The sequence below is a fragment of the Uloborus diversus genome, chromosome 2 (assembly GCF_026930045.1).
Source record: "Uloborus diversus isolate 005 chromosome 2, Udiv.v.3.1, whole genome shotgun sequence".
Taxonomy (NCBI): Eukaryota; Metazoa; Arthropoda; class Arachnida; order Araneae; family Uloboridae; genus Uloborus; species Uloborus diversus.
Genome location: NC_072732.1, coordinates 164,768,537 through 164,912,715, shown reverse-complemented (window position 1 = coordinate 164,912,715; position 144,179 = coordinate 164,768,537). Strand labels below are relative to the sequence as shown.

Here is a 144,179-nt window from a genome sequence, read left to right as displayed (position 1 = left end):
TTTGAGTTATTGACACCAAAATTGATTCAGCACCTGTTCCTGTTAATGGCAACATATGGACCAAATTTTGTTTAATTCCGCCAGTTACTTCCTGAGAAATAGCAAGCACGCGTAACTCAAAAAACGTCCCACTGCTCCACCCCCCTTGGAGGAATTCGCGCCAAAAACCAATGGGCACAAGTTCACATAGGGGCACATATGTGTACCAAATTTCGTTCGATTTCATGCTGTAGTTTTTGCTGTAGAGCGGCCACAAAAAACTGGTCACACACAGACATGACACACACACACAGACAGACATTTTCCAAAAATAGTCGAAATGGACTCAGCACACCTCAAAACGTTCGAATCCTTCGAAATTCGAAAATTTGCACGAATCCAATACTTTCTTCTAGATATTAGATATAGAAGAAAGTAAAAATGCCTGTGAAACTGTTGAAAAACCGAAAACAATTTGAGGGCTCTATCTTCTAAAAAGAGTGGCTGATAGGGCGGTCATATTTGGATTCAGAGGATTTTTTTTACAAAAGAATCAGCAAGAATGGTGTCAGGAGCATTTTAATAGGATTATTTTTCCCTGCGTAGTGTATTCAATATTTCTAGTATTCTGAAAGAACGCTGGAAAAATTTTTGGAAACTGGATGGGAACTGCGCCACTTTAAAAAGGTTTACAATCTTTATTAGCGCAAAATTTTCAAATTGATTCAAGTCAAGATTCAAGAAAGTTAAGCTGTTGCAGTTAATCCCAAAATATACCGTTGATTCAAAAAGTCAAATTAAAACTTCCGCAGAAGGAAATCATTACGTTGTTTTTTCAAATGTCTCTCGCAGCAGATAGAAATGTTTCTCCTAAACTAAACTGTTTTGAGAATTTTAAGAGCTAAACTTTTTGCTGTCTATCTTTATAAGATACTAGCAAAAATACCCGGCGTTGCCTGGGTCAGTAATAATTATGAGAAACAACCATTACTTGCCCTTGTTTTCTGTTTTAAGCGAAAGAATTTTAAAAAAAAAACCTTTTTGACGTGATTAAAAATCGAGCTTCTTCCTTACTCATTAAACTAAAATAGCAATAAGTATAAAGAACAAAACAGTATTCAATTAGAAACGAAAGCACGACATTTAAGCATATACACATTTGAAGAATTTTTCGAAATATGAAATTAAACCTTACATGTTTAAAAAGATTTATCTGTTAGTACTTTTTTTTAAGTCTAAAAACTTCTCTCCATGGCTACTGGATGTACGAACTGTTTTAAAAAATGTAGCCGCCTGTGTTCCCCTTACACTTGCTTTAGTTATTTTGGGAAATTTCAATTTTTGTAGGCACTTCGTTTGGTTTAAAATCTTACCAAATTTGCGAGAATCATTTCGGGACACTTTCAATAATACTCCCCCCTCCTTACTAATTTTTATTATAGAAATATTGTTGCCAGATGCTGAGATACTTTTGGTCCAAAAAAATGGCTCTAAACGGTTTTATCCGAAATGTTTTCAAAATAAGTAGTAAAATTTGGCGATTGTTTGAAATCGTGCAAAAAGAAAAATTAATGGAAGTTTTTGTGCGTTTTATGGATTTGCCTAATTTAGTTGTTGAATTATTTTACACAGTATTTTTTTTTTTTTTTAAGTATCTTTATTGCCGATATTTTGTTTATATGGTGAAAGCTGAGAAACATTATTACGTATTCTTTAGGCTCAAAAACAGCGACAGTGGAAAAAACTGCAAAATGCATCAGCTATTGCAATCTTTCTGAAAAAATTCTGGCGATATTTCTGCTGGTTGGTTGAATATAGTGAGCAAGTAAAATGAACAGCCAAATCCATTTATTTTCAGCCAATCTTGTGGAAAAAACGTTACTTTAAGATTTGACTTGAGAAAAGCCTCAAAAAGTCAGACAAAATGCAAAAATATTCAACAATACAACAATTCTTGGGAGTTGAGATGACACACTAAATAATGACTTGGGTTGATGAAAGCCTTCGAACAAGGAACAAAAAAGTTCATAACTCGTTTTTTATGCAACTTAGAAACTTCGAACAGATGCTATCTTCAGCAGAAAAATTGGCGCTTTCAATGGACATATAATGTTAATATGTGCACATTTTTTTCCACCCCCCATATTGGGGCATTTATGCGAAAATTGGGACTAAAATTGGAATAAAAAGGGAACTATCAATCGTATTTTTTTCGAACTGGTCTATAAACCTTCCCAGTACCAAACTGAACAAACGGTGAAAGTTTCAGCCAAATCTGCCGGGGTACTTTCTGAGATCTTAGGGAACAAATTTACCAAAGTCCATTTTTATATATATACTAGCTTCACCCGTATGTATGTATGTTTCTTGTAACGGAATCTTGCAACTCAAATTTTGCCCACTTCCTGCGATCGGATTCTTTTGAAATTTGGCACGCGTCCTCACACCCGATGACAATGCAGTATTCTATAATCAAATTAATTAATTAACTATTAATTGTTAGTTTGTTCAAATTTTAATCATTATTTGGTCTACATTCCAACAGAGTAAAAAATAAAAATTAAAAAAAAGAAAAAACACTAAAAAAAGCTTGCAAAAATTATTTTAAAATATCTAAAAAACCTTTGATTTTTCTGCATCAGACAGAATTTGTTCCATTGTTCCAAGGTAAGGTAGTTAGAACACGAGTTATTATTGTTTTAAACTAATTTCATGTCGAAATTTGGGTGAGCCTTCAATTGGCAATTCATTGCTGATCAGGCCATTGTTGAACCAAGGCTTCACTCGATGCGTGTCTTATCAGACTCAGTCATTTCTCAAAAGATCAAAGGCACCGCCTTGCCCATAAGATGGCTCTGTAGTATAACCGGGGGAAATCATTTGTTTACATTAGTTAACGTATCATTTCTGCTGTAAAAAGTGATGTTTTTTCAATCTTTAACGTAAAATTTCATTGATATGGTTAACCGATGTGCAGTACAGGTGAATTGATGCCGGAACGGCGTACCTGGTCTGTTTTTCAAGGAAAATCAATTCCCTTTTCAGGTAAAGCTGGTCCCAACTCAGTATTCAACTATTTTTCATTGGCGTTCACTTCTGGTAAAATGCATCCCTGAAGCACAGGGAACTACAAAGCATTTTGAGCCTTGGTCTCACTTTTATTAAGTCGGCCCCAGGGATTACGTATAAATTTTTTGAGACATTTAATGTGAGTTGATATCGAGAACGGTTCGAACATTACTCTTCCTCTAAATTTAAAACAAAAAAAAAGAAAGAAAGAAAATTAATTTGAATTCTGAAATTTTGAATTCAAATTATGTTTTTCGCAATCACGAACTGAGACAGGACCCTACTCGTTGGAGTTATTGTTTCTAGAAACGGCTCCTGTCCCCCCCCCCCCCAAGTCTGCCTCTCCTCATGGGCGGTTACTTGTGCATAGTTGTGTGTGTCCGTAGACCTGTGTGTATGCACGTAGGTGTGTGTAAGTGTATGTGTGTGAAGTCGTGTATGTGTGTGTGTGTGTGAACGTGCGTGTGTGTAGGATATGGACGCCTAGTATGTTGTGGCCATCACGAAACTTTCTTCTATATTTTTCCTTTTTCTGATCCCTCCCCATGCTTGACGAGGAAGCAATATTCCTAACAAAAACAAAATTACACATGCAAAAACTTAACGACCATCCCAATGTCTGAATTATTGTAAAAACAAAACAAAGAGCAAAAATTGAAAGTTACTTTAAAAGCGTTACTTGAATTAATTACAAATATTTTATTTATTAACAAACATAAGATGGCAACAGTTAAAAATTTTAAATCATTAAGATAATATTTCCGATCATTTCCATACAATTAAAATCACGAGAAATACGCAGACGACAATCTATTACGATTTATCTTTCTTATTGTTGCATTAATAAAACTATTTTTATTCGCAAAAAAAAAAAAAAAATCAACACCTCTTGGAGCGATTGGAGTCAAAATTGAACCAAAGCCTGTTTACATATGGATTCACATATATTCCAAATTTCAACCAGAACGTAGCATTACTTCTTGAGATAGGGCACTCACAATGGAAAAAAAGAACGGGTGATTGCGCTACCCCCCCTTTCTAGCTGTTGACACCAAAATAAAATCAGCTCTTATACCCACTAAGTGCTACTTGCGGATAAATTTTTCTTTCATTCCGTTCATTATTTCTTGAGATACAGCAGTCACAATTGACGACAAAAAACGTTCTATAGCTCAACCCCCGTTTGAGTTATGGACACCAAAATTGAATCAGCACCTGTTCCTGTTAATGGCAACATATGGACCAAATTTTGTTTGATTCCGCCAGTTACTTCCTGAGGAATAGCAATCACGCGTAACTCAAAAAACGTTCCATTGCTCCATCCCCCTTGGAGGAATTCGCGCCAAAAACTAATGGGCACAAGTTCACATAGAGGCACATATGTGTACTAAATTTCGTTCAAATTCATGCGGTAGTTTTTGTTGTAGAGCGGCCACAAAAAACTGGTCACACACAGACGTGACACACATACATACACACATACATACATACATACACACACACACACAGACAGACATTTTCCAAAAATAGTTGAAATGGATTCAGCACACCTTAAAACGTTCGAATCCGTCAAAATTCGAAATTCGAAAATTTGCACGAATCCAATACTTTCTTCTATATATTAGATATAGAAGAAAGTAAAACTAGTATGTTGTGGCCATCACGAAACTTTCTTCTATATATTTTTTTTTTTTCTGATCCCTCCCCATGCTTGACGAGGAAGCAATATTCCCAACGAAAACAAAATGACACATGCAAAAACTTGACGACTATCCCAATGTCTGAATTATTGCAAAAGCAAAGCAAAGAGCGAAAATTGAAAGTTATTTTAAAAGCCTTGCTTGAATGAATTACAAATATTTTATTTGTTAACAAACATAAGATGGCAACAGTTAAAAATTTTAAATCATGGAGATAATATTTCCTATCACTTCCATACAATTAAAATCACGAGAAATACGCAGACGACAATCTATTACGATTTATCTTTCTTATTGTTGCATTAATAAAAATATTTTTATTCGCAAAAAAAAAAAAGAAAATCAACACCTCTTGGAGAGATCGGCGTCAAAATAGAACCAAAGCCTGTTTACATATGGATTCACATATATTCCAAATTTCAACCAGAACGTAGCATTACTTCTTGAGATAGGGCACTCAAAATGGAAAAAAAGAACGGGTGATTGCGCTGCCCCCCTTTTTAGCTGTTGACACAAAAATAAAATCAGTTCTTATACCCACTAAGGGCTACTTGCCGATAAATTTTTCTTTCATTCCGTTCATTATTTCTTGAGATACAGCAGTCACAATTGACGACAAAAAACGTTCTATAGCTCAACCCCCGTTTGAGTTATTGACACCAAAAGTGAATCAGCACCTCTTCCTGTTAATACCAACATATGGACCAAATTTTGTTTGATTCCGCCAGTAACATCCTGAGGAATAGCAAGCACGCGTAACTCGAAAAACGTCCCATTGCTCCACCCCCCTTGGAGGAATTCGCGCCAAAAACTAATGGGCACAAGTTCACATAGGGGCCCATATGTGTACTAAATTTCGTTCGATTTCATGCGGTAGTTTTTGTTGTAGAGCGGCCAGAAAAAACTGGTCACACACAGACGTGACACACATACATACACACACACATACATACATACACACACACATACACACACACACACACAGACAGACAGACATTTTCGAAAAATGGTCGAAATGGACTCAGCACACCTCAAAACGTTCGAATCCGTCAAAATTCGAAATTCGAAAATTTGCACGAATCCAATACTTTCTTCTATATATTAGATATAGAAGAAAGTAAAAATATTTTTATTCGCAAAAAAAAAAAAAAAAAAAAAAAAAATCAACACCTCTTGGAGCGATCGGCGTCAAAATTGAACCAAAGCATGTTTACATATGGATTCACATATATTCCAAATTTCAACCAGAACGTAGCATTACTTCTTGAGATAGGGCACTCAAAGTGGAAAAAAAAACGGGTGATTGCGCTACCCCCTTTTTAGCTGTTGACACAAAAATAAAATCAGTTCTTATTCCCACTAAGGGCTACTTGCCGATAAATTTTTCTTTCATTCCGTTCATTATTTCTTGAGATACAGCAGTCACAATGGACGACAAAAAACGTTCTATAGCTCAACCCCCGTTTGAGTTATTGACACCAAAATTGAATCAGCACCTGTTCTTGTTAATACCAACATATGGACCAAATTTTGTTTGATTCCGCCAGTTACTTCCTGAGGAATAGCAAGCACGCGTAACTCGAAAAACGTCCCATTGCTCCACCCCCCTTGGAGGAATTCGCGCCAAAAACTAATGGGCACAAGTTCACATAGGGGCACATATGTGTACTAAATTTCGTTCGATTTCATGCGGTAGTTTTTGTTGTAGAGCGGCCACAAAAAACTGGTCACACACAGACGTGACACACATACACACACACACACACACACACACAGACAGACATTTTCCAAAAATGGTCGAAATGGACTCAGCACACCTCAAAACGTTCGAATCCGTCAAAATTCGAAATTCGAAAATTTGCACGAATCCAATACTTTCTTCTATATATTAGATATAGAAGAAAGTAAAAAATCATTAATTACACTAAAGTTCCAGTTAAATGGAAAATAATCAACCAAATCTATTTATTATTAGCCAATCTTGGGGAAAAAACGTTACTTAAAGATTTGACTTGAGAAAAGCCTCAGACCATAGACTAATGATAAGAGTAGACCGAGCTATGGCAACCCTTTTGCTGCTCATAAACCAAACCATGTGACTGGTGGATATCCTAGCAACAGCGGGCGTTAATCATAGCAGACGATCAACGCCAGCGCGAAATAAAATAAATAGAATTTATGGAACACGGAAGAATGATCTTTTATGGAGTCCGATTTGTAAATTTGTTATTCTAAGTTGTAAATATTTTGTTAATATAGTGAGTTTTTCGTTTAGATAGTATTGTGCATTTTCTTTAGTCAATTTCAATAACTCTCTAAGCAATAAAAGATGCAAACGACCAAGAAGAATCAGCAAACGGTAAGATTTTTACCTACAGTTTCAATTTAAGATACCGATTAGTACATTTTTGCGTTAACGCAAAACGTTTACGCCATTTCGTTCACGCCAACGCTGACAGCTCCAAATGAAATAAAAGTTACCGAAAACTGATAAAAAACTATTACTAATGTCAAAATAATGCATAACTAAAAGAAAAACAGTTCAATCTCTGCACCTGGAAGTTTTTTTTAATGAAAACACATTGTCGTAAAATACATGTCGAGTGCCAAACTGTAGATAATGCTGCCATCTAGCAACCATGCTGCCAAAGTTTTCATCAGCAAGAATGAGAAAGCTCGGTCTTCTCTTATTATTAGTCTATGCCTCAGACAGTCAGACGAAACACAAAAACATTCAACAATTCTATTAACTGGGAGTTGAGATGAGACACTAAATAATGAATTGGGTTGAGGAAAGCCTTCGAACATGGAACAAAAAAAGCTCATAACTCGTTTTTCATACAACTTAGAACTTTCTAACAGATGCCATCTTGAGCAGAAAAATAAGCGCTTTCGATGGACACATAATTTTAATATGTGCACGTATTTTTTCACCGTCATATTGGGGCAATTATGCGAAAGTTTGGACAAATTAGAATAAAAAAGGAACTATCAATCGGATTTTTTTCGAACTAGTCTACAAACCTCCCCAGTACCAAAAAGAACAAACGGTGAAAGTTTCAGCCAAATCTGCCGGGTAGTTTCTGAGATCTTAGGGAACAAATTTACCAAACTCCATTTTTATATATATAGATAAGATAAAAATTTATGCCAATTATTTTACACAAAAATACTCTTTAAACATGATTTATGTAGAATATCATAGTTGGAATTCCGCTATTTTTAATAGAGCATTTCACCAACTCAACAAAATTATATTGCGTTTGATCACCTGTTTGAAGAAGTTTTGTGGTGTCTAAGCATTTGACTGTTCAAAATGTGCTTTTATGTGTTGCATTTTAATGTCTAATTATAACCGCATGTTTTAAAAACTACCAACCACAAAATTTTACTTCTTATTCTTTATCCTATATTTTGTTAATCTGCAACACTTTCGTTCCATCCAAAGCGTGATTTCTATTTTCTGAAGTATTTTTTTCTTTGAATACATCCCATTTTGTTCTAATGTTCCAGCGCATTATATTCCCCCGTTTTTGGCAGTTCCAAACAGCTTGAAACTCTTTACATCTTGTAATTAGAGTTTAAGTACAACGTGTTTAATGTCAAAGTAAAGTATGCATGCTTCAATACTTTTTCTTACTACTAGTAAAAAGTTTTAGGTACATGGGCACAATTTTCAATGTCAACAACTTCAGTAAAACGAGAAAACGTAAATGAAACACAAATAAAAGCGTAAAAAGAGCTAAAAACTCTGAAACAGCAGATTCAAGGATATCAAAACAAGCTTATTTATCATTGTTTAAAAGATTAGTTCCCCACAACTCAAACACAGGGCAAGTGGACCGTTTTCATTGTGTCCTTTTTTTAAACGTTGTCTCATTTTATTCATATCTTAGCACTAATTTTCGTTTGTTTTTACAAACTAAAACCTCAGTATTCGAAAGAAAAGAACCACCTACTCCGAAAGAAAAGATCCACCTATTCCTAAAATCTTTTCTTTTCACATTACGACCAACTACAGAATCTATCTGTTCATAAAAACAAACTAACGTTTTTTCGAGTCACAACTCGTGAATTACGTGCATACAAAGTGATTTGAATTTACAAGGGATGTGTTTTTCAACGCGAAACCGTCTTGAGCTTTATTAGAACTAATTACTCCCTTTAAAGCAACAATAACCCCCCAGTGACTGCTATTATGATTATCTTTTCAGAAGAGATTGATATGCTATTCTATCCGGTGTTCGATCCTAGGTTCTTGTAATGTTTCAGAAAGCGCAAGTAATTATTAAAAATGTCTGATAAACAATTTAGAGATAATCGCTTTCGGATCAAAGCAATGAATTCGTTAGCATGTTATGGCATGAAATTTCAGAAATGACTGGGTGTTTCTATAACTGATTTTTTGGATAGTCGTATTATTTGCGAAAAAAAGGAATTAGTATTAAGTACCTTACTTGCCCTGTGTTATATCTGTTGCATTTTCAATTTCTAGATTTTTACATTTAGTTTCAGTCCGTGTTCCGTTGCTCTGCAGGTTTTCCGAAAGGGGGGAGGATAAAGTTTCTGGATGCTTTCCCCTGGCTGTGTATTTGTATGGAGGGATAGAGAGCTTACTCTTTCAGTGCACGGAAATTTTCTACAAACTTCTCAACGGGGCTCTTCTCTCTTGACAAGGTAGATTTCATGACTAACGGATAGTTGTGAAACTAAAAAAAGGATTAGATCACAAAGCCAGCTATAGTTTATGAAGCAAGCATTTTTTTAAAGAGGTGGTTTGAAAGCAATTTGAATACTTTTTACAATAACAAACAAAATATTTCAGAGCACACCAAACTCCCCCCCCCCCCCCTCCCTCAGCTACATCCTCATATATTAATAACGAATGATCGACATGCAGGGAAAGGCTTTATTTTGAGGAGGCTGAACTAGATCCGGTAACTTAATTGTTTTAGTGGCAAGACTCATTTAAGGAGAATGAAAAAACGAAAAAGAAGTCCCGCTATCTACTGGAGTTTAGGGTTAATCCACTGGAGTTAAGGTTAAAAATTTCAACAATCAAAATATCACCAAGCAGGCAATTGCTTCGTTCAAATGTAGGAGCAATTTTCCTCCGTCACACCTTGACGAGCGATTTTCTAGTTACTGAATAATAACGAAGAAACTGTCAAAAATGGTAGAATAACGCTAAATCGCTTATGAACATGCATGCATAAAATAGTAAGGCAAAAGTGTTTGTTTGTTACTAGTCTTCAGAGCGATGTTTATAATTCCAAGTGCATTAAAAAAAAAGTTTTTTTAAGTAAATCATGTTTTTATGCCCAATAGACAGTAACTTACCACTTAATACATTTTGTTCTTCCTTTCTTTGTATTTTTTTACGATTTTTATTCAATGCGATCATCTAAAGCAGTAAAGTTTAATTTGTGCTTGAAAGGTAAAGTAAGATCTAAGAACGTCGAATTGCACAAAAACTGCAAATTACTACTTACGGAGTCACAAGAAACCCCTTTTTCAATGCAAAAAACGCGAGCTCGTGGATGAAAACACATTCTACAAAAACTTGTCTACGGAAGTGTTTGAGATTATTATTTGATTCAGTTTCTACAAAACTAAGCAATAAAAACAAAAAATAACTAGGCATTATATAACCATTACAAGATAAGAAGTTAAAACCAAATTCAAAGTATCAGATTTTACAAATATTTTGCAAAAACTTCTTTAAGTGGCATTGCTTGCACCCTTAATTTACATTTTTAGCATTTTATTTCGAAAAAATTGCACTAAGCTTACCTGCTAAAAAGATAAACAAGGAGCATATAGGAATATCCATCACGCTTTCTACTTCTGGAGCGCAATTTTGAAACGAGCAGCGAACACCGAAACAAGTCACGTTGAAGCCAAGATCCATTCACTCTCGTGTTTTTGCGCTGTGACGTTGCTATGTTACGTCAGAGTTTTGGGTGCCTATTGGTTTAAGTACCTCGCGCAGGCGCAACTCGTTTGATGAAAACGAGAATAAGAAAACGAAACGAGTGCAGTCACGTGAAGCAATTTATTAAAACGTGTCTGTTTTGCCCGAAGTTAACTTTTCGATATTTCCGATTTAAGAAATGCGTTTAAATAACAATGAGTTCAGTTCGCTGCTATTGAGAGCAAGCAGTGAAGCCCGTTGCTAGATCTGAACACTTTGCCGTGCACCGTGTGTTTAGGAGGGACGCGGAGATCACGGGAGGTCACTGTGATTTCCCAAAAATTTCCTTATTCGGCAAAATTCGTCTGATACCTTGGCAAAATCATCATGATTCGGCAAAAATTTGTCGTTTTACTCGGCAAAATTGTCATCATTCGGAAAATTTGAATTTCCGTTTGGCAAATTCAGAATCTCCGCCCTCTCATAAATTTGAAATCAGGGCGCCCCTTCGGGGCCCGTCACAAGTAGTTTTTACGGGCCCCCTCCATATTGTTTACCTATACGTCCCTACCTATATTTCACCCGTCATTTTAAAAACCTCGGGGCAACTTCACACTCGGGCCCGGGCCAACAAGTGTTCCTTCTGCCCCCCCCCCCGTGCACGCCCCTGCCCTGGGTGATACAAAATGAGCTTTTAAATTACCAGAGAAATTTCACGCACAATACTTGACATTTTTCAGCATCACCCTTCCCCCCACCCTACCCACGCCCCTGATGGCAATTATATAATAAATCTAGGTTTCATTTTGTTTTGTTTGCTTTGTTAACCTCCAATTTTTGCATGGACTGTTTTTTGCTGCATCATGTTGCAATTCTTGGATAACTTTACATCCCAAAGCTAACAAAAAGTGATTCCTTGAAACCCCGAAACACTTGTCGGCTCATTCCATTGCTTATTTTGTGCTGCATTTACGTCGTTTACTACTAGTATTTTATTGCAACAAGGTACTCATAAGTACATTTTTCATTTCGTAATTCTAGTCATTGTCAATATTTTATGTCTGCGTTTTTCTGAAATGCTTTTCAATACTTTTTACTGCAGAGCTTAACGAAACTATTTTTCTTCAAAAACTACATTTTCCAACCTCGTCGTCTCCATCTAACCATCTCCGATTTAAACAAAATTTTAAATAGGTGAGACATGCCTTTAAACCAAACTATACAAATTTTCAGTTTCCAAGACCCAAATCCTGAGGTTCTAGGATCAATGAAGAAAAGGCTCCAAGATGGCGGATCAGCATAGTGAAACAAATTGCCATGTTTAACGCGGTTCCCCCATTAAAGGTCATTTTGGAGCGCAGTTTTTTTTTTTTTTTTTGAGGAATCCTAGATTTTCATGATTTGTGTCTTAGATGGAAGCTGAAACTTTGCATAGGTTAGTTTCAAATTCATGTCTACACCTCTCTAAAACGTCTTCCAAATCAGATATGGTTGAGAGGGTACAACCAGATCACTTAACTTTGATGTTCAGTTTTTGCAGCAATTTTACGCAATTTTGCTACCTGTTTCCTGTCACAACTAACGTGACTCAGCTTAAATAGAGTGAAGTTTTTCTTGACCTGCTGTGATGTCCTTACGCAGAAAAATTTTGGGCCTTCATACTATGACGTAGGTCTGGCACTCATGGGCTCTTAGTCTAATACACTTGATCCATACTAAAAAGTACATGAGTGCATGATTTCTCAATTAAAACACAAAAATCGCAAAAATTACAAAAATTTTCAGAAAAATCGCACTTGATCTTGATATATTTTATTTACGTTAAAATAAATAACATATTAATCATTTGTTATTTTTTTTGCATAAATGATTTTAAACTGAAATTTAAATTCGGGGGGAAAACTAAACAAAATCAATGCAGTTTTAAAAAATTCTTATAGTATACAGAAGAAACCTGAGAAGTTTTAGAAATATTCAAAGAATTGAAAATATAGAGTACAGCCAACTCCCGCTACAACGCGATCCGACTTACGCGAAATGTCTATAATGCGATTTTTTCACCAGTAAAGAATTTTAGACCAACGCGAATTTCTTGTCCTCAACACGAACATTTTCGGAAGGGAATCTCGGTGTGTAAGTAACGGCTTTGTTATTGGCTACTAAAATTTTTTTTCCGTGAATGGATCTTCATCCCTTTAGCAATTTTCAGAGCTGAAATTCCCACACCATACTAATCTGAACGACGCTTATACAAATAACTATTCCTCATTTTCCATTAATTGTTTTCATGCTAAATGCGAATGTGATGAAATATAATGACACCTAAGAACGATGTTTCATCTAAAGTTTGTGTACATACAAAGAAAGAGAGAAAGTTTCTGACACCTAAAGAAAAGCTAAATATTATATGCCTGAAAAACTATAAAATGCGTTGAAGGTAGCACGATAATTTGTTGCGAGTGAATCTTCCATATGTACAATTAAAATTCAAGAAAAGGAAATCCGTAAAAGTTCACCGACTAGTATCTAAGCAGAATGTGAAAATTAAGAAAATGGAAACTGCTCTTCTATTGTGAATTTAAAAAAAAAACAGGAAGAGGGGTGTTGCCATAGATAGAAACGTTATGAAATAACTAGTGAAGCAACTGTATTGCGTATTTAAAAATTATATAAGAATAAAACGGTTTGATCACGCAGCAGAAATCATCATCTTCACTTTTTTAAGTTACAGTTATCATTACTAGTTCTACTCTACAGTCAACTATAGTGCATTTGTTTTTCTTACTATATACTGTACGTATCGTATACTGGTTTATTTTATGTCTTTCTTCCCCATTGATCATTGATTTTGTGCATCGTAGCAGTATTTTATGTTGAATAAAACGTTTTTTTTTTTTTTAAATACAAGTAACAATTCAGTTTTTTTTATTTTAGAAACAGTAATGTATAGTTAAGAAATGGTTTTTAACAGTTTGAGTGGTGTTTACAAATGTCTTAACAAAATTTGGTATGTTTATAAAACCACTTTTCAACTTCATTTTTCCACAACGCGAAATTTTTCGATTTACGCGAGGGGTCTCGGAACACATCCCTCGTGTAACTTGGAATTCGACTGTTGTGTCTTCTTCCTCAAAGTGGAAAATGACCTTTCTTCACTTGGAATGTATCCATTCAAATCGCGAAAATCGAAAAGACCGTGATAATTGTGAGAAAAAAAATCTTCCCACGCCGGGAATCGAACCCGGGCCTCCTGGGTGAGAGCCAGGTATCCTAACCACTAGACCACGTGGGAGTTACATAATAAGGAGAGTTTAATAAATAGAAACTAAAAACGCATTGGAAAAACAAAACGTATTAAATTTAATGTTTGGTATTGTTTGGTAATATAAGGCTAATTAATTAGATGTGTTTGCTCAGATTTTCGGGAAAAATGACATCTAACTGCGAGTTAGATGAACAGATATTTTGAAAATTCATTTTTTTTTGGCTTTCGATTCAAGGTGAAACTAAATTACATTCGACAAAACTGCCACAATAGCTTTTTCCTGTTCTTTTTTGTGCATTAATAACCAATATAGTTCTTATTTATAATTTTTTACTGGTGAATTTATTTCAATTTCGTTTCAGTCCATGAGAAGTTTAGTGCTGCCATCTAGTGCTCACATTTAGTAGAAAACTGAAGTATTTGCCTACATTTTCATGAAATTATGTAAGTAATTTCGCTAGCCACAGAAAAGAAAGTTAGAGAGTAGAGGAGCAGGGTTGCCCATACCCCCCCCCCCCCCAAGTTCAATGGCACAAACTCCCCTCGAAATTTTTTTTTCAACCCTCTTTCTTTTTTTATTTTTTAGCTGACTTTTAGGTATATATACACATATATATTTATTTTTATGTATTATTATTAAATGAGAAAGTTCTCTGCCACGCCAATAACGCACACACACAAACTAAATAAATAAATGAAATAAAATATAAACGTAATGAAATAAAGGAAAGTAAAAAAATTAAATAAAACATAAATCTATTAATAAACCTTAAATAAATTTTGAAAATTACCCCATCACCAATTTTGATTTTTTGAAACTTGCACCGTATTCCTCCTCCCCCCCTACGCCCCCTATGGGCACCGCTGTAGAGAAGAGCCTTTCATTCGAGAAACCAGCTTAAATTCGTGAAGAAGAATGAAAACAGGGATTTTTTTTCCCTTTGAAAAAACCACTCATGCATTGATAAGATCAAATTTGACATTTTGTTGAACTGATATATATTGCGTTTGGGGGAAATCGAACGAGGAGTTGCTCTACAAAAAAATTGTTAGCTACTGTGAAACAAGGAGAACAAGGAGGATCAGAAATGATCTGGGGTTCGTTTTGATTTCCTAGTCTTGAAATCGTGCATTTTATAAACTGGAGAATGATGTTCGGCCTTTTTTTTTTTTTTTTTTTAAAGAAAAATTTAATCGTAATGTGAGCAAAAATTTTGCCCTTGCAACAACTGTACATTTTCTCTTAATTATCCGAAACATGAAGCTTATCGACTACGTTCTGGCTCGTGTCGTGGGTTCCGAAAGAGGGGAGGCAAAAGGTACATATTCTATGCAAATTGTTCGGAAAATAGCGCCCACTTTTTGTTAAAGCCAAATGTCAGGAACACCTCGAAATAAAATTTTTGGCAAGGGAAAATTTTTTAATTTGCCGAATGAAATTCCAATTTTACCGAATGATAAAATACGAGCATAGACACATGCATACTTAACATCTGGTGGCATAGCCAAGGGGTGGAATAAGAGGAGGGGGCATGATGTCACAAAATACACATGCAAGGACCTAAAATTTAGCTGTTCGGACTTTAATTTCGAAAAATACCATATGAATAAATGAGAAATTCCTCGCTGTGTCACTGGTAACATCCTCTGAGAAGGAGCATTATGCATAGTTTAAAAACAATTTAAAAAAGTTAAAATTTTTTTTTAAATGGCGTTTAAATATTATCTCCGACTTTGCTGAATAATCAGCGAAATTTGTCGAACAAGGATTTTGTTGGGAGGCCAGAGAGGCCTTTTATAGAAGCTCAATGTTTAGGGAAATTTAGTACAATCCATGCCTAAAGCTTTAAAACAATTCTTGCTACACACATTGCCGTCATTTCGATTTTTCCGGGAGGGGGTGGAGGGTAAAGGATGTATATTCAACGTAAATTGTACCAAACACAGCAAAAATTTTCACGTAAATGCATTGCTTTTCCAAAGTTTGTGGGATCCCTGGTTTTTTTTTATACTTCTGTTCTCCCTACATGAGGAGCCTACAGACAAAATACTAATTCATTTGAAATACTAGCAAGTTCTTACAATCATATTGGCTTGTGCATTTTCTTTTTCACCTTAATTTTGGTTTAAAAGAATTAATTTATATTTTAAATAATTTTTACAATTGCAACATATGTATTTTCCATTGAAAATTCATTTAGCTATCTTATCATTTAGCTTAAAATTTTGGACTGCATAAGAAAATTTTCTTTGGTGACCGAGTTAAGATTAAAACGACTGTACGTGCATTTCTGCCACTTCTTTTTTTCCAAACTCATCCGGAAAATATTTGGAAACTTAACATTTTTTAATTCGAAGCAATAGAATCTGAAAGCAAAGTATTGTTTGATTAAGTAATTATCTTTTATCGAGATATTTCTGCTTAAAAATAGGAAGATAAAATCCTTAACTGTATTATAAACCAGTGGTACCCGCACGACTTTGCCCGTAATAGAAAATTAAAAGGTCATTTGGTTCGCCTGTATATTTACAAATAATGGTTGGTGAATTTCTCGCGAATTTGCTTGCCCATGTTACTGATCCATGTTATAATTATTTGGTAATTTACTCGTCCACGTTATAAAAATTTGCTCGGTAAAATGTTCTTCAAATTGGAATGGAAAAAGAAAAAAATCGAATTTTCGAAAAATCGCTTCGAGGTGCACACACCCCATGCTAATAAACTAATTTTGTGCCAAATTTCATGAAAATCAGCCGAATGGTCTAGGCGCTATACTCGTCACAAAGATCCAGACTGAGAGAGATCCGGACATCTAGACAGAAAGAGAGAGAGATCCAGACAGAGAGACTGTTAGCTTTAGTATTAGAAATTAGAAAAGATACCATAATAAAATTAAAGTTACTGTATAGTTTGCATAGTGACTTTATATTAGTAAACATACTATAATAAGTAAGTAAATTTTAATATTGTGTAACGTATTAAATTTACATCGCATTGTCTGACTTGTTTGATTTTTTATTGAACAAATTTATGATTTATTGTAATATAATTAAATATATCACACATAATAGCTATAATGTAAATGAGTATTCTTACATGTTGGAAATCCATAGTTAAAGATGCTGTAGTCGGGGTCCAATTCAGAAATTTTAAGGCAGTAAGCTTACTTGCATATAATTACGAGCCCAAACCTCTAACAGCAATAGTGTACCTCCTAAAAATTTCATTGCCGTAGTCTACACCATGATCTCCCTGCACTGTTGACAAGTAAAAAAGGAGGGGTTTTATTTAGCGAATTTAAATACCAATTACTCATTATTCATCAACTTTGAATAATAGATTTTTAAAAGTCATGTATATATTTCAGACATCAAAGAGAAAAGTTTCAACAAGTTTCATGAAAAGTTGAGATGATTAAGTAATTTTTTTCCCCGTTCGATCTGACATGGAATGACCCAATGCAAAGCAGTTGCTGCAAAAGCAATCGTGTCTCTTGTTTATTAATGATTGTTTCTGCTGAATTGATCTGTATAATTGCGTAGTAAATAAAAAGCAAACTAAAAATTTTTGCACAGACCCTCAAGGCCTATCTAGTGTTTTTTTTTTTTTTTTGAAACTTCCATCTCATTTGGCCTACAGAAGTGAAAAATTATTAAAGTTGAAGTTTAAAAATGACTCATATGATTGTCCTTCAAGTTTGTAAAAAAAAAGGCATTAAAGGAAATCTTTGTGTCCAAAAACTAGTCATCTCTACTTATATTCAAAATATTTAATATGTTTAATTAAAGAGTTTCTATGGATCAGTAATTACTGATTTATGACACTCGCTCAAAAATAATAAACATTTCGTACTGATATCACTAATGATTTAAAAGCTAAGAAAGTGGGAAAAAACACAGTATCTTTGTCATATTACTTTCCTCTTATTTATTTATTTTTTTTTTTTTGAGCAATCACGATTGCTTATTGCTTTTATTTGACTGTTTTGATGTCCAATGATTTTATTTTCCCACCAGCACCCTCTGCAGCATCACCGTCGACGGGCTCCTTACGATGCTGCTCCTATAGCGAAAACCGTCTCCAGGTTGCATCCATGTCCTACACTCACGCGCATAAATACACAACTACATACACACAAATACACAAACACATACATACACATACACCTACACACATACACATACGCATACATACAGACACCTACACACACAAACACATACACATACACACAACTACCCACACATTCATGCCTGCACACAGACACAAACACATATGCCTACACACATACACATACCCTGCCCCCACGCACACAAACACTCATACACACAACTACCCACACACTCATGCCCGCACACAGACACAAACACACATGCCTACACACAAACACACATACCTCCTACACTCAAACACACATACCCCCCCCCCCCCACACACACACTCGTGGTTGCGAAAAACAATTTGAATTCAAGATGACAAAAATTCAAATTATTTTTATTTTATTTATTTTTTTGCGAGATTATTTAAAACATTATCTTCCAATACATCAATGTCTTCATTATGAATGTCAAATGCTAGCTAATAGCAGCTTCGATCTTAAGATGAAAATTGTGAAAGAACCTCAGAAAATTCGGTGTAGTAGGTAGGGTTCTTCTCTCTAGGCTTCCTTTAAAATGTTCTGTGTAGTGCTGGAAGTGCTAAGTGATCATGATACCCTGTTACTCTTTACTGAAACCACTTTAGCTCTCTCATACCCGCAGGGATGCTTATCATGAAATTTTACTTTTATATTTAAGTAATTATGGAAAGTAATTTGTGATTAGTTCCTAATCATTAAAAGTAGTAGGATATTTTGTTCGAATCCAATCCACTTGGAAAAGTTTCAATAATAGTTTTTTCCCCTAATTTTATACGGAGGAAATAAATGTTCTAGTTCTGGTAGGGGTTTGACCCAAAACCTCTTCCGTGGTTGGGCCACTATAATGTCAGATGAATGTCGAATAATTTAGTTTTTTGACTCTCCTGTAAAGTTGTAGTTTTGATGGAGATGAGTAGTTTTCGAACTCATTGATTCAATTAATCCGTTGAAAGTGTTGCAAATCTTGCATATGGTCACTGAGAGCTCGAGTATTATAAATTGGTTTCAGCAACACAAATAGAATATCAGCCGAAAACGACATGCAGTAGAGACTAGTTAATCGCGAGCGCAAATTGAAAATGTCACATTAAAGGGAAGCGTTTTTTATCCTATAGAAAACTCACACTAGTTTATTGCTTTTACCTTTGAGTAGATGTTCGTTAAACATTTTGCATTTGTGTCGTAACTTCTGTAGACTTGTAGACGACACTTTTTATTTACAAATCTTCCTGGAAAGAGATGCGAAAGGAAAAAACACAACATTGTGAAGAGTAGTGAAGTAGGCATGGATGTAGGCATTGTAGATGTAAACATGGGTGTAGCCAGAAGTAGGGGGGCATGGAGGGGCATTTGCTCCCAGGGGCAGCTACAGGGGTGGGACGAAGGGACACCCGTTGGCCTGGGCCCGAACCTGAAGGGGGCCGGAGACTTTTAAATTGAGAGATGAAATATTGTAGGGATAAACAATATTTAATGAGGCACGTAAAAGTCAGCTCTGACGGGCCCCGAAATTTCTGTGCGCGCCCCTGGTTGTCCCTCCCTAGAAGAGTACCTATCGCTTCCGCGGTCTTTCCATATGTCACCGAAAATAATTTTAAATAGCATTTTCCGGATTTCAATTTCGTAAAACTTCCGAGGGAGGACCACGTAGCCGCTCTTTCTGCCCTCATCTGACCAACTAAATCATAAAATATTCTTCAGGGAGAGAGGAGGAGTAATTTCCAAGGTCCACACTAGTGGGGAGGGGAGCAACTAAAACCACTATCCTTTTGTGTCTATGCTCTTCCTAACGGAAATCCTGGTTACGCCCATGGATGTAGATCAGGGGTTCGCAGGCTGTGGGTCACGACGCTAGATGAGGTAGTAGCCTTTCTTACGCTGTCGCTACATGAAAACCCATTTTTAAATGCACACAGTTTCAAAACTGTCGCAGAAGAAAAAAGTATTATTTTTATTCTGTCTTTGTAGCAGGCCCGTCTAATTTTCCCAGGGGGCGGGGCAAAAGGTGTGTACTCATACTCATTGTAAATTTCATCGAAAAACAAAACTACGCCCTCTTATATGTTAAAAAAAAATTTCATACTCAAACTCAAGGGGAAGGGGGGGGGGTGTTACCCTTGAGTGTGAGTTAATCATTTAGTGCCCTCTCCCACCAAATGATGAACTTGCTTTGTAGCAATAGGATACATTGCGATTAATTTTACTTGAAAAAGTAGTGTTCAAGTTTTTGTTTAATAAATTGACAGTGAGTTCCTATTTTACTAAAATTTTGGTCGCATTTATTATGTTTTACTTTTTTGTCAGTTAAAGTGGTCCGGGACACATTTTGAAAAAAAAAATAAACATTTTAGAGTTTTGAAAATTTTTGCACTGATTCACCATCTGTTTAATAAGCAAAATATTAAATAGACGGTGAATCAGTCATAAGTTAAATATTTAAAGGAAAAAATTATTTAGATTTAATTTTTTAAAAATAAGGTTGTATTAAATAGCTAAAACTCAAAATTTTCTTGGTCAATTTTCAAACTGTTTTCAAAAAATTATGCCCAAATATCTAAGTTATAATTTTTATTCGGCGATTTAAAAAATATGAATTCAATAAAAAATAGAAAATATTTGAAGAAAAATTTTGAAAAATTCGAAGATTTTTTTTTTTAAAATATATTATATGTTTTGAAGTAAACTTTTTTCCAAATTTGCAGAATAAAAATTAAAGTAAACTGTTTAAAAAAGATATGCTACAAATGTCATTACTTTACCTTTATCAGTTCTTGACTAATAAGTGTTTGAATGCAAACAATCGAGAAAAATTGCGTCAATGAGAAACACGCGTTTAAAGTTTTAAAATTAAATATAATAATATGTATTAGTTAAATGCCAGCAACAAAAATAATTATATCTTTCGTTCTAAATGAGATAGAAACAAGATTCAAACGTCGTTTTAAGCAGAATAAAACGGAAAAGTTTTTAAAATGATATTTAAAAAATTGAAAAATTTGACGATTTTTACCCCCTTAAAAAAATACTCGTCTTCACCACAAATGTTTGTTGTATCGGAAAAGAATTTTGAAAGTGTCCAAACATGAGTTATAAAGTGATATATATTTTTCTGATTTCTACAACCATTGTGTTACACGCATTATGAATGCACAAATAAGACATCTCAAGCACCTTGATTAATTATGTAAAACATACGCAATGTATGCATAAATAAATAAACACATAAGGGGTGGGGACAGCGTGTTATTTACTTGGCAAAAGGGGGTCTAAGTGTATATGCAAAAGCTCAGGAAAGCAATTCCAAATTATAATTTTCTTCATTTTGAAATCAAGAAAACCAGATCGTGAAACCTTGATTACCTTGTAGACAAATTCATAATTTTAAATTTTCATGTTTTTTGAACAACATCCATTTCTTCTTCGAATTTATTTTCCTTTGGGGTCCCAAATTCATGGAAAAATTACTTCTTTCAAGGGATTACAATAGTTACAAACAAATACTACTTGTTACGTTAATTTAGTAGAATGAGGATTGAAAAAATTGAACCGACGTACAAAAGTATAATTCACTGATAACAGATAAGCATAATTAATAGAGAGGAGGTTTTAAGAAATAAATGTATTTGCATGTAAGTGGACGTGGTTTTGGCTCTTTTTCCGTTGAGTATATACACAGATTGCAACACCCCAAGAAAAATCCAAAACGTCGTTCCTTACATCCCTTACGTCTCCACATACGTCATAAAGCTCTGACTGCGGATGCTTAATAAGAAAGACAAGGCAAAAATGAGTGGCGTGATAGTCAAGAGCTGGAAAACGCTCATCATTTGACTGGAATAGCAAGACAATGCATAGTAAACATAAAAATATTTATGGTTTAACACTTTTCCAAAGGAGCATTTATCTGAAGAACAATATTTTGTCTTCATCTCCTATTTTTTAAAGATATTTATAGTGTATTGCAGACGTCAGAGTTTTTTTTTTTCAACAAATCAACCGACATTTTAATCAAAGGCACGAAATGTATTTCAATATACAGTCGACTCACGCTACAACGCGATTCGACTTACGCGAAATGGCTATAACGCGATTTTTTTTTACTAGTAAATAACTTTAGACCTAACGCGACTTCCTCGCCTGTAACACGAAAATTTTCTGAAGGGAATCGCGGTGTGAAAATATCGGCTTTGTTATTGGTTACTGAAAATATTCTTTCCGTGAATGGACCTTCATCCCTTGAGCATCACTGGCAGAGGAAGTTACCACACCGTTCTAGCCTGAACATAAGTTTATTTGTGTATACAACTATAACTACTCGTCATTTATCATATTCTTTTCATTCTTAATGAGAAAGTTGTTGACCTATGATGACACCTAAGAGCACAGTTCCATCTAAAGTTTGTGAAAACAAAGAAAAAGAGAAAGTTTCAGGCAATTAAAGAAAAGCTAAAGGTTCTCGATATACTTGAACAACTAAAAAATGCGTCGAAGGTAGTCCGACAATTCGGTGTGAGTCGATCTTCCATACGTATACTTAAAAGTCAAGAAAAGGAAATCTGTAAAAGTTCGCTGAGTAGTGTCTAAGCAAAATATAAAAATTATGAAAATGGAAGCTCCTCTTGTATTGAGAATTAAAGAAACCAACAAGAAAGATGTTGTCATGGATGTGTGGAAATGTTATGAGAGAACTTTTGAAGCAAGTGTATTTAAAAATATATTAGAATAACGATTTGATCACGCAGCATTAATCATCAACTGATTGAATCGTTGATAACTGAGTTCGTGCATCATAACAGTATTTTATGTTGATTAAAACAGCTTTTTTAAAAATTAGAAATAAAAATTCAGTTATTTTTGTAAGAAACTGAAATGCATAATTAAGGAATGGTTTAAAACAATTTGAGGTGATGTTAACAAGAGTCCAAAAATTTGGTTATGTTTAAAAAATTTTTACACGTACCCTTTTTTACAACGCGAAATTTCGACTTACGTGACAGGTCCTGGAAGGCATCCCTCGCTTAAGTCGGCATTCGACTGCATGCACTTTTCCAACCAAGGCAGTCACTGGCGCCTAAAAACGCGATTTAAGCAGGGTGGACACCCTCCAGACAAACTCAAATTCTCTGATATTTCCAGTTTTTTCCAGAGTAAAATGTTTGAAATTCCAGACACCACGACACTAATTTCCGATTTTTCAATTTGATTTCGAAACATAGTTAAACCACTACATTATACAACACATCTATACATATATATACACACATACATACGCAACTTTGTTTAACCTTGAATTACGGCAATCTTCGTATGTATACCTAGAAATAAAGCAGTGGTCACTTTGATCCCTGAGAGGAAATCTGCACATTTCCCCAAATAATGTTGTATGTTTGTAAAAATTAGTTAAAAATAAGCCTATTTAAAATAAATGCAGTTTTTTTAAAGGATGCAGAGATTCTAACCCTTAACAGGGGAGGTGCAGTCCCCCGATCACCCCTATTTCATTTTCAGTTCGATTGAATGGTTTTTCTCAATAGCTTTTCGTTTCGTGACCTTGAACATCAAAGTAGCTTATCAGTATCTTTAGGCAAGTGCATCTGGTTAAAATTTCATAGCACTCTTTAGAAGCGGTCTGTGTGCCTGCACCTCCCCTTCACTGTTACAATTTTCGGCATCGCTCTTAACGTTAAAACGTGGATATAGGTTCATTTATCTAATCCGCGTTATGCTATTCAGCAATATTTTGCATCTATTCAGATGCAAAATATTCTAGATGAGGCTGAGAGTGGTTTGAAATGTTCACAAACGTTACGCAACGATGAATAGAGACAATGAAGGCTGGAATTCCTCGAAATACGACGCGAAATACTAATAGTTAAAGAGCTGTCAAAATGTTTCTGTAACGCAATATAATCAACTTTCTGATACTAAAATGTTCTGCATGTATTAAAGAACAACAATGAAATCATTAATAAATAATTGAATCATCTTCATTACGAGTACTTAGTAATTTACTGCAGCATATGATTTTCTCGAAAATTCTTAATGTAGCAAAATTTCCTCTGAAAAGGTATATTTCGATTCAAAATTCAAAAATAAATTTTTCCCCCGTGCTAATAAAAGTTCAAAGAACATCTAAGAGAAGTTACAGGAATGTATGTATCTTAATCATACGAAAATTTCTAAATAGATCGATCTCTGAGAACTGCGAGACTCCGGAAAAAAAAAAAAGATTGTGGAATCTAATGGGACAAAATTCGGGTGATAAAAACAGAGTAATTTGCAGCTATACGAATTGCTTTAAATATGAACGCTACGATAATTCATATAAATTCGCCCAAAAAAGTTTCAATACATAGCAACAATTACAGAAAGAATCATATCTATTTGTTGTATAAACAAATGACACTAACTATTCAAATGTTTATTCATCTTGTTAAATGGTCATTACATTTCCATACTATTCTTTTTAAAAGGCATGTTTTCAAGAAAAACGCAGCGAAAACCTTTCCTTTTTTAATATTTTTTTAAGCATATAGTGAACTTTCGCGATTTTTTTTAATGAAAGTAGAAGGATCAAAATTTTATTGAGTACATTGATATTTAAGTATAAAACAAACGTTTCTAGTGTAGCACACAAAAAAGCTAATTGGTGGAAAACCATGTCACCACATTCGCGGTAAAAGTGGATACACGTTGCTTGTCGCAATTTCCAGAGTCAATCACAAATTCTCCTGAGTTTTCAAGGTTTTCCAGGGCATTTTGAAATTCCCTGAGAATTCCCTGTTTTCCAGGTTTTCAGAGTAAGTGGCCACCCTGTTAAGCCACTATTGTGAAGCAATGGCGACTTTTTTAGGAAAAATGCGGTCAATAACGACTGTTTTGTAATAAATTGCAAAAAAACGGTGACTATTTTAGAGAGAAAGCGGCTAAACTATACAAAAAATCCCGTTTTTTAATTTTATTTCCTAGGACAAAATCTTTTTTGAAAAATCGAAAATTCGCTTATAAGTTTACCCGTTACTATCCAGGGGGGAAATGGAAACTTTTTACCGTTTTTTGTTTAAGTAAAAGTTTTGAAAGGTAGGAAAATGAAATGTAATCAAACACATTTATTATCAAAAATGTGTGATGTTCATATTTGTGTACGAAAAGTTTCGTTTTTGCGATCGCGATTTTTGTAAAGGGTTTGTTTTTGTGATCCCTATTTTCGTAAAATGTTTGTCGCTGCAACCACGATTTATGCAAAAAATTAATTTCCCTTGCTACTATTTTTGTGAACTGTTGTTTGCATTCTGAAATAATGTCAGTCGTATAGGTCTATGGCCCCAAGCTACGTGTAGTCCCGCTTACTACGCTGCCAATGTATGTCTGTTTAAGAATCATTGCAGTCGTATGACATAAAAAGCTATTTTTATGGGAGACTATTTTAGAAACGATTTTAATCTGGGGACTATTTGTCATATTTCGGGCTGCTAAAGCAACTATTTTTAGTAGCCGAACTCAGCGACAGCCCTGTTCGCGATTTTTCTTTGAAATGATGTTTTTCGTTAGTATATTTCGTTAGTAAAACTCCAAATTTTCACCTAGTCTTATCAAACCGCTAGTTCGGTCCCTCAAGTTCACATAATGTTTTAAAGGAAACCTATCTTGGCTGTACTTATCGATCTCAAAAGCAGAACTACTCTACATTCTTACAACTTGAATAAATTACAACAGTGATTCTCAACCTTTTCACTATTGAGGATGAGGATCATTAGGAATTTTCTTTTTCCGAATCCTCAGCGAGAACCACATAACAATAGAATGTTTTCACAAAAATTATAAAGGGTGGAATGAGAAAAATTCAAAATTATTTTGAATAAATTTAACTACAATTAATAAGCTATTTAAAAAACTTAAAACCCAAATTTTTCATAACGAATCACAAAAATCTCTTCGAAATTATGGTTTTGCAGATTTTATTGTGTTAACGTGAAAAGGCGGTAATTTGAACGATAAAGAATTGATACTTTTTTATAAATCACGAAAGGTCACAAAAGTCCGGAATATGATATGTATGAGCGTTTAGTTATACTACATTTATGGTAAATACATAAAAATTTGTGGAAAATGGGGGAAAAAGCCCCTCACTGGGTAGCTCTTTGCGCGCACTACGTGAAAACTAAGCGTGGACCACACTTTGAAAACCAGGGGTTTACAATATCAAATACATCATTTTTAATGCTTTGTATTCTCCATTTTGCAATTAACAGATTACTCGTGAAGCTTGAAAATCGCACGATCATGCATTATTTTAGGAGGATTTTTCCGAGCCCTAAAAACGTACAAAAAATAAATAAATAAAAAGGAACCTATCAAAAAATTAGGTGAAATATAAAACATGACTGCAGAGTGAAAAGAGTGGAGAATTATACCTGGTTAAGATGAATAAATTAGTAAACACGCGTACATATATATTATAACAAAGGTAAATTATGTTTTATGTATTTTCTCCACTAAACCATCCAAGAATATCTAATAGCTGAAAATACTTTCAAGATTTTGATTTATGAATCAAATCTAACTTTGAAGACAATATCTCCATTTGTTCAGGAATAATGGAACTATTTTGAGGAACTTATATAGTTCATTCACAAATATGCCATTTTCCAGCGTCTACGGCAAAAATTACGCATTTCTTTTCCCTGGCCTAAAAAGATAATTAATAAGTGGAAATTTAAATTGCCCACCTCAATTGTTTTAACAAGACCAAACTCCAACTGTAGAATGAGTTTAAAGAAAATGTCTCGATTTATTCTGGACTTATGTATTTTCAACTACTTCACTTATACCTCTCAGGTGCACCCCGAAATCAAATTTTTAGGAGGGCGGAAATTCTCGATATGTCGAATATAACTCAGAACTTTGCTGAATCTGTACTAATAATATAAAGCTGAAGAGTTTCACCGCCAGCTCAGTCATTTCCAGCCGAGGACTGCAGTTTCGTGCTAATTAGCACTCATCAGCCCGGCATTCGAAAGTGACTGAGCTGGAGATGGAAAACCTCTTAAGGAAGTCAAGAGTGCCAAACAAACTAGAAGCTAATATAGAATTAGCACAGACCACGAAACTGCAGTCCTCGGCTGGAAATGACGGAGCTGGCGGTGAATTTCAGGTATTTCTGCTTTAGTCCTTGCTAATGGGCGGTCATTTACTGAAGAGTTTGTTTGTTTGAACTTGTGTCTTATTAAAATTTTTAGGGGGAGGGGTGTTTTGAAGGGAATTTCTCTTTTTTAAGAAGGGGTTCTTGCTTTTTTTTTTAAAGGGGGGGGGGGCTTCGCTATTGGGAACGGTGTACCTTTGCTCGAAAGGGGGGGAGTACCCTTGCTAAAAAGTATTTAAAAAAGAAGAAAATAAAGAAACAAACATGCGTTCTGCCTCGAGATCGTGAATGGAGGTCGCGAACAAGAGATTTGCTTTTTCCTTGAACTGCAGAAGTTGTTTTAAGCATCGCTCGTAGTGGGTTTTGTCGCAGGATTGTGACCAAGCAGTAGACAACATAACTAAAAGTATTTAAAAAAAGAAAACTTATGTAAAAATTGCTTAAATTGCTACAGCAGCTAAATATATGGAACAACATAAAATTTACGACCAGTATAACAGGCCTCATCTATAATCTATAATATGTAGGGTTTTTTTTTTAGCTCCGTTTTCACAGTAGGAAAGCCAGGTGGGTGGCGGGTGGCTGGTTTGCGAACTAGAGTACTGCACATACCCCTGACCAAACACTCAGTTACTGTTGAGTCCAATCTGCCATTTCTTGTTGAGCTACAGGCACGAAAACATGGCTGTCTCTATTCAGTCTCCCGCCAAATGTAAATTGAGAAGTGTTATTCATTTCTTGTAAGCAGAAGGTAATAGGGTAGCGAAAATTCATCGAAGAATAAGTCGTGTACATGGAGACAACTTAATGAGTGCTGGCGTTGTACGTAAGTGGTGTCAAAAATTTAAAGAAGGCAAAACTAATGTGCATGATGAAGGGAGTCCGCGACGCAAGTCTGTGGATACAGTCGACCATGTTCAAAGAGTCGACAAAGCGTTTATAGAAAATCGAAGTTTCACGATAAGTGAATTATCGATGCAATTTCCAGAAATTTCAAGATCGCCTCTACATTCTCTAGTTATAACGGTTGCGCTATAGAAAACTTTGTGCTCGCCTGGTCCCAAAAACACCGTCAAAAATCACTTACAATCATTGGTGGCAACTTTTTATGAGGAAGGTATAGAAACGTCTGTGCACAGGTACGACAAATGCCTAAATCGTCAAGGTGATTATGTGGAGAAATAATATGTACTAGCTTTTACCCGCGGTTTCCCTCACGTTGATGTAGTTTTTTTTCCAATCGATTCAAGTTAACGGTCAACACAGGCAGAGGTCAAATAGTTACCAAAAAATGGTTTCTCCCGAGTTTCGCCGACATTTAAAATGGCCTGCCCCTTTAAATATATCAAAAGGAATGATTAAAACTGAAAATAGGGAGGAAGGGGAGTAAATGAAATGTCGGTGAAACTGGAAAAGACACCCAAAAAATCACACAAAATAAATCACGAAACGTTCAGGAGTTCTAAAGAAGATATTTTGGGTAATTCTCAAAAAATCCGATTCGAGTGAGGTCAATTATTCTTGAATAAAGTGAAACAGTTTCCTTATAATCCCGATCTCCGTCAAATAATATCCAGCGCTACATCGGCTATCTAAATTATTGTGTAATCTGTAATGTATAGCTTCTTAGCGGAGATATCGTCGCAAAATATGGTCAACAATCACTACAAATCCTGATTCTACTAATGTCTCTTTAGAGTGAGAACATCAAACCTATAAAATCACCATTAAAAGGAAATCAACTGTTTCTAAATAACGTAAACGATCCTAATTACAATACCAAAAAGTTCAGAGTGAAAATACCATTAAAATCAGAGTAAGGACAGCAGTTTTTTTTAAAGTTCCCATTTAAATGAGGAAATAGCACAAAAAACTTCTCATTTCGTAAAGAGAAAAATTCCCCAAAGTCTCTTAGAATGGTCTCTATTAGCGTTTTCAAATATCATTTCCCTCTGATGATCTCAGTCATAATTATTTCCAAAAATCTTCATCAGTACAGGTCCGATAAGATAAAAAAACAAATAAAAAAAATAAAAACAAAATAAAAGAAAGAAAGAAGGAACAATATTCTCCATTGTCGCCATTAAAATAGGGACATTAATTCCACAAAATTCTAATTAGCATCATTAACCCTTAAAAATACACACATGAAAAAGAAAAAAGAAAATGAAAAGTTTCATAAAAATTTTAAATTATTCGCCAATGCACTAACGTAGTCGCCTGGTAAGATTGGAAATAAAAAATGAATTTGGTGGATTAATTTACATTTTAATAGTAGTTTTAATGTTATTTAAGTGTGTTGCTTCACTAATTTGGCGGATTAATTTTAACTTCAATATCTCATAGTACTTAATGATCTTTTTACCAAAATTAATTTGGTGGAATTTCTTCATTTTAATAGAACTTTTGTAATAGCTGTAGCGCCCAAATTTTTTAACACTCGTCCCGAACACGTTATCATAACTCTTCCTATCAAATAAGTTTTTAAAATATCATTTTGTTTAGTTTCATTTTATATTTTTGCAATTAAAAGCAGCGTTAAAATGTAAAGAAAATAAATCCAAATTCATTATTAATCGCCAAAAGATCACAGTACCATACATTCGCCAGAGACTTGCCAAGTTTATGAAACTGCGAAAATGTTTGGTTAATCTATATTCATAAGATATGATAATGATTTTCAATTCCGAACAGAAGACGCTATAAAGAAAATGTTTGCATGTATTTGGCCGTTCCTGGCGAAAAATAAATCTTTATTCGACGGTAACTGGGAGTAGAGGGGCCGATTCTATTTCATAACTTTATTTAGTTACCAGATAATTGTACGTAGCAAAAATGCCCGCCGTTGCCTGGGTCTGTAATAATTATGAGAAACAATCGCTACTTTTATTCGTTCTCTGCTGTAACTGAAATAACTCAAAACATACCGCTTTGACGTGATTAAAAATAGAGCTCCTTTCTAACCCTTAAAAGTAAAATATCAGTAAGTATGAAGAACAAAATAGTACTCTTTTAGAAACGAAAACAAAAACGATACTTAAACATATACGAATTTAAAGAATTTCTAAAATATGAAATTAAACTTCACTTGTTTAAAAAGATTTAACTTTTTTTTTCGAACATAATCTAAAATTTTCTGTATATTGCTATTGAAGTACAAATTTTTAAAAAACGTAGCCGCCTGTAATCCCTTACTTCGATTTAAAATGTTATTCAATTTGCATTAATCGTATTGGGATACCTTAAATGAGGCTCCCCCTCCCTATTTTGTAAAACTGTGTGTTACTCATTTTAATCGAAGAGATAGTGTCACCAAATACTGAGATACTTCTGGTGATTATAAAATGTTGCTACCCGAAATGTTTCCAATAAATAGTAAAAATTTGGCAATTGTTTGAAATTGTGCACAAAGATAAATTAATGGAAGTTTTTGTGCTTTTTCTGGATTTTCTTGATTTAGTTGGCGGATAATTTTACGTGTTAACAAATTTAAAGAAAGAAATATTAAAGAAATGGCGATATGAGGTTACATGGTGAAAACCGAAAAACAGTATTGCGTATTCTTAAGCTTTACAAATAGCGAGAATTGAAAAAATTGCCGAATGCCTTAGCTATTGAAACGATTCCACAAAAAAAGTTTGGCTAGATTCCTACTGATCGATTAAATACCTAGTCAACACAAATAAATTAAAAAAAAAAAAAAAAAGCATTAATTGTCTCAAAGTTGCATTAAAATGGAAAATAATCAGCTATATCCATGTATTATTTGCCAATCTTGTGCAAAAATCTTGTTTTGTGCAAGATTTGACTTGAGAAAAGCCTTGAACGGTCACGAAAAGCAAAGATAGTCAATAATACAACAATTGTCGCTATCGACAAGGAGTTGAGATGATACACTAAATACTGTATTGAGTTGAGGAAAGCCTTCGAACATGGAACTAAAAAACTCATAACTCGTTTTTTATTCTATTTTGAAATTTCGAACAGGTACCATCTTCTGTAGAAAAATCAGAGCTTTCGATGGACATATAATGTAAATATGTGCAAGTATTTTTTCATCCCCATATTAGAGAATTTATACGAAAATTGTGTTATATTGCCCCCCCCCTAAGGGGGTTTTGCCCCCCATAACTGGACGAAAACTACCCTATGTGTTATTCTGAGGCATAAGCTATATTATTGTAAAGTTTCATCAAAATCCGTTCAGTAGTTTTTGCGTGAAAGGGTAACAAACATCCATACATCCAGGCAAACTTTCGCATATGTAATAGTAGTAAGATTGTACTTTTGATAGTATTTTTCTAATAGCCAAACGGAGTTTGAAAAAAAAAAAATCCTCGTATAAAGCTGAAGTGTTTGTTTATTTGAACGCGCAAATCTTAGGAACTACTACTTCGAATTAAAAACTTCTTTGCGTGTTGACTAGTCAGTTTATTTTGAAAAGCTAGGCTATATAACATCTCGTTATGACTAATAGGAGTGGAGCTGCAATAAATTGAAATTAAATCAATAATAATAATGATGTATATTTTGTTGCATCAATAGCACGAAATTTTGTTGCCGAGTAGCTCAGTCGGTAAAGCGCTGGGCCAGCAACCCCAGGGCCCCCGGCTGAGGGCAGGAAGATTTTCAGCATTTCTTACCCGGCTCATTTAAAAATTAATTTATAAATCAATGGTTTTAAATTTTTACTGATTTTTTTCCCCGATTTTCTTATTTAACTGAAAACATCGATGTAGATAAGGGTGTGTGATTTTTTACGTCCTTTTACAAAAAAGGAAGTATTGTATTCGCGAAAAAAATTTCACTCAAAAATCGCCCTTAATTTCCATTTTGCTCACCCCCAAATGAATGTTGAGTTTTTTTTTCGATTCGACCACATGCGGAAAAGTGTCTAAGAATGTATAGACACGCGAAATATCCATTTTGACCATCACCGAGGTAATTACAACGACTTTTCTCGTGACGTCTGTATGTATGTGCGTATGTGTGTATGTGCGTATGTGCGTATGTGCGTATGTATCTCGCATAACTCAAAAATGGTATGTCCTAGAAAGTTGAAATTTGGTACATAGACTCGTAGTGGGGTCTAGTTGTGCACCTCCTATTTTGGTTGCATTCGGGTGTTTCTAAAGGGGTCTTTTGCACCTTTTTGGGGGGAAATCATTGTTAATTTCGATGCAAACTCAAGTGGTGTTATAATTTGGCGGTCACTTGGCGATATATCGCCAGTCTTTTGGTTGCCGTTTTGTCGCCAACTTGGCGAAAAATTTGGCGATTTTTTTTTTTTTTAAATCTGCTTTCAATGTGGCCATTGCTAGTTATATTTAAAGAGTTAGAGAGAGAATCCCATTAAAATTGCAATAATAGGGAAATAGCATTAAATTGGTGTAAAAGGAAGTCATGTGATGCACACATCAGCTCGTTTTTGGAGAGAAATCATTGTTAATTTCGATGTAAACACAAGTGGTGTTATCATTTGGCGAACACTTGGCGATATATCGCCAGTCTTTTGGTCGCCAAGTTTTCTCACCAACTTAGCGACGAATTTGGCGATTTTTTCTTTTATTTTTATTTATTTATTTATTATTATTTTTTTTTAATCTCGTTTCAATTCGGCCACTGTTTATGATATTTAGAGAGTAAACAATTGAACCATATTAAAACTGCCAATAATGAGAAAATGACATTAAATTTTAGTAAAAGGAAGTCATGTGATGCACACATCAGCTCGTTTACTATAGTATATCATAAATATATCATAGCGTCATGTACTAAAACTAGTTTAATACTTTGTTGTCTTATTAACGCGGGTGAAATCGTGGGGTACAGCTAAAAAAAATAAAGGAAAGTTTTAATTGCTTCTCAGTATTATTACTGACCCAGACAACGCTATGTTTGCTAGTGATAAAATAAGAGTATACACACACAGGTATACATCTAATGAACAACATTCGGGAATTTAAAAATTGTAATATTCTAATCATGGCTCAAAGTGCGAAATAGTTAGCAAAGTTTGCCGAATTTGGAAATTTTAGGAAGGTATCAGTGACCTCCCGTGAATTCCCATCGGCCGCCCTTCTGTACCTATAAGTAACACTAATAATAAGGAGCATTTATTTATTAAATCATTGTTTATTTTTCATTTTATAAGGCGTGGCATCGTGATATTAGTTATATGACTTATCACTCATCATATCACTAACACTCGACCCTTTTGAGTGCAGTAATTGTCGAGATATCAGTCATAACCATAAAAAATTTCGGGACGCTTTTTTTTTACTGTAGAATACCTTCCGATAACTCAAAGTTTATTTTCCTCAGAACTTTTTGATCGAATTTTCTTTCTATTTTTACCCTCTCAAAATTTTTTTAAGTTGTTGTGTGTTTGCGTTCATTTCTATATTTTTAAATTTTTGGATTCTTAATGCTTTTTTCAGTACGTAATATATATTTTTCTATTAAAACGAATTCATTTGAAACACACAATTTGGCGCCCCCTGTTAAATTATTTCTGTTAATTGAGATTTCTTGATGTTCTTAAGTAATAAGTGCTGTTTCTATCGCTCCTGAAAATTTTAATAAAACATTACAAAAACACTTTCAGCTTTAAATTTTTGAGTATCGGTTTTTATTTAGTTTTTTCGGTTTCTTGAGCCGTGGGCCCCCATAAGTGGTATGCCCCCCCCCCAATCCTCCGCATCACAAGGTCTGCTGGTACGTAGATCCGGGCCTGCGTACAGGAGAAAAAATTCTCAATGTACGCCCTTTTAATTTATGACCAAAAAAAAAAACCCTTCATATTTCGAACTGCCATTAAGGTTCTTACATTTAATAACCATCAGGAAAAATAAACATCTGAACAGCTCTAAAAATACTAAAAGTTTGCAATTAGGAATTTATTTTTTATTCGATGAGCTAATTAAGTGCCAACTTTATTTTGGATTGGGATACGTATACTTGGGCCCGTCATTATCATTTAATCAGGGGGAGGGCAAAGGAAATGCACCCAAGTATGTCATTAAAAAAAAAAACCTGCATTAAAACTTTGCATTTGTACAATGCATCTCAAAGAAGGGGGGGGGGGAATTCTCCCCTGGCAGCCCCAAATATCGGATAGCATTACTTACAATAGTAGTAATACGTACCATCTTTAATTCTTCTGCAATTACACTTTCATGAAAAAGAATAATGTTGAAAATACAACTGAAATAAAGCAATAATCTGCATTTTGAGTCCCTCTTTGTCCTCCCATTACTACCCTTAACTAAATAGCCCGACGCTCAGAATCTTGGGACGTTTTGGTACGTTGCCTCTTCTTGATTATGAACAATTTGGTACAGGTGCAGATTTTTTTTCCTTCTCTTTGAATGTTGGGATTCGGCCCTTTTTCGAATTAATTTGGCTGGACTAATATGAGAGAAACCTTTTTTTTTTTTTTTTTTTGTTTCACTGGTAATCTATCGGGAACATTAAAACGTTCTATTTATAGCATAAATGTGGAAAGGCGGGAGGGATTTATGCCTGAGTCTATTCTAAACCCTTAACATGCTTTCACACATTTCATCAACAGAAAAGGCGAAAACAAGTAACACTTACTATCCGAAATTTACGTAATAAACTGAAAAACGCATACCTTCCACCAAGTGAATTTCACTGAAAAATACAGTGAAACGCGAACATTAAATGGCGAAAAGTGACGAAATTTGCAAGAATAATAACCATACGTCTATTTCTAGTATGTTTCCTTTTGTTTCCGAGAAAAAAATTTAACGAAAAAAAGTGGCACGACTTCAGTCAATTAAGCGATTCTCGAACGGAAAAAGATAAACGCTTCAATTCGACGAAGCGTCGCGGGTTTTGTGTAACGGTTCCCTCCATGGCTCACGCAGAACAATGGTGATAAATTTCACTTGTATTTCTGTATCACGATCTCTCCTGAAGTGAAACAATCCGTGCCACATAAACATGTATCCACAGGACGGAATCTGCATACGCTTTGGCAAACGTCTAATGTTTTTTTTTTATTCGATGTACGTGATGCAAATAAGTGGCATCTTCTAAAAGCGGTGTAGTCCTAAGTTGGAATTGTGTTGAATTATGATACTGTTCTCGTAATGATGTCAAATCTTTATTTAAGAGCTTAATGTTTGGATTAAAGTAGTTTTCCCTGAGTGAACTTAAATGTTGAAGAGGTTTTTTTTTTAAATGTAAATAAATTATTTTTTTTTTAAATTAGTATATTGTTTCTTTTTGCTTTACAGCATGTTTTTAGTTGGTTGGTTCGTTTATTTTATTTGATTTTAATGGCACAAGAGCCCTTGAGGGCTATGTTGCGCCAAACGATTTTTTATTATGTACTATTTATTTTTCATTCACGAATGAAGTCAGGAAAAAGTAAGCATATTTTGAAGTAAAAGGCATAAAACTTCAAGTACTAGTATTTAAAAAAAATAGCCGTTAAAAACATGTAAACGTTAAAAACATTTAAACAATTGTAGATTAAAAAAATGGATGAAACAATATCTTGAAAAATAAAAGAAAGAACGAAATCACATAATGACGAGCATGTTTTAAGAGAGTCATTTTTGTGAATGAGAAGAAAAACTATTAAATCATATTACAAATTTTTTTTCCTCCTCAGTACCTATGTTCGTCGAGAGGTAAGTTACCACCCCTAAGCCATCGCTAAGGCAGAACTACATACAATATACCGACAGCCCGGTTCTGTACCTCAGAGCCAGAAGAACGTATGTCACATAATGATAATTTTAGAGGAGAGGCAAGGATAGGAGTTGTCTTAAAAATCCTAAAATTTCAAATTTTGTTCTAAAATTCCTAAAATTTTCATTATTTTATCCCCAACTTGACCCGAAAAATAAAATTCAACCTAGAAACGAAACTTTTCATGATGATATGACTATATTATGGGTCATTCAACATAAAACCCGCTTTTTTAGGTCCAGGGTGATCAGTTTCAAAAATATTTATATTTAAGCACTTTTTTTTGAGATTTAGAAAAGTATAACGAATTTTGAAAATGATCAATACAAATTATTGATGTTATAAAATTTTTAAAATGCTTTTTTCACTGAACGGAGGGATACATGTATGCCTCCGTTACATGTCCCAACACATTTCTTCCCATGTACTTTTTCATTTATTTACTCAATACTCAAAAAAATATAACAGATTTAATAGTGAAATTTATATCATTTGATGTTTTTTTCAACAGGTTAAAAAGAATTATGTTGTAAAATAAAAAAAATATATAGCATTCATAATCTTTTGAATCACAGTCACAGTATTTCTTGTATCCTTCGTTCAGAATTTAATTGGGTATTAGAACTCCCTATAGACGGCAGTACTGGCAGCTTATTACAGAGATTTAGAATCACAAGTTAGCCCTTTTTAACTCTGGGTTTTCATGGTGAAGCTAAATAACTTAGTGTGAAAGAATTTCAGCATTATTCTCTTTGAAGTCAAATAGATCCTTAACTTTGTGTATCCTCCGCTCTTGAGTTAAAATAATAAAGAATTGTTTGTGTACAAAAAAATTTTTATAGTTAAAATTAAATCACTTTTTTAAATGTAAATTCTAAATAACATGTTGCGTTAATCCTAAATATCAACATAATGAATGAAAAGTTTAAAAATAACATTTATAATATATATTTACTCTATCCGTTACCTTCCGTTCACATCCAAAATTTTAACTACAAAAGAAAGTTACAAAATAATCAATAAAGAATGTGACTAACTATGTGAGAGTAAAAAGGTGCCTAAAAGGGACAATATAAATTAACTTTTTAAAAAATTGAAGATTTTTTTCTCATGAATTCCAAATTCAAAAACCTACGTTTTTTGTATAATAACCCTCATAAGATAAAATAAACTAAGTAGACCTTTAGAAATTTTCTCTTAAAAACAGAGAGAGAAACCTATGCTGCTGCTGTTTTTTTCTGTTGAAATGGGGAAGGCGGGGGGGGGGGCAGTTAATCAAAACATATGCTCAAATAGAAAGTTGTTTGTTTTATCTATATACTTTGTAATTCTTGCAGTCATTCCTCTTCTGCAAAGAAAGATATAAAAATAAAATAGTAAAGAAAATAAAGACATTTTGTGCAGCAAATGTTGCAGAAAAATAATTACGGGAAAGGAGTAGAATGTAATATTTTTGATTTTTTCCCTTTCAAAAGAAATGAAGAATGTGTCAACGGGGGGGGGGGGGGGGGGATAGTCCTCTTTCTCTCAAATTGCAGTTCCGTGGTCGAGGGAGGGGTGAAAGGTATGGCATATTGAAATAATATTAATAAATAATAATAAAATAAATGCTATGTGTTAAGTAAAAAATCAAATAGGTGTCAATACTAGGATAAAAAATATATTTAGAGTAAAATTTAAACGGGTTGTCCCCAGGTGGGGAATAATTTTATTTTTACAATGCTTATCTTGTGTTATGGTCTCCTTGTTGTTTCAGTTCAAAGAGTCGGTTTGCTTTGTGTTTCTGTTCAGTGAAGTTGAATTATTTCTTGCAGATATAATTTTTAAATTTAGTCACTAACTTTTTGCTTTAAAAAGGTAAATAGCAATTTGTTTTATTAAATTGCCACGGAAAACGAAATTATCTTCCATGCGGTTGGAAAGAGCAGACAAAAATGGATGCAAGATCAGCACATGGTGCCATGTAGGAAAGGATGAATTTAAAGCATTTTGTTCTATTTGTACATTATTTTTCCAATATTGATGGTCAAGTATTTTCACAGGTACTGTTTCATGCTGATGTGGCGAGACATAAGAGGTTGACAAGTAGCTTGAAAATTCAAGCTGTATTTTAAATTCCATGTTCTTCGTCCTCTACTGAGAACAGATTAGTTGTGCTGAAGCAATACAAAGCTTTTGTGCCAAATTTACTCCAAGATAAAATTTCAAAAGCGGAGGTTTTCTAAGTTTTAGTTGCCGTAAAAAAACAATTATTCGCTTGCATCTTTAAATGATTTATCTGTAATTTACAGGGATAGTTTCGAACGATTATGAGGTGGGAAAAAAAGTATATTATCTGATAAAAGTTAAGTACATAATAACTTTTGGACTGGCACCTACCTTTAAATTTCTTCTTATTAAGGGCATTTCTTTCTTATTCTTTGTAATTCACTTTGATGAACCAACAACAAGGCAAATAAGGAAACAATTGGACATATATTTACTCCCTACTGGTATATGTTTCTACTTCATAAAGTGTCACTGTGTTAAAGAATAAAAGATTGAATGCATTTTATTGTTTTCAAGGTTGAATTTGAAACGTTTTATCGTACATTACAAAAATCAAGCTTATAAATCACATTTAAATTAAAAAAAAATTGATATTTGTTGTCCTAAAAATGTCCTAAAATTTTATCAAGATTGTGTCCTAAAATCTTTGAAATCACTACTCCGACTCCTGGGACAGGGGGAAACTTTTTTTCTGGCGCATGAAATGGATGGGACGCTCGCTCTTTTAACCCCTGTAAAATATTAAAAATATTTTTTTTAAAGAATTACGTTCACATGGCTCGATGCAGAATAGACTTCCACATAAAGTGCACTAATAAACAGAAAATCGCAATTTTTGTACTTGCGTCCTTCTGGCTCTGAGGTACAGGGTTATCCCATGCAAAATCCGTAATACCCAAACTTTGCCTTCAATTTTCGAGTTGAATCAAACCTTGTTTGCGGACTCTCGTTGGTGAGATAAATTTACTTCGTCTACGGTTTCTCAGCCCTCTTGGGTTCAATGAGATGACATCTGCCTCTAGTTCGGTTATTCCCTGTTTCAGACTGCTAATGAGTCCATAACAAGGACGAAACTGCTCCCCATCTTGGATAGCATATCCAGGATGTCGGTATATATTGGATGTACCTATGTTCATTGTTTTTGTTTCAAGACTTTGTTGCACTAGGTTGCTAATAGAGCCATGTGTATTATCAAAAACGTTTTTTATTTCTGATGATAGCACTTTCAAGTAAAATACCATTTTCAAGATGAACCCTACACTCCTACTTTTCTGAAGCATTTCCTAATTTGAGGAAGCGTGCCATCGTTCTTGGGGTAGGGAGGGGGGAGGAATTATGTGCACTTCCCTCTGAATCTATGCTTCTTCTTTGACTAGACACACACTATCTTCGAGTCTTTTGATTAAGAGAAAAAATAGGTTTTCTTTAAAGCTGACGCATTTGATTGCACAAAACGAGTATTAAATTGAAAAACCATTAGGTTGCAAATGATTCTACATTATGTTATTTCTATTTACTTAGTTAAAGAAAAAAGATTATATTAAGCATGTATGAGTTGATTTAACGATTTATTTTTTCCGATTGATTTTTTTCCTGATATTTTAACTTAGCAATTGTTTGAGATAGACAGCGCGTCATTTTATTAGACACTAGTGGCACCCGCACGGCTTTGCCCGAAATAGAAAAACTAAAAGGTCTTTTGGTTCGCCTGTATATTTACAAATAATGTATGGTGAATTTTCTCGCTAATTGGCTTATGCCCATGTTACGATTCCACGTTATGATAATTTCGTAGTTTACTCGTCCAGCCTATGATAGTTTTGTTCTTAAAATTAGAATAGAAAAAGAACCACATCGAATTTTCGAAAAATCGCTTCGAGGTGCACACCCCCATGCTACAAACTAACTTTGTGCCAAATTTCATGAAAAATCGGCCGAACGGTCTAGGCGCTATGCGCGTCACAGAGATCCTGACAGACAGAGATCCGGACAGAGAGACATTCAGCTTTATTATTAGTAAAGAAGATGTGAAAAATATCACACAATACGTACAACAAAGAAATGGAAATATTTTGGTGTTTTTGTCTGCCTTTGAGGTTTTCGCAAAAATAACCAAGAAACGCCCACTATAATGTTTTCATCAGACAGCATTTTTTTTTTTTTTTTGCAAGTATTCTTATATAGCTTTCAGTTATGCATTTTAAACCATTTAATTCAAAATTTTCATAAGTGATGTAGAACTTTGAAACAACTTACGTCTTTTTTTTAATGAACTTTAGGAGGCAGGCAGAGATATGTTTGACTAAAGTTTATGCTTTGAAAATATTTTAGAGGCTAATCAAAGCACTGTTAATTGAATACAGTAAAAGTTACCTATTTTTTTATATAATATTATATTTATTACTAGCTTTTACCCGCGGCTTCGCTCACGTTGATGTTTTTTTCAATCGATTCCAGTTAACGGTCTACACAGGCAGAGGTCAAATAGTTACCAAAAAATGGTTTGTCTCCAGTTTCCCTGACATTTCAAATTGCCTGCCCCTTTAAATGTATCAAAAGGTGTGATTAAAACTGAAAATCAGGGGGAAGGGGGGTAAATGAAATGTCGGCGAAACTGGGAAGACACCCAAAAAAATCACACAAAATAAATCACGAAAAACATTCAGGAGTTCTAAAGAAGTTAGTTTGGGTAAAATTCCCAAAAAATCCAATAATTCCGATCTCCGTCAAATAGTATCCAGCGCTACACCAGCTATCTAAATTATTGTATAATGTATAGCTTCTTACCGGAGATATCGTCCCAAAATAGGGTCAACAATCGCTGCAAATCCTGATTCTAATAATGTCCCTTTAGAGTGAGTACATCAAACCTTTAAAATCCCCATCAGAAGGAAATCAACTGAATCTAAATAAAGTAAACGGTCCTGATTACATTACCAAAAAGTTCAGAGTGAAAATACCATTGAAATCAGAGTAAGTGCAACATTTTTCTTTTAAAGTTCCCATTTGAATGAGGACAATAGTACAAAAAAACCCATTTCGCAAAGAGAAAAATTCCCCAAAAGTCTCTATAAGAATGGTCTCTATCTGTTTTTAAATAACATTTCCCTCTGATAATCTCAGTCATGTCTATTTCCAAAAATCTTCATCAATACAGGTCCGATAGGATAAAAAACAAATAAAAAAACAAAAACAAAATAAAAGAAAGAAAGAAAGAACAATCTTCTCCATTGTCGCCATTAAAATAGGGACATAAATTCCACAAAATCCTAAGTATCATCATTAAGCCTTAAAAATACACACACAAAAAAAGAAAAGTTTCGTAAAAATTTTAAATAACTCGCCAATGCACTAACGTAGTCGTCTGGTAAGACTGGAAATAAAAAATGATTTTGGTGGATTAATTTGTATTTTAATAGTAGTTTTAATGTTATTTAAGGGTGTTGTTCCACTAATTTGGCGGATTAATTTTAACCTCAATACCTCATAGTACTTAATGGTCTTTTTACCAAAATTAATTTGGCGGAATTTTTTCATTTTAATGCAACTTTTGTAATGGCTGTAGCGATAAAATTTTTGAACACTCGGCCCGAACACGTTATCATAACTCTTCCTATCAAATAAGTTTTTAAAATGTCATTTTGTTTAGTTTCATTTTATATTTTATTAAAATACAAAATAATAAATCTAAATCCGTTATTAATCGCCAAAGGACCACAGTACCATACATTCGGCTGAGACTTGCCAAGTTTATGAAACTGCGTAAAATGTTTGGTTAATCTATATTCATAAGATATGATTTTTAATTCTAAATAGAAGATGCTATAAAGGAAATGTTTGCATGTATTTGACCGTTCCTGGCGAAAAATAAATCTTTATTCGACGGTAACTGGGGGTAGAAGGGCCGATTCTATTTCATAACTTTATTTAGTTACCAGATAATTGTACGTAGCAAAAATGCCCGGCGTTGCCTGGGTCTGTAATAATTATGAGAAACAATCGCTACTTTTATTCGTTCTCTGCTGTAACTGAAATAACTCAAAACACACCGCTTTGACGTGATTAAAAATAGAGCTCCTAATAAAATCTTTTCCTAATAAAATTCCTTTCTAATCCTTAAAAGTAAAATGGCAATAAGTATGAAGAACAAAATAGTACTCTTTTAGAAACGAAAAAACGATACTTAAGCATATACAAATTTGAGCAATTTTCAAAATATAAAATTAAACTTCATTTGTTTAAAAAGATTTAACTTTTTTTTTTTTCGAACATAATCTAAAACCTTTTCCATATTGCTATTGAAGTACAAACTTTTAAAAAACTTAGCCGCCCGTAATCCCTTACTGCGATTTAAAATGCTATTAAACATGCAATAATCGTATTGGGATACCTTAAATGAGGCGCTCACTCCCTACTTTGTAAAACTGTGTATTACTCATTTTCATCGAAGAGATAGTGTCGCCAAATACTGAGATACTCCTGGTGATTATAAAATGTTGCTACCCGAAATGTTTTCAATAAATAGTAAAAATTTGGCAATTGTTTGAAATTAAGCGCAAAGACAAATTAATGGAAGTTTTTAGGCTGTTTATGGTTTTGCTTGATTTAGTTGGCGAATTATTTTACGTGTTAACAAATTTAAAGAAAGAAATATTAAAGAAATGGCGATATTTGGTTACATGGTAAAAACCGAGAAACAGTATTACGTACTCTTTAGCTTCACAAACGGCGACAGTTGAAAAAATTGCCAAATGCCTTAGCTATTGAAATGATTCCACAAAAAAAGTTTGGCTAGATTCGTACTGATCGATTAAATACCCAGTCAACACAAATAAATCTTACTACTATTACATATGCGAAAGTTTATCTGGATGTATGGATGTTTGTTACTCTTTCACGCAAAAACTACGGAACGGATTTTGATGAAACTTTACAATAATATAGCTTATGCCTCAGAATAACACATAGGGTAGTTTTCGTCTCGATATGGGGGCAATAAAACACAATTTTCATATAAATTCTCTAATATGGGGATGAAAAAATACTTGCACATATTTACATTACATGTCCATCGAAAGCTCTGATTTTTCTGCTGAAGATGGCACCTGTTCGGAATTTCTAAGTAGAAAAAAAAAACGAGTTATGAGCTTTTTAGTTCCATGTTCGAAGGCTTTCCTCAACTCAATACAGTATTTAGTGTATCATCTCAACTCCTTGTCGATAGCGACAATTGTTGTATTATTGACTATCTTTGCTTTTCGTGGCCGTTCAAGGCTTTTCTCAAGTCAAATTTTGCACAAAACAAGATTTTTGCACAAGATTGGCAAATAATACATGGCTTTGGCTGATTATTTTCCATTTTAATGCAACTTTGAGGCAATTAATGCGTTTTTTTTTTTTTTCAATTTATTTGTGTTGACTGGGTATTTAATCGATCAGTAGGAATCTAGCCAAACTTTTTTTGTGGAATCGTTTCAATAGCTAAGGCATTCGGCAATTTTTTCAATTCTCGCTATTTGTAAAGCTTAAGAATACGCAATACTGTTTTTCGGTTTTCACCATGTAACCTCATATCGCCATTTCTTTAATATTTCTTTCTTTAAATTTGTTAACACGTAAAATTATCCGCCAACTGAATCAAGAAAATCCAGAAACAGCACAAAAACTTCCATTAATTTATCTTTGTGCACAATTTCAAACAATTGCCAAATTTTTACTATTTATTGGAAAAATTTCGGGTAGCAACATTTTATAATCACCAGAAGTATCTCAGTATTTGGCGACACTATCTCTTCGATTAAAATGAGTAACACACAGTTTTACAAAATAGGGAGGGGGAGCCTCATTTAAGGTATCCCAATACGATTAATGCAAATTGAATAACATTTTAAATCGAAGTAAGGGATTACAGGCGGCTACGTTTTTTAAAAATTTGTACTTCAATAGCAATATACAGAAAATTTTAGACTATGTTCGAAAAAAAAAGTTAAATCTTTTTAAACAAGTGAAGTTTAATTTCATATTTTGGAAATTCCTCAAATTCGTATATGTTTAAGTATCGTTTTTTTTTCGTTTCGAAAAGAGTACTATTTTGTTCTTCATACTTATTGCCATTTTACTTTTAAGGGTTAGAAAGGAGCTCTATTTTTAATCACGTCAAAGCGGTGTGTTTTGAGTTATTTCAGTTACAGCAGAGAACGAATAAAAGTAGCGATTGTTTCTCATAATTATTACAGACCCAGGCAACGGCGGGCATTTTTGCTACGTACAATTATCTGGTAACTAAATAAAGTTATGAAATAGAATCGGCCCCTCTACTCCCAGTTACCGTCGAATAAAGATTTATTTTTCGCCAGGAACGGCCAAATACATGCAAACATTTTCTTTATAGCGTCTTCTGTTCGGAATTAAAAATCATTATCATATCTTATGAATATAGATTAACCAAACATTTTCGCAGTTTCATAAACTTGGCAAGCCTCTGGCGAATGTATGGTACTGTGATCCTTTGGCGATTAATATAAGATTTGGATTTATTTTTTTTACATTTTAACGCTGCTTTTAATTGCAAAAATATAAAATGAAACTAAACAAAATGACATTTTAAAAACTTATTTGATAGGAAGAGTTATGATAACGTGTTCGGGACGAGTGTTAAAAAATTTGGGTGCTACAGCTATTACAAAAGTTCTATTAAAATGTAAAAATTCCACCAAATTAATTTTGGTAAAAAGATCATTAAGTACTATGAAATATTGAAGTTAAAATTAATCCGCCAAATTAGTGAAGCAACACTCTTAAATAACATTAAAACTACAATTAAAATGTAAATTAATCCACCAAATTCATTTTTTATTTCCAATCTTACCAGGCGACTACGTTAGTGCATTGGAGTAGTATTTAAAATTTTTATGAAACTTTTCTTATTTGTGTGTTTTTATTTAAGGCTGATGCTAATTAGGATTTTGTGGAATTAATGTCCCTATTTTAATGGCGACAATGGGGAATATTGTTCTTTCTTTCTTTTATTTTGTTTTTTTATTTGTTTTTTGTCCTATCGGACTGTATTGATGAAGATTTTTGGAAATAAACATGACTGAGATTATCAGAGGGAAATGTTATTTGAAAACACTGATAGAAACCCTTCTAATAGAGACTTTTTGGGAATTTTTCTCTATGTAAATTAATCCACCAAATTCATTTTTTATTTCCAATCTTACCAGGCGACTACGTTAGTGCATTGGCGTATTATTTAAAATTTTTATGAAACTTTTCTTATTTGTGTGTGTATTTTTAAGGCTGATGCTAATTAGGATTTTGTGGAATTAATGTCCCTATTTTAATGGCGACAATGGAGAATATTGTTCTTTCTTTCTTTTATTTTGTTTTTTTATTTGTTTTTTGTCCTATCGGACCTGTATTGATGAAGATTTTTGGAAATAAACATGACTGAGATTATCAGAGGGAAATGTTATTTGAAAACACTGATAGAAACCCTTCTAATAGAGATTTTTTGGGAATTTTTCTCTTTGCGAAATGGGTTTTTTTGTACTATTGTCCTCATTCAAATGGGAACTTTAAAAAAAAAATGTTGCCCTTACTCTGATTTAATGGTTTTTTCACTCTGAACTTTTTGGTATTGTAATCAGAACCGTTTACGTTATTTAGAAACAGTTGATTTCCTTCTGATGGGGATTTTAAAGGTTTGACGTTCTCACTCTAAAGGGGCATTATTAGAATCAGGATTTGTAGTAATTGTTGGCCCTATTTTGGGACGATATCTCCGGTAAGAAGCTATACATTATACAATAATTTAGATAGCCGATGTAGCGCTGGATATTATTTGACGGAGATCGGAATTATAAAGGAACTGTTTCACTTTATTTAAGAATAGTTGACCTAACTCGAACTGGATTTTTTGGGAATTTTACCTAAACTAGCTTCTTTAGAACTCCTGAACGTTTCGTGATTTATTTTGTGTGATTTTTTCGATGTCTTCCCAGTTTCGCCGACATTTCATTTACCCCCCTTCCCACTGATTTTTAGTTTTAATCATACCTTTTGATACATTTAAAGGGGCAGGCAATTTGAAATGTCTGCGAAACTGGAGACAAACCACTTTTTGGTAACTATTTGACCTCTGCCTGTGTAGACCGTAACTTGAATCGATTGAAAAAAACTACATCAACGTGAGCGAAGCCGCGGGTAAAAGCTAGTAATAAATATAATATTATATAAAAAAAATAGGTAACTTTTACTGTATTCAATTAACAGTGCTTTGATTAGCCTCTAAAATATTTTCAAAGCATAAACTTTAGTCAAACATATCTCTGCCTGCCTCCTTAAGTTCATTAAAAAAAAGACGTAAGTTGTTTCAAAGTTCTACATCACCTATGAAAATTTTGAATTAAATGGTTTAAAATGCATAACTGAAAGCTATATAAGAATACTTGCAAAAAAAAAAAAAAAATGCTGTCTGATGAAAACATTATAGTGGGCGTTTCTTGGTTATTTTTGCGAAAACCTCAGAGGCAGACAAAAACACCAAAATATTTCCATTTCTTTGTTGTACGTATTGTGTGATATTTTTCACATCTTCTTTACTAATAATAAAGCTGAATGTCTCTCTGTCCGGATCTCTGTCTGTCAGGATCTCTGTGACGCGCATAGCGCCTAGACCGTTCGGCCGATTTTCATGAAATTTGGCACAAAGTTAGTTTGTAGCATGGGGGTGTGCACCTCGAAGCTATTTTTCGAAAATTCGATGTGGTTCTTTTTCTATTTTAAGAACAAAACTATCATAGGCTGGACGAGTAAATTACGAAATTATCATAACGTGGAATCGTAACATGGGCATAAGCCAATTGGCGAGAAAATTCACCATACATTTGTAAATATACAGGCGAACCAAAAGACCTTTTAGTTTTTCTATTACGGGCAAAGCCGTGCGGGTGCCACTGGTAAATAAATAAAAAAACAGATTAATTGCCTCAAAGTTGCATTAAAATGGAAAATAATCAGCCAAATTCATGTATTATTTGCCAATCTTGTGCAAAAAATCTTACTTCAAGATTTGACTTGAGAAAAGTCTTAAACAGTCACGAAAAGCAAGGATAGTCAAAAATACAACAATGTTCGCTATCGACAGGGAGTTGAGATGATACACTAAATACTGTATTGAGTTGAGGAAAACCTTCGAACATGGAACTAAAAAGCTCATAACTTGTTTTTTATTCTACTTAGAAATTCCGAACAGGTGCCATCTTCAGCAGAAAAATCAGAGCTTTCGATGGACATGTAATGTAAATATGTGCAAGTATTTTTTCATCCCCCTATTAGAGAATTTATACGAAAATTGTGTTTTATTGCCCCTCTAAGAGGGTTCTGCCCCCCATATCGGGACGAAAACTACCCTATGTGTTATTCTGATGCAAAGGCTATATTATTGTAAAGTTTCATCAAAATCCGTTCAGTAGTTTTTGCGTGAAAGAGTAACAAACATCCATACATCGAGACAAACTTTCGCATGTATAATAGTAGTAAGATAAGACATATTTAAAAGTCGTTAATTAAAGCAGCATGTATAGGAATGACATGCAGTCAAAACTCTGACTCGGTGTTTATCTTTAGTTGCCACTTTTTCACGAATAAAGAGATAGAATCTATTTAATTTAAAGGAAAAAAACAGTATGAGGGATGAGCCAAAATATCACTTAATATGGCTATCAAAGCGCATTTTTTGTTAAAAAAATCAAGATAAAGTAAACGATATGAAGAAAAAAGCAAGGCACAGAAGGCAGTTTTTTTTTAATTTTAAGTTATATTGTGGCAAAATATTTACCGCTCATAAATATGTAGTTATAAGATTCATATAAATACCTGAATTACTTACGTAATAAATATTTTCACATTTTACGAAGCACGCAGCAGACGAAACTCAGCCTATTTTTAAGTATGAAAAATTCTGAAGACTCTAGGGCCGCACTTCTCTTTTGCCCCCTGGAAAGTTCCGAAATGTCGGACCTGGAGAAGGCACCTTTCTAAATTTAAACATATGCATGGCGTATAGGGAGATGATCGAGTGTAACTGCGATTGTTATGAGCTGGGGTAAATCTTGAAACTACCGTCTACTACTCACCCTCTTTCTAATTTTCACATTGAGTTTCAACTAAAAACTTTACAGAGCTAATAGGCCGTCCCTCAAAAGTTACGTCTGGGGTCCCTGCTTACTCCCCCTATGGCCCGGTAGTGTTTGGATAAAGGAAGTGTTTTTGACTCTGTATTGACTAGCGTTATCTTCACAGCTGCATTACGCCAGTAACCCAACTGACCACCAATAACTTTCCCTTTTCAATAAGCAGTGCCGGATCTAGAGGAGAGAAAGCCCTTCACCCTGGTCAGTCATTTGGGCAATCAGAGGGGGGGGGGAGTTCAATCGCCCTTCCCCTGGATTTTCACAACATATGTAGGGTAAACGTAAGAGAGCCTCCATATGATGACAAACGCGATACCTTCTGTATTTCTCATTGTGTTCGTATACTCATAGACACTTCCTTCAGAACGTGTCAGCTCTTGTTCGACTGTGTTCGAGTGGGACATGTGTACGACGAAAAGATTTTTTTCGTGCGAGCATTTTTCGACGAAAATTTTGAGTCGTTGAGGTTTCAAAAAGTGTAAAAAGTAAAACAAAGACGCCGTAATGTAAAACTTGGGGGCTTTTAATGTTTGATTTAGCTTGTTATTAACTTATTTCAATTACATTTTGCAATAGATGCTAATACTTATGTAATTTATACCTATATGGCATCATTCCCACATAATTGAATCGCTGATTTTGAAAAGGGCGTAAGTCACCATTTTTGACAAATCGAGATAATAATGGGAAACGGTACTGTGAACGTAAACCTACTAAATGAGTTTCGGCATAAGTTTGTATGAAAAGTGATTGAGAAAAATAGAGGGGACATTTGTGATGATTTTGAAAAGGGTCATTGAACTTACGCCCTTTTCAAACTCATTGGCAAATTCTAATAGATGTCGCTTGTTGTGCAAAGTGATATTTTTTGTTTCTCTTGTATTACAGTGTCTTATGAACTGTAGTGGGTAATCTTCCGTCACTATTTCGCGATATTGCATCATTATTTTACCAATATTACGTCGTCATTATCTACGTTGTTTTGGTTTAGGTATTTTTTTTAAACATTAATGATGGACAAAGTAAATGAAAAAAAAAACATAAAAAAGGAGTCAGAAACGTGCTTTGAGTCATTTTTTTTTTTTCAGAGAAACGTGACGGTGTCCTTGCTAATACGTACTCTATGTAATCAAAGACAATACAAGACGTCTATTTTCAATCCCTCGTTGATCACCATGAAGTCGAAAAACATCGTCCCAGAAAAGAGAACCACGAGTGAGGCAGTCCACTTTCAGCTATCATGTCATGCAGGGCTCCCAAAAAGTATCTGTTTGACAAAAGGTTTTTCTCAGTATTCACAGCGTCTCCGAAAAGAAGCTAAAGCGTTTACAGGGATTGTTAAGAGGAGGAGACACTCCAAAAGAACTGCGCGCTCAAGCTCTTCGACCAAATTTTTAAGATTTTCGCCATTGAAATCCACCGAATAGTGGAGTATATTAAATCATTTCCCACAAAAACGTACCACTATTCCAGCAGAGAAAACATCTACGTCCCTGACGAATATCATGCATTGATTCTGGCTACCAGAAAGGATCCCTTCACTGTCAAAGTGCTACGCCCCAAAGAAGTCAAAGATTTCAGTCAATGGTGGCCAGAGTTTTATAAGAAATCCTGCGTCCCTTTGAAAAAGGCCCGTTCGGGTCAGAAGAGAGATTATCACGATTTATTTTCCATCAGTTCCAACAAGATGTACGTGTTTGATTCTTCAACACCTAGGATCCTTATTGCTTTTGACCGGATTGACGGTCTTAACTACAACAGTTACAAACTCCTGAAAGTCAAGAACATCCCCGATCTACCAATTACGCCAGCATACACTCACTGATCAGGTGCCCATCAATGAAAAGAAGTTGACTAAAATTAGAAAGCTCTCCTCTTTCACATTCCCGAATAACACCATGGATTCTATAAAATGATCCTCTATTGGGAAAAATACCGCTTCTAACAAGGCCAACCAATTCGTAATATTTATACAATTAAAAATATCTTTAAAATAAGTGCAAATAAAATCTTTTTTTACTGCCAAAAACCGATTGATTTTGAAAAGGGCGTAAGTCATCTAATTTGTAAATTCGATATTTGATCCAAATTAAATCGGAAATTAACCAAAACTTCACCGAACATATGTAAAAGCAATGCCTTTGGAACGACTGCTATAGATTTATAATAACTAATTTGTAACTTGAGATAAACGGTTTTATCAAGTTTTCTCAAAATCAATTACTGGTGACTTACGCCCTTTTCAAAATCAGCGATTCAATTAGAAGAGATGTAAAACTTTTCAAACATGTAAATGAAAGGGTGTCTTGTTTATTATTTTCTTGTTTTTAGAAAGCAAAGAAAATACGCGAGGAAGCATGCGGTAATTAGGGGGCAGTGGAGTGAAGATAACTTAATTCTGGCTATTGAAAAAGTTTTTTAAAAAAATGGAACTATCGAAAAATGAAGCTCAAAAACTTTATGGAATGCCGTGGGAAATGCTACATCAGGTTTTAAAGATTGTAGAATATTTCCACACAATCCTAATGCTATTCCAGATCATTTCTTTGCTATATCTGATTTAATTGAAGTTGCTGACATTCTCCTGACATTCCTCTTGAAAGTACTTCAACACCAGCTCTGTCTCCACAAAATCCAGCAACTTCCAGACGAACATTCATTAATAAAGAAACCCCTACAAAGAATCTTTAGAAGTCTTATCCAATCCCAAAACTGCCTAGCTCGACAAAGAAGCGAAAACAAGCTGTTTGTGTGCGCGGAATGTAGGGAAGACTATTATTTAAAAAAATATATAATAAAAAACTGACTGGTTTAAATGTCTCTTGCGCCAAAAATGGCTGCATGAGTCATGTAGAATGTTCGCACCACATTGTAGTAATTGTGGTAGGGAACAAATCCTCCAAAATTTCAAAAACAAGGAATAATAACATATATGGTATCAGTCCCACACTATATGGTGTCTCTCTCACACGTTAACTTACAATTTTTATTTCTTATTTCTTTTTGATTCAAGTCTAAAGCTCGTTAATGGTAATTTTAATACTTATTAATAGTGTAGCTTTAAAATAAAACATAGGGCGATTCCACGAAAAGTGGTCCTGACACACTGAAATATTTTTTTCACACAAATTGAAAACAAATCTTTTTAGATTAAAAAATGTCTACTGTTTTCAATTTCAGTATCAATTTTATGATAAAAACGTCTTTTACATCATATTTCGGCCATATTTGGTAGCACACAGACAGCAACAACAACAACAACAAAAAATGCATAGTTATTAAGATAAATTTAAAAGCCATATTTTTCTAAATCATTAATTTTTTCTTGAAAAAACTATGAAATAATATTAAAACAAATGTTCTACTATAACAATGATGTAAAAACTTAAAATTAAGACCTTTTACTAAAATTTCAACCCTAGAAAATACTCAGACCATTTTTTTCGGTAACACACGAAACGCGTAAAGTAGTCAATTTTTTCTCCTACCTAAATTAGCGGGCTAAAAGAACGTAATACGTTAGTCAGATACCTGAAGTTTCATATTTCTACATTTGGTAGGAAATTTTTATTAGCGCTTCTTAAAGGAGTTAACACATGTAACGTTTTTTTTTTTTTTTTTTGAGCAATCACGATTGCTTATTGCTTTCACTTGACTGTTTTTGGCGTGCTATCATTTTATTTTCCCACCGCCACCCTCCGCACCATCACCGTCGACCGGGTCCTCACGATGCTGCTCCTATAGCGAAAGCCGTCTCCATGTTGCATCCATGTCCCACACACACGCGCATACATACACAACTACACACACACAAATACATACACACATACACACACGCATACATACAGACACCTACACATACACACACACAAAAACATACACACACATACACACAACTACCCACACATTCATGCCTGCACACAGACACAAACACATAAGCCTACACACATACACATACCCCCCCACACACACATCCATACACACTACTCACACACTTATGCCAGCACACAGACACAAACACACGTGCCTACACACACATACCCCTACACACAAACACACGCCTACATACACACACTCGTGATTGCGAAAAATATAATTTGAATTCAAGATGTCAAAATTCAAATTAACTTTTCTTTTTTTTAATGATTTTCTTCAAATGTTGGATCTTTACATTTGAGAGTTAAGGTGAGGTTGTTTTAAATGATTCATCTAAAAATATTGTGTGCTGACTCTAAAACTATGCAGCAGTGAAAAAAAATCAAAGTTATTAATGTATGAATATGAGCTTAAAAAGCGTTGTACTTTAAGAAAGAGAATATAACCAAAGGGAACATTATTTAAATACCCAAAGAAAAATTTTAATTAAATATTTGTTATCCACATGTATGGCAAAGAGGTTAGTAACAAAGTGAAAGAAAAGGTAAAATCTTTGTTTTAGGCAGAAAAGTATCAGTAAATTGATAAACATAAAAGTTCAGTCATCAACTGATTTTCTTAATATAATAAAAGATCCTACACAGTCAACCGAAGTATTTTTATTTATTCAATCAAGTTGATAGTGACTTGAAAATAGCTTGTGGAAAAATGTAAAATATACTCCATGTCTTAAATGAATAAATGTTATGTCAGTTATGAATGGCAAAATTTTGGCATGCATATGCAGATCAGTGTTGGGCATGAATCAACTAAATCCTCAATCGACTAAAGTAATCTGACTCACATTTAGTTCCGACTAATATTTTAAAAATTTAATTCAATTGCAGACGAAGATTAACGTTAGTTTAAACTAACGCGTTAGTTGATTAAAAAAACTAATTTAGTTCAGATTGATTTAGTTCAGATTAAATTAATCAAATTGAATTTAGTCAGATTAAAAGTAATCAAATTAATTTGATTAAATTTTTAATTCAGATTAAATTCGTAAAATATAAATGTCACATGAACAGAGACACATTTGTATTTCTACGTGTATGTACATATTTACGCAAGCATACACGAGTTAATACGTGTATATACGACTATGTGCGTAAATATATGTATATAAACGTGTTATCCCGCGTATGTTCGTGTACGGAGGTATATTTGAATTTTTAAGTGAATATACATATTTATGTGTGCATACACGAGTAAATACATATGTACGATTATGTACGAGTGCACACGATAGTATGCGTATAGATACGTGTTACCCCGAGTATACTCGTGTACAGAGGTAAATTTGCTTTTAATTGTGAAAACACATACTTATGCGAGCACGCAAGCGAAAATACGTGTATGTACGTGTACACATGAGGATATGCGTATAGATATGTTTTACCCCGAGTATACTCGTGTAAAGAGGTACATTTGTATTTCTACGTGTTCATGCATATTTAAGCGTGCATATACGAGAAAGTACGTGTATATACAAGTATGTTCGTGTACACACGAGAATATGCGTATAGATATTTGTTACCCCGAGTATACTCGTGTAAAGAGGTACATTTGTATTTGAACGTGTATATACATATTTGTGCGTGCATATAGGAGAAGGTACGTGTATATACAAGTACGTTCATGTACACACGAGAATATATGTAAACATACGTGTTACTCCGAGTATACTCGTGTACAGAGGTAAATTTCTATTTAAACGTGTATAAATATATAGAGGCATGCATATAAGAGAAAATACGTGTATATACGAGTAAGTACATGTAAACACGACAAATAAGTGTTTAACCCGAGTATACTCGTGTACGAAGGCACATTTGTATTTCTACGTGTGTATGCATATTTATGGGTTTATAAACGAGTAAATACATATATACGATTATGTACGAGTACACACGATAGTATGCGTATAGATACGTGTTACCACGAGTATACTCGTGTACAGAGGTAAATTTGCTTTTAATTGTGAAAACACATACTTATGCGTGCGCGCAAGCGAAAATACGTGTATGTACGTGTACACATGAGAATATGCATATAGATACGTTTTACCCCGAGTATACTCGTGTAAAGAGGTACATTTGTATTTCTACGTGTTCATGCATATTTAAGCGTGCATATACGAGAAAGTACGTGTATATACAAGTATGTTCGTGTACACACGAGAATATGCGTATAGATATTTGTTATCCCGAGTATACTCGTGTAAAGAGCTACATTTGTATTTCTACGTATAGATACGTACGTGTACACACGAGAATATGCGTATAGATGCGTGTTAACCCGAGTATACTCGTGCACAGAGGAAAATTTCTATTTATGATTGTACATACACTTTTATGCGTGCATGTAAGAGAAAAGACACGTATATACGAGTATGTTTGTGTACGCACGAGAATATGCGTTTAAACCAGTTTTGTGCATTAATCAACTAAATCCTCAATCGACTAAAATAATCTGACTCACATTTAGTTCAGATTATATTTAATCTGATTTTTTCAATTGCAGACGACGATTAACGTTAGTTTAAACTAACTTGGTTAGTTGTAGGGAAAAAAAACTAATTTAGTTCAGATTGATTTAGTTCAGACTAATTTAATCAGATTGATTTAGTCAAACTAATTTAATCAGATTGATTTAGTCAAACTAATTTAATCAGATTGATTTAGTCAACTAAAGTAAGCAGATTAAACTTCGTCAGATTAAACTTTATACTAAATTTAGAGAGATTGAAATAAATCTACACCGTATGTTCTTGTATTTTTTCATGTATGCACGCATAAAAATGTATGTACAATCTTAAATATAAATGTACCTCTACACACGAGTATACTCGGTGTAACATTTATCTACACGCATATTCTCGTGTGAACACGTACATACTCGTATTCTCTTATATGCACACATAAATATGTATATACACGTTTAAAAGCAAATTTCTCTGTGCACAAGTATAGTCGGCGTAACAAGTATCTATACGCATATTCTCTCGTCTGTTCACATACATAATCGTATATACATGCATTTACCTATGTATAAGCGCATAAACATGCATATACACATAGAAATTCAAATGTACCATTGTACACTACTCGGGCTAAAAAGGAATATATACCTCTATTCTCGTGTGTACATGAACTTACTCGAATATACACGTATTTTCTCGTATATGCATGAATATATATATATATAAATATATATATATATATATATATATATATATATACCTCTGTGCACGAGTATACTCGGATTAACACGTATCCATACGCATATTTTTTGTGTACACGTACATACCGTGTAATCACGTATTTACTCGTGTATGCACAAATAAATTTGTACATACACTTAGAAATTACACATACCTCCGTCCACGAATATACTCGTGATAACAGGTAGAAATGCAAAAAAAAAAAAAAAATGGGTTTACTCTTATCTACTCGTATATACACGTATTTACTTGTGTTTACACGTACTTATAGGTATATACACGTAGAAATACAAAATTTCCAGTATTAACGAATATTCGGGATAACACGTATATATACGGATATGCACAAAACTACTCGTTAATACATGTTTTTACTCGTATATATAAGTGTATGCGAGCATAAATATGTTTTTTAACGTATTAACGTACAAATACAAATGTACCTCTGTACACGAGTATACTCGGGTTATACGTATCTATTCGCATATTCTCTTGTGTACACGAACATACTCGTACATACTTGTCTTTCCTCGTATATGCTCGCATAAAATTGTATGTACAATCTTAAATACAAATTCTCCTCTCTGCACGAGTATACTCGGGTTAACACGCACCTATATGCATATTCTCGTGTGTACACGAACATACTTGCATATACAAATACTTTCCCGTATATGCAAGCTTAAATAGGCATGAACACGTAGAAATACAAATGTACTTTTTTACACGAGTATACTCAGGGTAACACGTATCTATACGCATATTATCGTGTGTACACGTACATACTCGTATATACACGTATTTCCCCGTTTATAAACGGATAAATATGCATATACACGTAGAAATACAAATGTGCCATCGTACACGAGTATACTCGGGTGAAACAAGTATCTATATACCTATTGTCGTGTGTACACGTACTTACTCGTATATACACGTATTTTCTCGTATACGCATGCATCAGTATGTACATACACGTTTAAATAGAAATTTACCTCTGCGCACGAGTATACTCGGGGTAACACGTATGTCTACATATATTCTCCTGTGTACACGAACATACTTGTATGTACACGTGCTTTCTCGTATATGCATGCTTGAATATGTATATACACGTCGAAATACAAATGTACCTCTTTACACGAGTATACTCGGGGTAACACGTATCTATACGCATATTTTCATGTGTACACGTACATACTCGTATGTACACGTATTTACTCGTTTATAAACGCATAAATATGCATATACACGTAGAAATACAAATGTGCCATCGTACACGAGTATACTCGGGTTAAACCAGTATCTATATACCTATTGTCGTGTGTACACGTACTTACTCGTATATACACGTATTTTCTCGTATATGCATGCATCAGTGTGTGTATACACGTTTAAATAGAAATTTACCTCTGTGCACGAATATACTCGGGATAACACGTATGTTTACATATATTCTCGTGTGTACATGAACATACTTTTATATACACGTACCTTCTCGTTTATGCACGCATAAATATCTATATACACGTACAAATACAAATGTAGCTTTTTACACGAGTATACTCGGGGTAACACATATCTATACGCATATTCTCGTGTGTACACGAACATACTTGTATGTACACGTACTTTCTCGTATATGCATGTTTGAATTTGTATATACACGTCGAAATACAAATGTACCTGTTTACACGAGTATACTCGGGGTAACTCGTATCTATACGCATATTCTCATGTGTACACGTACATACTCGTATATACACGTATTTACTCGTTTACAAACGCATAAATATGCATATAAACGTAGAAATACAAATGTTCCATCCTACACGAGTATACTCGGGTTAAACAAGTATCTATATACCTATTGTCATGCGTACACGTACTTACTCGTATATACACGTATTTTCTCGTATACGCATGCATCAGTATGCACATACACGTTTAAATAGAAATTTACCTCTGCGCACGAGTATACTCGGGGTAACACGTATGTTTACATATATTCTCCTGTGTACACGAACATACTTGTATGTACACGTGCTTTCTCGTATATGCATGCTTGAATATGTATATACACGTCGAAATACAAATGTACCTCTTTACACGAGTATACTCGGGGTAACACGTATCTATACGCATATTTTCATGTGTACACGTACATACTCGTATATACACGTATTTACTCGTTTATAAACGCATAAATATGCATATACACGTAGAAATACAAATGTGCCATCGTACACGAGTATACTCGGGTTAAACAAGTATCTATATACCTATTGTCGTGTGTACACGTACTTACTCGTATATACACGTATTTTCTCGTATATGCATGCATCAATGTGTGTATACACGTTTAAATAGAAATTTACCTCTGTGCACGAATATACTCGGGGTAACACGTATGTTTACATATATTCTCGTGTGTACATGAGCATACTTGTATATACACGTACCTTCTCGTTTATGCACGCATAAATATCTATATACACGTACAAATACAAATGTAGCTTTTTACACGAGTATACTCGGGGTAACACATATCTATACGTATATTCTCGTGTGTACACGAACGTACTTGTATGGACACGTACTTTCTCGTATATGCATGCTTGAATATGTATATACACGTCGAAATACAAATGTACCTCTTTACACGAGTATACTCGGGGTAACTCGTATCTATACGCATATTCTCATGTGTACACGTACATACTCGTATATACACGTATTTCCCCGTTTATAAACGGATAAATATGCATATACACGTAGAAATACAAATGTGCCATCGTACACGAGTATACTCGGGTGAAACAAGTATCTATATACCTATTGTCGTGTGTACACGTACTTACTCGTATATACACGTATTTTCTCGTATACGCATGCATCAGTATGTACATACACGTTTAAATAGAAATTTACCTCTGCGCACGAGTATACTCGGGGTAACACGTATGTCTACATATATTCTCCTGTGTACACGAACATACTTGTATGTACACGTGCTTTCTCGTATATGCATGCTTGAATATGTATATACACGTCGAAATACAAATGTACCTCTTTACACGAGTATACTCGGGGTAACACGTATCTATACGCATATTTTCATGTGTACACGTACATACTCGTATGTACACGTATTTACTCGTTTATAAACGCATAAATATGCATATACACGTAGAAATACAAATGTGCCATCGTACACGAGTATACTCGGGTTAAACCAGTATCTATATACCTATTGTCGTGTGTACACGTACTTACTCGTATATACACGTATTTTCTCGTATATGCATGCATCAGTGTGTGTATACACGTTTAAATAGAAATTTACCTCTGTGCACGAATATACTCGGGATAACACGTATGTTTACATATATTCTCGTGTGTACATGAACATACTTTTATATACACGTACCTTCTCGTTTATGCACGCATAAATATCTATATACACGTACAAATACAAATGTAGCTTTTTACACGAGTATACTCGGGGTAACACATATCTATACGCATATTCTCGTGTGTACACGAACATACTTGTATGTACACGTACTTTCTCGTATATGCATGTTTGAATTTGTATATACACGTCGAAATACAAATGTACCTGTTTACACGAGTATACTCGGGGTAACTCGTATCTATACGCATATTCTCATGTGTACACGTACATACTCGTATATACACGTATTTACTCGTTTACAAACGCATAAATATGCATATAAACGTAGAAATACAAATGTTCCATCCTACACGAGTATACTCGGGTTAAACAAGTATCTATATACCTATTGTCATGCGTACACGTACTTACTCGTATATACACGTATTTTCTCGTATACGCATGCATCAGTATGCACATACACGTTTAAATAGAAATTTACCTCTGCGCACGAGTATACTCGGGGTAACACGTATGTTTACATATATTCTCCTGTGTACACGAACATACTTGTATGTACACGTGCTTTCTCGTATATGCATGCTTGAATATGTATATACACGTCGAAATACAAATGTACCTCTTTACACGAGTATACTCGGGGTAACACGTATCTATACGCATATTTTCATGTGTACACGTACATACTCGTATATACACGTATTTACTCGTTTATAAACGCATAAATATGCATATACACGTAGAAATACAAATGTGCCATCGTACACGAGTATACTCGGGTTAAACAAGTATCTATATACCTATTGTCGTGTGTACACGTACTTACTCGTATATACACGTATTTTCTCGTATATGCATGCATCAATGTGTGTATACACGTTTAAATAGAAATTTACCTCTGTGCACGAATATACTCGGGGTAACACGTATGTTTACATATATTCTCGTGTGTACATGAGCATACTTGTATATACACGTACCTTCTCGTTTATGCACGCATAAATATCTATATACACGTACAAATACAAATGTAGCTTTTTACACGAGTATACTCGGGGTAACACATATCTATACGTATATTCTCGTGTGTACACGAACGTACTTGTATGGACACGTACTTTCTCGTATATGCATGCTTGAATATGTATATACACGTCGAAATACAAATGTACCTCTTTACACGAGTATACTCGGGGTAACTCGTATCTATACGCATATTCTCATGTGTACACGTACATACTCGTATATACACGTATTTACTCGTTTATAAACGCATAAATATGCATATAAACGTAGAAATACAAATGTTCCATCCTACACGATTATACTCGGGTTAAACAAGTATCTATATACCTATTGTCATTCGTACACGTACTTACTCGTATATACACGTATTTTCTTGTATATGCATGCATCAATGTGTATATACACGTTTAAATAGAAATTTACCTCTGTGCACGAGTATACTCGGGGTAACACGTATGTTTGCATATATTCTCGTGTGTACATGAACATACTTTTATATACACGTACCTTCTCGTTTATGCACGCATACATATCTATATACACGTACAAATACAAATGTAGCTTTTTACACGAGTATACTCGGGGTAACACATATCTATACGCATATTCTCGTGTGTACACAACATACTTGTATGTACAAGTACTTTCTCGTATATGCATGTTTGAATATGTATATACACGTCGAAATACAAATGTACCTCTTTACACGAGTATACTCAGGGTAACATGTATCTATACGCATATTTTCATGTATACACGTATATAAACGTATTTTCGCTTGTGTGCACGCATAAGTATGTGTATACACAATTAAAAGCAAATTTACTTCTGTACACGAGTATACTCGGGGTTACACGTATCCATATGCATATTCTCTTGTTTACACGTACATACTCGTATATACACGTATTTACTCGTATATGCACACATAAATATGTATATTCACTTAAAAATTCATATATACCTCCGTACACGAACATACGCAGGATAACACGTTTATATACGTATTGTTACGCACATAGTCGTATATACACGTATTTACTCGTGCATGCTTGCATAAATATGTACATACACGTAGAAATACAAATGTGCCTCTGTTCATGTGACATTTATATTTTACGAATTTAATCTGAATTAAAAATGTAATCAAATCAATTTGATTACTTTTAATCTGGTTACTTTTAGTCTGACTAAATTCAATCTGATTAATTTAATCTGAACTAAATCAATCTGAACTAAATTAGTTTTTTTGAGCAACTAACGAGTTAGTTTAAACTAACGTTAATCTTCGTCTGCAATTGAACTAAATTTTAAAAATATTAGTCTGAACTAAATGGGAGTCAGATTACTTAAGTCAACTAATCAATCAATTACAAATTTAGTTGATTCTTTTAGTTGATGCCCAACACTGATGCAGATGATCTGCAAAAGATTTGAGTGATTTTCGATGATTGATCAAATAAAACAAAGGCTGTTACTGAGATACAAGTAGGTGACTGGTATTATGTGGATACGAAAAATCCAAACCGCATAATTTACCACAAAGGTTACCATCCCTCCAAAGAAGATGGCCCATCCCCCTGGAATCCCACAGAGCAACTCTCTGCCCCCGAAATAGCATAAAAAACCTCTACAAAATGAATTCCTCTAAAATATTCAATGGCGCAGGCTGCACCATAACCCCTCCCCTCCTGGGCGCCCCTAGTCAAACATTTTGGGGACTTTTAGTCGACGTGATTTGAAATAGACTTAAATCATTTTTATACCAAAATGACTTTTGAATGAAAAAAATTTACATGCGGCAGCACTCGTAACTCTTTAGGCACATTTGTACAGAGTGTATTCATTTTGAACTGGAAACGTAAGAGCTTCAAAAAATATATTTATAAATAATATTAACCCATGTAACACATAATACACATGTAACAAAAGTGTAAAAGTGTTCATTTTACTCTCAAAACTTCAGTTTATTCCACTTCTTTTATTTTCTGAGTAACAAACATAATGCTTTAAAAGTTGATGAGGAAATTTAGAATTATCCACAATGAAAATATTGCCATTAAAATAACCCTTGATATTTTTCGTTATCATACTAAAAGAAAATAAAAGATACTTTTAAATTTCATTGAAATTTTTATTGTTGTTTGCAAAGAAACAGCATCAGAAAGACACACACTTTACAGTGGAAAAGTCCGGTAAAATTGTCTTCCCAAACCATGATCTGCTTCAATTGTTAAAATAAATTGGTTTTCTTCAGTAAATTTCAAGTAATTAAATGCTTTTGTGCAGTATTTGTGACTATTCAGTTGTAATATTCACAAAGGTTAACACACGTAACGTTCTGTTAACACACGTATCGCACCAATATCACCAAATTACAATAATATTTACTACTTAAAAAATTTTAAAAATCCCTAAAAACACCTTTGATAATGTATCTCTCTATAAAAAACAAATCTTGATTTTACTCATTTATATTTCACAGAATTAAACGAATATGTACAAAGTTTTAAATATCTAGCTTTATAAAGGGTAACACACGTAACAAAATTTCAGAAATTGTTTTTACCACAAAAAATTAATATGAATTTTCAACTTTTTTTTGTACATACTTAAACCGCATAAAGATTTAACAACTAGTTGAGAAAACTATGAAAAGTGGTCAGTAAGTTTGTTATAAAGGGCATTAAAGTTGAAAAATGTTGTGTAAAGTAACAACGTAACGAAAGAATAGCCCCATACATGGTTGATTTATATTGCAATTTGAATTTTTTATCTAATTTCTGCAAAAAGCATGGCGTCTCTCCCACTTTTACCCTAATAATGCATTTTTTCTTGTATTTTGACGCTTTTTTCCTTCCAAATGCATTCAATTCATACCCTTTGCCCCCTCTCTCTGGAAAACTTTGCAACGACGGACCTGCTTCGACTCGGGCGGCAACATTTTGTGGGCGGTAAATTCACCCTACTTCTGTGTCTTTGGTTGGAACTCGATATAAAAACGTTAAAAAAGATTTACCAGAGCTTAATTCGTCGATAAGTTTAGAAATTGCAATAATCGTCTATCGTTTGTTGAAAAAAATTTATATATATATACATATATATATATATATTTTAATTAAGAATTTTTTTTTGTTGTTGTTGGAAGGGATCAGCTGCTTTCCCTTTCTACCCATTAAATACGTTCATGTTTCAACCGATTTAAAGAGTTGTACAAAGCTACAATGTAATGCAAGAAAATAAAAAACGAAACGTAGTGAATAAATTTCCCGAAATAAGTAATAACGTTGTAGCACTTTGAAGCAAATCAAGTAATCTGCATATTTCATACAAAGCTCTTAGTTATCTTTTTTTTTTTCTTTAAAAGCAGACTTTATCCCTCATAACATTTAAGCGATCACGTGAAGTGACATCACCTCATCACATCGCTCTATTGGCTGAATTTTTGAGCAGCTAGGAAAAGAAAAAGCAGCAGGTTTCCGCTGGCAAACCTTTCGCCCAGTCATACCCCGAGTATCAACAGTTGCATTAAACTAGGCAACAAAGAAAGCACTAACACTTGTTCTTTTTACCCGCTGGGAAACGACCTGTTTCACAAAATGTTTTTTTGGATATATTATCGTAATTGGACTGTTTGGTAAGATTTACTATCATTTCAAACTCTTAATGTATTTTCTCGGAAATTCAAATTATTATCTGTGAAAAATGTTTTCTTTTTACAACAATGTAAATAAACATTTCTCTTTAATCAGTGATTAGATTTTAAATTTGATCATTATCACATAATTCATAAATGCGTTTTTTTTGGTGAATAAAGTTCGTTTATTTATTATTTATGGCAAGTGTTTAAAATTCTTATAGTACTTTGAAATTTGAAAATTTATTTATATGAAGCCTAAAACGTTAGAATCCCTAAATGAACAAAAGTAAATAAATGAATCAGTTGTTGAAATTGAGGGGGAAAACGTAGTGTGAGAAAAATTCTCACATTTTAGAGTTTTCTGGTTTTTTATTTGGATACAAGTTTTTGAGGGGTTAGGAAAATTAAAGAAATTTTTTCCGTTATTTCCTTTTTTTAAAAAAAATCAAATAAAGTCTTTGATTTAACTCAGTTCAAGGTGGTGATAGATTTTTTTTTAACCGATACTATGTAATCGCATGCATTTTGAACCGCGTTTAAACAAACAGGAATATGTTTAGATTAATAGAAAATGATAATGGTAAATACATAGATCATTAAACCAATTTTTAAATGCAAAGTATTTGAAAATTATTAAATTGATCCACGAAAACGGAAGAAAAGGTTTTTGATGCTCTTTTTGTTTATGGAAACTAAACCAAAATAAATTATGACGATATCTTTAACTGATGAAGCTAAAGAAAAACACGATGAATACACATTTTAATTCCTAAATCTTATCATAAATATTGACATTTCTATTAAAAAAAAAAAAACACTTAAATACAATTTGCAATTACTGAAAAAAAGACATTTTCACTGATTTAAAGTGAAGTACATTGAAAACTATATGTTCAGCTAACATAAATATGCGATTTACATTAATACCGATAAGATAGAGCAGGTTCTTATCAGGGGTGCAAACCGAGACCCACGTGATAACAGGCCACACAACTCCCCTCCCTCCCCCCCCCCCGCTTCGTTACGCCACCAGTAGTCGATCTTTGAACTTGGCGCGAAACTTTGAAAGCAGTGCAGTCTACCAGTTAAACAATAGTGCTTCTTGGTCTGGTTGAAATAGATGAAATAGGAAATATTGACTTCGGCTGCACATTTTTGAATACAATACTGATGGATTTATCTCATCCTTTCCACGTACCGGAATGTAGAGGCAATTAAAAATATATATATATAATATAAGTGTCTGCTGAGTGAATTTGAGTCAGCGATTTCCGCTTCTGAACAACCTGCATGTGAAGAAAAAAGCTGGGCGTCTCATGGAATAAATTTTAAAGTTCGGAGGTAAGTACTTTTCTCAGATAAACAAAATTTACATTTTAGGCAGTTAAGATTACTTAAGTTTTCCTCTATTACACGAACAATTGTCAGTTTCCTTTCTGATATCTTTGTCTGTAATTTGTAATTTTAGTATACTGCTTTAATATTTGAAACGGTTAACTTGCAACTTTTTATTTCTTTATTTTTTCAACTTTGTACACGCATTTATTCGAAATGGATTTTCCAAGCTGACAATATACATATGTCAAAATTTTCTGCAGATATACTTGTTGCTATCAGAAGCAACGTAACTTGGTGTTGATATTCAGTTAATATGTAAGGCAAGTTTATTCAAACAGGGTTTTAACTGAACTAATCTTATATTTTCCGTTTCGATTAATTATTGTTTCATACGCTAGCATGTGTTATTTTGATCAAAAAACATTCCTTGATGGGCTTCCGTAGTTCTGAGATAGAAGATTAGATTTGAACGCCGGAGGTCGTGGGTCCGATACTCAAACATTTCCCCCCAACTACGCCCCTGCAATGTTACTCAAACAAGCTGGTTCTGTGCGTAAATTAAAAAAATATATACGGTTTTTTTTCACTGTTGTCTTTAAGTTTTATGATATTTATGCACACATTGTGGTTAAGTTAACGGTATTCATAATTTCTGGGCTTGCGAAAGATTAGTTTTGAGCAGTGGATACACAACGTGTTTTTGCCAAATGCTCTGTGCTTGTTTGTTTTATGCTTAAAAAGGGCAAAATATCTTGAACTACATATTTTTTTGAACTCCTTGGGTTTTCTATTAATAAGCTTTCAGGAACTCTGAAACTGCAACATAAATTGAATTAAGGGGCTGTCTATAAAGTATTATGCAAACTTTTGAACAAATTCCCCCCCCCCTCCTCCTTGTTACATGTAACGCTGTTCAACATGAGCATATTGTTATAAACAACGCGTGATGTCACACTTCTTGTTATCCTCTCCCTTCCACCTGTCACAAAACTGTCACATTGATTTCCTAAAAGAGCATACTCAGCAAAATGTTGATCTAAATTTAACATATATGAGGTTTTAAGTATTAAAGAAAGTTGCTAAAATGGTCATTCTATGAAAAGTTTTTTGAAAAAGGTTACTTCGTCATCAATTAATGCTTTTTAAAATAAATTTTCAAAAGCCTAAAATGATGAACTATTAAAGCCCCCCCCCCACACACACACAAGAATCATTAGCAGCAGAAAAAGCTGAAAATGGAAAAGTAGCCGAATTCCAAAAAAAAAAGGCTGTTTGGATATTGAATACATTTTTTGGATGTACAACATACAGTATTCATGATGTTGTATTATACATTCTTTAATTAACGTTTTTCAAGTTGAATTCCTGTGTAATTTTTCGAGAGTGCCCACCGAAGGGGGGGGGGGGTCGGAATCATAGTCTCATAGTAATGATAACTTTTCAACGGCTATAGTTATAAATAACTGTGCCCTTGAAATTTTAAGGGAGATGGAGATGTTTTGGGTTTTTTTTTTTTTTTTTGAAGTTTTCATAATTGAAGGGGGTAGGGCACCGTCTACTTTGGTGGATGGCACCCAAGCATTCACGTCTTACGAAAAGCATAAATTTGCTCAGCTAAGTTAACATTAATAATATGGTATTATGTACTTTAATTTGATGTTATGTCTTTAAAACATATTGCAGTCATGTTTCCCGTTTTCTTAAGTAAAAATGTTTATTTATTTTTTAAAATTTCATTTAATTCTTATTCAAATACAATAGTAATATTATTTTTTGTTTTGATGTAATTGTAAAATGAAAATTCATTTATTTATTTGAATACTTCTTAAGACTTAATGTTTCAATACAATATACGAGTAGTTAAAATGCGATTAGTTAAAAAACAATTTCCAATGAAAAATAAAACTGTGTTTAGTTATCACTTTGTTTTAACATGATTGTAAAATAAAATCGTGTTTAGTTATTTGAATACTTTGTAATACTTATAAATGTTTTTATGTCAAATACTATGAATTAAGCTCAGTGTATTTTTTAATGTATGATTATCGGTTCCTTCTTATGTTTTCAAATGAAAAAGTAGAACTTGTAATGCTACTAAAATAACAGAAGTCAATAATAAATAAACCAAATAGTTTTATTTAACCAAAATATTAATCGAAGTGCTCACTTCCCAATATCATTGTGGATCGACAAACGATGACGTCATTTGCTAGTTGGATGGCCTTCCTATCTCGAAGGCCTCGTGCAAACAGGGGGGATTATGGCGCAAGTTGCGCCATCAAACTTTTTGGGGAGGATTTTTTTTTTCCGGAAAGTTTTTCTTTAGAACATGACATTTTTGAATTTTGAAAAGAAAAAATATTTAAACTCATTCAACAAGAAATAGATGCATTAATAATGCTTTTTTTACGTACTCTTGAGGAGAGTCTTCGTACCCCCCCCCCCCGCCCCCCCCCGTTTTTCAGAAGTGAGGCCGCCAATTTCATTTTAACGATGCAACTAACGAAGAAAAAGGGAACCTTTCTTTCTTTTAAACAATTAAAATAGTAACTATAAATGAACAATTGAAATAATAATGCCAAAAAGTGTTTTTTGTGAAATTTGAATAGAAAATGTAATCTTAAAATACAATTTAGGAACATCCATGATTCTCTTTTATTAAGAATATCTAAGTAAGAGCCGCGGAAATGTGCGCTTCAAACATTTTTATCAACGAAAAAAGAAGTATTCAGTACAGTACACTCTTCACTAGGTCGCAGAGTGGGTATGTCTGCCTAGTAGAAAACTATGGGCTCAGCTCAAATTAAAGTATTGTGCATAGAGTAAAATTAGCATAATGCTAGGAAGACCGGCGACAAAACTAACATGGTGCTCGCCTTGTCTTTCGACGGCCCTGGTTATACAAAACCATGCTTCATGATTTTTCAGTTTAAAAAAATATATATATAAATAAATAGGACAGCTTCATTAGGATATCCCATAGGATAGGGGTAGCCGAAGCATTTCTTTTTTTTTTTGATGAAAAATGTTGTCCTGAAAATCATTACTAAATGGAGAAAAATGTATGGGTCGCCGAAAAAGGTTTGAAATAGAGAGAGAGAGAAAAAAAAAAACAGTCCAATGCAAAAAGAGATTCAAAGTATTGTAATGAATACTCACAACAAAAGTTCTAAATGTTTGAATGTAAAAACCGTAAGTAAATCAAAGCTTGATCAAGAGATGCAGGTGACATATTTAAAATAAAATGAAGTGGAATAGAGATCTAAGGTATCTCAGAAAATTACCACATCCGTTCAAAATGTTAAAAGTCCTTTTTCTAAGGTCGTAAACGCTTGTATTGCAAGAAAACAAAAATATTAAGCGAGAAATTGAAAACTTTATTATGGAAAATCCAACCAAATAATCGTCGTGTTTGGCAAAGGAAAATTGGAAGAAAATATTAACACAATATGTTTACCAATAATTAAAATTTACAATGAAGATAGGAGAGACGTAGCCAAACTGAAAAGAAGATTGTGGAATTCCAAACCCTTCTTTTTACGTTCCCAAAGCTGGCCTGTGAGTGACTTTTTAAAAAACTTAGGTTTTGAAAAACTCCCGGGAAAACGTTCTCAAACCCCATCTCTTACCCTAACGTCATTAAAGATGGCCTACACCTGAGAACTTAGGACTGCAATTTCGAAAAACCGTAAGAGTGCTCCCAACGTAACCTCCAAGAAACGCCCTCTAAATTAATCATTCATCATCATTCAATACCGAATAAATTTCGTCTTTTCTACTTTAATTTTTAAAAAAAAACAACTCGCCGAGGTATCTGAAACTGTCGTTCTCCAAACATTACCGAAGATCATGAAAAATTTAATAGTAAAAGACTTCAATTCATAACATGTTTCGGGGGAGATCTCCAAAACCTTCTACCCCTCTAACATTATTTAAAATTGTCTATGACTGCGTTAACTGAATTTCAATTTTAAAAATTTGCCAGGGGAGGTGAGAAATAATTCCCTTATACATGTCACAATTGGGAATGCGTGCTTGGAGTTTGCATTTTGAAAAATTATAGAACTATGACCCAGAGTCTTCTTCCCTTAACATACCACAGATAGTGTAAAACTGTTTTTCGAATAACAATCTTGAAAATTTTCGGGGGAGATGTCCCAGATCCCCTCTTCTGAACATAATTAATGCATAATTAAATGCTGTTGACGTGACCCTTCCTTCTCAGAATCGAACCAAGATGTCACCTTAAAGATGATATTTTCTAATTACTGTCAGTTCATATTCCATACAAACACTTTCAAAATATGATTAATAATAATGTAATAAAAACTATAATTACAAAAAGGTGCTGCCGGTCAGCTACATTTACCTTATTTCTGTTATAAAAATGTTGATTATCCTGCTATAACGTCACATATTCTCAATAAAAGTGATGAATTTGAGTACATGCTAGAACTTCATAGTTTTTGATTGCTTGTCAGCTGGATGTCGATGTGATTGGGCATAGGCTTCGTATTTCTTTAGTATCAGGTTTGAATCTGCAGTTCAAGTATTCAGTCGGTGGATTTTCAAGACACAGAAAACCGTCAGGGTCCTTGTCACACGATTGCTGCACAAGATCCCTTGAGCGCCTGTTTGGCACAGACAACTCTGAGACAAAAAGAACGAGATAATTTTTTTTTCGAAAAGGTATTGATTTTCAAGAACGCGTATCTAAAATAATACTGAAAATGTGACATATATGTACGAAAACGATTTCACAATAAATTTAGTTAATTTTTACTTTTATTCGGAACACATTTTTCCTGCCGTTTCCAAGATATAATCGAAAACCACAAAATTTGGCTCCCCCCCTCAGCGTCGAGGACTTGCAGTATATTTACTTATTAATTATTTCTTAAAATTTCTTACTGAGGAAATGTTGACTTTCTGCACTTCGTCAGTTCACTTTCGTAAAAAAATGCAATGGGTATGGAGCTAATTCATACTGCATAGACATTTTTTCTCAACATTTTGCCCCCTCCCCATTTGTCGCAAAGTACTTTTCATAAACTAATTTTTATAAACATAGTATTAAAAATTGCTTGATATCACACTTCTTACTCTTTCCCTCCCCCTTATCACAAAGTCACAATTTTACGAGCCCCCCCCCCCCTCAACCCTTAAACATCATTTGTGTTGTAGTAATCCACAAATACTTCTTTATTGTCCATCACGATTGTCGAATTCAATGAAGAAAGAGGAAGTGCGCGACCCTTTCGAGTCAGTTTGAAATTTGTGAATGGCAAGTGTTCCATTTTTTGCCATGAAAGTGCGTGTTTGAAATTCTATAACTTTTCATTGGTTGAATAAAATATAACAAAATAGCATATCAAATTGACGGAAATTTAAAGCTCTACAACTTTGTCATTGACAATTTTCATGAATACTGCTCCTGAGAAGCACTAGGAGCAAATGTTTGACAAAAAGAGAGAATTTTTTCGAAAATCATCGATTTTTTGCAACGTGTACCTGGAAAATTATTGAACATTTGACACATACAGGGTGCGGAGAAAGTTCCCACAATTTTATTAGATATTTCAATAGGCTGTAACTAACACATAAATCAACAAATCAACAAGTTAAAGCAATAAAAACTCTTTATTGAAACAATAATAATAACATTGAACAAAAAAATTATAACAATTGTTCAAAATTAGCTCCTTGGGCTTCAATGCATTTACGGAGCCGCAGTCTGAAATTGCCGACGATGTTCGCGCACGCATCCACCGTTATCTCATTCCAGGCACGCCTCAGAGCCGTTGTGAACATGTCGACCGTGGCGTATCGTTTTCCCGAGATTTTGTCCTCCAAGATTGACCACATCGAGTAATCCATCGGATTGAGGTCCGGTGAGTTAGGAGCCAAACATCCTTCCCCCAAAAACCTGGGAACAGATCTTCGCAGATGGCAATCGTCGATCGGGCCGAATGCGCAGGAGCCCAGTCTTGTTGGAGTGTGAATCCATCTTGGCCAAAGTGTTCTGTTGCCCATGGCCTGAGTACGTCGTATAGAACCCGCTGCTTATAGCTCGCAGCATTAATTTTGCCGTTTCTGTCAATGAAAACAAGCGGCCTCTTCCCAGTGGCACAAATGCCAGCCCAGACCATTACGGAGCCTGGAAAGTGACTGTGTCCGATGATTTTTGCAGCAGCGGTCTTCTTCTGACCCTTCTTAAGCAGTTGGCGATGATTTTGACGGTTATGTGTGGGCTCGATGGTGAAGATTTTCTCATCGTTAAAGATAACCTTCGAGAGGCGAGCACCAGCGGTCAAGCGAAGCATCCGTCGAGCTTTTATCAATCTTTTCTGCTTCATTGTGTCATTGAGGAAGTGGAGGCGATTGATCTTGTAACAACGAAGTCCCAACTTGTTTTTCAGGATGGCTCGGACCCTTTTTTCGCTGATCACCAGTTTTTTGGCCATTTTTCATATTAAGCGTTCTGGATTGCGACGGATGCGACAGCGGATCTTCTGCACATTCGCTGGAGTCGTTACAGTGGTTGGACGACCACTCCGTGGACGGTCGGCAGTCCCTCCAGTCTCCTAGTAGTGTTTCACAGTGTCATAGACTATTTTACTCTTGAATCCAATCGTTCGAATAATATCGGCTATTTTCATTCCCTTCTTGTGTAACCTCTAACGATATTCTGAAGTCAAAAATTATCGCATATTCTATGCACGCTACACCCCTGCTTTGCGCACTCATTGACTGGACTATTGATGCACTGTGTTTCGGTCATAACAGAAAAATGGTTATAAAAAAAGGAAGCGATAAAATATTCGATGAGTAAACTAAAGCTAATCTCACATTTCTTCGGTAAAGTAAACACTTAGCAGAAATATTCCAAACAGCTGCATTGAATTTTTCTTCTATTTAATTGCCAAGTTGCAGCATTTATTTGACTCATACGAAATGACTAAACAACTTCCTGTTTCCTGTAGTTGACGGTTACGTAATCAGCGATGGTGTCGAGTGTTTTTACAAATCGACGCGTTGTAAATTTATTGTACAAAATGCTGTGTTTCTTTGCACATATTATTTTATGATAAGTTGGAAGAAATTAGTGCAGATGTATGACAAGTTTCGGCGACAGGAGTAGCCGAGCTATGTTGCTTATAATTAGGCTTGCCAGATTTCTGAAATGTTCAACCGAGATACCAGGCACGTAGCTAAGATTAGGCGCTCATATTTGTTTTAACTACATTATCAACTGTCTAATTCAATAAATACTCCATAATTCCCCACTCCTGACTGTTTCGAATTGGATTTTGGACTGCATTTAAATGCTTCTATGGACGAAAATATTGCCAAGGCTCATTAAAGAGAAGCTCGAAATGTTTCTTAATTCATTTAAATTTTTAGAGTTCATTCAACGGTAAGAAATGGTATAATACTTCTAATCTTCACCTTTTTTTTATAGTATTTTCATATAAAAGCTTAAAAAAACATTATTAAAACTGTTCAAACAACTAAAATCAGTGGTTGGAAAAACTACATTTTATTTGTAGCGAACTACAACTACTTTATTACAAATGTAGTTAACTTCAACTACAACTACTTTTTCCAAAATGTAACAACTACAAACTACTTTTAAAAAGTAGTTGCTACTTCGCTACTTTTTAGCTACTTTAAAAAAATTAATAAATAAAAGCATACACCATTTGAGAATTGAACAAAGATTCAAAAAATGATTTAGAATAATAAACTGAATCATTTGAACATGGAATATTACCAAGAATTATTTATTCTTTCCGTCGTTTGCTGAGCCAATTTGTCATTCCAAATATTTTTAACGGTTTTTACGAATATTCGCTGCAAGAAAGGATTTAAAAGTTGAAGGAAATCAACCTTAAAAATTTTAATTCTTTCCTGACAGTGAATATTTCATTCAAGACAAGAAGTGCAACTCGGCTACTTGAAAGTGTAAATAGATGCAGTCAGGGGCGTGCACTGGGGGAGGAGAGGAGAAGGGACACCTGTTGTGTGTGGTCCGGGCCCGAGTCTGAAAGTGGCCCAATATTTTTAAAACTAGGGGTTTAAATAAATCTAGGGGTAAATATAGGGGTAAACAATATGGAGGAGGAAGGAACTAATTAATTGATTTTGAGCTTCAAGCTAGAGGTTCGGACTGAAACAACATCTCCTTTTTTGTGCCACTCATAAAATGAAATAAGAGCATTTTTTTCAATTTCACCGAATAACCTCAAAAACTTAAATATTTAATAATCGACTTTTATCATGTTAATATATCAACATTCAATCAGTGAAAAAGAAAAAATAAACAAATGGGAAAGTACCCCAAACTGTACTAGTATTTATAATCAAATATTAATAAATATCTGAAATATGAAAGATAATTAAGAATGCTTACTTCAACGTGCAATTTTAAACTACAGTGGACTCGCGCAACAGCGTGATTTGATTTACACGAAATGTCTATATGGCGAGCTTTACTCCAGTAATGAATTTTAGAGCTAACGCGAATTCTTCACCCTGTAGCACGAAAGTATTCGTGAGGAAATCGCGGGGCTTAAGTATCACCTACTCTACTGGCTACTGAATATTAATTTCGTGCATGAACTTTTCCTTTAGCATCACTGAAAGCGAAAATTCTCCAACGTACTAGTCGGAACATCGCTTTGTTAATTTACAAATCGCCACTCCGCATCTTTTTCTTTCTAAATATGAGTTTGATGAAACATAAGTTCACATAAGCAGCTGTTTATCTAAAGTTTGAAAATAGAAGGAAAAATACTAATATTTGACAACTAAAGATTTTCGATATGCTTGAACAACTAAAAAGTGTGTCGAATATAATTACGGTATCTATTGTAGTACTATTGTAGTGTGGCATTTTTTTATTGCTACATAATATACGTACCGTTTCATTTTATGCCATTATTTCCCACTGATTTTGTGCATCCTAACCTAACAGTATTTTAAACAAAATTATTCAATAACACAGCTTTTTTAAAAATACAGTGAAATTTCACTTCTCTATTCTCTATGTTTAAATTCGGTAATAGGAAGTTAAGAAATGGGTTAAAACAGTTTGAGGGACGTTTTCAAATGTCTCAAAATGATTGGTATACTCATAAAAAATCATATAGATACCCTTTTCCACGACGCGAAATTTCAACCTACGCTAGGAGCCTTGGAACGCATCCCTCGCGTTGAAATTCGACAGTAATATGCAGGTGACATTAATACCGTTAGCTTTTTGAAAAAGGAGCAAATTTGCAAGAAACGAAAAAGTCCCGTGACCATATATTTCTATAATACTGTAACATTTGTTAGCCGGCCAAAAAAAAAGGCAGTTCAATATCATCGTCTTCCATAACATTTACAGTAGCTTCCATATTAGGTGGATATTGGCACAATAGTCTCATTGAAATCTAAAATGTTCATCCACGGGACATTCTCAGCTGCCAGAAAACCAGGGCTGTGGAGTCGGAGTCGAAGAGTCGGAGTCGGACTGATTTTGGAATAAAGGAGTCGGAGTCGTTGGAAAACATGCCGACTCCGACTCCGGGTTTCTTTTTTTCTTTCCTTTTCACTGACTCTCCTCGCATTTTTTAAAAATTGATTACCAATTGGTTCGATTACATGTATAAAAAGATACTAAAGAGAAAATAACTGCCATTATGGCAATCAGCTAGCTTGAATGCTTACCGAACTTTCTGGAGCCGTCCCCTAGTTTGCTTGCTTTTTAACTTAACTAATAGCAACTGTCAGCAAACGGTTTTGTTGAATAACATTTTCAAGTAATCACTTTCAAATAAAAATAGAAATATAGTGTTTTGTCCTATCTTAGTTTAAAATAGTAAAAGAAACGTAACAAATTAGTAAGTCGACGCCTGTAGCTAAGGTTGAAACGTTTAAGTGTGATCGGCAAATTCAAAGAAGTTCTGGCCCGAAAGTACGAATCCAAAAGATTCGATGAAATAATCTAATGTTTTTTTTCTTTATTAAGACTATTTCTGTAAGATTGGTTCTCACTAAAAAGTATGGAACAAAATAAGTGTAAAAAATTTCTTGATTACTACACTCAAGAATTGCAGTTAATCTTAAAATCTTCATATTTAGGTTAATTCTAAAGCAGCCAATAAAATTTAAATTAAAAATTTAGCGAAGAAGAAATATAGGTATAGTAAAAGCTATTCGTACAAATTTGTATACCGCCGCGTTTTGTGTAAAATTAGCTCCTGACGCATATGTGCCCTATTTTCGTTGAAATTTTATTGATGAAATATAATTTAAAATATATTCGTGAAAATTTTCAGAATTAAAGTATTTATATTTTTTATAAACTCTGAAATTAACTTTGGGTGTCATCTACTAGATGGATGTCACCAGGGGCAAACCACTCCCTCTCAAGAACTTGGATTTAGAAAAAAAGTTTTTTTTCTCTCAAGTTACAGCTTTCAAAAATTGAAAGCACACGATTTGATCAATATATATTTGTTAAACATTAAAGGGGGGCAAATTACAGATAATCATTTTCAAAATTTTTAAAAGGGATTTTTAAGTCATCTCACTTTTTAACTCGTAACTATTGGAAAGTTTGATTTTTAAATTGAATTTCTAACGTTGTATGACGTCTTGGGTTTACAATAAAAAACAAAATGCTAAATTTTCATAAAAAGGATTTAATATTTCAATCTCTGTTAAGAGATTTTCCCCCTTCCCTTGAATGGAGAGAGGGAGTTTAAAAAATACAATTAAAAAAATTTTAAAAAAATCCGGAGTCGGAGTCGGGCGTTTCAAATTCCAGGAGTCGGAGTCGGGGTCGGCCATTTTCCTTCCGACTCCGCAGCCCTGCAGAAAACACAAAAGCGGCATGGGTGCCCGTATACTAAGTTTTAGGGTTGGGGGGGGGGGGGGGTCAGATATTTTTCTCATGGTTTAGTAGGATATTTTCACATGGAAACCGATTTCATTACAGATTAGAATTATCAAAAAAATTGACATTTTTAATAACTTATTCATTAATGGCTGGAGAAGAAATGTTTTTACATTTTTGCGAAGAAAAAAGTACTAAAAGAAAGAGGTAAATTCTAAAGCAGAGGGGGGGGGGGGATTTGAGCCAAAACTTGCCTTTCATATGGGCGCCCATGAAACGCGGTACATTGGCAGTTGTCTCTAAGCCATAAGGTGAATATTGGGGAAATGTGAAAATTTCGATGCTAAACAAACTAATGGCGTCAAACAGAAAGAACATATGGCTTCAATCTGAGGTCAGCTAGTAATTTTCAGTCTTCCGAAGCTGACTGGTGCAAATTTTACTCGCGTAAAATACTCGCGTTAAATATTAATTAACCTTTTAATTTTACTCGCGTAATTTTACTCGCGTAAAATTTGCACAAGTCAGATTCGTTTGAAACCTCCGTTACTTTCTTCTTCTTCTTTTTTTTTTTTTTGAAATTTTATTTAAAAGTAGTTTTTCAAAATCGCTACAAACTACTTTTTTTGTATCGAACTACTCGCTAAACTACTTTTTTTGAAAAGTAATGCGCTACAGTACAAACTACTAAAAAATGTAGCTACTACAGTAGCGTCGCTACTTATAGAGCGCTACTTCCAACCACTGACTAAAATACATAGAAAGTGTCGTTGCTCGTTAATAAGTATTTTCTTGTGATGTATTGCTAAAATAGATTGGTAAGGATCAGTTATGGTATTTACGATGAATTAATTTAAACAATAAAATTTCTTTGTCAAAATTTTAAAGAAAATATGAATGATAATTTGTTTATAAATACTATTTTTTAGGCCATCAAAGATATTAAGCATTTTACTTGCACATTTTCTATTTAAGGAGTTTCGCATGAAGGGTCATTTAAGGGTGATAAGAGGAAGTATTACCAAGGAAGTTAGGTATTACTTTTAGAACTTAGGAAAATGAATAACTACACTTACGAACACATTGTATATACATAGTGTTTTTATGTATACTGCCGTACTAAGCACAGTTGCGGTATCTGCAGTAGAGCTCAAAATGAGAAATCGATGATTAAAGTTTTACAACTCGTTTCTTTGATTTATGACTTAATTAAATGCTCAACTTGCGGTAGTTGTTTCGTAAATAACTTATCTAAAAACCGTAAGAGAGTATTTTTGTAAAAATCTTAATTTAAAATTAATAAAAGTAGTTACGACAAATTTTCTTTTTAAAACCTTTTCATATACTAAGCTATTTTCACCGTAAGTGACGATTACTAGGCATTTTTAGGGGTATCTGCACAGATGCGACAAAAATAGCTTAGTAAAACGTGCTCAATGTATCATTAAATAATACTGAAAACATCTGCTTTCTTTGGACTTTGCTGTTTCGCTTTATTTTGTTAATACAAATCTAACAGAATCTACCTTCTGAAAGACACCATTTTCAAAACTCCGGACTGTTAAAACTTTATTTTCTAGATTCATTTTTACCGAGCATGAAGATAATTTTGAAAGCAGACGATAATTAAAGATATTACTGACCGTGGAATGAAATGCGTTTTTTTAGCCTACTTTCCCAGTAAAGGTCAGAAAAAGAAGAAAAAAAGCAGGAAAAAAGGCTTAATGCATCTTAAAAATATCGCAAAAACAAAAAAAATTAAAAATTAATAAAATAATTGAATAAATATCGAAAAGTTAAAAATTGGAAAGTAGGGTATTGAGATGAGGAAAAATGTCTGTCGGTCTGTCTGTCTCCCCCTAATAACTTTTGAAGGAATAGTCCGATTCGAAAAAACTTTTTTTTGTTCGAAAGATCTAGGTGAGGACACCTCATTCCCATATTTCACTTTTGATTTCAACTATTTTTTGTTCAATTTTGAACAGTTCAAAAAAAAACTTAACATTAGCGCCTACGGGGAAATTCAAGGCAATTCCGAACTGTGAGGCGAATTTGCTTCAAACAAACTTTGTAGGAAAAAGATTTTGATGAAAAACTTGTATATAAAATATCTTTTCGATTTGAACAATTCTCCTTTCAATTTTGAACAGTTCAAATCCCTTAACAATAGCGCCTACGGGGAAACTGAAAGTCAATGTAGATTCCTTACTTGAAGGCGGATTTACTTCAAACAAATTTTGTTGGAATTAATTAATCGGACTCCGACTCCCCGACTTCGACTCTGACTTAGTAGCTTTGGCAAAAATTTATACACGGAGGACAAATGACTGACTCCGATTCTTAAATATTCGACTCCGATTCCTTTATCTCAAAATGAGATTGACTCCGACTCGGCAGCCATGGTTTTAAATGTGAAATAATTATTGTTGATATGACTTGTTTTTATTTTTACGCTAAAGTTTCAATTTAGGTACTCAGTTTTTGGCGAATGAACTCGAATGTTTCTACATAAAGATATGCGCAGGCGACTTTTTTTTTTTTTTTTTTTGGACAAAGAAAATTATTTCTTTAAGTTGACATTTTATTGTTGAGCAATCACGATTGCTTATTGTTTTCATTTGACCGTTTTTGGTGTCCGTGCCTTTTTCAACTTGGATCAGAAGCCTCTGCAGCAGCACCGCCCACCGTCCTCTGCTGGCGGCGCGGCGCGGCTGCTCCGGTTTTGAGCTATCCGCTTCTCCTGGTCGGAGGCGTCCATATCCTACACACACGCACGTTAACACACAACTTCACACACATACACTCACACACGCCTACGTGCATACACACAGGTCTACGCACACATACAACTATGCACACGTAACCGCCCAGGAGGAGAGGCAGGCTTGGGGGGGGGGACAGGAGCCGTTTCTAGAAACAATAACTCCAATAAGTATAGTCCTGTCTCAGTTCGTGATTGCGAAAAACATAATTTGAATTCAAAATTTCAGAATTCAAATTAATTTTCTTTTTTTTTTTTTTTTGTTTTGTTTTGGTAAGTGCATTAATTCATGTAAAAAATGTTTTTGGCAACAGGGGAAAAAGAAGCGATTTTTTTTTATATGATGTATTCATTTTAATGAGCTTATTAATTTTAGTTATTTTTTCGTTTTGAAAGCTGTTAAAGATTTTCTTTTAATGGAAAAAAGTGTATTAGCTTCTTTGTTTAAAAGTTGCTGCTATTTCATTTGTTCGTTTTTTTTTTTTTTTTTTTTTTTTTTTTTTACGCATCTAATCTTTTTAGATGAGTGAGGAATATTTTATTCCCAGAAATCAGCTTAAAGTATTTTAAAAATATGTTTGAAAAATTTGCGATTTTAGCTATTTTTGAGAATATTGATCAGGTACTAGAAAGTAGTATGGGCATACGGGAAAGTAGGCTCGTCTAGTTCTAGACAGAACTTCTTGTTATTATCAACCTGTATCAATTATTCAACGGTAAACTAATTTTAATATTCTGTGTTACAATAAACTGCTACATTATTAAATATTCTGCTTTACTAAGGTATAAAAGTCGTATCTACAAATTACTAAGGGAAAAAGTGCGCAGATACCACTTTAAAGGCTTAGAATTTGTCACTTACGGTTCAAATTGCTTTCGCAAACTCCGCAAACTGTGCAGTTACGGCTTTTTCTTAAAGCATTTTTTAATATTTCGCGTTCACAAATCGCCAAAAAATTTGACAGTTAGGTAAATTAAATTACTAACGACCACCTGGTGACTATCTTTCAATTTCGATAAAATGTGCAGATACGTCATCTGTGCTTAGCGCGGTAGTATATATTCTTTACCCTTTTTCAGGAAAACAAATAAACTAAATCAAATCCGGAGTTCTGTTCATTATGCTGATTCAAAACAACTTCTGTGCAAAATGTTCATTCTAAATTTAAAGTTTCAATTTAAATAACAACTGTAGGGGAAATGACCGATAGTAACAGTAATGAATCATCACAACAAAATTTGACACTCTAAACCTAGTTATTTTACTAACAATATAGAAATATAAAAAATTTAAATTTCTTCATTTGGTGGTTGTCATCCGATTTCGATCCTTTAGGAGGTAATCTTTGCCCTATTTGCGATAATACGGCAGCACCAAAATTAGATATACTATAAAAAGCTTTTTCGGTGACAAATATAAAAGGTTTATAGGTTGTTTGAAGCCTCAATTTGCAAGCATTTCGCTCTAAGTCATCAGATGTTATAACCTAAAGGTTTAAAAAAAGACAAATTTCTTGTAAAAACTCTAAGAAAAGTTGTAAATTAATAATCTAGATACGATTTAAATTGATATTTTGAAATTATATAACTAGAAAATCGCTCGTCAAGATATGATGGATAAAAATTGACTCCAAATTTGTACGAAGCAATTGACTGTTTGCTGACATTTTGATAGTTGACATTTTAAACCCTAACTCCAGTGGATTAACCCTAAGCTTCAGTAAATAACGTTCATTGATGACCACTTTTTCGTTTCTTTAGTGCCCTGAAATGACAGTCTCACCAGTAAAACAGTTACGTTACTGGATCTAGTTCAGCCTTGTTACAATAAAGCCTTTCCCTGCATTTTATACATTACCAAAACATGGTATCAAATTATCATGGCGTGGAGTGAGTTCCATTGTTGATGAGGTCAAGAGTGTTACTCGATCATTGGCTATTATATATATATATATGAGGATAAGAACAACAACTATTATTCTTGCATTCGGAGTTTACTGTGCTTTTTAACCATGAATGTACATATACTTATTAAATAATTCTTGAATACAAATCAGTCAGTAAATAGCTATCACAAAATTTGCTAAATCAAGCATATGCACGAATATTATATGGTATTTTATTCGAAAAATGGAACTAGAAGATAAGAAAATATATTTTTTCAGTTAAACTAATTAAAAACTTTTCCATTTGACCTCGTGAACACAATTCAGTTAGTTTTTTAAAATAATGATTAAAAATAATTTCATTGTGAAATATATATGTATCTTTAAACTTATACATCTTTACACATGTGTTAATCATTCCAAACTTAAAACTAAAAAACCAAACATATCCATTTTTTTTAAATTCAATTGCTTTGTTTTTTAAATTTTGATATCCCTGAAATAAATTTTGTTACATTAGTATTAACCTTTACTTATTCATCTTTTTTACTACCTCCAGATACATATTTTTTTTCCTTTTTTATAAATCACGTATAAAAACGCAAGAGATAAAACATTCCCAAAAATTCTAGTTCTTTTCGTTACATTTTTGCTCAGAGAGAGTGAAAGAAAAAAAAATCTCATACCTTGTGATGAAAATGAACAAATATTCAGAACGAAATTCCAGACATTAGTTTCATGGTTGTAGAAAGGCAATCTACAACCATGTTGCAGAAAGGCATTTACAACTTTTCTTAGAGTTTTTAAAAGAGATTTGTTTCTTTTAAACCTTTAGATTATACTATCTGATGACTTAGAGCAAAATGTTTGCTAATTGAGGCTTCAAACTACCAATAAACCTTTTATATTTGTCACCGAAAGATGTTTAGCTTTTTACAGTATTTCTAATTTTGGTGCTGCCGTATTATCACAAATAGGGCAAAGATTGCCTCCTAAAGGATCGAAATCGGATGACTACCACTAAATGTAGAAATTTAAAAATTTTATATTTCCATATTGTTAGTAAAATAACTAGGTTTAGAGAGTTAGATGAATGCAAAAAGTTGCGAGCTTCCAGGACACAATGATATAAGTAATCCATCATTGTTACAATTGAAAATTATAAGTGAAATAAATTGAATTGATTAGTTAAAATTGAAATGATATTCGATGCTATTTTTGTATGAACAAAATTTTAAATAAATGAGAAAACAATGCATAAAATTGCTCCTATTGTTAAAATAAAGAACAAAAAAACCAAAAAAAAAAAAAAAACTGTAATACAACTTACCCAGTGGGTGGTTGGCCACATTTTTCTTATATGTTTATAGTTTCACTCCTGATTTTTCCCTTTAACTTTGGAGGAAAACATTCGTGCAATCGACCCATACCAATGGCAGCGATAGAGGAAGTGAATGTGTGACCTAACCGAGTTCTGCACTATCCACGACTCTAAGAGCCTTAGACACTTTCTAAAAAGACGGCGCTATATTACAAGGGCGGCTGACCCCGCAACTGTTCAACAAAAAGAAGAGAAGGGGATCTGTTTCTGAATAAACTCAGAAAAACATCTCAAGTGTCGCTTTCCTCTTTATATGACTTTCCCTGCAAAAACATTCCTACAAATTTCCTGTCTCCGACATTTTCATCATTAATGACTCTCATCAATCTTTCGTTGACAATAAACGTTTGTTTACGAGCTGCCGGTGATTTCTTTGCGGGGAGGGGACTAAGATAATGTCTCCTTTGGGGCCAGCGTGAAGTTTACAAATTGAAAACACACACTTGTATGTATATATTTTGCGTATTTCATGATATATTTCATTTTAAGCATTTTAGAAGAAGACTGAGACTGAGCCAAGAGAATCTCAAAACCACTACTAAGTATGATCGTAGCCAGAGGGGAGCAGGAAGGGGCGATTATCTCTTCCTAGATGAGAGTCTAAACTTTCACTTTCCTCCCTAAAGTCACCTATGATAGTAAATTGCATTTTTGGGACTTCAATTTCAAACAAATTCTGGAGGACTTGTTCGCTCTCACTCACTTGTTCTTTTCCCCTCATTGAACCATAAATAACTAAAACCATCTGAATTGAAACATTTTTGGATTTTTGGCACACCTTTCTTCCAAAAATTTACAATGTGGATCTTCAGCAGAAAAGGTTGCAGACCCCTGGTGTATATAACGTACAATAGTTGTAATTTGATTACTGTCCCACTGTACAAAAAAAAATCGGAACTGTGAAATATTCAAAGACCTTAATCTTCCGTAACTGCAGCACAGACTACTTTTTTTGGTTACAACACCAAGCATCAACTCTTACGTAGTTAGTTCCGACGTTTTTCGTAGATGTCGAATACATATACCAAAAATACACAGGTACCTCATATTAGGAAGTACCGTCATATTGGGCCATTTTATCCCATCAATCATTTTTCGTGAAGTGAATGCGAGTCACATGTCGAAAATGGTTAAATCATGTACCACTCTTCTGAATTTTTAAAGGTAGGCGAACACCCTAAACATTTTTTTTCTTCAATATTCATTGCACCTTTCTAAAACTTTATACAATTATTAAATGCGATATAAATAACACATTTTGACTACCTGTTTGTTGAAAAAAATATTTTACAGTTTTTTTTTCAATAAAAGAGCCATACTTTTCGCAAAAAACTATCAATTCGTCAACACTTACAGTGCCTCTATTTTTTCATAATTTTTAAAAACTTTTGTGTCTATCTGATTGTTAGATACCAGAGAATGATATGACCCTTCAATTTTTAAAAAGTAGCTAAAAACAGGTTTTATATGGGTAAATGTGTGAAAAACTTCCATGGAAAACGTGCTTTTTACCGTCTAAATTAAATTGATCCTTATTTCAAAGCTATATATTGCATGCACCATATTTTTTCGAGAATAATATCATAGTAATATGTTCAATTACCATTTTTGCCGAGTTTTATTTCTTTAGAATTTACACCTTTTTTCGCTAGAGCTGTTGGCGTAGATAAAAACTTCGAATACGTAGTTATGAGAAAATCAAGGAAGAAAAAGTAAATTTCAGTAATAAGTAGTGCATTTGAGTTAAGTAAATTTCTTCTTGGTTTCTCAATACTTCATTTATTTTTTTTAAACAAAATTGCGGATTTTGAAAGAAGAACACTGGGGCTCTCTAAATTTCTCAAAGTCTCAAAATCGATTTGTTTTGAAAATTAGGGAGTTTGCCTATCTTAAATCAGTTGTAATAACTACCACTTATGTATTTTTTTTCATTCATTATTATTTGTGCACAATCAAATATTAACAGTTGGCACATAAGTAATTTTATGAAAGGTTAAACAATACCTTGGTCACTCCTTTAGGTATTAAAACTAATAACAGAGCAGACAACTGAGCCTTGCAAGTTCGTTCTAATTTTGAAATGTCACAAAAAATAAGAAACAGTAAATAAAATAAAACAATTTTAAGCTATTATTCTGTACGCAATTTCAGGAAAAAACGCATTTTAATATCATGAATATGAGGTGTAACATAGTAAATAATTTATATTAGGTATCAAAATATCTAAATAAATATCAAATTTCACCTTGTTAGACTGTAAAAATTAAAGTGGCTAATTAAGAATAAAAATTACAACACGTATAGTTGGGTCAAACGGCTAAACGCCGCTGTAAGGTTCCGCCACTTTTTAAAACTTTATTTACGTACAAAAATTTCAAATAATTCTGGAACTGAGAAACACCAGTTATAAATATTCAATCAAAAAATCTTACGTTTTTAATGAACAATAATGACAAGCTTACGCTTACATCATGTTGTCTTTTGATCAATAAGATCCTATGTTAGCTTGGCGTAAATTGGACCGTTTGAATTTTACTGCAACCCTTGTATCCTCTCCGCTGTGAAAGAAAACTGCTTCTATAATAAAAACAATAATTTAAGTTAATTTGTTGTCCACTATTTTACAGCTAGAAGATCGTCCGTCAAGGTATAACGGGTGAAAATTGCTTCTACATTTGAACGAACCCATTGCCTGTTGGATGATATTTTGATAGCTGAAATTTCAACCCTAACTCCAGTGCATTAACACTAACGTCCAGCAAATAGCGTTCATTGTTAACCACTTTTTCGTTTCTTCCTTCTCCTAAAATTACAGTCTTACTAGTAAAATAGTTTATTTATCGGATTCAGTTCAGCCTTGTCAAAATAAAGCATTACCCTGCATGTCAAAAATTACCAAAAAGTATTATCAAATTATCATGCTAGGACGCGAGTTTCATTATTGATGACGTCAGAGCGTTACTCGATGAGTGAATTCGCTATTATATATATAAGGATTGGAAAGTAAATTCTATTTTAATAAATTTCAACATAGTTAATTGAGGGATTATTTAATATTTTAATGGAGTTTTTAATGTTTTATCTTGCTTGCGGGTTAGTTTAATCCAGCCTTTCACTTTGTTTAATGACTGCTCTTCTTATAGGATTATTTTAAATTTTAGCTTTTTTATTTTTATTAGGCGAATTATTTTTAATTTTAATGGAACTCTTAGTCGCTCTTATAGCTTGTTTTGTTAAAAAGACAAAATAACACATGATATCGCCAAACAAGTAATAAAGGCAATGAATAAAATGAAAAATACTCACCAAGATTAAAAATTCACCACATCACGTAGTACCTGTAGCGGAAGAGTACTGAATTAATATTTATAGAGATTATAGAGATGAGATAACACCAAAAAAAGTTTAAAAAATGCAGCAAGTATTAAAATAAAGAAAAAAAAAACAGGCAGTAATAACCCCTATCAAAAGTTCTCAGGATACTAAGTGTAAAATTCAGACATTGAGATCTTCAAGTTAGTGACAGAAAGCGTGAGAAGGATCTTAGCAGGTGAGTGAGATAGGAAGTGGGAAGTCCAAGCATTTCGCTAGCAGTCTAAACAAGTAGGACTCGACCGATGGCAGTTTTTGGCCGATGTTTTAAAGACGGCCGATGGCCGATTGTTTTTTGTTTCAAATGTTTGAAGGAACAAAAAAATACTCAGTACATTGTAGAAATCTATGACAAGCGATGTTTAAAAAAATGAATGGATAGATAAATATGATAGCTAGACTTTTCTAATTTTTAAACGACATTTCTAAATTTTTAAATGAAAATATTGTGTCGAAAATCACAGCAAAGTAGAGACAAATATATGGGCAGCAGAAATATGTTTCTAACAGAAAGGATAAAAAAGAAAGAGAAAAATTTAAATAATTGTAATGAAAAGTCACACCAGGATTTATTTTAGGAGTTCAATTTTGAAAAATTACTGGCGAAAAGAGCCCCCCCCCCTCCTCCATCCACCTCTAACATCTTCTGATACCGTATAAAATTGTGTTTTGAAGATTGCATTTTGAAAGATTGCTATGGGAAAGTCATTGACCTCAATCCCTTTCTTCAACGTTGCCAAAATAGCTTACGATTGCATTTTTAAAGATTTTATTTTGAAAAAATTCCTGCAAAGTAACAACCCTCCTGATATCGTGCCACATGTGTTACTTGCTATCGTTAAACATCCTCTAAAACTGCGTTTTTAGAAATTTAATTTCCAAAATTGCACCAGACGAGCCACACCCTCTCTGCTTTCACTACCGAAGCTGAGACTTGCACTCTTATTTTTTAGGCTTCAATTTCGGAGGAGGGGTACTCCCTGAACCTTTATTGCCCTCAACATCTCCGAAGGTTTTTTAAAAGTTCTTTGCATGACTTCAATTTTTGTTAAGTTTCTGCCTAACATTATCGAATGTGCCTAAAATTGCGTATTTTGAATTTCATTATTGGAAAATTGCCACAGAAAAGTGCCGAAATCCTATTGATTCCCCTAATAACGCTTCCAAAGAAGGTTTGCAATTGTATTTTAAAGACGAACTGGATATTTAATATCCAGACTTAATAATTAAATCAGGGGCGGATCTAGAGGGGGTCATGAGGGACATGGCTCTTTCCAAAACCTCGTGGTTATAGGATTTTTTTCAAGAAGAAAGAATACAACATATTATGAGAAGATAACAAAATTTAACACATGTGTTTTACTTTAACAATTAAGACCTAAATTTTTTTTTAAAGAAATTATATCCATCTCCTCTATTCCCTATTATTTCTAAAATTTTACCTCCTCCAAATGTTGCTGTCCTCAGAATACACATCTATTGCTCACGAAATCAAAAAGAGCCTACATTAGCGTTCTATGGATTTGATTCTAAGGGAGCACCTCCTTTTACCATGCTCTTCCGCAAATGCTATGAAAGGTAACCAAAAATTGCATTTCAGGACTTGAATTTGGAAAACTTTTCAACGGTGACAAGTTTACGCAGCCATTACACTTAACTTGCCATATCGTGGCTTAAAAATGACTTTTTTTTCTTCAATCATAAACGATTTCCTATCAGACCCCTCCCCCCCCCCTCTCCGTTTAATACCGTGATGAAAGGTTTAAAACGGGGATTTGTTAGGGCTCACAAATCTTCCATCCCTTTCTCTAATCCGTCCAAAAATAACTTAAAATTGATTTTTTAGAGCCTCAATGGCACAATATTTCCAGGAATGGGAGATTCCAGGCACCTTCACTCTCCCTTTAATGTTAGGAAACATTGCCTAAAGGTGCATTTTATAGGCTCGACAGCAGAAAAGCTAAAAGAACATACACCCTTTCTCCCAATTTTAATTTCTCAACATACAACAGCAGAGCATTTCGTTTTGATTCCTTTTCAAAAAGTATTTTGGAGTCAGCAAAAGAACCATGGCCTTTCTTTTTACATCATCAAAATAGCCTAAAATGCGTTTTTTAGGAACCTCATTTTCAAAAATTACTCGGAAATTTCAATTTTTGAAACATTTTTTAAGGGAGATTCCTACATCCATCCCCTTCACCTAATGTCTCTAAAGATAGCCTAAAGTTGAGTTTTGAAATTTCATTTTAAGAAAATTAACTGTATTATAGACTGTATTAAATACTAATAATAAATCAAAAAGTTCCAAATAAAACATTCACTCTATAATTAATATTTATTACAGCACATAAATCAGTTCTATATACAAACTGTACCACAGCAGCTATTACATCAAGTGCAAAGCTTTTTTAGCAGTATACTGAACGTAAATATACTTACTGAGTATGATACATATTGTTAAATATCATTAATAACGGGTAATTATTTTTTGAAGAATAAAAGTATTCAGTTTCTTAAAAAATTTTTAACATTCAATAATATTAGAATTCATTAAATTAAATTTCTTGATTTTGATTTCTATAGTCATTAACCTTAATACCTATGGAGAAATGATTTTAGTTCACACCAATATAGTCGGGGGAAAGTTGAACATTAAATTTAAGGAAATGTAATTGTTTTTTATTTTTCATTCCTAAAAATAAATAAATTAATTAATAAAAAAAGTGAAATTGTAGCAAGTAATCATTTTTTAAGGTGACGAGCTATAAAAGTATAAAGAAACATTTCAGTGAAAAAACTATTCTTTTCAGGTCACAATAGCGAGAAAGAAAAATAATGACATTATAGGGATTTTAATCGCCATAAACCCTGAATTCGGCGTTCCCGCACTATTCTTGTGATCAGGCGTTTACTGCAGTTAAAGTCTTCAATTAAATGTCTCATTATGTGTGAGAATATGCGAGTATTTATTTGTTTAGTGTTAAGATAAAAGGGGGGTTTTCAATTTCTGTTCGGGAAGGAAAATTTTGCCTGGGACATTGGTCGAGTCCCCAAATTTGAGCCTCGTTTTTTGAATTAAACTGCTATACTAACATGCTAATACATACTGCAATTATTTTAACTAAAGAGCATAAAATTCTTAAAAATTCTTATCAAAGTGAGTGTTTGATAAGTGTGTTATGTTGTCTCGAAACATTCTTATTTTCCAAAACTGGTCCAAAAGCTGGTGTTTCTGCAATATTTCGAGCCCTAAGCTGTACTTACTTTTAGTTATGCAGTAAATAATAGATAAATGCAAGTTCGATTTTTCCCTTTGTTTTTCGAAATAATGGCTAAATTTTCGAACCGTCGGCGCCAATGCATCGGTCGAGTTCTATAAACAATCTACAGAAAATGTCCCTAATGGACACATTAAAAAAAATGTAAATTAACTACAACGGATATAATAAAATCTTTACTAATAAAAAAGCTGAAAGTTTGTCAGGATGTCTGGATCTCTGTGACGCGCATTATAATAACAATTTAAAAAATGTACAAATAGCAATCATCTTCTGAAAAATATATTTTTTTCCTATTAACAGAATAAAATAGGAACTTGAAGTAGATTTCCAAGCATAGCTGAAACGCTTTAAAAATTCAGACACAAAAACCATAAACTAAAGAATTTGTAAAAGTCATTCAAAAAAAAAAAAAAAAATCAGAAATGCAAAAATCGTTTCAAAGAGTATGTATAATCAAATTACACTCGATTCTTATATTTAAGATTTTTTTTTTTTTTTTTTTGCTAAGTCAGCAGTACATATTCATCTTTTTATCAAACAATAAAAATTCAGTTAAGAGTAATTAGAAAAGTACTCGACACGTGATCATAGAAAAGATTTGTAATTATCGATAACTTGAAGTACTAAGGGCAATATTTCAGATTAAAAAATAGCTCTTATTTTCTTTCGTTTAATCAAGACATCAGGTATAAAATGTTACTAGCAAGCTACAGGTAGTAACAGTATACACGTGAGTCACCTAAAATAATACGCTGAGCATGGCTAAAACATTTGAAAATCTTTCCAAAGTTGAACAATTCACGGGCAAGGGCGGTTACAGGATTTCATTTTGTTTTTTGGCGGGGGGGGGGGCATGGCCAGGGGTTATAGTGGACTCAAGTAACCTTTTCTGAAGACAATCTAAAAATTTCGGAAATTATGGGAAAGCTCGACATCCCCCCCCCCCACCCGTAAAAAAAAAATCAAATTTACATACAAAAATTAAGGTAACCATTTTTAAAGATTTTTTTTTTAAATTCAGTTTTAGACTTTGTTGTCAGCCTTAAATTTTCGGAAACGGCAACCCAAGATTTTCGAAAATTTCAGATCATAAACACCCTTCGGTCATGCTTAAGAATATAGTCTCACATACTGTGGAAAACGCCCAAGAACTGAACTGAACTGAGTAGTTAAGTTTAAATAAATTAGCCGGACTCGCGCACCTCGTAGCAGTTCATATAGCAGTATGTAATATTCAAAATTCTTGAGATTTTATTTTCGAGAGAGTTCGTTGCCGATATCTTCATTATGTTGTGTTTATTAATTAACAAGTTTTTATTTGCAACTAACATTGTAGTTTATTGTGCTGTAATTAAATTTTTCTAAGTTAAAAAGTTCAAGTGTTTGTGTCACAATTTCTACACGAAGGAATATCTGAAGACTTCAGTACAAATGATTTCATTGCCCCGCGACTTTTGGAAGCGTTGAAAAAGTTAAATAGATGGTAAGAGTTTTTAAATTTAGAAACTTACTTTGACGCGCAACACATACGGCAATTTTTTTGAACTTCGGTTAAATTTAGGTTAATTAAAATAATAATTATTAAAATAAATCACTTGGTTTGACCTTTTCGATTCATCTTGTAAAAGCCGTGTAGGAATAGGATGATATTTCCTGTTCGAACAGTGAGCTTTGAATTTGTGCTGAAAAAAAGTTTTAATCCTGTTCAAATTTACATAGGGACTTTGAATAAAATGGACATCTCAGATACGAGTTGAAAAAACGTAACTGTGAGAGTTGTTTGAGATATTGTTATATTATTTAAAAAAAAAAAAAACAGGTGTTTTTGTCACTAATTTGTGCGTAACGGATGAAGTTGACTTATTAGAAGGGAGAAAACTTAGTATTTTTATTCTAGACCAATAGGGCATACATTAAAACTATTTCCATTTTTCCACCAATCACTTCCGTATTTAACTCTCCAATCAGTAGGCTCAAAATGTATTTTTATTCCAGACGCAAATACAAAAGGGTTAAAAGTTTAACCTGCGTATTTATATGACTTTGGTATCGTAGCTCGTGAATGGAAAAACATAATTTGATATAATTTTTGTTTATTTTAATACTAGCAGTACCCGCACAGCGATGCCCGTGCTAAAAATTTAATGGAAGTCCGTTGAATAAAAAAAATATTGACGCCCCCTCCCCCTGTAATGTGATATGATCATTTTTCTTTGCATAAAATGCGTACACACCTCTTCAAAAAAAAAAAAAAACCTATTTAAGTTTCTTTAGAATTTAAAACTTTTCGTCAAACCATTAAATTAGATTTGCAGTTGCTTTAAAACTCTATTTAGCTAGTGAAGCGGTTTTTACTGCAATTTAAAATCTTTCGCCAAATAAACAAAAAAAAGACATCAAATAATATCTTTCAAATGTAAAAATAATTCCGCAGCTCTATTGTTTATCGCCAAACATGCCCAGCAACCACGCTATCATAATCCATCCGTCTATTAAAAAAAAATCCTGTGGAACATTCAAAAATCGTCGTCGGAAAAAAAGAAAATGTCATACATTTCACTCGGATAAAAACAAATCAAAATCTTCTTTTCTTTCAAAACAAATCGCCAAAACAATAAATTACATTAACGGTTGCCTTAAAACAATAATCCTAGACTGAACTGCTCAGCGCCTAACGTGCCTTAAGAGCTACGTTGTCCGGCTTTGCCCGGTCTACCTTGAGAACAAAAATTGTGTCAAGTGACACATATTCAACAATTAATTAAAAGAATAACTTAATAACTTAAAGAATAACTTAAATAAAAGAAAAAAAACACCATGCAAAATTACCCTTCCAAACAATGACGACAGATATTAAAATACTTTAAAGAAATTAAAATGCGAAAGATGGATTTTAAAAGCGTAACCATGGAAACATGAAATAAGTTTAAGAATTGAAAATGAGAAAGATGGAAATAATCAATGGATTCAAAAAGCGTAACCATGGAAACTCGAAAAAAAAATCGTTGAAAACTTGAATCAAAATGACGTGTTTCTTAATTGATTTAAAAACGCTTGTAACTTCTTTTCCTTTGAAGATAGAAGCTAATTTTTTCGACCAAAGATCGAGAGGGATCTGGAGTAAAAAATCTCGCTTTTTTCAATGGTGTCAAAAAGAAAACTGTGGGACAATTCATTCACTTTTTATTGATACATTTAATGAAGAAAGTAGTGCATAGATTTCAGTAAGCCTAAAAAAGTTCGAGTTAAAAACGCAAATTACTCCCGTCGTAATGAAGTTAGAGCATCGAAACAAACTCCTTAGAACGCGGAAAATTCTACCATTTTCAATGATATATAATATTAATATGTGCAAGTAATTTTTCACCCCTTTAATAGCCAATAATAGGCAATTTACGTGAAATTTGGGCCTAAATTTGAATAAAAAAAGAATTATTAATCGGATATTTTCGAATTATAGCCTATGTTACTCAGTAAGAAAGCACCTTTCATATAGTGAAAGAATTTTTCAAATAGGTGCAGTGGTTCTGGAGATTACCTCGAACATATAAACACAAAAATCTGCCATCTCTCTTTATAAATATTAGTAAAGATTATTATTTATTTATTTACTTACTAGAGGACCCGACAGACGTTGTTCTGTTCAAACTTTGTAAATTGAAAAGTTAAAAAAATTCGATAAACTATCAAGTGTTTGAACCGTTCTGTTAAAAAAAAATTCAGTGACTAAAAGTACGTCTTTTGACTGAAGGAAACAACCCCATTTTGTTTGCTTCTGCTACTATCAGCAAGGCCATGGCCGAAGAACTTTGGCCCTTGGTCTTTGGCATCCACAAATTTGGCGACAATTGGGAAAATTGCAAAAACTCTTAGTTTTCAAACTCTTCCCGCAATTTCTACATTGTCTGCGGGAATTATCATAACGTAGATCGTAAAATATGCAGAATTGGCGAAAACATTTCCCCATTGCTTAAATTCCGTGGGGCCAAGTTTGTGGACCTTTAAGATATTAAAATGAAGCGAAGCTAAAAGACGTAACCATGGCAATTCGAAACAAAACATCAGTAATTTTAATGGAGATTAGATTTATTCAAACTTTATTTTTAACGGCTTGTAACTTTTTCCTTTGGAGATAGAAGGTTACTTTTTCGACCGAAGGTCGAGATATTTCTGGAGTAAAAAATGTCGCTTTTTCCAACGGTGTCAAAAAGAAAACTCTGGGACAATTCCTTCGCTTTTTATTGATAGATTTAATGAAGAAAGTATTGCCAAAATTTCAGCTAAGCCTAAAAAAGTTCGAGATTAAAATGCGAATTGCTCCCGTTGTAATGAAGTTAGAGCATTGAAACAAATTGTTTTGAACGCGGAAAATTCTACTCTTTTCAACGATATAAAATATTAATATGTGCAAGTAATTTTTCACCCCTTTAATAGCCAATAATAGGCAATTTACGTGAAATTTTGGGCCTAAATTGGAATAAAAAAAGAACTATATATCGGATTTTTCCGAATTATGGCCTATGTTACTCAGTAAGAAAGCCCCTTACATGTAGTGAAAGAATTTTTCAAATAGGTGCAGTGGTTCCGGAGATTACCTCGAACATATAAACACACAAAAATCCGCCCTCTCTCTTTATAATATTAGTAAAGATTTGTCGTTTGGAAGTTGATCTGAGCGTTCTTAGGTCTAATTCATTTGGGTCGGAGTTTCTTTAAATTAATTTAATATTAGTAACACTATTTGTTTTCCAATTTAATATTAGTAAACAAAATATGCAAGTTCAGCAAAGGTATTCAAACATTTTAATTGAACGAGAAAAAAAATGAAGGAATGATCCTCAATAAAAAAATTTTTTCTGCGCTCAGATTTTTTTTATTATTATTATCTCTTGCTGCGAAATTGCTTTCATTCTCCAGAAAGTGCTTTTTTCATTCACAAAACGATTTTTAAATTACAATTTACGCATGCGACATTACAGTTTTTTATGCTATGTTTCTGTTCATTCATAATTTTCTAGTAACAAAACTGGGAATGTGGACGATTAGCATTGTAATGCATGTAATGGTTTTCCACTTGCCTTTCACAATGCAAGCAAAATTTTTAAAAACAAAGTAGCTAGTATTCTGTCAGACAAAACGGAAAATCTTTAAATAGCCAATAAAGTTTTACCCTACATTATGCCTCTGCACTCTACAGCATTGTGTATAATGGTTAAATGTTTACATGTGTTACTTGAAGCTCCGAGGTTTAGAACTTTCTTCCTTGTAAAAGAAACATAAAAATCTTACTAAAAACAGGCTCTGGGGAGAAAAATCCAGAAGTTAATGTTTTAAACCTAGAAGAAATCAACATACAATAGTAAAAACCACGGCTTTTCTCTTTCTTAGTCATGAGCTTGTTGAAATCTCGATTGTTCAAATTGTTTTAACACAATGCTTCTATTTTACTAGCTGCTGACATGCTTTGCACACAAAAGGCTATGCATTAACTTCATCCTGTCGACGCTTCGAGTGTCAATGCAGACGTGATTTAAAAGACAGAATTGTTTTGTTTTCTGAATAAGACCTTAAACTGGGTGATAGTATGGGGACAAATATAATAAAAAGTAAATATTGATAAAGATCACCATAACTAAGAACTGCACAAAATATCTTCTTCATTGAGAATAATTCAGTAGAAACTGCGCTGAATTTATGTGAATATTTTACAGATAGTACGTTTCGGTGTTTGACCGAGAAGCATGGACCTTAGATTAAATTTTGTGAATGAAAGATTTCAAATAGAATGCTTTTAACAGTTCGTTCATACTACAAGTTGGTAGCTACAATTCAGTTTTTTTTTTTTTTTTTTTAATTCTGCTTCGAGGAAAACTCAACAAATTAATATTTTTCTGTTAAATTTTTTCACGATTTTTGGGGAATCTGTGGACTTAGAATGGTATTTTAATAAAATTTAAACTAAGTTTTGATTAATTGGAAATATTTGTCTTCTCTAGAACAAAAGTTTTCCAACAAAGTGAAACATTCTATTTCTTTTACCCAAAATTTTTGCAGTTACCTTTGCAAATACTCAGCCGACAAGCTCATCCTGTTTACAGGGTCCCTCCGTATTTAAATTTTCGGTAGGGCGGAGATTCGCAATTTAGTGAATACGTAGAACAAAAAATTTTGCCGAATGATAATTTTGCAGAATGGACAAGTTTTCTAAATTTCACCGACAGATCTTAATTTTGCCTAATAAAACTAAGTTTTGCCGAATCCCCAAACAACATTTTCGGAATAAGGAAATATTTGGAAGGACTCAGTGACCACCACTCAGAGCGCCCCTGTCTGTTGCTCCTGTGTGTCGCTCCCTGCAAACCCCCCCTTTGATTGTGCCCCCCCCCCTGTTGCCGTTTTGATGAACCTTACGTTACTTTTTAAGCTACACATGCCATTTTTATAGCTTATAAGGGGTTAAAATTGGTTTTCAACGCATATATGATCAGTTGAGGACAATGGAAATTGGAATTTCAATATTTCAACTTTACATCCTTTCTTTCCTTTTGGATGAATGAAAAAAATAACTGTATTGTACTAGTGGTCGTTTAAACTTGAACAGGTGGGCCCTCCTTTTAACAATATTTGTTGCTCTGCCATGCTTTTATGATAGAGTCGATATTACTACTATGTAAAATCAGAAGCATATACAAAATTTTTTACTTTCTTTTAACTGTAATTAAAATCATCTCAATAACATTGGTGCGACAAAATCAAAGCGTTAGAGACATGTTTGTAACTGAAAAAAAGTAGATTACGTTTACAGTAATCGTTCAGTAACGGTAACTCATTATACTATCATTTCGCGGAATTCTACTAGCGCTTTAGCTGCATCATAGCAAAATTACTTTTGCTCTACCCCCTCGTTGCCAAAATTACTTTGTTCTACTTCCCTGTTGGAAAGACGATTTTCTTCCAGTCCTGTTTGTAAAACTACTTTCTAATATTTCCCTGTTAGAAAGGTTACCTTAAACTTGTCATATCTCTAAGTTCTAGAGGACTAGTTTTATTTTATAACCCACTTTTAGAAGATGAACATAGATAATATTTTATGATTATTTTTTCTTCCCCTGAGCATTTCCAATATAAGCTTAATCTTCTAACATTGTGGCTTTTGATAGGCGTTGCTTGCAAACTGCTATGTACTCTTTATAAAAAAAAAATTCCGAAATATTCAAATTATGAATTTTTATATCTATACTACTTTGTGAGTTTATATTCCCTTTTTCCCTAGTGATAGTGTAGATCTTTGAAATAAGTTTCTAATTTTTAAAATTTGTAGTTTGGCTAATTAATTCAAGCACCCTCTGTATAGGAAATGACATTTCTGAGCAGAAAGTGTTACAGTCGAACCCGCTTAAAAGAATAGCCATTTTGCCACGAAAAAATATTCTAATAAGCGGGATATTCCATTAACCGGGATAAAAAGAACACATTACATTGGTTTTGGTACTTTAAAAATGTATTATATTAAGCGGGATATTCTTTTAACCGATATTCTAATAAGCGGGCACGACTGTGTTTGTTATCGATAAAATACTGGGATTTAGGCTCATAGATTTGTAGACATGGTGGCACATCCAGTGATTTCAATTACAATCACGAGGCCAGAAAGTCAAAGGTCAGGAAAAAGGTCAAAAAGGCTCATTTATATATGAAGAGACTTAGATTTTAGTTTTGTTAGCATTTACACTCAATTTTCCTATAAACTGTGAGAAATGATTTGTCTGGCGCTAAAACTATTTCCTGATTGCACCTAAGATTTTACAATTTTTGACGGGCTTCAGTTATTACCATTATTTTTCTACAATGTTTCACTGTAGAACTTTGATGGCATGTGCGCTTATTAGGCATCCAGTCAGGGTTCAAATCCTGCCGGGGAAAATTTTCTTCGCTTTCAGAAATTTCTCATTTATGTCAGGAATTCGAAGGTCCGCATTGAGGTTTTGCAAAATACAAGATGCAGCTGCGCAATAAGACAAAAGGACTAGGACATCAGAGAGAAAGTGAATCCCATTCATATAAGGATCACCAGAGGTACTGTCCATGTCTATTGATCATATCATGTCAGGATCACGCATTAGCCGAGTTCACAACACGCTTTTCTACCTTGCAAATAACCGTTCCGGCTCCGAAAAAACTGGTTGAATAACTCCCCGTTTACATATTAAAAGAGGTTCCAGAGAAAGTGGTTTTTGCCCAGCAATCCTTAGCAGTTATACCCTGCAAGTAGATGAACTTGTTTCGCATAATGAATTCTGGGTAAAAACTCCGCATTTACTCCAGAAAGAAGCAGGAGGGGAAAAAATCCACATTTCTCCGGCAAATAACCGGAAAGCAGTGGAAAACAGGTTATTTGCGGGGTCGAAACTGTCCATGGAAACGCGCCTATCAAGGGGTAACTCCAAGCTGCGCTGGCGACCAGTGCGAGATCTTCCCGAACGCAATGCATCACGTCCTCAGACAACTGCTCTAAGGCCCCTTTCTTTCCTAAATGCATTGAACACTATGATGATGATACCGCCGCGTTGAAGTGGGTAAAATCTGTTGGAGCGGAGGCAGTAATAAGTAGTTCCATAAGGTGTGTGTGTGTGTGTGTAGAAAAATGGCAATCAAACCCAGTTTACATGACATAAATGCTGATAAAAAACTTAAAATATATAACTGAATTGTTAGTAAATATTTAGACAGTAAAAATTCAGTTTCTCATAGTGCATTATTCATATTTCTTCCAAAATCCGTTGTTTTGAGTTTCACCTGCCTCCCTTTAGGTACCTATCGAAATTTCCCGTATTTGGAAGCAAAGCAGACATGTGAACTTTTTTTCAAACTTATATGGTTTATGGTGTTACTAAGGCAAACCAAGTTTCCACAATATAATACTATAATAAACGAATGAAAGTTTTCTAGAAAAAATAAATCCTCTATGCTCATTATTTTCTTTTACGATGTCAATATGTCCCTTAAAGACCTAGTAACTTCTTAAAAGTAACACGGGTAACTGACTGACATTAATACGTATTTTGTAATATTCAACGCAAAATATACATTGTAAAAACGATCTTTTCCCGTGGGATATTTTTATTATTAGACTGAAGTCAATGGTATACTTAAATTCTCAAAATACATTTTGGACGATTAAAAAGAATTGTTTCAAGCATGGTAACTTTTTAAAATGTTAGTCAGTTACCACGCTTTCAATAAAAATTTAAAAATCATCCAAAACGCATTTCGGGAATTCAATTACACCTCTAAATTCAACTAAAAAATACAATATTTCCAGGGCAAAAGATTGCTTGCACAACATATATTTTGCTTTGGATGTTACAAAAGACTTATTGTTTTGCTTCAAAAATGTCAATTTACCCGTGTAATTGCCTTTCTATAACATAAAAAAGTTTGAACTAATTTTACTTTTTTACTTATGTCTAAAAATTCAATTTTAGGGAAATTCTACGTCCACTGCTGGTCGAATTCAAAGAATGTGACTTTCCCAGAGTACCTCATGTTGGGGACAGGTGGGACATTTTCAGTTACATCCCAGCACTTTTTCTGAATAAAGCACATAGTTATGGCATCGTTAAAAATAGTTTTGTTGTCAAAACCAGTAAATGTGCGAGTAAAATATTTTTATTGTAAAAATCTACATTAAACACATTAAATTACTTCTATCGTATTAACGAAAGATATTATTTTTGTTGCATGCATTTACTAATATTATGTACTAGCAGTACCCGCACAGCGATAACCGTGCTAAAAATTTAATGGAAGTCCGTTGAATAAAAAAATTGACGCCCCCCCCCCCCCCTCTTTCTAATGTGAAATAATCATTTTTCTTTGTATAAAATGCGTACACACCTTAAAAAAAAAACTATAAAAGTTCTTTGGAATTTAAAACTTTTCGTCAAATCATTAAATTAGATTTACAGTTGCTTTAAAACTATTTTGCGAGTGAAGCGATTTTTACGGCAATTTAAAATATTTCGCCAAATAACCAAAAAAAAAAAGACATCAAATACTATCTTTCAAATGTAAAAACAGTTCCGCAACTCTACTGTCTATCGTCAAACTCGCCCCGCAACCACGCTACCATAATCCATCCGTCTAATGAAAAAAAAAAAAAAAAAACATCTAGTGTAACATTAAAAATTCGTCAGAAAAAAAGAAAATGTCGTACATTTCCCTCGGATAAAAACAAATCAAAAGTTTCTTTTCTTTCAAAACTAACTGCCAAAACAATGAATTACGTTTACGGTTGCTTTAAATAATCCTAGACTGAACTGCTCAGCGCCTAACGCGCCAACTGACCACGCTACCGAAACTCAGCCCTTTTGCGAGTTAAACGGATGTTTTTCTTTAACAATAATAAATGTTTCGCCAAACAAACAAAAAAGTATAAAATCACATTAACAGTAGCTTTCGAATCTCTATATATTAATAGCTGCGTTGTCCGGCTTAGCCCGGTCTACCTTGAGAATAAAAATTGTGTCAAGTGACATATTCTACAAACATTCTAAAATAAAAGAAACGGAAAAAAAAATCACAATGCAAGATTACCCTTCCAAACAATGATGACAGATATTAAAATACTTTTAAGAAGTTAAAATGCGAAAAATTGATTTTAAAAGTGTAAAAATGGAATAAAATAAGTTTAAGAAATTAAATGCAAAATAAGGAAAGAAACAACGTATTCAAAAAACGTAACCGTGGAAACGCGAAAATAAAATTGTTGACAACCAGAATCAAAATGACATTTTTTGAAATTGATTTAAAAACGTATTTAACGTTTTTTTTCCTTTGGAAATAGAAGCTAAGTTTTTCAACCATGGGTCAAGAGTCTGTAGTAAAAAATGTCGCTTTTTCCAGTGGTGTCAAAAAGAAAACTGTGGGACAATTCCTTCACTTTTTATTGATATATTTAATGAAGAACTTAGTGCTTAAATTTCAGCTAAGCCTAAAAAAGTTCGAGCTAAAAACGCAAATTACTCCCGCCGTAATTAAGTTAAAGCATTGAAACAAATTGTTTAGAACGCGGAAAATTCTACCCCTTTTCAACGATAGATAATATTAATATGTGCAAGTAATTTTTTCACTCCCATGTTCGGGAATGTGAAATTTGAGCTTAAATTGGAATAAAAAGAACTATTTATCGGATTTTTTTTCTTTTTGAATTATAGCCTATGTCACTCAGTAAGAAAACATCTTTCATATAGTGAAGGAGTTTTTCAAATAGGTGCAGTTGCTCCGGAAATTACTTCTAAAATGTAACACAAATCCGCCCTCTCTCTTTATAATAGTATAGATAACCTTAAACGCGTTTTTCCTCCATGACGCAATTTTTCCCGACTGTTTGCCTTCAAACTCTTATAAGTCAAGAACCGATAAAGAAATAAAATTTAGGGCATATCTTTTTCAATAGTTTACTTAAATTTTTTATTCCGGCAAATTTTAAAACGAAAACGTTTACTGCACAAAATGTGATTTTTTTTTAAGTATCTTCGAATTTTTATTCAAATATTTTCAATTTTTTATTGAATTAGTATTTTTTAAATCGCCGAATAAAAATTAAAGCTTAAATATTTGTGCATAATTTTTTGAACAAAATTTGGAAATCGACCAAGAATATTTTGAGTTTTAGCGATTTAAAGCATTTTTTTAATTAACTAAATTTAAATTGAAATTATTTTTTTAAATATTTATGTTATGATTCTGATTATTAAATAGATGGTGAATCAGTGCAAACAAATTCAAAACTCTAAACTTAATTTTTTTTTTTTCAAAATGTGTCCTAGACCCCCTGAATATACCAAACAATTGGTTGGTGCGGCGGTCTCTGAGGATGTCAAATGTTTTCATATTGAACTGCTTCAAGAAATTTCTTTTTATAAAAATCTACAGGACTTAGAACATCGATGTAAAGTAAAGACTTTGAAAAACAACTATTCGGTGTACACACTAAATCATATTGCCAAAGAGTGATGTAATTCCGACGAACTTTAATTTTCATGAATTTTGTTACTGAGCAATGCTTGAAGAAGTTGTCAAGTGTATGGCTTGCAGGGCGGATAGGGGCGGACGGTGTAGATCGGCTACCAGCGGTTTGGACTGATATTTTGAATTTATACCCGGAATCGGGCTCAGCTGCTAGTTATGAATGAAAGAAAAATACGAAAGTTAAACGCTAATCTATCGAAAAGGAGGCAAGAATCTGTCTATAAAAAATCACACCCATAATTTCACGAAGCCCCTAAAAGCGTGGCATCATTTGTGGATGACCCCCGAGAGCGTTATCTAAAAAAATATTTATGAACGATTTTCTCGACTCTTCATTTTGGGTATTTTTCAGGGCTGCGGAGTTGGAAAGAAAATTGACTCCGGGAATTTTAGAGCCTCCGACTCCGACTTTTACCCCAAAATCAGTCGGATTTCGATTTCACAAGCACTGCTGGAGTTGTCGACTTTCAGAAAAAATGACAGACTCCAATTCCGACTGTAGAAATTTTAAACCTTTGACTTCCGACTCCGCAGCCCTGATATTTTTTACATATTTTTTGCATAAATATCGCAATTTTTAATGAGAATTTGCATGTACTGCTTCTAAAATCAAGCTGTATTCAATATACTACCCTCCTTTAGCACGAAAATGTTCATCCTCGTCGTAAGAGGTCAGTTAGCATATTGCACCTCGGCAAGGCAAGTAACACAACTCAAACAAGAAAAAACAGCATTGGAGAAAATCAAGGTTTTATGCAGTAATAGTTTCTGGTATAGTCTCAAATATTACAATACGCTGAAATAAATTGCAGTGTCATGTTTTCTTGTTAGTTTTTGCTGTCAAGATTAATAACAGAGTTCGTGATAAAAAAAAAAAATAAAAAATAAAAAAAAGTCGGATTTTTTAAATTTAAATCGGATTTTTAAAATTTAAATGAGATTAATTTTTTAAAAAAATCTTCAAAAATTTGTGGGTATTAATTACTTTACATATATTTACATGATATATTTCTTACCATAGATGAAAAAGCAACATTTTAGCTATTTTCATTTCATGGCAGTAATTATTCTTTAACAATAGTTTAAGTTGACCAGTTTCAACAGCAATGCATGATTCAAATTAAATTTAATGTTTACCGCCCCCCCCCCCCGTCCTCCCAGCTACAAACACCAATCCTTCAACTATAATTCTAGGAAACAGTAGTACCACTATTTCCAAGAATTATAATTTTCATTCTTTTTAGAAACAAAGATCCTGGCAGTTTTCTATTTTTATCAGCTTAGAGTCAACAAACATTCTGAAATTAAATCAATTGGGATGAAGAAAGCAAAAAAAAAAAAAAAAAACATGATAAAGCAATCTGAACTAACGAATCCATTTAGCTTACTCTTAAAAATAGGAAAAATGTCTTTAAATATTCTATATAATTTTTTTTAAATCAATATTGTTACAAATTCTGTAAATAGTAATTATTGTAGGATCGTAACCTGTAAATAGTTTCCCGTAATGAATATACAACCCCTTTTTCATATGGCTAAAGTATACGACCCCTATTTCCTTTTTGTTCATTGATAAAATTTGTTAACGGTCTACTACTTTACAGAAGAGTGTGGAATATTTGAGAAATTTCTTTTCGGTGTATTTAAGCCGTTAGCGATGGATAAGCAGTTAGTTTCGATTGAGATTTCGAACTGAGTGCTTTTTGCTCTGTTTATTGCGAGGCATTTCGCTGTGTTGTTTTCGTATTTGGAAGTAAATACGTGTGTAAACGTTGAGTTTACGGTGTTGTGTGATAATTGCTTAATTGCTGATGAATAATTTAGCAGTTGTTGAAGATCTTTCCTGTACATAGTGTAAATAAATTTCCTGTGTTTTTATCAAGAACTGTGTCTTCATTTCAAGAAAGTGGAAGTCGCACCGAATCCGTTACAATATGTTACAACGTTTAGATAAGATTTGATTTTGTTTTACGCTTTGCTAAAAGATAAGGTTTCCATCAGTTTAGTGTAAAATAATATGTTGAACTATTACTTTTCTTGACTATAACACTTTTGCCATGGTGCATAAGAAAAACTGCAAATTTTTATTTAGTTATGAACAACTAATTTTGGAGAAAAAGCAATATTAAAAGTTTGAAAACCTGTTACACACACAGAAAGAGGGATCTAATGTAGTTTTGCTAGTTGGAGTTAAGATTATATAATGCAGTATTGTTAAATTTAAAGCCACTCATTCTAAAAATGCAAAATTAATATATAAAAATAAAATGATTTCAATCAATGATTTTGTTAAAAAAAAAAAACACTTGATTAAAACCAATTGATTTAAATCAATATTTTTTTTTAAATCAATTGATTTAAATCAAACTTTTAATTAATCAGGCTGATTTAAATCAACAAACCTTGATTAATAATGCTCACTCTGAATTGTAAAAAATTATTGATGTTCCACTTCTGATTATATCGTTTTTGTGCCACCCCCCGCACCAGTTTTGCAAGCTCATTTTTGTGCGAGTTTTGTGGCAGGAAAGAGCATTAAATCCAGATTTTAAATCAATAACTAGTACAATTTCCCCAAATTTCGGGTTTCGTGTTCCTTGCAAGAATGCTATATGTCTTGAGATTTTCATAACTGCTACAAATTGCCTTTTCTTCATGTTTAGACACCAAGTAAAGATGTGCTGGCAGTAAGTACAGAAAACGTAAAGTCATGACTTGCTAGAACTGAAGACAAACATGCATTTTCCGTAATGTCTCCATTGTTCAAGATCAGTCTTTTGGTACCAGTTAACTCCTTCTCTCCCAGGATTTGTAAATTATATTTTATGGTTATTTCGTTTTCGACTTAGATGACTGAAGGACTCGTGGTCTCGTTTAGTTCGTTACTGTCTCAAATAATCTTCTTCTATCCCTAAAATGAAGTCCCTTTTTCAAGGACATAAAACGTTTCAATTGTTTCTGCGAATGTTTTTTTTTCCACATGGATAGTCTTATTTTGCTTCCGACACGTTTATCATGTGTTTTCACTTTTAGCCCTGCAAATACCAAGTGTTGCCTTTCTTAGATCGTACTAAAAACTATCTATTGAACTCTTAGGCAAGAGGTGAAAGTCAGCAACCTTTCTCTGAATCTTCTACTTCAGTTTCTTACTTCTTAACCTAGAAAGTGACTTCTTACTTAAGAAGTAAGAAGTGTTTTACCTCTTAAATAAGTTAAGATTTCTGAACATAATATTTGTCATTTTAAGGATTTTTTTTCTCATAACATTAAATGTTTTACAATATAGTTCGATAAAATGTTTTATTTGTAGAAGGCATACATTGTGAACTTAAAAACATTTTATGAAGGAATAATTTAATACTAATCAAACATACAGATTTTTTTTTAAACACATTGCGCTGTTACAATGTCTATTTTATTTTAAATGATACTATGAAACTACATATGTCCTTAAGAAGTAAAAGACACAGTTAATGACTTCCCTAACCAAAATTTGATTACGTCAGCTAACAGTATTAAAAAAGATATTTTTCATTTTGATACCGATATTTTCAAAACACAAATTTTGTTTACATTAGAATTGTGAAGATGGCAAAATAATTTTTAAACTGTAATATTATGTTGAATATTTTATTGATATACACGATTAACTTTTCCTCTTTTGAAGTCTTTGCTTCGATTCTGTATTCATTTTTTAAAAAAAATGATGTAAGAAAGGCTTTAGTTTTCTTAATATTTCAAGCCAGTATTTCTTTAGTTACAAAAATTAACATTAAAACTATCACGTTTCATTGCTTTTCGAAAATTTAAGCTTCAGTTTTGATCTGTTTAGAAATTTCAGATTGAATGATGTATAAAATATCTGATAAATTTCCAACAATTTTTAAAGTTAACAAAGAACTTTTGATCAACATTTCGTCAAAACTCTATTACCTTTCACCGCTATATAAATGCGCAAATACTGTTTTTATCATGAATCATACTGAATGATTGTAGACAGATGAAGTGTTACAAATTTGGGATTAACCCCTTACTATTCATCGTCTATCCAAAAAATATTGATATTCAGCTCATTAAATCGTTGATTACACTTAGTATAAATGATATTGCGATGGAATTATGATATGAGTTAAGAAATCTGCTTGGATTTTGAATTATGGAGATTATAAATTGTTGTATTTCACGCATGCGCAGTGAAAAATTGCTTTGTACGTTAATTTTCATTAAATTCTCAATATTTTTCTTTCAAAGTTTTATTTAGTGTCTTTGTATGCTGTCAAATTTCTTAAAAGTTTGGTAAAGGGTGACGAAAAACACTTCGTGTTATGAGCCAAAAACCTTCGAACAAAATTTGTATTTAAAAAAATTGCTTGTATCTTCTTAAACATAAATGATACTTTCACCAAAACATTAAAATTTATTTTACATAGAATGTAATCTTATTTTTGAAGTTTATAGCTTATTCCAAGCTATTTACGATGAGGGATGATCAAAAACCTTTTTTTCCTCTCAGTTTTTTGCTGGTCCCATATATGCATGGGTGATTACATGTTTATTCGAAAATGAAAACTGAAGCATACTTTTTGTGTGACAAAAGTTACAGAACAACTAATCTTCTATTTCTTGAAGAATCCGCAAAAATGTTAATTTTTGAAAGTGTCCTAATACTTCTGGTGATTGTGTATGTCTCCGAATACGCATACAGTGGACTATCTCTATCTGAACATTTCCTAATGTGAAAACCCCAATATTCTGAACACAATATGATGGTTCCGGGGAAATTCCATAGGCTTAACATAGACTGACTCTCTGTACTCTGAACACCCTATAATATGAACACCCAGTATTAAGAATGCTATTTTTAATCCCCGTTCAATTAGTACCTCTGTATATACTAAATATGTTCATAATTCCCATGAATCAAATTGGAAAGCCTGAAATACATTCACAATTTTCTCACAGTGATCAGAGGGCATTAAGGGCAAGAAGAAAAATCTTTTCCTGGATATTAATGCATCACAAAAATCATTCATCTGAGAAATATGATCATGATTTTTCTGCAACTGAACTATATTTGAAGAATATGACATTTGTATCAAGTAGTGTTTAAGACATTTAAAGTACAGTTACCTTCAAGCAATTTTCGGCTGTGAATCACCCAAAAACATTTTTGATTCAAAAATTGAACGAAAGCAAGTACTTTGCTTGGAATACACAATGCACAAACGGATTAAAAATTACTTTTTTTCTGGTATTGCATCGAAAGCTATATTGTAATATTTTATTGAACTAGTGGTACCTGCACGGCTTTGCCCGTGGTAGAAAGTTAAGGGGTCTAAGGACCTTTAACCTTCAAAATTTTCGACTTTCTGGAAAAAAATATATGTTATGCATATTTTAATTCTGAACAATTTGATACCTTAGTTATTACTATACGCCAAAAACTTTTCAAGTTATTGTAAAAATGCGTAAACTTTCCCCAAAGAGATTTATGTTAACAGCAGCTGTTTAAGCCTCTTTTTCTCAGGTGCCGGTTTCCTCGGTTTTCTCGTTTTGCGCGCATAATATCTCAGAAAGTTTCTTATATATTTCCGTAAAACTTTTTATACTTACTTGTTTGTCTAGTTTATATTTATGACCTGAACCTAAATTTGTTTAATTTTTTAAAAATTATTTATTTTTTGAAATTTTACAAGTCATAATCAAAATTTTCGAAAATTTTGGGCAAAATATCTATTTTTTTAATTTTACCTTTCATTTTTAGTTAAAATTTAGGTTCAGATCATAAATATATACCAAACAAACATGTATAAAAAGTTTTATGGAAATATATAAGAAACTTTCTGAGATATCATGCGCGCAAAACGAGAAAAATGAAGAAACCCGTACCTGAGAAAAAGAGGCTTAAACAGCTGCTATTAACATAAATCTCTATGGGGAAAGTTAACGCATTTTTAAGACAACTTGAAAAGTTTTTGGCGTATGGTAAAAAATAAGGTATCAAATTGTTCAGAATCAAATTATGCATAACATATATTTTTTCCAGAAAGTCGAAAATTTTGAAGGTTAAAGGTCCTTAGACCCCTTAAAAGGTCGTTTGGTTCGCCTGTATATTTACGAATAATGCATGATAAATTTCTCGTCAATTTGCCATATTCATTTGCTTGCCCATGTTACGGTTCCACGTTGTGTTAAGTTGGTAATTTATTCGTCCACGTTGTGATAATTTGCTTAGTAAAATTTTCCTAAAGTTGGAATAGAAAAAGAACAAAATAGAATTTTCGAAAAATTGCTTCGAGGTACCCACCTCCATGCTACAAACTAATTTTGTACCAAATTTCATAAAAATCGGCTGAGCGGTCTAGGCGTCACAGAGATCCAGACTTTCAGTTTTATTATTAGTAGAGATGCAAAACCTTAAAAATTAAAATAAAGGAATTTAAGAGTTTAGGTCCTACTGCTTTTAATTAGACATAACATAGCCACCAATCTAAAATTCAGCGCCTCTTTTTTGTAACTGATATAGCTTACCAGGCAAAGTACTCAACATAGTTCTTTTTCGCAATAGTGTACCTATTCATGTATTATGAAGTCTCCCTCTATAATGAATACCCCCATAATCTGAACACTTTTGTTCGGTCACATGCGTATTCGGAATAGAAACTAAAACATTTTAATCTTTATCTTATGTATTGTAACAATTTTAATCAAACAGTTCCTTAAATGCAATAACGCAAATGTTTAATATTTTACGAAACGTATGAAATTGCAACTTGATTCATTAAAAAAACTAGTATGTTATGGCCATCACGAAACTTTCTTCTATATTTTTCCTTTTTCTGATCCCTCCCCATGCTTGACGAGGAAGCAATATTCCTAACAAAAACAAAATTACACATGCAAAAACTTGACGACCATCACAATGTCTGAGTTATTGTAAAAGCAAAGCAAAGAGCGAAAATTGAAAGTTATTTTAAAAGCCTTGCTTGAATTAATTACAAATATTTTATTTGTTAACAAACATAAGATGGCAACAGTTAAAAATTTTAAATCATTGAGATAATATTTCCGATCATTTTCATACAATTAAAATCACGAGAAATACGCAGATGACAATCTATTACGATTTATCTTTCTTATTGTTGCATTAATAAAGCTATTTTTATTCGCAAAAAACACCTCTTGGAGCGATTGGAGTCAAAATTGAACCAAAGCCTGTTTACGTATGGATTCACATATATTCCAAATTTAAGCCAGAACGTAGCATTACTTCTTGAGATAGGGCACTCACAATGGAAAAAAAGAACGGGCGATTGCGCTACCCCCCTTTTTAGCTGTTGACACCAAAATAAAATCAGCTCTTATACCCACTAAGGGCTACTTGTCAAAAATTTTTTGTTTTATTCCGTTCGTTATTTCTTGAGATACAGCAGTCACAATTGACGACAAAAAACGTTCTATAACTCAACCCCCGTTTGAGCTATTGACACCAAAATTGAATCAGCACCTGCTCCTGTTATTGGCAACATGTGAACCAAATTTTGTTCGATTCCGCCAGTTACTTCCTGAGGAACAGCAAGCACGCGTAACTCAAAAAACGTCCCATTGCTCCACCCCCCTTGGAGGAATTCGCGTCAAAAACCAATGGGCACAAGTTCACATAGGGGCACATATGTGTACCAAATTTCGTTCAATTTCATGCGGTAGTTTTTGCTGTAGAGCGGCCACAAAAAACTGGTCACACACAGACGTGACACACACACATACACACACACAGACAGACAGACATTTTCCAAAAATAGTCGAAATGGACTCAGCACACCTCAAAACGTTCGAATCTTTCGAAATTCGAAAATTTGCACGAATCCAATACTTTCTTCTATATATTAGATATAGAAGAAAGTAATAAGGTAGCAAGCGGAAAGAACTGCTCAGAAACAATTTTGACATGCAAATATGAGCATTAAGCTTAACTCAGCGGAAGGACTCAAAATTGTTGACTGTATATCAACTTTCGGATTCAGAGATTGAGCATGTTAAGCCATTTTTCAAAAATCTATGAGTTGTTTCTATTTTAATGTATGTTTACAATGTTCATTAAATGTACTTTCGGTACAGATGTGATATACCCCCCCCCCCCCCCATTTGGCGACATCTGATTTTTTACACAAAATTGAAATATTTTTCTCGCCAATGAGGCGATAATTTAAGCATGGCATCCCTGGCTAAACTAACCTGTGTTTGGCAACCCGAAGGCAATCTTAGCTCTGTTCAAACTTGTTTACTTGTTTGCGGTCCAGCTCTTGTTTTTTCGTGCAATATACCTTATAGGAAAACTTATTTCGTGTTGGTTTAAATTTAGTAGTTGTATTTTGATCAATAAATATTAGGAAATGCCAGTTTCTTTAAATTTGACCGTTAATTAAGAGTAAAATCTAACTTTGGGTGTGTCTCGGTGTGGCGCATTGTTTCATGTGTTTTGTTTCCTGAGTGTGTGGATTTATGCAATAAAAACGTAAGTTTTTATTTTAGAATTAAAAAAAAGAAACTCTTACTTCCGAAATTCTTTATGCTTTTACAAGATCTTGAGAGTTTCTTGTAGTTTTTAACTTTATATTTACTGCATGTAAATTTATTTTACAAAACAAGTGCAGTTATTTCATTCTAGAAGTTAATTATTATCGATGCCAAGAACTATTTAGGCATATTCTGTAAACGTGCCTCCTTTAAACAATGGTTTCCTAGGTCGCGTACACGCGCCCATCGCCAACGTGCGACGAGTTGAAGAGCAACGAGCAGCTACGCCAAAGTGGATTCCTAGGCAACACCAATCGCGCGCGGAATATCTGAACGAGTTTTTTTTTTTTTTTTTTTTTTTTTTTTTTCCAGGGAGAGCAGTTGCGTTGCAAAACTGAAACAAATCGAGACGTAGACGAGCTATGGATTTTGCAACTAAAAAACTTCTCATTATACAGCATTGCTGCAGGAGGAGCAAGAAAATGAAGAACTAATATCATTTAATGACGTACTTCCTCGGAAAAAATTTTGTCTCCTTTTTGCAGATCGTGAAACAGAGGGAGAATATAATATTTTGGTTAATAGGTAGGCTTGCCAGACGTCCCGGTTTGACCGGGTTAATCCCGGTTTTCAGTCAAAATCCTAGCGTCCCGGCCCGTTTACCTCCACGTCCCGGAAAAAATTAATTTGATTACGAATGATCAATAAGGCTCAAAAATAATCAAGTGTAAAGGATTATTTAGGATAATTACTTTATCATTTGTAACACTGTATTTTCAGTAAGTTACAGTGTCAGTAACCATAAAAAAGTCAGTCAGTAACCGTAAAAAAGCATTCCACTGAGCATGAAAATTTTTAGTGGAAACTTAAAAAAGTTCATACTCTCTGCCTACATTAAGAGTATGTTAAAACTGAATAAGTAGAGTTTGAAATTTGCATTGGGAACACAGAAAATTCCTTGGTAACTGACTGACTTAATGTGGTAACTGACATTTTATTCAATTTTAAAATAACTACAATGTACTAAATGAAACACCCCTAAAATATTTTATCTCTTTTAAAAATAAACATAAAACATCTGAACTCGTGAGTTTTAAGACGGGTAAAATATTTTTAAAGTTTTATTTGTTATTTTTCCCTATATTTTATTTCAACTTTAAAATAATTCATCCTATTTAGTTTTCATTAAAAAAATAATAAATGACTTGGGTGGAATGCTAAGTGAAAAATCAATCATTAATGTTTTAACTTTTTCTAATGCGATATAAGAGAAAGTTTAAATGGCGTTGGGCTTACGCTTGACGCTGAAATCAAAGTCAAGTTGATTCCGGCGCACATACGGGTATTTGATCAATCTACGCCGCCAAAAGTCAATTTTACAGAATGTTAAATGGTTACAAAAAAAAATAGTTGAGTCTCTATAGGACAGGTGTGAAAACATTACCCCGCCCCTCCCTCCTCTTGTCTATGCGCCATTCAGTCGAAATTTGATCGTCGCAATCGGTACATGAGTCAGTCATCGGCATTGTTCCATGACAAACTCCCAACTTTGTCAACGATTATTCATTACTTTACCTACTTTTCGCAAATACAGCAGGTAATTATTGTTAAGATTAATTTGGATTCTCTTTATTTTTGATAATTATTAAATTGAAATTAAGTATTTCAAGAGTTACACTTTTTGGCTATTATTTTTGTTTAATTGGACATTTCAAACACGAATCAAGTTAGATCATGCTATAAATCGTTATTAGTTGAAAAATTTAAAGGTCTTAGTAACAAATAATCAAGCAATTAGCCGCGGAAAAGCGCGGATAAGGATTGTATACATATTTTGAATGTTTTTGCTCAAAACAACCAAAAATACTTATTTATATTTAAAGCAATTTTCAAGACTGTATTTTGGTTGTAGGTTCCCAAGGCATCTCAGGGGTGAGAATTGTTATGACTCGGTAGGCCATTCTAATAATAATTATCCATTTATATGAAATCAATTTAAATAAAACAAGATGATAATAGATAAGCAAAGAGCTTACCTTCATTTGTTCATCTGTTGTTCACGTTGGGCCTTCTCTCTATAATCATTTTATATTTCCTTTAATTGTGTAGTGTTGTCATTATTACATGCTTTATGTAGTCACTGCTCAATAATTTAACTAATAAAGAAATTAAATACATTTATTAGCTAACGTTACATCACATGTCTACACACTACGGTGGTTCGAGAGAGACTGACTGTTTTACAATATGGACGCGAACGCGGAACAAAAATGAAAAAGTTTTGGTTTGGATTTGAAAGTTCGCGTTTCAGTTTACAGTTTTGGTTTGCGTTTAGCAAGGTTCCTCTTCAGTTCACTTCAGAGATCACTATTGGAACGTCATTTCTAATACCCCTGCTTGATCTCTGAAGTCATTATTTGCAGGTTGTTTCTATGTCTGGTAAAGTCAGGCTTAGGTAAAGGTTTGGTTAAGATATCTGCAGTCATTTCCTTGCCTGGACAATATTCTAAGTCAATTATTCCGGTTTCCTTCAGATGTTTGATGTTCTGGTACTTTATATCAATGTGCTTCGTTTTAGCGTGATACTTGTCACTTTGAATCATTTTTATGCAGGATTGATTGTCTTCCATCATAACTATTGGTAGTTCTTGTGGTAAATCCAAATCTTTTAAAAGACTAATTATCCATATTGTTTCTTGTGCTGCATTAGCTGCTGAAATATATTCAGCCTCAGCTGATGAAAGAGCGACTGAATTTTGTTTCTTGGTGATCCATTGAATAGGAAAGTTACCAAGTTTAAAGAGATTTCCACTGGTAGATTTTCTGTCAGATATGTCTCCAGCCCAGTCTGCATCGGCATAGGTTATTAAGATTGGATTCATCTCTTTCTTTATAATCAACTTGTATTCTTTAGTTGTTTTTAAGTATCTTATAACTCTCTTAACTGCTTCCCAATCCTTCTGTCTGGGTTTTTCATTCCTTCGGCTGAGGATGTTTACAGAGGCAGATATGTCAGGTCTAGTGACTGTTGCTATGTATAACAGTGTTCCTACTGCTTGTCGATATTTTTTATTATCCGGGAGTAAATTCTCTTCATCATTTAGTTTTAGGTAACCCGGTTCCATTGGTGTATCGCAAGGTTTTGCATTTTCAAGATCAAATTTTTCTATTATTTCTTGTATTTTGTTTCTTTGATCTAACATCATGTTTCCCTCTTTTGTTATTCTTATATTTATTCCTAGGTAATGATTTACGAAACCTAAGTTTTTTATCTCAAATTCCTTTTCCAGTTCTTCAATTATGTTACTTATGTCTTTTTCTTCTCCTGCTATCAGTATATCATCTACATATACAATAATGTACACTGTATTATTACTTTTTGAACATTTAAAAAGACATTTATCAGTGTTACTCTGCACAAAACCTAGTTTTAGTAAGAAATCAGCAATTTTCAAATTCCAAGCTCGGGCAGCTTGTCTCAAACCATATATGGCCTTATTCAATTTATAAACTTTATTTTCTTCGCCTGGTTTTACATACCCTTCCGGCTGACGCATGTAAACTTCTTCTTTCAATTCTCCGTGAAGAAATGCTGTTTTCACATCTACATGGTTTATTTTCAGATTTTTGTGTACTGCGTTGATTAGGAAAGTTCTTATTGTTGTGTATGCAACAGTTGGTGCAAAAGTTTGATCAAAATCCTGTCCAAACTTCTGTGAAAAACCTTGAGCAACAAGTCGTACGCGAAACTTTTCTACAATTCCTTTAGAGTTGTATTTTGCTTTAAAAACCCACTTGCATCCAATTATTTTCTTCCCTTGGGGAGGATTAACTAATTCCCAAGTGTTATTTTTGTTAATGGATTTTATTTCATCTTCTATAGCTTCAAGCCATTTTGCCTTTTCATATGGGTTTTTAATATCTTCTAACTCTTTCCAGTTTTTCGGTTCTGTTATTTTTTTTTACATTTGTAGTGTAAGCAAATCTGTCAGGAGGTATTCCTTTATTTTTTCTTCCTGATCTTCGCGGTTGCTCAGTTGTTTCTTCATCATCTGAATTCTCGTTATCTTCTTGTATATTGATTTTTATTTCTCCAGAACTTTCCTCTGCTTTTGTACATTTTCCTGCAGCAGTGTTTTCATTATCTTCAAGTAAATCAAGGCTTGAATGATCTTTGATTTTCATATTTGAATTTTCATTTTCAATAAATTTCACAGTGCGAGCTTTGATTACATTTTTTCCTTCAGCATAAATTCTGTATCCTTTACATCTGTTATCATATCCCACAAAAATACCTTGAATAGCTGTGTTATCTAGCTTTCCTCGCTTAGTTTTATTAATATACGCATACGCTTTACATCCAAATATTTTTATATTGGATAGATCGGGTTTATTATTTGTCCACAGTTCATAGGGAGTTTTTTCTTTAGCTTTTGTGAGGAGCCGATTTTGAAGGTAGGTGGCAGTGTTTATTGCTTCACCCCAAAATTTCTGAGGTAAATTTGCTTGGGACAGTAAACACCGAGTCATTTCAACTAAACTTCGGTTTTTTCTCTCTGCTACCCCCCATTTTGAGAAGAGCAATATGGTACAGTTAATTGATGCTGAATACCTTTTTCTTTTAAGAAATTTTCAATCTCTTGATTTATATATTCTCCACCATTGTCTGATCTTAAAGTTTGTAAAATCCGCCCAAATTTATTTTTAGTCATAGCGATATATTCCTTTAATTTTGTCAGCACTTCGCTCGTTTTAGATAGTAAGTATATGATTGTAAACCTACTAAAGTCGTCTATGAAAGTAAGAAAATATATTTTTCCTCCAATAGTTGGTGTCTTAAATGGACCTGATAAATCAGAATGAATTAACTCGAGAATTTGTTTTGATTTATGATGTGTTTGCTTAGGGTAAGGTGCATCTGTTAATTTTGATTTGATGCAAGTCTCACATGAAAAATTGTGTGCACAATTTTCTAATTCTAATCCCGTTGCAAGTTTCTTCGATGCTAATTCTTTAATTGAATTGTAGTTTTTGTGTCCTAATCTCTTGTGCCAAAGTTCAATGCAATTTTTCTTATTGCACTGATGAGTTAGGTTAGCAAAACATTCATCTTTAGAATTATCTAATATTACTTCATAAAGATTTTGCTTTAATTTTCCTTCCAGAAAAGTTTCCCCTTCATATGTTAATTTGCAACGATCCTTTTCAAACGTTACAGTGCAACCATTCAATGTTGCTTTGCTTACTGACATTAAATTAGTTTCAAGATCTGGAACGTATAAAACATCTTTAAGTGTTATGTTACAAGTGTTCCCATCCGAAATCCTCGTTTTAAGTTTGACGCTTCCAATCCCATAGGAGCTTAATGATTCACCATTCGCGACTGTTACCGAGCTGTGATCATTATTCATTTCAGTAAATAAACGCTTGTCATTAAATATATGCGAGCTGCAAGCTGAATCTACCAAAACACTGTACCTCTGGATCTTGTCTGAGGAGAGATAAGCCAGATCCCTACTTGAGGTTTTATATCTTTCTCCTTTTGAAAGTGGGTCATCGGAACTCGCTTCACTATATGCGTTTGATTTCGGAATTCTATTCGTCTCGAAACAGAGCGATGAATTATTTAGGAATTTTTCATTGCTTTTGGTGTTATTTGTCAGATAGTTACTTTGTTTCTTTTTTAAATGCCAGCACTCAAATTTCTCGTGATTTTTCTTGTGACAATATGTACAGAATTTTTTATTCTCACGTTTTGAATAATTTTTCTTTTTATTTGTATTGTTTGCTTTGTAAGCGCTTTCATTAATTGAAGTGGAATTTTCAATTCTTTTGTTATATTCGTCTGTTAATTTACCCTGTATAAAATTTGAGTTTAATTCTTCTTCTGGCCGTGCTTCCAATGCTGTAATTAATGTATCATAACTTGGGGGTAAGGAGCATAATAAGAGAGCAGATAAATGGGAATCTTTGATATCTTCACCAATAGCTTTGAGCTTATCAGTGATCTCAAGAATTTTAATAATATGGTTATTCATATTACCGCCCTCTTCTAATTTTATGCTGTATAATTTTCTCAGCAAATATAGCAAATATAGTTTGCTTGATAAATTAGATCGTTCGTGGATCTTTTTTAATGCCTCCCAAGTACTTCGAGCAGTGACTTCATTTTTTACGTGAACTATTTGTTTATCATCAATGGATAAATTTATTAACGCTCTTGCTTTTTGATCTTTTTTAGTCCAAGCTTCAGTTAGAGGGTTCGGTGGATTACCGATTATATGGTCATACAAATCTTCTTTAATGAGAAGCATTTCAGCTTTGAATTTCCACACGGCATAATTATTTTGATTTAATTTATCAATTGTAAAGCTTTCTTTTGAAGAAGAAGCCATTTTAATTATACCGTTTTTCTGACCTTTATTAGATATGCTTGGATATTATAATAATTTAATTCAAATGTATTAATTAACTTTTGCCTTTAAATGAGATCCGAGCGAAAGAGCGCTTCAGTCTCATAATCTGTTATGACTCGGTAGGCCATTCTAATAATAATTATCCATTTATATGAAATCAATTTAAATAAAACAAGATGATAATAGATAAGCAAAGAGCTTACCTTCATTTGTTCATCTGTTGTTCACGTTGGGCCTTCTCTCTATAATCATTTTATATTTCCTTTAATTGTGTAGTGTTGTCATTATTACATGCTTTATGTAGTCACTGCTCAATAATTTAACTAATAAAGAAATTAAATACATTTATTAGCTAACGTTTCATCACATGTCTACACACTACGGTGGTTCGAGAGAGACTGACTGTTTTACAATATGGACGCGAACGCGGAACAAAAATGAAAAAGTTTTGGTTTGGATTTGAAAGTTCGCGTTTCAGTTTACAGTTTTGGTTTGCGTTTAGCAAGGTTCCTCTTCAGTTCACTTCAGAGATCACTATTGGAACGTCATTTCTAATAAGAATTGTAACCCGTAAGTACTTATACGATCGCATTCAAAAACTAAATTTGCCTAATTTTGAACAAAAAATAAGTTTTCTAAGAGAAGAACTTCTTTTGAGTGAAAATTATACAGAAAACCAAACTGAGAGCTTGAAACGCAATTTTGCGGCATTTAAATCACAAATCAAAACACGGTGGTCAAAAATTCATAAAAAGGAAGACATATTTCTAAAATAGAGTCATTCATGGCTAAAAGGAACGTTTGAAATTCCTGTGCTTAAACAAAGTCGACCAGGCCGACCACAAAAGTTATTTCAAAAGTCAAGTGAAAGGACCAAAAGGAGGAAGACTCAGGATGTAAGGTCTACTGTGGAAAGAGACATCATCTTACATGCTGCCCAAGTTGAGTTGCGGAAAAGTGGTAAATGAGATGCTTTTGATATACTCAAAGACATCACAAGCACTCCAACACGAGCAACAAAGTACAAAAGATCATCTTCTGAATCAAGAAAGGAGAAAAAGTCTCGTCTTACGCCATTAGAAGCATTGTCAATGTTTGTTGAAGCCGATTTAACTCGTCAACAATATGAAGTTATAAGAAATACTAATAAGAAGTTTTTTCCTTGTTACACCCTTTTACAGAAAGCGAAAGAAGAGTGTTACCCACCTACAGAATCGTGCAAAATAACATCCACCAGTGCCGAATGCGATTTACAACCTTTGATTGATCATACTGTTATACGTTTATGTAACAGTTTGGAAGAAATTTTAACAAGATTAAATGAACACGAGCGAGAAAGTCTGAAAATTATTTGCAAATGGCGATGTGATGGCTCTCACCAGTCCCAATTTAAACAATAATTTGAAATTGATGATGACTCAGACGCGAATATATTTCAGAGCTGCTTCGTTCCCTTGCGGCTAGTTTGTGGCAAGGAACGCGAAAGGATATTATGGCAAAATCCAACACCTTCTTCTCCTCGTTTATGCCGTCCTATAAGATTTCGCTTCGTCAAAGAGACCATTGATGTTACGGAAGAAGAAATTAGTTACATAGAAAATTCAAAAAAGTCACTATATGCAACAGAAACAGAAGTGAACTTGAATGAGAAGAAATTTTTAGTGAGTCATGTCTTCATCATGTCCATAAAAGATGGCAAGGCGTGTAACGCTGCAACTGGCACAAAATCCACAAGTCGATGCTACATATGCAACGCAACTTCAACTGAATTCAATCGATTGAATGTTGCAAAACAAATTAGCTCTGAGACTACAGAGTTTGGGCTTTCAGTATTACATGCTAGAATTTGGATTTTCGAAAGTATTCTCCACCTCGCAAAAGTTGCAAGGTAAAAGGTACCGTCAGAGGAAAACCGAAGCGGAAAAAAAGATGGAAAAATATAGAAAATTGGAAATACAGGCCAAGTTTTGAAAAGAAACTGGTTTGTTAGTGGACGTACCAAAGGCTAATTTCGAAAATACCAATAACGGGAACACGAGCAGGAGATTCCTTGAAGACCCTAAACTGACTTCAGAAATTACGGGTATCAGTTATGATTTAATATACAGATTAAAGGTCATACTAGAAACTATCTCGAGCGGGCCTTTAATTGACTCTGAAGAATACGATATATGCTTTAGAAACTGCTCGCTTACACGTCGAATTTATATCCTTGGCATCCAATGACACCAACGATGCATAAAATTCTTATCCATGGAGCAGTTCTGATAAAAAAACGCATTGTTGCTGATAGGGCAACTTTCGGAAGAGGCCGCGGGGGCCCGAAGTAAACATTTCAGGGCGTACAGGCAAGACTTTGCAAGAAAATTTTATAGAGAATAATGCAATAGAGACATTTTTAATCGTCTTCTTACTTCAGACCCTCTTCTAAGCAGCATGAGAATGGTAAAAAGAAGAAAACTGAACAGTTTTTTGCCAGAAACATTAGCTTGGCTAATGCCTGCGGCGATGCCCGATTCCGAATCCTCGGAGACCGAGGAATGATAAAAAATATAACTAATTTTATAGTTATACTAATGTAACATCAACTAATTTTTTAATTATACTAATGTAACATAAATTAATTTTGTAGTTATACTATAATTATGTCAATAATAAAATTATAAAAAGATGATCATATTGTTTTAAAATTTTATTTTTAACAGTAATATATAGTTATGAATGAGACATCTTTTTTTGTTTTGTTTTTTCATTTGGAGTTGATATAAATCATAAAATAATTTTGGCCGCGTAGATTGAACAAATACCCGTATGTGCGGCGTGGCGATTCGCGACGGCGATATAGCTCGGGCGCGCATGCGCAGAAGAATCAAGTTTTCCCCTCGACGAGAAGCGACGCCGAAGATTGGCGCTTTCTTTCTAGGAAACGAGGGCTTTAGGTGCTGAATTTCTGAAAATAAGTTGACTCTAGCATTTTATAAAAATATAAAGGTGTTATTTTATGTAAAATATGGTAGATATTTTTAGTAGGTATTTTGAAAACATTTTTGGATAGCAAATTAATGTATGGTATTTTTTATTGTTTATGTTTGGGAAGTTATGTCGAGATATTTTTACTTTTCATACATCGAAATTTGAATAGCTAAGCTTTTTTTCTTTGGCTGAAAGTTATATTTTGGGGATGTTTTCTGCTTTAAGCATAGCATTTTGAATCGCTTTGCTCTTTTTTAGTAGAGTATAAGAACTTTTTGTTCGATGAAATGCATGTTGGAAAATAGCTTTTATTTCTATTGGTACATATTTCTTTGGTGAGCTGTGATAGTAATTTGAGCATTTTAAATATCTATTAGTAATTGTCCTTTGTGTACAAAAACTTTCTAGTTTCTGGTATTTTTGAAGCAAATATTCGCGATGTTTTTTTGCTGTGATTATGTTGTTTTTATATATATTGTGTTCTGAAGTGCTTTGATCATGTTTTTTTTTTATCTGAATTTTTCCTGTTGGCGCTAAAAAACCATCGCTGAGAACGATGTATGACATGTCGTCATACATAGTTTTCTTGGCGCCAACAGAAAAAAGTCGCCAAGGGTGGGGTATATGACGTTAGTTCCGTACTTTAACTTGGTGTTATCCTTCGCTACTTACTAATAATCTAGCATTTGTTTTAAATAAATTTATAACAAATTATTTCTCAAAAATTATTTTCTTTGTGACAGCACCGTACCTTCTTTAATACTTTTTTTTTTTTAAATTTTTTGCTTTCGGCGAAAAATGGAGAAAAAAATCATTCTGGCTATTTTATATAAAAAAAACTATTCTGTTTTTTATTACGCATTACAGTCGAGTCCCGACTTACGCGAGGGATGCGTTCCAAAACTCCTCGCGTAAGTTGAAATTTCGCGTTGTGGAAAAATATATGCATACAAATTTTTTAAGCATACCAAATACTTTTAGGCACTTATAAACACCCATCAAACTGCTCTAAAGCATTCCTTAACCAATACAGTTTCTTCCACAAAGAACTGAACTTTTACTGTATTTAAAAAATAAACTGTTATTCAACATGAAATACTTAAGATGCACAAAATTAATGACTGAAATAATTTTAAAAATGAGGTTACTAGTGATGATTTATGCTCCAAGATCAGATCGTTATTCTCATATAATACATTTTTAATTACGCTTCACTTTTTATTTAAAACGTTTCAATTTGAGGCTACATCTCCTCTACCTGATCTTTATATTAATCCACAATGCAAGAACGCGCTTAGCTTCCATTTTCATAATTTTTAATTTGCGAGACTGCTCTGCAAGCTTCAATATTGAAACTAAGTTCTAAACTTTCACGGACATCTTTTTGTTTTGACTTTTAATTGTACATATGGAAGATTCACTCATACTTATTGTCGCGCTATCTTCGACGTTTTGTAATTGTTCAAGCATATCGAGAGTCTTTGCCTTTTTTAATTTTTTTATCAGAAACTTTTTCTTCATATTTTCAAACTTTAGATGAAGGTGACACTAAGGTGCCATTATGGTTATTTGATGCACTAGACTAGTTTGGCGTGGGAACTTTGACTGTCAGTGATGCTCAAAGGGACGTAATAACATTCACGAAATCAATATTTAGTAGCCAATAACGAAGCTGATACTTCCATCTAAAAAAATTCATGTTGTGGGCGAAAAATTCGGGTTTGCTCTAAAATTCGTTACTCGTGAAAAACTCGCGTTATAGCAATTTCGCGTAAGTCGGATCGCGTTGTACCGGGAGTCGACTGTACTTCTATGCATGGCATCCCAAAATACAGGGCCATTGTCTCAGTTGGTTAGAGCGTCCTGCTAATAATGCTTAGGTTGTAAGTTCGAACCCGCGTAGGACGAAAAATACCGTTTTATTGACTTACTAGTGGTACCCGCATGGCTTTGCCAGTAATAGAAAAATTAAAAGGTCTTTTAATTCGCCTATTTTCTCGCCAATTGACTTGTACTTATGTTAAGGTTCCACGTTATGATCATTTCGTATTTTCCTCGTCCATCTTATGATAAGTTTGTTCCTAAATTGGAATAGAAATAAAACCCCATCGAATTTTCGAAAAATCGCCTAGATGTGCACACCCCCAAGCTACAAAGTAACTTTGTGCCAAATTTCATAAAAATCGGCCGAACAGTCTAGGCGCTATGCGCGTCACAGAGATCCTGACAGACAGAGATCCAGACAGAGAGAGATCTTGACAGACAGAGACTTTCAGCTTTATTATTAGTAAAGATTTTCGTTCTCCCCTCCGTATGTACCTAGGATGATCCATCCAGTTAGTTCACTGCAGCAAACCGATTTCCCATATCTAAGTTATTTTCCAAGCTATTACATCATATTATATTAAACAAACAAAAATCAAAAACATAAAAAAGTCATTTTACCTTTTTCATTTCAGGTCCTGTAATAATGGAACGTGCTAAGGCGCCACAAGAAGTCGTGTCCTGTGAAAAAACTGACATTGATGATTGCATGGCGAAACTTCAAACTTTCCTCAGGCTCACATCATTACCATTTACAGCTAAAGCAGAAGAATTAGATCAGTTATGCGAGTGAGAACTGTTTCACTACTCTAGATAGTAACGTGTTTCATATTAGCTAGGCATAGTGTGACTCTGGTAAAAGAATGCTTGACCTTGAATGAACTCATTAATTTTTGAATTGAAAGAGGAGGTATTATTAGATTGCCACAACGCCACTAATCGTTATCTCAACCCAAATCAACTTTCTTCACCTTTATCCCCCACATACGAGAAAGGAGGAAATAATTCGTAGTTTTTCCCACGGAAAAATAGATTTTCTCGCTGAATCTAAGCTGACAAACAGGAAAGTGGGTTCCCTTCGTTCTGGATGAAGCTGTAGTAGTTTTGTGGCAATCACATTTTGTCATCGCTTTAAACCCACGTTTTCAAAACTACAAGTTGTTTATCTTACGTTAAAATTGTGTTAGTTGAGAAACGGTTTTTACAGAATTCATTAATTCTTAAGCAAAATTTACAGGGACTTAACGACAAAAGCTTTCACCAAGCCAGCGATTTTGCGAATGAATTTGGCAAAAAAAGTCCACTATATATCTTTGTTTGAAACGAAAAGCTTTGAACTTTTTGAGCTATTTAGACGGATGTATATAAACAAAGTAAAGAAATAAAATAAATAAAACAAAGAATCGGTTATTTTCATTGTTTCTTCCAGGGTTTAAAAAATCGGAAAACCCTGATTGCAAATGAACTTGATAATATCAGTAACTCAATATTTTACTATTTTCTGGCTACAATTGAGTACACCACTTGTGTGTGAGGTCAGTAATTACTCTCCAACAAATATAAAAAAGTTTCTGCTGCTGTTACTGGTTGATGTTGTTAGAGAAACTCTTAGGAATTTTAAATATTGAATTTTAAGAAACATTAAACGCGCCACAGTCAGAAATAGAAAGCTATGGTTTTTGATGCATTTTAAATAACGTGAATTTGTGTCATTAATTCCAGACATTTTTAGACAATGAATGCAACTTGTTAGCAACTTGTTTTCATTTCTTTCACGACTTTTAAGTACACCAATAAAGTCAACTTAGATAAATGAAATTCTTATGCTTCAAATAAATTATTTCAATCTATATTATTATTTCTTTAGCTTTCCGATGGCTTTGTAAGATGAAAAAAATGTCTAGTTTAAACAAATATTGTTAACTACGTACTAGTTTACATAAATAAAACACTGCAAAATACAGTAGAAAACTATTGCTTTCTTCGGAATTGGAACAGTTATGTTAACACAGGATCTACTTCGTTAACAGACGCAGGAACATATTCTTAAAATTTTTCAATACATTAAAATGCTGGACTAGATGAAAGTTTAGTCCTCGGTTCATGGAAAAATTTAACTCATCCTTAAGTTCGCCCCCCCCCCCTCTCTCTCTACCATGTTTTTTTATCCATAAAAAATATTAAATTACGTAAATATATTTATTTAAAATAATATTTCTTCCCAAACAAAAAATTCTTTAAAAATACAAATGTATATTTATTTAAAAATGAAAATATTTAATCAAGTGGAACGTAGAAATGAGCCTACGTTTAGAGATTTTAAATAATTATGGTACACATTTTTTAAGGGAGGGGGATTTTAAATTTTCACCAAGGGTTTTCGAATTCTCTACCGGCATGAATCTTCAGCCCGGAATATTTTCGAGATCAGTGACATTTTAGTAGGAATCCCACTATCCTAACATTTTAGCTCTAGTGATTTTGAGTTTTAGAAGTATAACATTTATTCCGATTACATGAGTGCTTAAATGATCCCATTTTTTTAAATCACTCTTCATGAGTTCAGTAAACTGAATATCAGAAGTTATAAAACAAAAAAGTATAAAGGAAGTTAACCAATGAAAATTCTTCAAAATAATTATTACCTGTGCAGCTGCGGTGATAGACTATATAATGCGAAACTGTGCTGGTCTCTAATGAAGCAATTATAACATATTGAAAAAGAAACAACTTTTCACACATCATGTCTGTTCAACCGTTTCTTGCAACTGAAAAAAAATTTAAAAAGAAGAACCAGCGAGATAATGGCTTAAAAAAATCGTCTGAGTGGCATTTATTCATTTCAATGCAAGGCTAAACTCAAGCAACGGAATTTCAATTCTCGCTAAATGCTCACTGTCTGAACAAGGATTGTATTGGAAGGCGAACATCCGGTTTACAGGCGCAAATGGACGCATCTATTAGTTTTCAGGGCTGTCAGCTTTCGCAGATGCATGTTAGCCTCTAAATTAAGCAGAATCTCATTCAAATGAGCGGAACACGAGCATCTAATTTTTACTTTTTTTCCTCATTCAGACAGACTCGTCTTAACTGGGCACTTGCCCATTTCATACAATCCATGGATAGGCAGACATGGATTTATTCCACTTTTCTTTTTACTTGGTTTCAAAACAATAGGGGTGTTTCCTTCAGTCAAAAGCGCTACTTTTAGTCACTGAAAATTGATAGAAAGAGCAAAAAAAAAAAAAAAAAGATGGAGCCAGAAAACACTTATTTTTCCAACATTTAATTATTATTATTATTATTTTTTTAAATCTCAAAATTCTAAACCAAAATGTTTGACGATGTGACGTTACAAGTGAAGAAAGCCATCTTGAATAGGAGAGCGCGGTTTTCTTTTCTGGCAAGATGCCGCCTTTTGGTAATTTTTCACTCCGAGCAATTTTTGCGGCACGAAAATTGTTAGTAAAAAAATATACATTTGGCGAAGTTTGGCAATGCCTCGAAACTTTATTCTGGTAACCCTAGCGACGTGTTCACTTGGTCGTTAGCAGCAAAAATGAAAAACTGTACGTCTTTTAAAAAAATTTAAAGAGAAGAAAGTCAAAATTGAGAAAAAAAAATTACCTCATCGCATGTTTTCGACAATGCTATTTCCGGAAAAAATAATTTTAAACGTGCTGATGTATGCATCACATGACTTCCTTTTACTCCAATTTAAAGCCTCGGAATGAGCGAAGAAACACTTTAAATATTTTCACCCTAAGTTTGTTGCGAACAGAAGCAAAGAAAACGTTTTATACAGATAAATTTTCGCAATATTGGCAATTTTAATGTGATTCAATAGTTAACTCTTTAAATATGGCCAAATTAAAACCAGATTTTAAAAAAGGGTCAAATTTGTCGCCAAGTTGGCGACAAAACTTGGCGACCAAAAGCTTGGCAATACATTGCCAAGTGCTTGCCAAATTGTAGCACCACTTGAGTTTACATTGAAATTAACAATGATTTTACCCCAAAATAATGTAAGAGACCCCCTTTGGAACATCTGAATGCAACCAAAAGAGAAGGTGCACAACTAGACCCACTTGGAGTCTACGTACCGAATTTCAACTTTCAAGACATACCATTCATGATTACACACATACATACGTATATACGGACGTCAAGAGAAAACTCGTTGTAATTAACTCGGGGGTCGTCAAAATGGATTCTACAGGTGTCTATAAGTTCTTAGGCATGTAGGGTAGACCGACCAGTGAATGAACAGTTAAGCACAATTTTATTTTTTAAAAATTCCTAGTAATTTTTAATTCTATACTATACAGATCGTGATAGCTAAAACATTTTAATTGATCTATGTAAATATCTCTAAAAAATCGCGAGAACTTGAATGGTATCGCTTCCAACTTTTTTAGGTGTCGAAAGAAAAAATGACAACGACCCAGTGAATGAACACCTCGAACCAGTAAATGAACACAAATTGGTCCAGTGAATGAACATGATAAATTTTGATTCAAAAAGAAACTAAGTTTCCTTGAGATCTATCTATATAATTCTATCTATATCTATTTATCTATCTATTTATTTATATAACTATCAATATCTATCTATAAATTTATCTGTCTATCAATCTATTTACCGATCTTATCTACTTATCTATATATCTATCTACTTATCTATCTATCTTTCTACTTATCTATTTATTTACTTATCTATCTATATATCTATATATCTGTCTATCTACCTAACTATCTACCAATTTATTATCCTAATCAATCAATCTATCTACATCTATCCACCAATCTATATCTATCGGTCTATCTACCTGTCTATATATCTACCTACTATCTATCTCTATATCAGTCTCTCTACCTTGCTATCTATCTCTATATTAGTCTATCTACCTATCTATTAACCACTACCTATCTCTTTATCAAAAAAACTATCTACCTATTCTATCTCTACATTTATCTACCTATATATCTATTTACCTCTTATTTTTTTATATATCTGTCTCTATATCCTCCTCTATCTATATACAAACATGCATACATACATATCTATCTGTTCTCTCTTTTTGTATATATATTTCTATTTCTCTATCTCTCTATCTACCTGTCTATCAAGAGAGATAAAGATATAGAAAGATAGATGTAGGTAGGTAGGTTAATATACAGATAGATATATAGACAGATAAAAGATAAATCTCAATAAAAAGTGCATTATTTACAAAGACAAAAATGAAGAAATTATAAAATATATAATGAAATACATAAATAAGCATATAAAACTATCTGCATTACAAAAAAGTACGAAAATGAAAATATCTCAAAGAAACTTCAAATTTCTTTTTAAATCAAAAGAAATTTTGCCATTGTTCATTCACTGGGCTTTCGCAATTTTTCGTACCCAGTGACTGAACACCCCTCTACCTGAAAATCTATGCACTCTACATTGACTGAAACAATTTAAATCCATAGCTTAAATATGTATACTTAATTTTTATTTCGTAGAGTTAAAAAATAAAATTTATCGATAAAAATAATATGTATCAAAATAGTTGTTAGCACGAAACCAGCCTTGTTATTTTGAATAGAGAAAGAACGATTCACGGCAGTAAAAATTTCAATTTTTTTGCAGGATAAAAATACGTATCAAAAGTAACCAATCAGGTGTCAGATAGCTTAAAATATCAATAAAGAACGCTTTTGTAGTGAATTTATTCAGAAAAAATTTTTGGAAGCTTATTTTTTTTAAAAAAATGACGCGCTGTTCATTCACTGGTCGGTCTACCCTATTCTCGTGTGGTCGGGTTGAAAAAAAAAATCAATATTCATCCGGGGGCGATCAAATTGGAAATTAAGGCCGATTTTTGAGTGAAACTTTTTTCGCGAATACAATACTTCCTTTTTTGTAAAAGGAAGTAAAAATGGGAAACAACCCGATTGTATTTTATCGTGTTTATTTCCCTTACTTTTTATTTATTTATTTAAAGATCAAAAGGAAAAAAAATCCTAACGTTTAATATGTTTATTCTTATCGTACGCTAGGACAACTTGCACTGTGCAAGTTTTTTTGTATTTATTAAAAATACTGCTTGAACGAGTTTCTACGAATTAAGACTTATGACTAATCAAGCACACATCACATAATACAGCAAAAGACGAATGTATCAACAAACGCGTTGCGTCTCATTTCATACAAATACCGAATCCACCAGTCTACCGATTTATGACATGATTACTTATTCACATGGTTCGAGTTCGAAATTAATTACTGTTTGGTTTCCCTTTATTTTTATCCTATAAGTAATAAAAGCCTTTTATCTCCTCCAGAGAAGCTGCTAGTGGATATAATTGCACAGCTGGAATGTTGCGTTCCAAAGACTGTCTTTCTTCTACCGACAAGGATTTAGTGCCCATATTCGTGGAAATGGCAGAATACATGTTTTTTATGCTTTGTGGAAATGGAGCTGGAACTCCAGGATACTTAAAAGAAGGTAATTTACATGCAAAAGAGAATTTATGAAATTGTTTATTCATGATACACACTTTTGTAAATTGCCAACACAACTTTTAAAGCCATGAAAAGCTAAATTTTCTTTTGTCCGTGACTTAAAATACGAAATATTTTCCCCCAATGCTAAGATGTCTATTTGCCAAGAACATTTATTCATAAACTACATAATGTGAAGTTAATAATGGCGTTAAATTAAAACTGTTTCCTTTTTATGCTAAGGCTTAAAAAAATGAATAATATTTAAAACATCTACTTAACTTGAGTAAAGCACAAGCTTGTTGACTTTCCAAGAACTCCTACAAATACCTGCACCATACGAAGTATATCACTTCGTATGGAATTTTCATCTAACTTTTTTTTTTTTTTTTTACATAATTTGAAAACTCTCGACTCGATTTTTGATGGCTTGTTCGGATGTATTTTCATCAATAAGCTCATTACTTTTGCATTGAAGAAGTCGTTCTTTGTAACCCCGAAATACGTCTGTAGCATTCTGCAATTCGTGCTATTTGACGTTGTTACTTCTTATTTTACTTTGTATGCACTAAGGTATTCTGTATGCACTAAGGTATTCAATTTCTGATTGTTGATTTTTCCCTTCAATACTCATCCTGATTTCAATTTTGGAATTGCAATTTTAAAAGCATATTTTTTTTCCAATTTCATGTATTTAATTATATTTGCTTACAAGGACAAGTAGAGTTAGTATGATAGTGATGGCTGAAATATAATAGCTACTATTCAGCAAGTTTGTGGACAAATACACCAACTGTCACCATTTGAAAATTGAGGCAGTTCATCTTGCATTTGTTTGCAAAATTAAAACTGAGATCCTCGTGGAATTCCTAAGTGCTATAGTTTCACTCCTTTCGATATTTACGAGCTCTAGTGCAGTCAGAATTTTCCGCTCAGTTCATGACGAGCCAGAATATTCTCGTGGGGGATGGTACATAGCGGTTCTAACATGTATACATACCAGCATACTCAGATTGGCAATATGGCTTAAAGCCATCACCCCCCTCTCGCTACACCCCTGTTTATGTTCACTTTTACTCTTCTATGTATTCCGTATTCTATATTTTCTTAAAGTGTCACTGAAATGCTTTTTAAAAGTGTCAAGATTTGGCCTATATACCAGTTAGATCATCTGGTTGGTAGATTTTTTTTATCGTTAAAAACGTCCTTACTCACAAATTGTTTGTAATGGCGAGGATATTGTAATTGCAAAATACGAGAAATGTTTTTTCAGCGTCGCCTTGTAAATGGAACAGTTTTCATATTTCATGCTTGCTGTAACAGATTTTGTAACAGAAATCATGCTATTTTATAAAGAGATTATTCTGCGAGGAGGATGAGCTAAAAAATTGGTCCTAATTCTAGGAAGGTGTTTCAACGAAAGGATATTTATACGTTTTGATATTATTACTTTTAGATAAAGAAAGACCTTACGGGATTTTTTCAGTAAGTTACCGCCCTATAGCCGGTGCTAAGGCAGAAATGCACGAAACGACAGTTCTCGGTTGGAATGATTGAGCTGGAGGTGCATTTTGTGTACCTTTCGGGATTTTTTTTCAAATCACTCGAACAGGGGGACCAACGTTTTTTTTCAAAAAGTGTCGCTATCTGAAGAAAAAAATTTACGCATGAGACTTAAAAATTTTTCAGAAGCTGAATTTGTGTGTTGTGGCCACCACGAAAGTTTCTTCTGTAACTTTCTTACGGTCAGATCTTGCGTAGAATCCTAACTTCTACGATTTGGCGTTTTCAAAAGATTTAAGTATACCACGTTAGAGCAATTTACTGCCTCGGTGCAATTTTAAACCTAAGTACAGTAAGATAAATAAATACCTTTATGCTGAACAGTAAAGTAAGACAAACAACGTTAGAAGCAAATGTACAAATTTGTACTTCTTCTAACGTTGTTTGTCTCACTTTCCTAAGTACAGTGGCGGAAAAAAAATTCCCAACCAGAAAGACTTGTGCTAGATAAATGAAATTCGGTAGGCGTGTTTATACATCATATCGATTGAAATTTCCCAATTGGCGCATAAATGTGGCACTAATAGTGCCACTCAGAACTTTTAAATTAGGGTTGCTTTAAATGCGTGCTGTAAAGTTCGTGAGCGTTATTTTTCTGCAAAATTCGACGTATTGAGTTGATGTTAGACAAGAATGTCTTGAAAAAGACTAAGAAGCCATTATCAACAGCTCACCGAGTTTGATTGAGGTCGTGCAATAGGGCTACGAGATTGGATTTTCTTTCAGCAATATTGCATAAAGACTTGCTCGGAATGTTTCCACTGCGCAGGATTGTTGGGAGCATTGGTCCATACTGTCTCAAGAAGTTAAGGTTCCGGGCGGCCACGTGGCAGTACCGAGAGGGAAGACAGCTGTATCCCGCGTACGGATGTCGGGCATTATACTGGGTCTACGGCAGAAATTCGACCTGCAGTTGGTACCATGGTGACAACTATTAAAAATCGGTTACTTCACGGACAGCGCCGAGCCGAGCGCCCATTAGCGTGTATTCCACTGACACCAAAGCATTGCCGTTTGCGACACCAGATGTGTCTAGCCAGAGCTCATTGGAAGACGGAGAGGAGATTCGTTGTGTTTTCTGATGAAAGCAAACTATGCCTCGGTGCCAGTGATGGCCTTCGTGTATTGGTCAGAAGGAGAACTGGTGTACGCCTGTAAACAAACTGTCTGTGGCCTAGACTCACTGGACCTATACCTGCAGTAATAGCCTGAAGAGCTATTTCCTATGACACAGCGGGGCACTTCCCTAGTTATTCCAAACACATTGACTGCAAATTTGAACGTCAGCCTAGTATTTCAACCTGTAGTATTGCCATTCAGGTTCAGCGCTCAAGGGGTCGTTTTCAAACCGAATAACGTTCACCCTCACACCGCTGTTGCAACGTAACGCACTTTACAGAGTAGTGACATGTTACCTTGGCCTGCGAGAATACCATATCTGTCTCCAGTTGCGTATGGGATAGCCTTGGGCGACAACTCCACCATCATCCACAGTCAGCACAGGCCGTCCCAGTATTTACATGACAAGGGCATTAAGCATGAATATCCATATCACAAGTGTCATTCGATACATGTATGACACAATGTAGGTAGGCCTGCAGGTTTGCATTCAAAATTGTAGAGGTTGCACCGGCTATTAATGTAACAGCATTTAACATTTGAAATGCATTTTCATGAGCTTAAATTAATCTATGATCTTGAAAAATTTTGAAAATTTAAACAATTAAACATATTTACTGAACCAATGCACTGTCCAAATGTTATTGCCCTACAACAATTTTTTCTTGCTGTTGGGATTTTTTCCGTCAGTGTATAAATACTTTGTTTTAAAAGGATAACATTAGCAGGCTCTATTAAATTTCAAAATAAAATTCTGCTTTTGAAGATTGTATGTCTGCTACAGAAAATGAGTATTTAATGGCGGAAGAAGAGTTAAACGGAAAATTGTTTTCGTTGTTGCTAGAAAAGCTTCAGAATATGAACTAAATCAATAGCAAGGGTTAACTTTTTTTACTAATAGTCAAAATGGTAACACACAATAACAACTAGTTGAACCTTTTTCGATCTTCTTCTAAATAGAAATGGCAGCCAAACAGCGTTAGGAATTTGAAATTATGCTAAATAGCCTCAGAAACTGCTAGAAAAACCTATAATTATTTTCAATTTAAAAAAATCAATTCGTCTTTGCGCTTCACTGTTAATACTCCACAATGTGGCACGCGTACCGTGGGTTAGCCATCCTTGTACTATACCAAAAGAAGAATATTTATCAAATACATTTTCTATGGCTATGAAGTATTGCAGGATCAAATACTGTGGGTGGAAATGCTATGCATGAATATATACATTTTTTTCTTCTTAATTGGGCTGCGTTTGATACCTTAGCCTTTAGCAAACCTAGTGTGATCACCCCACATGGCATACAGTCTTTCACGTAGTACCATTAAGGTGCGGATGTCAATGGCACGGAGACATTTGACGCCACTTTTTCCACTAGATGGAGTTATCTGGGTTTCTCCTCTCCAAAAAGGCTTAAATTTTAACACATAACATAAGGAACATTTTTGAGTTAGAGCGTGCCTTCATTCACACCCTGGGATATTTTATTCTACGGCAACCTTCGTTTCGGTTTGTTAAATGTAAATTAAAAAAGCAGAGGGTATATTTTGCAATTTGTATACAAAAACCAAATAAATGCAGCTTTCCTTCTAACATTTTCATATATTAAGACAAATCTTTGTTTATATCAATAATTTAATTTTCTTTATATGTTGTATGTATTAGATATTACATTGAAGTCTTTATATTTCTTTGCCATTTTACCAGCTTTTTTGAAAAACTCTGAATGCATAATAAAGAATAAGGAGAGCATACAATGCTGTGCTCGGGAAAGTCACATTCCAGACCTTCCAATTGTACGTTTTGTTGAAGAAAAAACCAAAGGGCTAGCAGAAAAACAGATTACTGCTTGCTGGTAAGTGTGACACATTCTTTTTGATAAATTTCAGTACAGGTTTTCTAAACGCTGTAAAATTTCGAAGTATAAAATAAATCCAAGTAGGGTAAATGACTAGTTAGTGGCACCCAACCATGGCTGTCATCATTCCAAGCTCATCAGCTTGCGAGATCGAGATTCTCGCTCACGTGATCGGCTATGACGTAGAAATATCGCAAAGTATATAATCTACTCGAACCTGGCCGCAAGATAAGTTCGAGTAGATTAGAATGCTACTTTGCGACATTTCTACGTCACAACCGATCACGTGACCGAGAATCTATCTCGCAAGCTGACGAGCTTGGAATGACCGCCCACTGTAATGGGAAGGTTGGCCGTGTATTTTCAATATGGAGTTTTTAATTGGTATTCCAGGAACACCTTCTGCGGAGTATCAAAATAGCATTTTTCAAGATCATTCCCACCACACTTTTTGTTAAACTTAAGGTTTCATCTACATTATAATTCATAATGTTAATGCTTCCTAGTCACCGGTTGTGATTTTTTTTTTCTTTTTGCATATAAGTTTTTGGAGGCTTTCTTCCTTAAGGACCTCAGAGTGCTTTTTTTTTTTTTTTTAAATCAAACTTCAGTTTTATTACTACATACACAGTCTTTACCTTTTGTCTCTTTCCATGCGTACATTTTTGCCATTATTTAAGATAATGGGATCGTTTCCGAAATTTTACAAGTATTTTTTTTTCTATAAGACCATGCTTGAAAACAAAGGATCTGACCTTTTTTTAAATAATTTGAAAAAGTTTAGCATTTTTAAAAAAATTTAATCGAAGCGCAGATTCAATTTCTTTTTTACGCTTCTGCTCATGACATCACAAACGATGAAATGACATTCACCGATTCCATTAGGGAAGAGCAAAATATTTAATTCGCTGCGCCAAAGTACATCACTTGTGACGTCATAAAAACCACGCCTTATTTAAAAAATCGGACATTTTAAAAAATTAATTAAAAATTAAACGTTCTGAAAATAAAGATTTTCCTCGCTCCAACTTTTTTTTCTTTTGCTCATTCTATCAACTTCAGTGACTAAAAGTAGTACTTTTGACTGATGGAAACAACTCCATTAAGATCTTTTCAAACAAATACACCCATTACTAATCAACTGAAATTAAGTATTTTAGTTATGAGCGTGTGTGACCATAGCAAATTTTTCGGTCATTTCTACTCAAAATTACTATTTAGATTTGATAAAAACTTCAGCTAAGTTTCTGGAGTGTGCACGGAGGGGGGGGGGGAGAAGAGACATCTGTTGGCCCGGGCCCGAGCTTGAAGGGGGCCTAATATTTTCAAAACTAGGGGTAAAATATAAGGATAAACAATATGGAGGGAGCCGGAAAAGTTATTTGTAACGGGCCCCGAAATTTCTGTGCAAGTCCCTGCTAAGTTTGACAAACGATAAATAAATGCAGCAATGGAATAGCTTTATTTTATTTTTTTCATTTTTGTTCATGCTGTTTGTTCTGCGATCAGTTTCAAAAGTAATTTATCTGTTATTCATTTTTGATTTTGTTGTTGCTCGAATAGGTAAGTCAAGATATTTTCAATTTGGATTATATTGTAAGAACAAAACGTTTTTCAACATTGTTATTTAGATGTCTTTAGTTATTACACTATCCTGTGATTTCCTGTGGGAGCGAATGTATGTTCACTAGGATCACCAACTGGAGTTTTTATTTATTTATTTTTTGAATGATTATTTTTAAGAATATTTTATTTGCTACTAGCTGTACCCGACGTGCGTTGCTACGCCAACAAAAAAAAAAAAAAAAAAAAAAAAAAAAAAAAAAAAAAAAAAAAAAAAAAAAAACATCATTATACTGATTTTCATGACAATCGGTTGAACGGGACAGAAGTTGCTACTCTGCAGTGCCACCTGGTGGCGACTGGCTTCAATGAGCATATTATGCACCTTCTCCGTGGAAAAAAAAATATATATATAGCAATTTTCATAATAATCGGTCCAGGTATCAAGTGAAGCCGTGACTATACTCAAATTTTGTACTCACGCAGTTTGCAAGATCAATCAATCGCTAAAAATATCAAATAGAAAAAGTTTTAAATCCCCCCGTTGCATGAAAAGCCATAAAACAATAAAGAATTTATTTGTTCAAACTCAAGAAAAATGGCAACAGCTAACTTCTTATTAATGAGATCTTTCACGCGAATTAATTTCTGCAGCCGATAATTTTATTCGTATTTATCCAATGGATTGTGACTTAAATTGGAATAAAAAAGGAACTATCAATCGGATTTTTTTTCGAACTGGTCTATAAACATTCCCAGTACCAAAAATAACAAACGGTGAAAAATTCAGCCAAATCTGCCGGGTAGTTTTTTGAGTTCATAGATGACATTCAAACATTCATTTTTATATATATAGATTACAGCTATGCACATTTCTTGCTACATTCATTTGTTTATTTTTTAATTGCTTTATTAATATGGTATCGCTTTTGAACTGTTCCGATTTTGCAGTGTGAATGAAATTTTTTTAAAGCTATTCTGAATGTTATGCAAATTTATAAATTTTAGAAAAATAAAGCAATTGACAATAGAATAGAAGAATAAAACTTAAAGAGAAAAGGGACGAATAATTAAAAACTACTAGTATGTTTATAAACACTCCCCCACTCTTATCAACATTATTGAAAAATCCTCTTAAAATTGGTTTTCAGGGCTTCAATTTCGAGAAAGTTTCGGCAGAGCTTTCGAAAACTTTTGTTTTCTTATCATAAAGGTCGGCTATGATTGCGATTTTAGAGCTTCAATTTCAGAAAACCGCTTTTCATCCAACCGTAGATAGCGTTTTTAAGACTTAATTTTAAAAATTTCCCTAGGGCAAGCCCTAGGATATCTTCTTTCCTTAAATTACCACAGATAGTCTAAAACTTCGTTCTTAGAACTAAAACTTGAAAACAAAGGAGAGCCCTCCTTAACACAACGTTGACTATCTACAGTTGCGCTTTTAAAGTTTCAATATTGGAAAATTACTGGGAAGGGAACACCAAACCATGTATCCCCCTAACATCACCAGAGATCGTCTAAAACTGTAGTTTTAAAACTACAATTTCGAGAATTTTCGGGGGAGGAAACCCCGGACCCTCTATCAAAGTGGCAATAAATTTCCGTTTCAAGATTCATATTGTATACATCTAGTAATGACTCCATCCCAAGCCAGAAAGTTGAATATACTCTCCCTGTAACTATTCATACGTTAAAAAAAAAGTGTAGCAAAATTCAGGGGTACCTAAAATTTGTTTACACAAGGACTACGTTGTAAAATTTGGGAAGGCAAGATGGGTCACACAATCCAACAATATTTCAGTTTGTTAGCGCTCCCCCCCCCTGAATTTGACTAGAAATTACACTCTAAAAACTTATGTGTCACCCCATTCGAAAGCGGGAATTTTTTTTTTTGGGGGGGGGATTTGTGCCATTGAGCTTGGGGGGGATGGGCACCCCTGTTAAGCGGTTAACTTAATAGTGAAAATTAATTTAAAAATCAGTAAAATCCTATTAAAGAAAGATACAAATTATTTCGAAATGTTTTTCATAGGCAGATGCTTTCTCTTTTCTACATTTCAACTGTATAGAACTTAAATAACCAACTTAACTAATGTGTAACATTTATATTAAAAAATAATTAGTTAACTTACCTGTCTTTTTATGTATTCTTCCATATTTCGAAAATTGTTTTAAAAAAATGGTTACTCTATTACGCGGAAAATCTAGCAAATGATACTGTCGAAGTAACACAATATTTACCTTTTTCCTCGTTCATCATTGGTTCAGCGCTCTCGTACATATAACGTCATTTCGCACGCTTCGCCGATAAAGATGAACGCCGCTTCACCTATAAAGATGAAATGGCCTTTTATTTTAATTTATATTTTTGCACAAATGTACAAATATTAAATCATGATATTTTTCTCGTAATAATACAGCTTCATTTTGCAGAAAAATAAAATTTTACGTTTTGAACTTCTACCGTGGTAAAACTTAATTTCTAGCGATATTTTTTGAGCTGTACCACGGATTAATCGTCTTAATTCGCAAGTAAATTGTTTCACATTTTAGCGTACATTTTATAGTTTTGTGACTTAAGAAATCATTCGCAAAAAAAAAAAAAAAAAAAGAATCGCTGAAAGTTTCTCAAAATAAATGGTTGATGTTTTTTTTAAACACAAGATAAGCCTAATTATTGATTTTTTTAATGGCTATGTTGGTGACTTCAAGAATCATGCCACGAAAAAAAATCATATTCGAAAGTTTTCCTAAGTACCTTATGCAAGTTTGGCAAGATTCATGATCCCCCACGATAATACTAATGTACCAAAATTGTCTTTTTTAAATTGCTAGAAAGCACTGACTTACTTATGGAATTAGAAATACGCTATTAAAATGTTAAAAAAGATATGTAAAAAAAAAAAAAGACGCACCAAGAGAGTTGTCAGAATGAAGCAAAATTTTACATACGTGAGGACAGCATTGGTATAAAAAAGGTATTCCAGATTGAATGCAAAATGATCATTAATTAGAGAGAAAATCTCAAATGAATGGAGGTTTTAGTACCCTTTCGAGACACCTCTAGCAAGAATTCACGAGGCGATACTGGCAAGGATTTAGGGTTGAAAGTATTGCACGATGTGCTACTTCATCTCATATCACATTTACTGTAAAAGCGCCCCTAGTTCGATCAAACTCTTAGGCCGTCCACCTTTTCGTTCAAAGTGATCTCAGATATGCTCTATCTACGATAAATCAGAAAATTGAACAAGTCAGAAAAGTAATAATTTGTTCTTTATTCCATACCTACCCACAACACTACCCCCAGCTTTGTGCGAGATGTGAAGCGAAAATAAAAACGCACTACTAGAGCGTTCACAACAGATCCCCGCATGTGTACACGATTGTTGCCATTGCACAAATTTAATCTGGATTCGTCGCGAAAGTCGACCTGGATCCATTTGGTTACCGTCCAAACTAAAGCGACACTACTCCAAATACAGAAGAGAGCGTGAGAACCCTGATCCAGCCTTAGTTTTCAGCGACAAACCGCACCTGCAGCTCAGGTGATAGTTTCGGGTGCCATGGCATAGGAAACATGGTCACTCCCAATATTAATCACAACACCGTGACAGCGTAACAGCACTTATGTGTCATGCTTTTCTTTCATATGTGTTGGGACTCATGACAGCATTTCCAGGAGCCATCGTTAAACAGAGCTATGCTCTGTCTCGCACAGAAATAGTGTCGGAGCGAGGCCTTCGAGATAGGAAGGCCATCCAACTAGCAAATGACGTCATCGTTCGTCGATCCACAATGATATTGGGAAATGAGCACTTCGATTAGTATTTTGGTTTAATTATTATTGTCTTCTATTATTTTAATAGCATTAAAAGTTCTACTTTTTCATTTGAAAACATAAAAAGGAACCGATAATCATACATTAAAAAATACACTGAGCTTAATTCATAGTATTTTACATAAAGACATTTATAAGTCTTACAAAGTATTCAAATACCTAAACACGATTTTATTTTACAATCATGTTAAGTGATAAATAAACACAGTTTTATTTTTCATTAGAAATTTTTTTTTAACTAATCGCATTTTCACTACTCGTATATTGTATTGAAACATTAAGTCTTAAGAAGTATTCAAATAAATAAATGAACTTTCATTTTACAATTACATCAAAACAAAAAATAATATTACTATTGTATTTGAATAAGAATTAAATGAAATTTTAAAAAATAAATAAACATTTTTACTTAAGAAAACGGGAAACATGACTGCAATATGTTTCAAAGACATGACATCAAATTAAAGTACATAAATACCAGAGTATTAATGTTAACTTAGCTGAGCAAATTTATGCTTTTAAAAAGACGTGAATGCTTGGGTGCCATCCCCCAAAGTAGAGGGTGCCCTACCCCCTTCAATTATGAAAAAATTCAAAAAAAAAAAAACCCCAAAACATCTCCATCTCCCTTAAATTTTCAAGGGCACAGTTATTTATAACTATAGCCGTTGAAAAGCTATCATTACTATGAGACTATGATTCCGACCCCCCCCCCCTTCGGTAGGCACTCTCGAAAAATTACACAGGAATTCAACTTGAAAATCGTTAATTAAAGAATGAATGATACATCATGAATACTGTATGTTGTACATCAAAAATATGTATTCAATATCTAAACAGCCTTTTTTTTTTTTTGGAATTCGGCTACTTTTCCATTTTCAGCTTTTTCTGCAGCTAATGATTCTTGTGTGTGTGGGGGGGGGGGCTTTAATTGTTCATCATTTTAGGTTTTGAAAAATTATTTTAAAAAGCATTAATTGATGACAAAGTAACCTTTTTCAAAAAACTTTTCATAGAATGATCATTTTAGCAACTTTCTTTAATACTTAAAACCTCATATATGTTAAATTTAGATCAACAATTTGCTGAGTATACTCTTTTAGGAAATCAATGTGACAGTTTTGTGACAGGGGGAAGGGAGGGGATAACAAGAAGTGTGACATCACGCGTTGTTTATGACAATATGCTCATGTTGAACAGCGTTACATGTAACAAGGAGGAGGGGGGGGGGGATTTTGTTCAAAAGTTTGTAACATACTTTATAGACAGCCCTTTAATTCAATTTTCCTGAAAGCTTATTAACAGAAAACCCAAGGAGTTCAAAAAATATGTAGTTGAAGACATTTTGCCATTTTTAAGCATAAACAAACAAGCATAGAGCATTTGGCAAAAACACGTTGTGTATCCACTGCTCAAAATTAATCTTTCGCAAGCCCAGAAATTATGAATACCGTTAACTTAACCACAATGTGTGCATAAATATCATAAAACTTAAAGACAACAGTGAAAAAAAAAACATATATATATTTTTTAATTTACGCACAGAACCAGCTTGTTTGAATAACATTGCAGGGGCGTAGTTGGGGGGAAATGTTTAAGTATCGAACCCACGACCTCCGGCGTTCAAATCTAATCTTTTATCTCAGAACTACGGAAGCCCATCAAGGAATGTTTTTTGATCAAAATAACACATGCTAGCGTATGAAACAATTTAATCGAAACCGAAAATATAAGATTAGTTCAGTTAAAAGCCTGTTTCAATAAACTTGTTCACATTTTTACTGAATATCAACACCAAGTTACGCTTCTGATAGCAACAAGTATATTCGCAGAAAATTTTGACATATGTATATTGTCAGTTTGGAAAATCCATTTCGAATAAATGCGTGTACAAAGTTGAAAAAATAAAGAAATAAAAAGTTGCAAGTTAACCGTTTCAAATATTAAAGCAGTATGCTGAAATTACAAATTACAGACAAAGATATCGGAAAGGAAACTGACAATTGTTTGTGTAATGGAGGAAAACTTAAGTAATCTTAACTGCATAAAATGTAAATTTGTTTATCTGAGAAAAGTACTTACCTCCGAACTTTAAAATTTATTCCATGAGGCGCCCAGCTTTTTTCTTTACATGCAGGTTGTTCGGAAGCGGAAATCGCTGACTCACTTTTCACTCAGCAGACACTTAAGATTTATATTATACATATATTTTTTAATTGCCTTTGCATTCCGGTACGTGGAAAGGAAGAGATAAATCCAACAGAATTGTATTCAAAAATGTGCATCCGAAGTTACATATTTCCTATTTCATCTATATCAACCAGAGCAAGCAACACTACTGGTAAACTGCACTGTTTTCAAAGTTTCGCGCCAAGTTCATAGATCGACGACTGGTGGCGTAACGAAGCGGGGGGGAGGGGAGTTGTCTGGCCTGTTATCACGTGGGTCTCGGTCGGAGGGCTTCTTCTTCCACATTTTCATCTTTTCTAGCCTGATCGATCTCTTAACATCACAGATTTAATATATCTGGGACCGATTGGCATGGTAAGTTAGACAGCCTACCAGTTTGATCTAACCAGTGAGACGTTTAACGCAACTGTGGTACGAGAGGACGTAGGTCATCTTACGAGACTTATACCGCAGTGCATGCTTGTACCGCCTCGTGCATTCACCACGTTAGAGGTGGCTCAACCGAGACCCACGTGATAACAGGCCAGACAACTCCCCTCCCCCCCCCCCCCGCTTCGTTACGCCACCAGTCGTCGATCTATGAACTTGGCGCGAAACTTTGAAAGCAGTGCAGTCTACCAGTTAAACAATAGTGCTTCTTGCTCTGGTTGAAATAGATGATATAGAAAATAAGTAACTTCGGCTGCACATTTTTGAATACAATACTGTTGAATTTGTCATCCTTTCCATGTACCGGAATGTAGAGACAATTAAAAAATATATATATAATATAAGTGTCTGCTGAGTGCAAGTGAGTCAGCGATTTCCGCTTCCGAACAACCTGCATGTGAAGAAAAAAGCTGTGCGCCTCATGGAATAAATTTTAAAGTTCGGAGGTAAGTACTTTTCTCAGATAAACAAATTTACATTTTATGCAGTTAAGATTACTTAAGTTTTCCCCCATTACACAAACAATTGTCAGTTTTCTTTCTGGTATCTTTGTCTGTAATTTCAGTATACTGCTTTAATATTTGAAACGGTTAACTTTTTATTTCTTTATTTTTTCAACTTTGTACACGCATTTATTCGAAATGGATTTTCCAAGTTGACAATATACATGTGTCAAAATTTTCTGCAAATATACTTGTTGCTATCAGAAGCAACGTAACTTGGTGTTGATATTCAGTTAATATGTAAACAAGTTTATTGAAACAGGCTTTTAACTGAACTAATCTTATATTTTCCGTTTCGATTAAATTGTTTCATACGCTAGCATGTGTTATTTTGATCAAAAAACATTCCTTGATGGGCTTCCGTAGTTCTGAGATAGAAGATTAGATTTGAACGCCGGAGGTCGTGGGTTCGATACTCAAACATTTCCTCCCAACTATGCCCCTGCAATGTTATTCAAACAAGCTGGTTCTGTGCGTAAATTAAAAAAAATATATATATGGTTTTTTTTTCACTGTTGTCTTTAAGTTTTATGATATTTATGCACACATTGTGGTTAAGTTAACGGTATTCATAATTTCTGGGCTTGCGAAAGATTAATTTTGAGCAGTGGATACACAACGTGTTTTTGCCAAATGCTCTGTGCTTGTTTGTTTAAGCTTAAAAAGGGCAAAATGTCTTGAACTACATATTTTTTGAACTCCTTGGGTTTTCTGTTAATAAGCTTTCAGGAAAATTGAATTAAAGGGCTGTCTATAAAGTATGTTACAAACTTTTGAACAAAATCCCCCCCCCCCCCTCCTCCTTGTTACATGTAACGCTGTTCAACATGAGCATATTGTCATAAACAACGCGTGATGTCACACTTCTTGTTATCCCCTCCCTTCCCCCTGTCACAAAACTGTCACATTGATTTCCTAAAAGAGCATACTCAGCAGAATGTTGATCTAAATTTAATATATATGAGGTTTTAAGTATTAAAGAAAGTTGCTAAAATGGTCATTCTATGAAAAGTTTTTTGAAAAAGGTTACTTTGTCATCAATTAATGCTTTTTAAAATAATTTTTCAAAAGCCTAAAATGATGAACTATTAAAGCCCCCCCCCCCTCCACACACAAAAATCATTAGCAGCAGAAAAAGCTGAAAATGGAAAAGTAGCCGAATTCCAAAAAAAAAGGCTGTTTAGATATTGAATACATTTTTTTGATGTACAACATACAGTATTCATGATGTTGTATTATTCATTCTTTAATTAACGTTTTTCACGTTGAATTCCTGTGTAATTTTTCGAGAGTGCCCACCGAAGGGGGGGGGGGTCGGAATCATAGTCTCATAGTAATGATAGCTTTTCAACGGCTATAGTTATAAATAACTGTGCCCTTGAAATTTTAAGGAAGATGGAGATATTTTGGGTTTTTTTTTTTTTTTTTTTTTTGAAGTTTTCATAATTGAAGGGGGTAGGGTACCGTTTACTTTGGCGGATGGCAACCAAGCATTCACGTCTTTTTAAAAGCATAAATTTGTTCAGTTAAGTTAACATTAATAATCTGGTATTATGTACTTTAATTTGATGTTATGTCTTTGAAACATATTGCAGTCATGTTTCCCGTTTTCTTAAGTAAAAATGTTTATTTATTTTTTAAAATTTCATTTAATTCTTATTCAAATACAATAGTAATATTTTTTGTTTTGATGTAATTGTAAAATGAAAGTTCATTTATTTATTTGAATATTTCTTAAGACTTAATGTTTCAATACAATATACGAGTAGTTAAAATGCGATTAGTTAAAAAACAATTTCTATTGAAAAATAAAACTGTGTTTATTTATCACTTTGTTTTAACATGATTGTAAAATAAAATCGTGTTTAGTTATTTGAATACTTTGTAAGACTTATAAATGTTTTTATGTCAAATACTATGAATTAAGCTCAGTGTATTTTTTAATGTATGATTATCGGTTCCTTCTTATGTTTTCAAATGAAAAAGTAGAACTTGTAGTGCTACTAAAATAACAGAAGTCAATAATAAATAAACCAAATAGGTTTATTTAACCAAAATATTAATCGAAGTGCTCACTTCCAAATATCATTGTGGATCGGCAAACGATGACGTCATTTGCTAGTTGGATGGCCTTCCTATCTCGAAGGCCTCGGCTCAACAGGGTACTAAAACCTCCATTCATTTGGGTTTTTCCAGTAATAAATCTTCAACTCGCTTTAATTTATAAACAGTTTATTACATTTATAATGCGCTTACTGTCTGTTCTCGAACTCCGCGACTCGCAGCTGCGAACGGTTTCAATTGAAAAAGGGGTGATGGTTTAAGGAAGCGCACTTCCCGGTGCATTACGTTTTTGCTTGCTCGTTACTTTCTTCTTGCTATCACCCCTGTTTTGATAAAATCAGAAGAGACCTGACGCATGCGCAAATTCGAGTAGGGTTTCTCGTTAAAATATCGGACAGTACATATGTTTACAACGTTTGTTAATCTCGTTCGTTTCATTCTGACACTCCTTCTTGGTGCGTCGATTTTTTTGTCATAGGGTGCATTTTTTTAATTTATAGATAAAGAATTGCATAAAAGAAGTATACTTAAACATATCTTCCATGGAATATAGAACTATTTTCTTTCTCTTGTAGTCCAGTAGCGAACTTCCTCAAATGTGCAAGTTCTAAGGCAGAAGAGAGCTGCGGTGAAGTTGCCGGAAACTTCACTGCGGAATATATTCAACGTGCAACTGGTGAACAACTCCAAGCTGTGTGCCAAAACATGCCTCTCTACCCCGAGCCCGACCCGAAAACGTGCCAGAGTAAACCACCTGTCTGTTCTGGCGGCAGTCAAGCCCCGCATTTAAGTTACGAACTGTTGATGTTTTTATTTGCTTTCTTGTGTTTACGCTCACTTTACGTGCATTGATGAATCAATGCAGAGCTATCAAATTCATAAACGAGCATTTTGAACATGTGTCGCATTTTCACTGCTAATTTAAGCAAAAAAAAAAAAAAAAATCAATTGATTTGCATCAGCTTTTCTTTATTTTCTTCATTTATGTTTGAGGACAGATAATGATGTTTCAAAGATTATTTAAGCAATTTAGTGTTAATTCACTAATGCTTATACAAAATTAACACTTGTTTAGAAATTTATTCTGTAAATTGGGATCAAAACTGATTTCATACCATAGGGCTTTAGACTTCGAGTTTACTATAAGATATGCTGACAATGAAATTGCTGATGCTCTGTATTATCACAGTAATTTCTAGGGAATAATTAATCATTAGCTGAGAAAAGTATCAAAAGGTTTGCGGGAGATCAATATTAGTGAAAAATGAAAAGTTAAACTTTGTGAAATGAGAAGCTTGGTGGAAGAAGCTAACTGAAAAAAAAAAAAAAAAACAATTGCTAATAAGTTCAGACTGAATTCGCGGAAACGTTTGAAACACAGTTAAAATATAATAGTTTGCTTTGTGATCTAAATTCAGTATTTATTTATTTATTGTCTTTTTACCTACTGACACATCAGAGAAATCTCTTCAATTTGTGTGGTGCTAAATTTGAAGGCTCAACTCTGTGCAGTTCGTTAAATTTTTTTCATGTCGTTACGTCTTTTTTTAGACAGCCTGCGTAATACAAAAAATAGCAATGAAAATCCAAGATAGACATACAAGCAAATAAGCGCATAGCAAATAAAAGGTCACGAAGTAGTTTTGAGAACATTGAATAGTTAACGAAAGAAAATTAATAATTATTAAGAAACTGTTCTCAAATTAATCTTTCTTTTTTTACCTATTAAAAAACTGCAGATTACTTGAAATAGATCGTTTTAACTTGGGCATCTGGTGTTGTAAGTACTAAATCGACTTCATATAAAATTCGCCTGCGTTGGAAACATTGACTAATTTTTTGTGTAATGATACAAAATAAGATTTGAAAATGAGTAAACAGTTTGTTGCCTACATCAAAATTTGTATGTGTATTTTATTATTTTGTTCCAGCTAAGATATTTATTCTGGTTTTCACTATTTAGTTTTTCGAGCTTTCGTTACTTGGAAAAAATGTTTTTGAAAAAAAAAAACCTTGTTTGTGGAAAAATTTTGTAAATTGGTTCACGGATATTAAAAAATAAAGATTTCTTATTGAATGTTTCTTCTTTACTTAGCATTACCAAACATATGTTCTTATAAACAATTTTTTTTTTTTTTTTTTTTGAAAAACTCGTTGTCCTTTTTTTTTTGTGAGTATTAAGCTACGTATGTGCAATATTTACAGTATCTGCAGTACATGAACATAATATAATTACTAAAACAGTCGTACCCGTTCGACTGTACTTTTCACATACGAGATCAAAAACTATAGTTTCGCAACACACAGGTTCAAGGCATGGTGTTGTTTAAACATGGTGAGCTAAAATAAATTTTAAAAAGGAAGAAAAATTTTCGAAATCAAGCCATAGAATCGCAATACTACCTTTGGTTTTTCAGATAAACGTAACGGTAATCGAACCTTTTTTTTTCTTAAGGTATGAGGAAAAAATTTTGCATTAATGAAA

General features: G+C 33.6%; 2 protein-coding genes and 1 non-coding gene across 4 annotated transcripts in view; 1 reads left to right on the top strand and 2 right to left on the bottom strand.

Moving 5' to 3' along the window:
- The window catches only part of LOC129216121 (uncharacterized), an 81,917-nt gene extending 71,289 nt beyond the window's left edge, over positions 1-10,628 (bottom strand). The window contains exon 1 of the mRNA XM_054850277.1: positions 10,542-10,628. Coding sequence (XP_054706252.1) covers positions 10,542-10,581 — 40 coding nt within the window. The 5' untranslated portion in view covers positions 10,582-10,628. The remainder of the gene's footprint in view (positions 1-10,541) is intronic.
- Positions 10,629-13,882: 3,254 nt separating this feature from the next.
- On the bottom strand, positions 13,883-13,954 carry Trnae-cuc (transfer RNA glutamic acid (anticodon CUC)). The gene has a single exon. It is a non-coding gene; the product is annotated as a tRNA-Glu (tRNA).
- A 49,303-nt stretch (positions 13,955-63,257) lies between these two features.
- Positions 63,258-143,771, top strand: LOC129216120 (uncharacterized). Of its 2 annotated transcripts, XM_054850275.1 has the most exons (6): positions 63,258-63,396; positions 97,789-97,860; positions 120,702-120,855; positions 126,405-126,568; positions 130,954-131,101; positions 142,270-143,771. In XM_054850275.1, the coding sequence occupies exons 2-6, from the start codon at positions 97,848-97,850 to the stop codon at positions 142,544-142,546; spliced, it is 756 nt and encodes a 251-aa protein (XP_054706250.1). In that variant the 5' UTR covers positions 63,258-63,396; positions 97,789-97,847; the 3' UTR covers positions 142,547-143,771. The 2 variants fall into 2 exon arrangements, with proteins under 2 accessions (XP_054706250.1, XP_054706251.1); XM_054850276.1 differs by lacking the exon at positions 97,789-97,860.
- The last annotated feature ends 408 nt before the right edge of the window (positions 143,772-144,179 follow it).

Excerpts from the sequence above, each read along its gene's own strand:
- LOC129216120 (XM_054850275.1), top strand. Across the intron at positions 120,856-126,404 it reads GAATTAGATCAGTTATGCGA|AGAAGCTGCTAGTGGATATA; the intron begins GTGAGAACTGTT and ends TATCTCCTCCAG. Across the intron at positions 126,569-130,953 it reads TCCAGGATACTTAAAAGAAG|CTTTTTTGAAAAACTCTGAA; the intron begins GTAATTTACATG and ends CCATTTTACCAG.